The sequence below is a fragment of the Halichoerus grypus genome, chromosome 13, assembly GCF_964656455.1.
Source record: "Halichoerus grypus chromosome 13, mHalGry1.hap1.1, whole genome shotgun sequence".
Taxonomy (NCBI): domain Eukaryota; kingdom Metazoa; phylum Chordata; class Mammalia; order Carnivora; family Phocidae; genus Halichoerus; species Halichoerus grypus.
In genome coordinates this window covers 23,258,948-23,375,434 of record NC_135724.1, presented here as the reverse complement: position 1 = coordinate 23,375,434, position 116,487 = coordinate 23,258,948, and the positions used below count along the sequence as shown (strand labels likewise).

The 116,487-nt window shown below is 38.7% G+C and overlaps 2 protein-coding genes and 1 long non-coding RNA gene across 14 annotated transcripts; 2 read left to right on the top strand and 1 right to left on the bottom strand.

Moving 5' to 3' along the window:
* The first annotated feature begins 10,054 nt into the window (after positions 1–10,054).
* ELAC1 (elaC ribonuclease Z 1) lies at positions 10,055–37,083 on the top strand. Of its 5 annotated transcripts, none has more exons than XM_036064749.2 (5): positions 10,069–10,160; positions 12,375–12,509; positions 13,834–13,998; positions 20,701–21,168; positions 22,641–37,083. In XM_036064749.2, exons 3-5 carry the CDS (start codon positions 13,842–13,844, stop codon positions 23,105–23,107), a joined length of 1,092 nt encoding a protein of 363 aa, XP_035920642.1. In that variant the 5' UTR covers positions 10,069–10,160; positions 12,375–12,509; positions 13,834–13,841; the 3' UTR covers positions 23,108–37,083. The 5 variants fall into 5 exon arrangements, with proteins under 5 accessions (XP_035920639.1, XP_035920642.1, XP_035920640.1 ...); XM_036064747.2 differs by having other exon boundaries at positions 12,375–12,520; XM_036064748.2 differs by lacking the exon at positions 10,069–10,160 and adding an exon at positions 10,182–10,674 and having other exon boundaries at positions 12,375–12,520.
* Positions 37,084–43,495: 6,412 nt separating this feature from the next.
* On the bottom strand, positions 43,496–56,509 carry LOC118518182 (uncharacterized). Of its 5 annotated transcripts, XR_013443305.1 has the most exons (5): positions 56,386–56,450; positions 55,378–55,452; positions 50,371–50,456; positions 45,645–45,814; positions 43,496–44,820 (listed from the first exon to the last, which is right to left on the bottom strand). It is a non-coding gene; the product is annotated as an uncharacterized LOC118518182 (long non-coding RNA). The 5 variants fall into 5 exon arrangements; XR_004908509.2 differs by lacking the exons at positions 50,371–50,456; positions 55,378–55,452 and adding an exon at positions 45,265–45,297 and having other exon boundaries at positions 56,386–56,509; XR_013443306.1 differs by lacking the exon at positions 55,378–55,452 and having other exon boundaries at positions 56,386–56,435.
* Positions 56,510–56,677: 168 nt separating this feature from the next.
* On the top strand, positions 56,678–115,056 carry SMAD4 (SMAD family member 4). 4 transcript variants are annotated; one of them, XR_004908502.2, is made up of 13 exons: positions 56,678–56,815; positions 74,654–75,032; positions 76,069–76,243; positions 76,675–76,704; positions 81,513–81,725; positions 84,982–85,101; positions 85,196–85,312; positions 86,755–86,805; positions 95,248–95,431; positions 96,533–96,701; positions 106,853–106,991; positions 107,519–107,631; positions 108,496–108,634. XR_004908502.2 is itself a non-coding variant. In XM_036064742.2 (12 exons), exons 2-12 carry the CDS (start codon positions 74,784–74,786, stop codon positions 108,705–108,707), a joined length of 1,659 nt encoding a protein of 552 aa, XP_035920635.1. In that variant the 5' UTR covers positions 56,678–56,815; positions 74,654–74,783; the 3' UTR covers positions 108,708–115,056. The 4 variants fall into 4 exon arrangements, 3 of the variants coding, with proteins under 3 accessions (XP_035920635.1, XP_077916420.1, XP_077916421.1); XM_036064742.2 differs by lacking the exon at positions 107,519–107,631 and having other exon boundaries at positions 108,496–115,056; XM_078060294.1 differs by lacking the exon at positions 108,496–108,634 and having other exon boundaries at positions 107,464–107,631.
* The last annotated feature ends 1,431 nt before the right edge of the window (positions 115,057–116,487 follow it).

The window sequence follows — 116,487 nt, the reverse complement described above, 5'->3', positions numbered from 1 at the left end:
CAAACTGTCTTTTGTAAAAAGACAAATGACAAATTTGGAAAATATTTACACCTTACATCACAGTTAAAGAGTTATTATCCCTAATATGTAGAAAACACCTAAGAATTCATAAGAAAGAGACCACTATTACAATAAAAAACTGGGCAAGAGGTATGCACAAAAATTTCACAGAAAAAAAGTCAAATGACCCTTAAACTTATGAACAGATACTCAACATAGTTCACTTATGAAAGATAAATGCAAGTTTAAACTCCACTAAAATGTTAGCTTGGCAAAAATCCCAAAGTTTGACAACATTAATGGTAGTGAGGCTCTGAGGAAAAAGGTCCTCTGGTAAGTTGCTAATGAAAGGCAGAATGAGGGGCACCTGGGTGGCTCAGTCAGTTAAGCATCTGCCTTCGGCTCAGGTCATGATCTCAGGGTCCTGGGATCAAGTCCCACATCGGGCTCCTTGCTCGGCAGGGAGTCTGCTTCTCCCTCTCCCTCTGCCTGCCGCTCCCCCTGCTTGTGCACTCACTCTCTCTCACTCTGTCAAATAAATAAATAAAATCTTAAAAAGAAAAAAAAAGAAAAGAAAGAAAGGCAAAATGGCATAACCCCCAGAGTAGTATTTTTAGCATTCTCTAGCAAAATTATACATATATTTATTGGTTGAGTCATCAATCCCACTTGTAGGAATCTATGCCAAAGATATACTTGCAAAAATAAAAAATAACTTATGCAGGAGGTTATTTGTTACCACATTATTATAGCAAAAGACTGTAAACGACCCAGAGGACTGACTGAATAAACTATGGTATAAATCATTCAGTATCAGATAGCTGTGAAAAGGAAGGAGGAAGAAATTTGTATGCTGATACATGTCATGGTAGCCAAGGAGATGTGCTGCTTGGAACTTCCTCCCAAAAATAACTTGTTGCAAGGAGTGCACCTTTACTGATGCTTTTTGCTTTTTCATGTGTATTTAAATTACCATCTGAGGATCACTTGCTTTCAGCTTGGAGAACTTCCTTTAGTATTTCTTATAAAGCAGGTCTACTAGCAACAGATTCTCTCAGTTTTGCTTATTTGGGGATGTTTTTATTTCACCTTCATTACTGAAAAATAGCTTTGATGGAAATAAGATTCTTGGTTGACAGGTTTTTCCTTTGAGCACTTTAAGTATATTATACCAAAGCCTTCTGGCTTCCATTGTTTCTTTTTTAATCATTTCAGGTTTTTTTTTTTTTTATTATTTTCAGAGATAGAATTTAGTGATTCATCAGTTGCAAATAACACCCATTACAACAAGTGCCCTCCCTAATGCCCATCACCCAATTATCCCTCCCCCCACCACCTCCCCTCCAGCATCCCTCAGTTTGTTTCCTAGAGTTCAGTGTCTCTTATGGTCTGTCTCCCTCTCAATTTCCGTGTTATTTTATTTTTCCTCCCCTTCCTCTATGTTCATCTGTTTTGTTTCTTAAATTCCACATGAGTGAAATCATATGGTATTTGTCTTTCTCTGACTGACTTATTTCGCTTAGCATAATACCCTCTAGTTTCATCCACATCTTTGCAAATGGCAAAATTTCATTCTTTTTGATGGCTGGGTAATATTGCATTCTATATATACACCACCTCTTCTTTATCCATTTGTCTGTTGATGGACATCTGGGCTCTTTCCATAGTTTGGCTATCGTGGACATTGGTGCTATAAACATTGGGGTGCAGGTGCCCCTTTGGATCACTACATTTGTATCTTTGGGGTAAATACCCAGTAGTGCAACTGCTAGGTCATAGGGTAGCTCTATTTTCAACCTTTTGAGGAACCTCCTGTTTTCCAGAGTGGCTGCACCAGCTTGCATTCCCACCAACAGTGTAAGAGGGTTCCCCTTTCTCTGCGTCCTCGCCAACATCTATCATTTCCTGACTTGTTAATTTTAGCTATTCTGACTGGTGTGAGGTGGTATCTCATTTTGGTCTTGATTTGTATTTCCCTTATGGCTAGTGATGTTGAGCATTTTTTCATGTGTCTGTTAGCCATTTGTACGTCTTCTTTGGAGAAGTGTCTGTTCATGTCTTCTAGCCATTTCTTGACTGGATTTTTTGTTTTTTGGGGTGTTGAACTTGATAAGTTCTTTATAGATTTTGGATACTAGCCCATTATCTGATAAGACATTTGCAAATATCTTCTCCAATTCCATAGGTTGCCTTTTGGTTTTGTTGACTGTTTCCTTTGCTGTGCAAAAGCTTTTTATCTTGATGAAGTCCCAATAGTTCATGTTTGCCCTTGCTTCCCTTGCCTTTGGAGACATGTCTAGCAAGAAGTTGCTGTGGCCGAGGTCAAAGAGGTTGCTACCTGTGTTCTCCTCTAGGATTTTGATGAATTCCTCTCATTTAGGTCTTTCATCTATTTTGAGTTTATTTTTGTGTATGGTGTAAGAAAGTGGTCCAGTTTCATTCTTCTGCATGTGGCTGTCCAATTTTCCCAACATAATTTGTTGAAGAGACTGTCTTTTTTCTATTGGCTATTCTTTCCTGCTTTGTCGAAGATTAGTTGACAATAGAATTGAGGGTCCATTTCTGGGTTCTCTATTCTGTTCCATTGATCTATGCGTCTGTTTTTGTGCCAGTACCATACTGTCTTGATGACTACAGCTTTGTAATACAGCTTGAAGTCTGGAATTGTGACGCCTTTAGCTTTGGTTTTCTTTTTCAACATTACTTTGGCTATTTGGGGTCTTTTCTGGTTCCATACAAATTTTAGAATTGTTTGTTCCAGCTCTATGAAAAATGTTGATGGTATTTTGATAGGGATTGCATTGAATGTGTAGATTGCTTTGGGTGGCATAGAAATTTTAACAATATTTATTCTTCCAATCCATGAGCATGGAATGTTTTTCCATTTCTTTGTGTCTTCCTCAATTTCTTTCATGAGTGTTCTATAGTTTTCAGAGTTCAGATCTTTACCTCTTTGGTTAGGTTTATTCCTGGGGATCTTATGGTTTTGGGTGCAATTGTAAATGGGATTGATTCCTTGATTTCTCTTCCTTCTGCCTCATTGTTAGTGTAGAGAAATGCAACTGACTTCTATGCATTGATTTTATATCCTGCAGCCTTGCTGAATTCCCCTATCAGTTCTAGCAATTTTGGGGTGGAGTTTTTTGGGTTTTCTACATAGAGTAGCATGTTGTCTGTGAAGAGTGAAAGTTTGACTTCTTCTTTGCCAATTTGGATGCCTTTTATTTCTTTTTGTTGTCTGATTGCTGAGGCTAGGACTTCCAGTACTATGTTGAACAACAGTGGTGACAGTGGACATCCCTGTTGTGTTCCTGACCTTAGGGGAAAAGCTCTCAGTTTTTTCCCTGTTGAGGATGATGTTCGCTGTGGTTTTTTCATATATGGTTTATTATGATATTGAGGTATGTTCCTTCTATCCCTACAATGTAGAGAGTTTTTATCAAGAAGGGATGCTATCAGTGTGCCTGGGTGGCTCAGTCGGTTAAGCGTCTGCCTTCGGCTCAGGTCATGATCGCAGGGTCCTGCTCAGCAGGAAGTCTTCTTCACCCTCTCCTTCTGCCCTTCCCCCCTGCTTGTGCGCTCTCTCTCTCTCTCAGATAAATTAAATAAATAAATAAATAAATAAATAAATAAATAAATAAAATCTTTTTTTAAAGAAAGGATGCTGTATTTTGTCAAACACCTTTTCTGCCTTGATTGAGAGGATCATATGGTTCTTGTCTTTTCTTTTATTAATGTGGTGTATCACATTGATTGATTTGTAGATGTTAAACCATCCTTGCTGGCTTCCATTGTTTCTGCTGAGAAGTCAGCTGTTAATCTCATTGAGGTTCCCTTATAATTTAGTTATTTTTCTCTTCTGTTCAAGCTTTTCTTCTTGTCTTTGCTTTCAGCACTTTTACTATGATATGTCTTTGGATTTTCTGTGATCATCCTGCTTGGAGTTTGTTGAGCTTTCTGGATGTGAAGATTTATCGCTTTTTCATTAAATTTGGTAAGTTTTTAGCCATTATTTCTTTGAATATTTTTTCTGCTGCTTTTCCCCAGTTCTTCTGGTACTCCTATTATATGCATGTTGGTGTGTTTAATGGTGGCACATATTTCTCTGAGATTCTACTCATTTTTCTTAATTTTTTTGCCTCTGATCTTTGGGTTGCATAATTTTTGTCAATATAGCTTCCAATTTGCTAATTCTTTCTTCTCTGTAAATTCAAATCTACTGTTGAACACCTCTACTGAATTTTTCATTTCAGTTACTGAACTTTCAACTCCAGAATTTCCATTTGGTTCTTTTTTATTATCACTTCTATCTCTTTATTGATATTTTTTATTTAATGTGACATTGTCATCATATCTTCCTTTGCTTCTTTAATCATGATTTCTTTTAGTTCTTCTAACATATGGCTACTTGGAAAGCTTTGTCTAACCAATACATCTTAGTCACTCTCACAGACAGTTTCTGTTGCCCACTTTTTCTCTTTTTAGGGGTCACAGTTTCCTGTTTCTTTATATTTCTTCCTTTTTTTTTTTTGGTTGGAAACTGCACATTTTAGGTAATATATTGTAGTAACTACAAGTACTGCCCACCACCACCTCTGAAACTTGTTATTGTTATTTGCTTTTCCATGTGTTTAGTGATTGCTGGATTATTTTACTGGAGCCTATCCTCCCCACCCCCAACCCCATCTGCCTACAGAGTTAACTCTCTGATATTTCCCCTTATGAGACACAGCCCTGGCAGGGCTCTCATCTCTTTCCCCAACTGTATTGATCTATTAAGTTCCTCTGATGACCAGCTGATTGCTCTATTGTTTTCAACAATGTCCAGGGCATAAATCCCTCCACAGACTAAAGCAATCCAATTTGAATCCCTGTGTAGGGATAGTTTCTCCAGTCATTGTTTGAATTTTTCTCAACCTCAGGTAAGCTCCTTCTATTTGTCTTGTGCCCACCGCCCCTTCTTAGGAAAACTAGCTGCTGACAATTTAGCCTGTATGTCTGATTCTACCAATCTCCCTTTCACTATCATCTCCATTCATTTTAAGAGTGCCCTTAAGCTTGAGGTCTCCACAGTCTATTGCAAGTGAAGCCAACATGTTGGAAGAGATTAAAAGGTACATTTTCAGTCTGCTTCTGCCCCCAGGCAAAATCTCTGAGCCAACGCTGTGGAGCTGGAGACAATAGCAAGCTACTCATTTAGTGACACGACCAATTTAGGAGCTGGGCACTTGACGAGTGGGGCAGAGACCTCAGGTCTTCTTGGCTGGCCTCTCCCTGCATGGAACCACCACTTTAGGAGCCAGGGCAAGGCAATCAGGGCCCTAGTATTCTCGCTAGGCCATGCTTAAACTAAAGCCTCCATCCCACTTCTTAGCAACACTTGTCTGGAATTTAGCCTCACCAGCCAGTAGCTGGGGGCAGCATGAGAAACACTGCTCTGCTAGCCCTTGCTAGAAGATAGCTCTCTGACTGTGAGCTGGGAGGAGAGGGAGACCTGTGTTATTGGTTGCACCAGTCTAGAGTGGAAGTTCGGTCTCACTGATTCGGGAGGGGAAAGGGAGGAAGCAGGTCTCAGTTCAACTACTATTATCTCTCACTGTTCCTACTGAATTTTGGTAGAGTTTATGAAAAAAATGTTTCTTCATTTGTTAAATTTCCTTAGGACCATTTCCAGAGACTTTAAATGATTGTGGGGGGGGGGGTGTTTGTTTTGTTTTGTTATCATTTTAACCAGTTTTTCTAGGGATAGGGCCCATAGAGCACTTCATGCTGTCATAGTCGAAGTTCCTCTAAAACTGATTTTTAATAAAGTGTCACCTATGCAGGGAAGGAAGTAATGCTTTTCTGAATATAATTTTGACTTTGGAACCCATGTAAGTAATTTACATAATTTAAAACAAATTTTAAAAAGAAATACCTAAAAATGGAAAATAAATAAAAGAATCTAACTGTATATCAGGTTGGTGGCATAACAACATGGAAAAAAAAAAATTCTTAAGTAACCTAAACGTAGGGCATCTGGTTCAGTTTAACCAACTGAAGGCGACTGCCTTCAGCTCAGGTCATGATCTTGGGGTCCCAGGATCGAGTCCTGCATCAGGCTCCCTGCTCAGCAGGGAGTCTGATTCTCCCTCTGACCCTCCCCCCCTCATGCTCTCTCTCTCTCTCTCTTTCATTCTCTCTCTCAAATAAATAAATAAAATCTTTAAAAAAAAAAAAAAGTAGGGCGCCTGGGTGGCTCAGTCGGTTAAGTGGCTGCCTTTGGCTCAGGTCATGATCCCAGGGTCCTGGGATCGAGTCCCGCATCAGGCTCCCTGCTCTGCGGGGAGCCTGCTTCTCCCTCTCCCTCTGCCTGCTTCTCTGCCTACTTGTGTTCTCTCTCTATCTCTCTGTCAAATAAATAAATAAAATCTTTAAAAAAAGAAAAAGTAACCTAAAAATAGTTTTTTTACTGTACATACCTAGTGTGATATATCCAGTGGTTTGCTAGAGTTACTTTACTGGAGCTAAATCAAATTATGTTAATGTTACTAGGAACCAAGATTTTTTATATAAGTGACATCAGTATACCATTAAATAAATTAAGTAAAAACTCTATAATCTTACACTTGAGTTGAAAAAAATCAGTATGAATTCATGATTTATTTCACTTTAAAAAATATATATGGGGCGCCTGGGTGGCTCAGTCAGTTAGGTGTCTGCCTTCGGTTCAGGTTATGGTCCCAGGGTCCTGGGATCAAGCCCTGAGTCGGGCTTCCTGCTCTACAGGGGCCTGCTTCTCCGTCTCCCTGCCACTTCCCTGCTTGTACTCTCTCCCTCTGTGGCAAATAAATAAATAAAATCTTAAAAAAAAAAAAAAAAAAAAAAATCTATCTATCTATATATATATATATATATATATATATTAGCTCTGTCTGCTAAAAAGGCTTAGAACAAGCCTCTAGATCTAATTCCCATGTGATAGGAAATGCAAGAGATAGAGAAACATGTTAAATGATACCATGGAGATGCAATCAGCCCAGTCCAGAATTTGGGAAATTCTAGAGGACAAGTGACCCAATTTCTTCCATAAATAAATTACGGAAAAAAGGAGAGGGAAAAGAGACTATTAAAGTTTAAAAGAGGGGAACCTGAGAGGTTCAGTTGGTTAAGCATCTGACTTTTGGTTTCAGCAGGTCATGATCTCAGCGTCGTGAGGTTGAGCTGCATGTTGGGCTCTGCGTTCAGCCCAGTCTGCGTGAGATTCTCTCCCCCACTCTCCTCCCCCTCTGATCCTCCCCCAACTTGTGCTCTCTCTCTCTCTAAAATAAATTAAAAAAAAAAATCTTTTTAAAAAAGTTTAAAAGAAACTTTAGAAACTTATACTAAATGCAGTGTAAACCTTTTTTGAATACTGATTCAAACAAACCACCTATATATGAGACTCTTTGGGAATAATTAGGGAAATTTGAACACTGAACAGTTATTAGATGATATTCATAAGTAATTGGGTGTTTTAACAGATCATCAGGTGAGACAATAACATTGTAGTTAAGTTTTTTAGAAGAGATTTTAATGTTTTTATTGTATATGTTTATTTTCTGACTTGAACAAATGAGGCTCAAAAAGTTATGAGATGATCAGGAAAATTTAAACAATGAATGAATATTTGATGTTAAGGAATTATTGCCTTTTTATGATAATATTATTGTTGTATTTTAAAAAATACTTATATTGGGGCACCTGGGTGGGCTCAGTCAGTTAAGAGTCTAACTTCAGGGGCGCATGGGTGGCTCAGTCGTTAAGCGTCTGCCTTTGGCTCAGGTCATGATCCCAGGGTCCTGGGATCAAGCCCCACATCAGGCTCCCTGCTCCGCAGAAAGCCTGTTCTCCCTCTCCCATTCCCCCTGCTTGTATTCCCTCTCTCGCTGTGTCTCTCTCTGTCAAAAATAAATAAATAAAATCTTAAAAAAAAAAAAAGTCTGACTTCAGCTCAGGTCATGATCTCAGGGTTCTGGGATCCAGCCCCATGTTGGCTCCCCACTCAACAGGGTGTCTTCTTCTCCTGTTCCCTCTCCCTCTGCCCCTTCCCCCACTCATGCTCTCTCTGTCTTTCTCTCAAATAAATAAATAAAATCTTTAAAGCAAAGAACAAACACCAAAAAACTTATCTTGCGGTGCCTGGGTGGCTCAGTAGGTTGGGTGATGACTCTTGATCTCACCTCAGGTCTTGATCTCAGGGCCATGAGTTCAAGCCCCTCCTGGGCTCTACACTGGGGATGGAGCTTACTTAAATAAAAATAAATAAATAAATAAATAATACTCATCTTTTATATTTATATACTAAATTGCCCACCATCATTATATAGTGATGAGACATTACCTGAAAAAGGAGTCTTAAATGCTTATAGAAGTATTTATGGATAAAATTATATTGTGTCTGGAATTTGCCTTAAAATAATCCAGGTTTCTGTTGCCTTTGAAGGGGAAGGATTTGGTTGTAGGCGAAACAAGATGAACCAGATGGTACTAATGAAGGTGAGTGATCATTATACATAAAGGTTCATTAGACATTTTCTCAACTTTCATGTATGTTTAAAATTTCCCATATAATGGAAAGTTTTAAAAATAAAAAGTTCTATCCATGATTCTCTGAAGATATAACAACCCTGAGAAGAGGAGTTGTAGGAAGCCTTGATGGGTAGGCAGGAAGCTCCAGAATGGATGAGTCTGTGGAGAGTACTGCTGTGGGCAACCCCTATCCTAGCTCAGTTGTGACCAAGACCTAGCTGTGGAATGACATATGTCTTCCTGGGCCTTTCTGAGCTAAGCAAGTGTCAGGATAAATAAAGTTCAAGTTCTGGTGTTTAACACTTGACTAAGTCAGACTCCACGTGACCAAATCCAACTTATCATTCCATTTTGGCAACATCAATCCAAGTCTCAACCATCCTACCAGACCCAGACCCAGACCCAGCTCAAGCCCCACTTTTTAACTAACTGCATATCCACTAATCTCCCTTTTTCCATATTTTAATCACTCATTTTGTCTTCTCATTTGTTCCCTCATATTGTTAGTTGGTGGCTTCCCAATACATACTTTTCCAGCCTCAGTGCACGCTTCTAAAACCAGGGGCCGTATCATACTTAAAAAATTCTTTCGGCCTCAAAAATAATACGATCCACAAAGCTAGAGCTCAATTAATACTTGAATTAAGGCTTTGAAGAGGCCCAAAAGTAAAATATATAACGGTCTATTGGGCAAAGCAGATAAGGTGGGGCAAAATGGTTCTTGATCCCTCTCTTCTGGTGGTTTCAAAGGCCCCACAGGCACAGCACCTCTATTCCTGTTACGAAGCTGCTGGATACTTTGACTACCTCAAGTATGTCGAGCAAAAATCAGTGCCATTTGGCACTGCATAGGAGCTTGAAATAGCCCTTTTTTTTTTTTTAAAGTTGGAATTTAATCCGAGTTTTTTGTCTTGGTGGTAGTCACCGCGTGCAGTTTCTGCACAGAGCAGGCCCGGGCTTTTCACTCGTGCGTCCAGCAGGCTATGCTGTGCCCAAAGAGAACAGACCTGCAATGCTTGCGTGAAAGCGGGTATTCCAGCTTATCCCTAAATAAAGTGGAATAGAACGGAGACTCGGGACCTATAGTAATGCTGCTGTGAACTCTGATTCAAAGGCACATCGCTTTTTCTTACAGCATCGCTGACTTAAACGTTTAGATTTAGTGCCTAAGAGACAGAAAGATTCATCCCAGCGAAAGACTAGAAATTACACAAACATATGCAGGAACAAAGTATCGGGGACAACACTCTTCGAGGAGCACGCTGGAAAACATTACACGGAAAACAAAAAGCAGAACAGTAAACGTTTCCCCTTGGGGGGCTCTGGTCCTCACAGGTGACCACTACCACCTCACCCAGAGAATTGTGCGGGCGAGTGAAGGCGGACGGGGAACCAGTGGGACCAAGAGGGCGCCTGCAGTCAGCGCCGAGCCCACCGGGCTGGCCCGGCCGGGCACCACCGAGCGCGGACCTCCGGCGCGTCCTAGAGCGGCCACAGGCGGTCACAGCCCGCGGCGCACTTCCGCCCGCGCCGGCGCCGCCCGGTGGACGGCTGGGCCTTGCCGCGGGCCTGCGCCTCCCTCGGCTCCTGCCGCGGGCCTCGGGGAGTGGGTGAGTGGGACAGGGCGCGCCGGAGAGGGGCGGGCCAGGGTCTGCGCCGCCGCCTGCTCCGCGTCCGCCGTGCGGGCCGAGCCGCGCGGGCGGGCAGGCTTCCTCCGGACTCGCGGGCCGGGCCCGGCTTGGAGGACCCAGGCCCGGGGAGCGCCGGCGAGCGAGGACGCGCCTTGTCTACCCCCGACCCCGAGGCGGGAGCCCCCAGTCGCCCCGCGCCCCTGCCGCCGCCCACCCCTCCTTCGGGAGACAGACATTGACTTGGGGGAGAGCCTGGGCTCGCAGGTGGTCGGAGACCTGGCCTCTGGCCCTGACTCGGCCTTGGCCTCTCCATTTGTCTCTTCCCGGGCCACGGTTCTTTCATCTCTAAAATGGAGGAAGGCAGTATCCGCCCTCCCTGCACCACAGGGTGATTGCAGGGTTGGCGCTGCCTGTATGGAAACTGGTTCTCAACCTGGCCGCCTTTAGAGTCATCTGGGAAGCCTTCCAGATGCTGAGTCCCCCGAGTCCCCAGGTGACTGTGATGAGCAGCCGGGACGAGAACCACTGGCCCGGGGAGCGTCAGGTGACAGTATGTGGTCGTGTGCTGTGCTCTCGACCGGAATGTGCACTTGATCCAGGGTGGATCATAGCCATGAGAAAGCAAGCGGCTGGTTTTATGTTCAAGAATACGGGGACCAAATCTGGTCTGGTTACTTTTAATTCTTGGTGCCTCGAATGGTGCGTGTCACAAAACATGAACCATTGATTAAATACATTAATTTCTGATTCCTTCCCGACCTGGTGGAAGGGTTTTGATTCTTTGGCTCATTTTTAAACTTTTTATTATGGAAACTTTCAAACATAGGAAAATAAGATCAATCTTGTTTCATCTGTTAACCCTCACCTCACTGGATTATTTGAAAGCAAATCCGAATGTACCATTTTATCTGCGAAATACTTGTTTATGTTTATAAAACAGAATAACTCCTTTTTAAAACAAAGCCATTATCAATTTAATAAGCATTTCATGTTATCATCCAGTCAGCGTTTACGTTTCCCCAATTGTCTCTTTTCCTCCCAATTCTCTTTTTCAGTTTGTCCAAATCGAGGTCCAAACAAACTACACATGCCATGTTTGGTTGACGTCTTTTCTACTTCATTTAATCTCCTTATGGCTTCTCTATTTTTTTTTCCCCTTGTATTTTACTTGTTAAAAAAAAAAAAAATGTTCATTTGTTCTGTAAAGTTTCCTACATACCGGATTTTGCTTCTTCCATCCCTGTGGTGTCCTTTATTAAGCTGGTGTTTAGATTACAGTTTTTTTCAGATTCAGGTTCTACTTTTTGGCAAGAAAACCTCATAGGGTTATTGTGTACTTCATACTGCAGCACACCAGGAGTCAGATAAGATCTTGTTTCTCTTTGTGGTGTTAAGATTGGTCAATGGACCTTTTCTGTACGGATTGCACTGCAGGGTAACTAAATAATTGAGGATTTACAGAGGGATGCCAGCTAATGACTTCAGAGGCATGAGAGAATATCACCTTTTGGCAACCTCTAATGAAATAGTGAATCCTGGCAATGAACATTAGTGGCTGTTAACATCAGAAAGAGAGAGACAGCCAGTAGCATGTGCTTCCTGATGGAAGTACCAAATACCACTTAAGTATTCTTGGATGAATACTTACCGAGTATTCTTGGATAATGGGTGGAGGATATAGACCAAACAAGATTGCGCATCAGTTGATAACTGTTGAAGCTCAGTGGTGGTTATATGGTAATGCATTACACTAATCTCTCTACTTTTGTGTTTGAAATTTTTCATAATAAAAATTTTTTTTTAAGACTGACTACTTGACTAGTGAATTCAGGTCAGCCTGATCTATCCTTTGTAGTTCTCCATTAGCCTTTCACCAAGTGATTCTCAAACCTGACTGCACGTTAGAATCACAGGGGAAGAATTTTTTTTTTTAATACTAAAATGCATGTCTTACTTGCAGAATTTCCTTTTTAACTGTTCTGGGATGGAGCCCAATTATTGATATGGTTTAAAAGCTCTCCAGGTGATTCTAATATGCTCCAGGGTTCTGTACCAGTGGCCTAGATCCATTATTTGTTAAGGATTGCAAAGTGATTATATTTTATTATTCCTTCTGCATTTATTAGCTTTTAAAATGTTTAACTTTCTACGTTCTGTTATTCTCACCTCTGTTGCAAACTGCAATCCCAACAGGAAAGCCTCTGCAAATTAAATTACCTAATTATCAGAGGAAGGCTTGATCTTGGAAGTGAAAGTGTGGAGTAACACATGGAAGGGACACTAGCAATTACCTAAAACCTGTGCATGGGTTGGAGCGATGTACCATCTGTGAGTGTGAGGTGTGTGTGGGGTGAGGGGGTGGGAGGGCTGACTGTATCTCCAAATGGTAAGAAAGATTAGGTGATGTGTAGTTAGAAAAGTATGTTCAGCCTTATGACACATTTCTTTTAAATAATATTAAATAAATTAAATATAAAATACATTTAAAATAAAGACATCGGGGCGCCTGGGTGGCTCAGTCGTTAAGCGTCTGCCTTCGGCTCAGGTCACGATCCCAGGGTCCTTGGATTGAGCCCCGCATCAGGCTCTCTGCCCAGCGGAAAGCCTGCTTCTCCCTCTCCCACTCCCCCTGCTTGTGTTCCCTCTCTCGCTGTGTCTCCCTCTGTCAAATAAATAAATAAAATCTTTTAAAAAATAAAGACATCAAATACTGTTCATTGCAACCAAAACCAATCCAGAGATTTAAAAGAAAACTTAACCACTCCCTACCATCACGATTTTAATCACCCCTGCGATAACCAATATTAACAATATGGTATGTATCCTTCCACGCAGACCTTCTCTGTCTTATGTAAATGCAGAGGTTCAGGGCATTGTAAAAATGAGATCATGCCATAGTCATCTATAACTTTTCTCATTGTCATCCCTCCAGGACAACATTTACAGACCTGACTTAACTGCAGAATAAATAGTTCATGGAATGAATGTACAATAAAATATTCAATCATTTCCCAATTGAAATATATTCAGATTGCTTCCAAATTTTAGCCATCTTAAAAGTACCACCAGAAACATCATTGTACATAGGTCCTTTATTTCTGTAGGGTAGAGTCCAAAAAATGTGGTTGCTGGGTTAAAATGTGTTGTTATTAGCAGCATCATTATTATTGGTACTATATGTTGCCAGCTTACTCTCCCAAAACATAAAAGTAATATATACCTCCACCCCTAGTAACTAGTATATCTCCCCTGTGCTCCACCTATTCATCCTTCCCTCCTTCTCCCCAAGCCACTGTCAACCATGGGTACTTTTACCATCTCATAGTTTTACCTTTTCCAGAATATCAGATAGTTGAGATTCAACTATAGTTTTTAGTTGACTGGATTTTGCAGTCTTTTAACTTGTTTGTTTTTGTGTGTGTGAGCAGTCATACAAAGTTTGGTAACTTGTGGTTTTAACTCACTAAGAGTTACTAAAATCTTACTTGGTATTTCTTTGGAAAACTATTAGAGAACAAGAATCCTGTCTTCTGAATATTTTATAAATTAATATTTATAGATAACGTAAATAACAGTAAATCTCACAAGAATGTGTTTTTGGTGATTTTGAGCAGTGATGTGTAATAATCCCTGGATGATCTTTTCATTGCAGGGTGGAAGATGTCTATGGATGTGACATTTCTGGGTACGGGTGCAGCATACCCATCTCCAACTCGGGGTGCCTCTGCTCTGGTCCTTCGGTGTGAGGGCGAGTGCTGGCTCTTTGACTGCGGGGAGGGGACTCAGACACAGCTTATGAAAAGCCAACTTAAAGCAGGTTAGTGTGCATTTGGCTATCTCATTAAGACTATTTCTTAGTCATTGTCTTGGCTCTCCTAGGGCCTTTTGCTCAGAAACAGCCCCGACAGTTGCATCCCACCTCAGCGCTAGAGCCCTGGCAAGATTTGGAAGGCCCTGAGGCATCCGGCCACACCCACTGAATTTTATTTATTTAGTTTTTGTTCTTCCTATAAGGTTGAGAGCAAGGATTTATATAAGCTTGGGGGGTGAAGGATGGAGTGAGATACATGAGGCATATTACATGGATACTCCAGAAGCAAAGGAGCAGTGTACATACTTATTTCCACCAGGAGATAGTTGTAAGTATCACAAGAGGATACAAAGAGCAATAGATGTTCAGGAGAGTGAGATGTTCTTTTTCATTTGGGGTTATCAGGGAGGTATCTCAAAGAAGGTGACCCGTGAGTTGTTGAAGGAGGAGGAGGGATTCGCTGGGCTGGGGAGAAGATAAGCATGCCAGCTAGAGGCGATGGTGTGAGCAAAGGCCCACCAGAGTACTCCACCAGGCCAAGGAGTACAGCGGTGCAAAGCCTTGGCCCAGAGTCAGACCAGCCTGGGTTGCAGTCCCAGCTGTGTCCTGGCTTGTGGCCTTTGCAGATCAACAAACTTAAGCTTTATTTTCCTCATCGTGAAAATGAAGATAAAAGCTCAACCTAGAAGGGATGATATAAGCATTATATATAATAATCCCTTCTCTGTACAGTTGTCTCTCAGTCAGTTAAATCTTAGTTCAAATACCATCTTCTCAGAGGCTTTCTCTGAACCTCTGGGGTTAAGTAATTCCTTGTTCATCCCAGGCATTCTGCTTCTTTGTGCTATTTTTATTGATTTCTTAGCATCAGTATATAAAATTGTTATTTAAATAGTTGTTTCTGTGTTTACTGTGTATTTCCCTGTGTGATAAAGTAAGCTCAAGGATCATATATATACCTAGTAGATGCCTAATAAATATCTCTTCAGTTGATGCATGAATAAGGTGTTCAGCACTTAGTATGTGTTTCTCACTTACTAGGTCTTGATAAATGATAGTTATTGAAATTATTCCTGTGATTCATCACAGTGTGTGGCATTGATGACTAAAATAAAGTTAGTTCTAGCATCAAGGATCTCTTATTCTAGTGGTGGAAACTGATACGTAAACAGACCTAGTGTAATGTGATAAAGAGAACAGTGGAACTGTTTTCTAAATACTCTTGGAGCACAAAGGAGCAGGACATTAACTGTGTGTTCAGAGAAAGCATCCCAGAAATGGTTAACAGTAGAGCTAGGATCTAAGAGATGATTAGAAGTTTCTCCGGGGAGAAAAGTAGGGATGGACATTCAAGGAACAGACAATGAAGTGAGCAAGAAGTAATAGAATTTCCAGAAAACAAGTGACATGTTTAGGGAATATTGAACCATCCAAATCATTGAGTGGTGGGCCAGGATAGATGAGAGAGAAAAATGCTGAAAAAGTGAGGGCAGACTATGAAGTCCTCCATGGTCTACTAAGGTATTTGGACCTTTTTACTCTATTGGCAATAAGGAACCATTAAAAGTTTCTTAGCAGGGGAATGACATGGTCTGATTTGTGTTTTAGGATGGAGTTTTTCTATGGCAAATATACTGGGAGAGACCATTTTTTTGTTTTTTGTTTTCTTGTTGTTTTTTTTTTTTTTAAGATTTATTCATTTTAGAGAGAGAGAGAGAGAGTAAGCAGGGGGCAGGGCAGAGGGAGACCGAGAATCTCAGGCAGACTCCCCACGGAGTGTGGAACCCAACTTGGGGCTTAAGATCATGACCTGAGCCGAAACTTAAGAGTCAGATGTTTAACCAACTGAGTTACCTAGGCGCCCCTGGGAGGGACCAGTTGTTTGTGTGTGTGTGTTTTTAAGATTTTATTTATTTGAGAGAGAGAGAGCGAGAGAGAGAGCACAAGCTTCAGGGAGGAGCAGAGGGAGAGGGAGAAGCAGGCTCCCTGCTGAGTGGGGAGGGATGCAGGGCTTGATCCCAGGACCCTGAGATCAGGACCTGAGCTGAAGGCAGATGCTTAACCGACTGAGCCACCTAGGCACCCTGGGAGAGACCAGTTTTAAGGCAGTTGCATTCATCTGAGAGAAGAGAGGATGAGGCTGTTGAAGTAGGAAGTAGGGATAAGGATGAAGATATGAAGATAAGAGACTCAATTTAAGAAATACTTACACAACTAGCAGTGGGTGGTGACTGATTGAATGTCTAGGATGTGAAGAAGTGAAGGACTGCAAGTTACAGTTATGGTGTCCCAGACCCAAATAGGAAGTCAAGAACAGAGCTGTTGGAGGAAGGAACTAATGCATATCAGTTAGGACTCATGGCCTTGAGGTGTACACAGTTCAACCTAAGACCCTGAGGTGAGGACAGATACTATGCTTTATTTCCCTTGGATCACAGAGGGATTCCTTTCATGAGAACTCTCAGGGACAAACAGGCTAGAGTGGAGGCTGTAATATTTCACATTTTAGACAGTAGGGATTGAGGTGGTGGGATGATTAAAACAGAAACAAGAAACTTAAGTGTGGGTACCAGAGGTTTGGGTGTGGGGATAAGTCTTTACTTGTTATTTAATACCTGTATCGGTTATCAATGCTGCATAACAGATTATAAATTTAGTGTCTTATTTGCATTTATTATCATAGTTTCTGTGGGTCAGGGAGTTTGGGCCTGGGTTGGCTGGGTTCTCTGCTTCAGGGTCTCACTGGGTTGCAATCTGTGTTTGGTGGCCAGGGCTGAGATCTCATCAGAGGCTCAAATGGGAAAGAATCTGCTTCAGAGATCACTCGGGTTGTTGGCAGAATCCTTACAATTGTAGGACCAAGGCTGCCACAGCTCCTAGAGGCCTCCTCTGGTTCCTGATCATGTGGGTTTTTCTTCGTGGTAGCTTGATTCCTTACTGCCAGCCAGGGAGAAAGAAACTCAAGAGCAAGCCTGCTAGCAAGATGGAATCTTATAACATAATGTAATCACACTGTATCCCTGTGCCATATTTGACTGGTTAGAAAAGTCACAGGTCCCACCCACACTGAAGAAGAAGGAATTGTAGAGGGACATGAACATCAAGAGGCAGGGGCTGTGAGTACCACCTCACATCTATTTGCTACAATATTTTTCTCTAATATTTTATAGCTATTTTATATACGTTTTAAGTAAATATTTTGCAAAGCTAAGCCTCACAAAGAATAAATAAAATAAAGCCTAAGGGAACCTTTAGTTTACTAAATTCTTATTGGCTAAGAAAGTTCCTGGCCTCAGAGAGGAGGGTAAGATGGTAATCACAGAACATTATCTATGACTCTGTAGCATTTCAAATGTCCCCAGTCTCAAACTGGAATGGAGTACCCTCAGTTCATCTGGATTATTCTCAACCCAGTATGGACCTATCATTATTTGATTCATTGAAACCCTTTCAGCTTATACTCCTCCTGGGGTAATAATATTTTATGAGTTTCATAAGGAAGTACTTTTTATTTGTCTAAACACACTTCTTTTAAGCTTCCTTGGTCCTAATGTGCAAGCATCTGATTAGCAAATATGGGTTTGTCATGTCTATTTCTTTCATAGTTTTAAAAAGAGTGAGCTTAAGCCTTTTTCTTCCCTTAAAAATTATTATTAAAAGTATTACAAAAGTATAATGCAATGATTATGAAAAGTATACATACAGGGCGCCTGGCTGGCTCACTTGGAGGAACATATAACTCTTGATCTTGGGGTGGTGAGTTTGAGCCCCACATTGGGTATAGAGGTTACTTAAATAAATAAATAAAAACTTAAAAAAAAAAGCATACATGCTCATTGTAAAAATTCAAACAAAGCAGAAACATAAAATAAGAAAAGCCTGATTTCCCCTTATAGGTAAAATTACCTTATAGGTAAATTTTTTTGTAGTTGTAGATATGTTATCAGCACCACGCTCTAACCAACTGAGCTAGCCGGCCAGCTGCTTGTAGTTGTAGATATGTTAATGGTACAGATGTATTTGTGTGTGTGTGTGTGTGTGTGTGTGTGCAATTTGCATAAGTGGTATACTAGGTGTAACCTGTTTTTTTTCCAACTGAACAATTATATTGCATACATTTTCCTACGGCAGTAAATGTAACTGCATTCTCACTTAGGGGATGTTTAGTATTCCACTTCTCTGTGGATGATGTATACCCTGGAAACTTTCTTGTTCCCAAGTGAAAGGGAATTCATGTACTCTGCTTTCTGCATGTGATAGCATCTCCTAACTTTGATCATTATGGTTGCCATTCCTTCTCCCTCCAAAATCAAGTTTCTTGAAAAATGAAATGTTTGTGTTCCCTGAAACTGTGGTAAGTGTGGGAAGCAATTTTTGACTTACTTTATTTGTCTCACTTGCTTTGGGCTTACAGATTGTCTTGGTGTTCAGTATTGGCTTTGCTGTGCACTAGATAGGGAGAGGGCCCAGAACGTCTGACTTGGCCTTTGTAAGGTCAGCGTGAGGTCATGACTCAATAACCATCATAGTTCTTCTGTCTGCAGAGGCCTCAGGTCACACTTATGGGCGCCTCAGCAGCCCGGACAGCAGGAAAGGAGGGAAATGAAAGGGTTCCAAGAAGTCAAAAGACAGTAAAAGCAAGGCCTAAAAAGAGAAAACAAAAGAGCATACTGAGGAAACTTCTAGAGTGCTTCAGGATTCTCCAGATCTCAAATCAGCCTCTGCCCAATCTATGGTTCCCTGCCACCAGGGCCTGAGTTTGGTGTATTAACTCTGGAAGGCTTACTTGGAGAACACTTTTGCCTTGATGTCACTGGACAAATCACTTTACAATAAGCTATTCCTATTCTTTTATGATAATAATAAACTGTTCCTATTCTTTTATGGTATCAAATGTTTGAAATAGGTGGTCTATGAGGCTAGCACCAGAAGCCTCAGTTATACTAAAATTGTGTTAATTGTGATTGTTACTTTTGAAATGCCTTGGTGCATCTCAGAAAAATGCTAATGTGGCATCCTGCCACATACCAACAATAAATTCAGTTTACCAATGGCTAAGTCAAGTCACAACCGAGGCCAATATGCACTGAAAAAGACATTGGGTTAGCTCACACTGAAAGAAGGTATGGGCCCACATACCTTTATATAGCACCATAGGGGATCTGCCCTCTGATCTACATTCTAGCGTCTGTTGCCCACCTCCCCTCTGGATTCTTCACCCCTATCCTCTCCCACCCCCTTCTTTCTCCCTCTTGCCTCATTGTCTTCCTTTTTCTACTCCCTCTTCAAACTCACTCAGACAGGCAGGCTCTTTCTTGCTTAGTTAATCTCTGTCCAGTCTGGAGTCCTTAAATGGCAGTTTGGGGTTCAGGTGTTGGTCAAGTTGGAGCCAGGGGAACATTTGTTTTGCTGGAAGTATATATTCGTTATGCTCAGAGGAAGCATTGTAACTGTCAGATGCTTTTGGCATTTGAGGCCTATCTAGTTTAAGTGAACTATTTTAGTACACTTTCTTATTTTTCCTCTCTTTTTCTTTTCTTTCTTTTTTTCTTTCTTTCTTTCAGCAAGAAGATATGTAGGAAAATACTCTTTTTTAAAATTTTATTTTATTATGTTAATCACCATACATTACATCATTAGTTTTTGATGTAGTGTTCCATGATTCATTGTTTGCGTATAACATCCAGTGCTCCATTCAGTATGTGCCCTCTTCAATACCCATCACCAGGCTAACCCATCCCCCCACCCCCCTCCCCTCTAGAACCCTCAGTTTGTTTCTCAGAGTCCATAGTCTCTCATGGCTCATCTCCCCGTCCGATTTCCCCCCCTTCATTTTTCCCTTCCTACTATCTTCTCTCTCTCTCTCTTTTTTTAAACATAGAATGTATTACTTGTTTCAGAGGTACAGGTCTGTGATTCATCAGTCTTACACAATTCACAGCGCTCACCATAGCACGTACCCTCCCCAATGTCTATCACCCAGCCACCCCATCCCTCCCACCCCCCACCACTCCAGCAACCCTCAGTTTGTTTCCTGAGATTAAGCATTCCTCATATCAGTGAGATCATATGATACATGTCTGTCTCCGGTTGACTTATTTCGCTTAGCATAATACCCTCTAGTTCCATCCACGTTGTTGCAAATGGCAAGATTTCAGGTTTTTTGATGGCTGCATAATATTCCACTGTGTATATATATATATATATATATATATATATATATATATATACACACACCACATCTTCTTTATCCCTTCATCTGTTGATGGACATCTGGGCTCTTTCCATAGCTTGGCTATTGTGGACATTGCTGCTATAAACATTGGGGTGCATGTACCCCTTCGGATCAGTACATTTGTATCTTTGGGGTAAATACCCAGTAGTGCAATTGCTGGGTCGTAGGGTAGCTCTATTTTCAACTTTTTGAGGAACCTCTGTACTGTGGAAAATACTCTTAAAACTGCAATACTATGTAATTTGAAGATCTTTTATGAAAAAAGTTGTATCTTATTAAAACCATAAAGCCTGTCTTTCTTGCTTCTAGAATCATGTAGCAAAATATAAAGAAATAAGTTTATGGTGATAAATAGAACTCTAAATTCATTTTTCTGCTTTCTTTGTAAGTTGTTATACATGTTTTAAGTAGCATTGTATGGGTTTTTACTTCTGGAAAAATTCCCAATTTTATTTCTCTGCCTCAATCAAAAGGGAGAATTACCAAGATCTTCATCACACATCTTCATGGAGACCATTTCTTTGGCCTTCCTGGCCTCCTCTGCACAATCAGCCTGCAGAGTGGCTCTGTGGTTACCAAACAGCCTATTGAAATCTATGGCCCTGCTGGGCTTCGAGACTTTATCTGGAGAACCATGGAACTCTCTCACACAGAGTTGGTCTTCCCCTATGTGGTCCATGAGCTGGTGCCTACAGCAGATCAGTGTCCTACAGAAGAACTAAAAGAATTTATGCACGTGAATAAAACAGACAGCCATCCCAAAGAGGGACAAGGAAGAACTATCCTTTTAGACTCAGAAGAAAACTCATACCTTCTGGTTGATGACGAACAGTTTGTTGTAAAAGCATTTCGCCTCTTTCACCGAATTCCCTCCTTTGGGTTTTCAGTTGTGGAGAAGAAACGCCCAGGTAAACTCAATGCACAGAAACTAAAAGACCTCGGTAAGTGGTGGTTTTTGGTTTTTTTTTTTTTTCCCTCCTCCTCATCAATTAAGCTGTTGTTAGCTGAAGCTGCTAGAAGTGTCATAATAACCTTCCTTTCCTGTGTCCCAGGCCTAAAACTGACATTTTCTCCGCTTATTTCTTTTGCCCAAAGTTTGTTCATTAAGGGACATATGTGGGGCCAAAAGATGCTATTCAGACCAAAACCCAAGTATATATGTGAATCCTTTTCTCTTCAGCTCCCTGGATCCACATTTTTAGTCTGTCTTACCTTCAGCTAGCTATCTTGGTTGGCAGGGTGGTGGTGGTTGTCTTAGGTCTAGGCTTTTATGTTTTCATGTCTTCCTTTTGAAGTATGTTTTCAGTGACCTCTTTGCCCTGAGAATTTTTGTCACAGTTCTTAGCCGTGCAACTGCAACCAGCTACTTTCAGGGTTTTCCTTCTTTATCAACCTTGCCTACTCATTCAACCTTGATTAAGTTAATTTGGTGTTCAGAACACCGCGCCTCAACAGTTTCAAACTCCTCGTAGGCGGGAGCCAGCACACAGAGACAGACTTGGGCCCCCTCGGAGGCTTTGTACCTTCTCCGTGCCAGGCCGTTGTGCATGAGGGGGCCTTCACCTCTCTCGAAGCAACGTCCAGGTCCCTTCTATCCCCAGCATCACCTCCTTCCTTGTCATGGCCACAGCAGAGCCCATAAAAAGCATGATGGTGTCTTTTGTGTATTTGTTTCTTTATGCAATCTCTTCATTCTTCTCCAACTAAAACAAAATACTAAATAATGAAGACAAATGACTTAGGCCAAAGGTATTTTTCTTATCCAAGAACCTGTGGAAATACTATTATATTGGGAAACTTTAAAATGACGCATGCTGGAATTAGTGAACACATTCTGTTTGTTTATAGATGTTGTTCAGAGTGATGGTCACGTGTTGTTCTAGATGAATATAAGATAATTAATAAAAGGTTTACCAAACCTACAAAGACTGATTATGTATGATTGCCAGAAATGCTCCTTGATCTTGTGATCCAGATGATCCTCTCAAACCATTTTTTTTATTAAGTTAGTCTGTAGGTACTTTGTTATTATTTAAATGGACTCATTAAGTTTACTCAAACATGAGCTTATTAAGTAAAGCAGTCTCAAAAACTGTTACTCCATTCACAGCAGAGAATCAAAGCTGGTAGCTTGACTGTAAGAAGGTCTTAGTCTTAGTGGAACTTAAAAGCTTAAAGCTCATCTGACACATGTGCTTGGGAAATGTTTTAAGTAGTAGGGCATCACTAATATCAATAGCCAGCACTGAATTTTTAAAAATGTATAAATATTCCAGCTTTCCACGAGTAGTAAAATATTTATAACAATTATGAAAAGAATTGGATGCCTTTTCCGTTTGCTGTGCTGTTAGACTCTCTTAACAAGTCATAAATTCCAGTCCCATAATGTGATGTTATCTGCCTCCATCATTAGGTGTGCCACCAGGTCCTGCCTATGGCAAGCTGAAAAATGGAATTTCTGTTGTTCTGGAAAATGGAGTTACAATTTCTCCCCAAGATGTCTTAAAAAAGCCTATTGTTGGAAGAAAAATCTGCATTTTGGGTGACTGTTCTGGGGTTGTGGGTGATGGAGGAGTGAAGCTGTGCTTTGAAGCCGACCTGTTGATCCATGAAGCAACCCTAGATGATGGTCAGATGGACAAAGCAAAGGAGCACGGCCACAGCACACCACAGATGGCAGCTGCATTTGCGAAGTTGTGCCAAGCAAAGAGGCTAGTTCTGACTCACTTCAGTCAGAGGTACAAGCCAGTTGCCTTGGCCAGAGAAGGAGAAACAGATGGGATTGTAGAACTAAAAAAGCAAGCTGAATCGGTGTTAGATCTCCAAGAAGTGACTCTAGCAGAAGACTTTATGGTGATTGGCATTCCAATCAAGAAATGAACCCAGTATTCCAGAATGCATCCTGACGTGTCTGTGAATCTGTTCCTGAACCAACAGTCAAGTTGGTTGTGGTGGTGGTGCTGCTGGTGGTTGTGGTGGTGGTTTTGGTCTAAGATTATTTGGGTCCTAATAATCCTCAACAGGATAGAGCTGCATTGCTAGACTGACTCAGCAGTGAGAGGGAGCAAGCTTTTTGATAATAAATCATTTTAAAAAGAAAGAAAAAAACCAGCATCCTTCTTAAAGTCCAAATTTGACAAAACGATAGACTATTCAGGTACACTTTCTGTTTTGCGGCGGCTGCCTCACACTTAAGGCGGCACCCCCACGCAGTGCTGGGCTTGCTTCTGCCCGTTCTTAGTGCTGTTGTTGGCAGGTACGTAGGCTCAGCCCTCTTGGCTAAAAGTGGTGTTTTAGCAGTTTGTTGAATCTGTTCATGTTATTAACAGAATAGAGAAAAATGTAATGAGACATTATACATGCAGGATTGAAGCTAGCATATTAAATCTTGATTTGTTTGCTGGAATACTGAATGCAGGGTCAAGGTAGGTGTTTATCCTTCAATTAATGCTTTTTTGGAACTTTCTGGTTCTAAACCTGTGGGTCTCAACTGGGGGTGATACCATTCCCATAGAAATTATGGGGATGTTTCTTGTCAAAATGACTGGGAGGGGGTGCTGGATAAGAGTACTGTTAGAATTTAGTCAGTAGGGGATGCTAGATCCTACAAAGTTGGGGTCAGTCCTGTACCGTGAAAAATGATCTCACCCCAAAATGCAGATTGTAGGCCTATTGAAATACACAGCAAGTTAAAAATTATACTCCCAATGGGAATATACTTTATCAAAATTAATGACATGAATTGAACTGGTTAAGTCAAATTCTTGAAACAAACATTAGAGAACTAGCTAAGTGAAGATATTGTAATATCATATCAAATATTTGACAGAAATGAGCCATGAACTGTAACTTATGAATCTGGAGGTAAAGAAATGGTATCTATTAAACTGAGGTTTAACCCTATTAATAATTCTTTGAGCACAGTTTTAATAAGCTAGCTTTTCCTTCTGAGCTGCCTGCCACCTCCCTTCTGTCTGCCATGGGATATCTCTGACTCATTTTACCCACAAGTTTTCTCAAAATTGATTACATGGAAAGCTAGTCTCAAGCACAGATTCATTCAAAAGGATTTCCTCATCACAGTTTGGGAAACACTTTATGTTGTGAGTCCCTCTGGAGGTGTTCTAGTGCCCATCGATAGCGAAAAAACAGTACTGCTTGAATGATCACAAACCCGTCTTTGGTGCCAGAAAGACATGATTTCAGAGTCCCATTCTGTGCCTTGTGGTCTGGTGCAGATTACTTACTCTTTGTGAGCTTCAGCTTGCTCATTTCTAAAATGGGAAAAATAATAAGACTGTGTAGGATCGCTGTGAAGATTAAATAAGACAGTGCATAAAAGGAACATAGCACATTGCTTACAGGTGTTGAGAAGTCCTGCAGTAGAGGGGCCTATCAACTGTTTTGAACCCCTTTCTCAGTCCTGTTTCACCACATACTATCTATTAACCTTTCAGGAACCTTGAGAGTTTTATAGTAGACATATTTAGAAATTCTATCATGGTATACTGTTAACTTCTTTTGGGTTCTGGGGCTTCTTTCATAAAAACTTTTGACTCCTGGATGGCTCTAGAGTCCCTAGAGTAGTGATAATGAAGATGGGTCTAGTTTCTCAAGATCTCGGTCATTCTGAAGCAGGTTCCAGAATGGTTTGATTCTACCCTACTCTAGACTCTTGGGCCACAAAGTTTGACCAGCTTAAAGTGTATCTTGGTTTCTGAACTCAATTAAAACAAGCATTTATTAGACGCCTAATGTGCGCCCAAACCTGTACATCCAGGAATGGCTGGTAGTACTACTGTATGGAGCTCTTGAGGGTAAAGACTGTATCTTAGTCGTCTCTGCATTCTTGGAATTATCCATTCATAATAAGCACTCAGAAATGTTTATTGAATGAAATGAGGCCTTGATATCATGACTGCATAAACTTTAGGACCTTAAGTTTAGGACCTGAGCCTAGCCCACTTCATTACTGTATTTGTCCAAAAAATTTTGACTACCTGTTTGGTGGTGCCCCGTTCAACTGAGTACCAGTTAAGTGCCAGTGCCAGGTTTTACTGTGTTGGGACTATGTAAGTGAATATAAGAGAAAATTTCAGGCTCACTGTCTAGGTGGTAGATACTGATAGTGAAAAACAAAAGTAAATATACAGGTCCTTCACACACTCTAGTCTTGTAGCCTGGCACTCTCTCTTGCTGTTCTTGAGCATTATCTGCAGCTGACTTGAGCCGTGCCCTAAAGTCAGGCCTTACCAGTATATGGGCTAAGCCCTCCGAGACCGTGGGAACGTGGGAACAAATTGATACAACGGATGACTCAAGCATAGGGTATTGATCCATGGTGAGAATTGCTTCTTGGGCTCTCTTCTGGCCTAGAATTTTGTTCTTAATGGTAGGACACATTCTAAGAATTTGTGGAGCTAGAATGAAGAATGAAGCTTATATTGGACTTCCCAGAGCCTGTAATCTGCTCATGGTTGTATGACTCTTAAGAGTGGATTAGAAAATGTATTGTGCCCCAAACTTATCACCGAATCCTCTTTTGCCAAGGAATATCCTGGAACACGGAGAAATATTACCTAATACTTCTCAAAATTATTATATTTACATTTTTTACCTGTACAACTTATTGACGTAATCAGTTCCATATCTATGCTTAGTATTTTCCTTATCCAAAACTGGCTTTCCAATTGTCAGGAATCTATAGGTACCTGCTTACTTTAGATTTCCAATTCTCAGAAGGTGTTTAGACTTGCCCAAATAGACCCCGGATCTGCTCTGTTTTTCTAATACTCATGCTTCATTAATATATTTCTAATGAGATTTTATTATAAAAAGCAGCATACACTTGGTAGATAATCTTTTTTAAGGATTCCAGAAAGAAGATGATTACTCATAATTCTACCACCCTGAGAGCAACTACTTCTCGCTCAGTGGTGTTCAGATGAAGGTGTGAGTCAGTATCAGTCAAGGTAGTACGTAGGCGGACAAGGTAGTACGTGGGTGGACAAGGGTGTGTAGGTAGGCAAAAATCCTTGGGCTGTGATTCCAGAGTCTCTAATTCAGTTGGTCAGGGGTGGAACCCAAGGATCTGCATTTTTAGCAAGCCCTCCGTCTGGGTGGTGCTGAGATATATGGGTAGCAAACCACACTGGGAGAAAAAACTGTCTTCTTCTATGCACTGAAAAATAAAAAATTGAGTGTGCATAGATATTTTATATATATTTAAACATACTATGTTTATATATGTGTGTATGTTTTTACATGTAGGGTGACCTCAACTGTTTTTCTCATTTAACATTATGAGCATTTTCCCATGATGTTAACTGTTCTTTGAAAGCATGAATTTAATGATTTTATTGTATTCCGTTCTATAGATGTAACATAATTTTCCTACTTTGGGGGCATTGAGATTGTTTTCCATTATATATATAAATAATACTATCATGAATATTCTTGGGCGTAAATCTTTGTATCTCTGAATATTTCCTTAGCATTGATTTATTGGAAGGTCAAAACATCTGACTTGTTTTAGACTCTGCATGGGAATCACCCACTTGTTTTCTGGCTCACACTCTGCAGCAGCATGAGAGAGGCCTATTTCGCTACTCTATGGGTGGATGATATAGTTCATCAATTAATGACCTTTCGAACACTTCTCTTCTAAAACATTTGTCTTTTAAAGATTATTTTGGCCTCCTAGTGCAAATAGCTTTATTATGTCTTTCAACTAGCACATGTAATTCAACTGTAATTTCCTTGAATATTCTTATGCCAACTTCAAAATTTGAACAGTTTTTACTTAATGGGGTACAAGTCCTATGGCTTCAAGTATGTTTATGACTGATGTACAGGGAAGGTACTTTTCTCCTCACAAAGATATCAATTTATAGTGAAATGTAGTGGTTCTGTCCTTATTGATTGATGGATTTGTCAGGTAATGAATGATTCAGAGTAATTTTTCTTACATGGGAAGAATAAAAAGGAAATGCTAGTAATGCTTTGAATGTTCTCTCTTGGCAGGAGAAGAATAGAGTTTGGACATGGTGGGACATGGGGTAAGATCAAGAAATTCTTTTCTTCCCTAGTAGAAAGTAAACAATGCTTAAAACTAGAAAATAAATAGCACTTTAAGCAAATCATGTTAAAAAGAAAAAAGGGGTGTAGTAAAATACCAGATGAATAGTTAAGAGTGGAGGAAGGGATCCTTAGTGGAAGGTGCAAGGGGTATGAGGAGGGATGGTCGGAGGACTACTGTTTTTTTATAAGCCTAGTAGTACTACTTCTGTTTGCTATTTTGAATGATTTATGTGTGTATATATTCATTTAGTTTAAAAATTATATTAAAACACACATAGATATGATTATTCTGAATAATCATATCAGTTGCTTATGGGTGCTCCAGCTATTTGACAGTTCCTCTCAAGCCTTTTTAATATTCCAATCTGGGGCACCTGGGCGGCTCTGTCTGCTAAGCATCAGACTCTTGATTTCGGCTCAGGTCATGATCTCAGGGTCCTGGGATCGAGCCTTGCGTCATGCTCCCTGCTCAGCGGGGGAGTCTGCTTAAGGATTCTCTCTCCCTCTGCCCCTCCCACTCATGCTCGCTCTCTCTCAAAAAATAAATAAATAAATCTTTAAAAAAAAAAAAAAAAGAACATTCCAATCCTTTCTCCATACTGCAAAGTGATTTTTTTCAAAATGCGAATCTGAGCCTAGCATCTGAGCCTAGCAATCTGAGCCTAGCATCCCCCTACTTGAAACTTGCCTTGCCCACCCTTTCCAACCTAATCTTTCTCCACAGTGCCATTCATTTTTGCAGCTCCAGCCGCATGGCCCTTGTTTTTAGTCCTTTGTCAGAGGTTTCAGTCTTGGGGAACTACTCCCTCTGCTTGGAATGTTCTTTCTCCTTCCCACAAGTTAACCCTTACTGGGCCTTCAGATCACAGCTCTGCAGTCACATCCTCAGAGAGACTTTCCCAGACTTCCCACTAGGTAGCTTATTACTCTAATAGCACCTGCACCCACCTTCCTGGTGTGACACTCATATTTTCGTTTTGTTTGTTTGAGTATTTGATTAATGTTCCTCTTTCCCGCTAGCACTGCAAACTTCCCACGAGCAGAACTGTGTCTGATTTTGTTGCCTTTTGTGCCCTAGCTCCTAGCTCATTGCCTGGAGCATACTAGGGACTCAATAAATAGTAGTGACTGGCTCAATTTTCCTTGCCATCCTGTTCTATTAAGATACAATACCTCATTCTCCTAGAGATTTTTCCTGATCAATATTAAAAACAAAGAAAAATCCTCATCCTTACTCTCTGAACTAAAACTGGAGAGGAAAGGAATGGTTGTCTGTGACCTTAATGAGGCAAATCCTTATAAACAATAATTCTAAAGCTTTAACTTTGTGTCCTATATATGCGGACAGATACCTAGAGTCAGAGAAAGGGCTGGAAAACGTTTCTGTGCCTAAGAAATTGGGATGTTGGGTTTTGCTAGGCATAGAAAGTCAGAATTGGGATGTTGGGTTTTGCTAGGCATAGAAAAGTCAGAATGAGAAGAGAAGGCCAAGCCCCATGCAGGGTAATGAAACTGTGGGAGAACCTTAAAAACACAGATGTCTGACATTCAGTGTGATGGTGGCTGTGTTGCTTGAAGTAAGTCCCTCCAATTCCCCCAAACTGTCTTTGAAGTCTGATAGACACATAGGATTTAGGAAATCTCTCCTCAGCCCTGCACACCAAACGAAAACAAGTTCTGAATTTCCTGACTGGGTTGATCTGGGTGGAAAAGGGACAGCAGAGGGGCATCTGGGTGACTTAGTCCATTAAGCAGCCGACTCTTTGTTTCAGCTCAGGTCACGATCTTGTGGTTGTGGGATCCAGCCCCGAGTCGGACTCCAGGTCGGCTTCAGATTCTCTCTCCCTCTCCTTCCAGCTTGTGCGTGCTGTCTCTTTCTCAAATAAATAAAAGGGACAGCAGAAAGGAGAGAGTGAGACAACCCTAAACTAGTATATACACAGGAGTTGGAGTCAGGTGAACACAGAGCCTACATCTCCCAGGAATTTTCGGAAATTGTAAGGAGGGCATTGACCTTTATGTAATCCATGGAATGGGGAAGCAGGAGAGGTGTTGAGCCAGGTTCATGTGTATCTTAAAGGACAGGGCAACTTTAACAGCTGGATACAGATATTTCTGTGCCCTTGACAGACATACTCTAAGGATTAAAAAGCTGTCATATCCAGGATAATAAGGAAGTTGGGGGGGGGTACCTAAGTTTACCCAAAGTAAAAAATATTTCCACACCTAAATAAAGCTAACTGAGAAACACTGTTGCTCAGATGTCAGCATGCTAATTATACACTCAGCAGACATGGCAGGTACAAAGATTAAATTCGCCCACGAAAAAGTAAAAGGGGAAAGGCAAGGGATCGAGTTTCCTGGCTATATAAATCCCCCTGTAACTGCCAGAAACTGTTTGGGCAACCTCAGGTAGAGCTAAGCAACATTTAGTTCGGTGTCACCAAGTGAAACCAAGGTTATTTTGTCTAGGTCGTTCTCTCCATTGTTGTGGCTTCCAGAGATCATAGGTTTGTCTAAATGAGACCATATCTCCATCAAACATCCTGGACCAAAGCTGACCTTGTAGAAGTACCCATGTCTGGGTCAGCAACCCAAATGCTGTTCCTAATTGGCCAACAAAAGGCCTTGCTGTAGAACGCATCTTCATACAGCTAGTAGATACTGGAACATGATTGATTTTCTCCCACATGCCTCTACTAAGAGGCGGTATAGCCTACTGCAATGGTCTTCAAACTAGGGTATTTGTATCCCTAGGGATATGCAAAGACTTTTCTTTGGCATGCTTCCATGTGAAGTATTTCCTAAAATCAATCTTCATGAGAACTAGTGTAGGCAAAATACCTTTCCGGGTCCATTGCGCCATGCTCCAGGATACCAAAGAAGGGGATAATTGAAATAGTGGCATTGGGGCTAAAACATGAATGATTGGGTATCAGTTCTTTTACAAATTGGGTAAGTAGTTTCCAATCTGTTCTTTGAACAAAATTGAAGGAGGATCTAATCAAGTCTAGATCAAGGAGTATCTAATCTGTCCAATGATAGATTTTTTAAACTGCTTTATTGAGATATAATTCACATACAATGCAATTCAGTGGTTTTTCTTATATTCAGAGAGTTGTGCAAATATTACCACTATCCATTTTAGAACATTTTCATTATCTCGTAAAGAAACTGTACCCTTTGGCATTCACTCACACTTTCCTCCCAAACTTCATAGCCCTAAACTACTTTCTACCACTCATCTACTTTCTAACTACTGATCTGCTTTCTGTCTCTATAGATTTGCCCATTCTGGACATTTCATTCTAAACAAGAAAGAAATATACCTTTCTTCCACAAATACTTCCAAAAAATGGAAAAAGAGGGAATACTTCCTGACGCATTTAATGAGGTCAACATAACCATGATACTAAAACTTAAGGACACTTAAAGAAAGGAAAATTACACGGGGCACCTGGGTGGCTCAGTCAGTTAATCATCTGTCTTTGGCTCAGGTCATGATCCCGGAGTCCCAGGATGGAGCCCCACATTGGGCTCCCTGCTCGGTGGGGGGTCTGCTTCTCCTTCTCCCTCTGTTCCTCCCCCCACTCGTGCTCTCTCTCTTGCTCACTCTCTCTCAAATTAAAAAAAAAAAAAAAGGAAAATTACAGTCTAATTTCTCTCATAAAAACCCTAAAGAAAATAATTAGCTAATTGAATCCAGTAATATGTAAAAAGAATAAGACATCTTGACAAAGGGAGTTTATTAAGGAATGGAAGATTATTTAACATTTTGAAATCAATATTATTCACAACATTAACAAAATAAATGGAGAAAAAGTGGAAAGATGATCTCCATAAATACAAAAATTTTTCTGATAAATTTTTTTAAAAGATTTACTTATTTGAGAGAGAAGGCATGTGAGTGGGGGGAGGGGCAGAGGGAGAGGGTGAGAATCTCAAGCAGACTCCCTGCTGAGCTCAGAGCCCAATGTGGGGCTCCATCTCATGACCCATGAGATCATGACCTGAGCTGAAACCAGGAGTCAGACACTCAACCGACTGAGCCACCCAGGCACTCCTCTGATAAAATTGATAGCCCTATGATAAGAATTCTTAGCATATTAAGAACAGGAAGGAATACCTTTAATCTGATAAATATCTGCAAAATAATAGAGTAAATATTACATACATTTAGTAATAAAATATTGAAAATTCTCCTCCTGGGATGAGAAACAGACAAGGATGCTCATTTAATACCCCTTCTATACAACATTGCTTTGAAGGTCTTAGTCAGTGTAATAAGGCAAGAAAAATGAATTAAAAGTATAAGGATTAGAAAGGAAGAAATAAAACTGTCATTGTTAGATGACATGATAATGTACATAGAAAAATCCAAAAGAATAAGCAGATAACTTGTTAGGATTATAAGTGAACTTAGCAAGATGTCTGATACTCAATCAGTATAGGGAAAATCAATTTTGTTTCTATATTCCAACAATAAACAGATTTAAATTTTTAAAATAAAACCATTTATAGGAGCATCAAAAACATAGAAATAGATCTAATGAAAGATATGCAAAACTTAATTTAAAACTCTAAAACATTATTGAGATATATTAAAGAAGATTCAAATACATGGAACTGTATAACATGTTAATAAATTTGTGATATTCAATATTGGAAAGATGTCATTTATCCCTAAATTTGTCTGTCATTTCTTGGTCTAGTTGAGAGTTACATAGGTACCTTCATGGCGTGAAAATAATCAAACTATTCAGTTGTGATTTGGACATTTTTCTATATGTACATTATACATCAATGAAAATTTAAGAACATTTTTGTGTTGTATGTCAATTATATCTCAAAGCTGAAAAAAAATGGGGGGTAACTTTTTCGAAGAAAAAATTCTAGGCAGAATTCTAGAGATTCTTATTTCCTGGTTATTCAGTCAAGCTAATCTAGGTATTGCTGTGAATTTTGCAAATATGATTGGGCTTGAAGTCCCAAGCCAGTTTACCTTAAGATATGGCAATTATCTGTGTGGATCTGATCTAGTCTGGGGTGCTATTTGAAAGCAGAGAATTTTCTCTGGCTAGTAGCAGAAGGGTAAGTTAGAGAAGTTTTAACCAGGAGAAGGATTTGAGAGTCCATTGCTGGCTTTGAAAATGGAAAGGGCCACATTCAAGGACCGGAGAGTTGTGCCTGGCCAGTAGCCAGCTGGAAAACAGGACTTTGGTCCTACACCTGCAAGGATCTTAATTCTGCCAACAATATGAATGAAGCGTTTTCTTCCCCAGAGGCTCCAGATAAGAATTCAGCCCTACTAATACCTTAATTTTGGACTTGGGAGACCCTAACCAGAAAACTCAGTCAATAGCTCTAACCCTCTCCACCCACCATGGGTTTCTCATCTACAAAATGGTGAGATAATAAATGGGTGTTGTTTTAAGCTGCTAATTTTGTGGTATTTTTGTTATGCAGCAATAGAAAACTAATGCAATCACTATGCAATTTTAAAAATGTTTTTGTTTTATTGAGATATAATTCACATACCACAATTCACTCACTTAAAGTGTACAATTCAATGACTTTCAGTATATTCATAGAGTTCTACAACCATCACCACATTGAATTTTAGAACATTTTCATCACCTCAAAAGAAACTCCTCACTCTTTAGCTATCACCCCCTAGCTTCCCATCCCCCTAGCCCTAGGCAACCACCAATCCACTTTCTGTCTCTATAGATTTGTCTATTCTAGACATTTCATATAAATAGAATCATACAATGTATGATCTTTTGTGTTTGGTTTCTTTCACTTAGCATGTTTCAAGGTTCACACACGTTATATCTGCGTATCAGAACTTCATTTCTTTTTATGACTGAATAGCAAACATTCCATTGTATGGACATACCATATTTTGTTTAGCTATTCTTCAGCTGATGGATCAGGCTTTACTCTTCCTTCCTTCCTACCTTCTACTTTTTCTTTCTTTCTTTCTTCTTTCTTCTTTCTTTCTTTCTTTTTCTTTCTTTCTTTCTCTTTCTTTCTATAACAACAACAAACACATAACATAAATTTGCCCTAGCAATTTTTAAGTGTACATCAGAGTATTGTTAACTATTACTAATAACACATTATTGTACAACAGACCTCTAGAACCTTTTCACTTTCCATGACTGAACCTTCATACTTATTAAAAATCAACTCCTCATTTCCCCTTCCCTCCATCCAGCCCCTGACAACCACTAATCATATAAAATAATTAAAAATATATGGTAAATATTAAATGAGGTTCTAGGACAGTCTATTCCTTCCTATCTGCGTCTTTCTAGAAGAACTGCTTAGCATGGTGGCTAAGAGAGTGATCTTTTAGCCAGTGAACTGTATCACTGTCATACAAAGTCCCTTAATCTCTGATTCATTGTCATCCTCTGTACACTGGGTAATATAATAGTATCTATCTCATAGGGTCATTGGCAGGTTTAAATAAGTGGTTAAGAGTAAAACACTTAGAATAGTGCCCAGGACATAATAAGTCCTCAATAAATGCTAGCAAACAGTATTATGTCTAAATTATATAGATTATAAATGCCTCAAAAGCAGGGCCCTTGCCTTCTTTACAGCTGATATGTAGAGACTGCTCAAGCTTTTTCTACTTGCTTGGCTCAGCAGTATTAATTTATTAGCAGATGCAGGCATTGTCTTGCTTGCTGGTTTCTCCATCTGCTCTAAATTTAGGACTAAATAAAGACAGTTGTGGGGGTGGAGGAAGTTTTAGAGATCTCTGGTCCAAATCCATTGGGTTTTTGTTTTGTTCGAAAGCTGTAATCCAGAGAGAATTTAGAAGCATCTGCTGAAGACCATTTTTAGGCATGTTTTGCAGAAATTTGTAGCATCTATATACATTGTTATGTGCATCCATACTTTGAATCTTCAACGATTTACATATAGTAATATCCTAACTGGTGTTCCAAATTTGATGCTACTCTATATATGGTAATTCCTAACTCATTATAACATATGGATATTAAATAAATTGATTTATGAGAAGCAATTCACTTTTTCAATCTTGGTAATTAGAATAGTCACAATCTTACAATCCCAGATGTCTAAGAATAGGGCATCATAATTAAACTTTACATTTGTATAGTGCATAATAATACCTTAATCTGTATACCTTGTTTAATGCTTACAAGCACTCAGGGAGGCAGGCAGGTAGGGGAATATGATGAATTCCATTTTATAGATGAAGAAATTAGAATTAAGAGGTGTTAAGTGACTTGCCTAAATTTACTAAATGGTAATAAATGGCAGAGCCAAGACTATGCTCAGGTTTCCTAACTGCTAGCCAGTGCCCTTTCCATTCTGCTGGCAGAGGAAAAAGTTAGGAATCCCCACTTTCTTCCATCAGGTTTTACACCCTGATTCTACTAAGGACCAGGCAGTCCTTGCCAGCAGTGGTCTGTGTGTGAGTCTTCAGTAAAGCCCAGGCCTCCTTTGGTCAATCTCATTTTGTAAATGCTATAGCCTCATCCCCCTGGCAATGAGGATTTATACCAGGCAAATGTTGCAGATCACAGTGTTTAATGGCATTGCTAGAACTGAGAAACTTTGGAATTGAAAGATCAAAAACAATCATCGATTAAATAGTTTGAATAATGGGGGAGAATCTTCTAGTCAACAATCTCTTTTCTCCTCACTTCAGGCTAAAGATGCCTATAAAACCCCATGTAATGTGGCTGCAGAAGGTATTTTGTAGACAGAACTTTGAATAAAAGCAATCACAGGAGTTTTGCAGTTTTTCTCTGAAAGAGAGCCACCCTCCCAGAATTGCTTGTCATTGAATAGATAGATGAGAGGGAGCAGGATTAGAAATAGAAAGAGAAGTAGCCTGAACATCTAGTTGATGGGGAGTGCCTCTGTGTGGTTGAGAGAAACTATTTATACTGTAAAGGAGTTAGCTTGAATGGCAGAGACAGAATGACTAAAATCTGTATGCAATTAGCATATAAATTCTTACCCGACAAGTATATGCTGGCATAGACAAGTATGAAGCATTTGATGTTGGGCATAGAAATGGGTGAAGAGAGGGGCGCCTGGGTGGCTCAGTCGTTAGGCGTCTGCCTTCGGCTCAGGTCATGATCCCGGGGTCCTGGGATCGAGTCCCACATCGGGCTCCCTGCTCGGCAGGAAGCCTGCTTCTCCCTCTCCCACTCCCCCTGCTTGTGTTCCTGCTCTCGCTGTCTCTCTCTCTGTCAAATAAATAAATAAAATCTTAAAAAAAAAAAAAAAAAAGAAATGGGTGAAGAGAAAGCCCGTGTAAAGATCCATTTCGCATAACACGCCAGTATAATAGGAGTCTGTATTTCAGAGAACTAAAACCAAATTGAATGAGCCTAAACAATAACAGAATTTACTGATTTCTTATAAGTCAAAAGAACAAGGATGGTACCAACATCAGATGCAACTGGATCCAGAGCTCAAAGGCTATCAGGGTTTTTTCCCTCTCTCCTTCTAACTTTTAACTCTGCTCCCCTCTGTTTATTATCCTCTTTTGCTTATACAGATGGACTTCCTCTATGTAGTCAGAGAACATGGTTGCCAGCAAGGGCAGACTGATGCTCCGTCCTAGCATAGCAATCTCAGCACAAAGAAAGAGCACGGCTGCCATGTATAAATTCCCAGAGAAGGATTGTGATTGGCCAATGTAGGCCACGTGTCTGCCTATGGACCAGTCTAAGACTCAAGGGTAACCAAGTGCTAGAACTGATTAATTCTTGCTCATGTCTCCACATTCAAATCAAAGCAGGTGGAGTCTAATTACCAGAAAATTGGTAGTGAGGAATCTGGCTGGGCTATCACAGTCCATTACATCCATAGTTCCCAAATTTACCTGAGGATAAAAATCACCTTGACCCTTGTTATAAAACAGATTCCTAGACTCCTCACTCAGTCCAATTGGAATCAGAACGTACAGGAGAGAGATGGTACTCCAAGTGTGTTAGTTTCCTATGGCCACTATAACAAATTACCAACATCTTAGTGGCTTAAAACAACATGAAGGTACTGTCCTGTAGTTCTGGAGTCCAGAAGTCCAAAATCAGTGGACTAATGTCAAGGGGTTGATAGAACTGTTTTCTTCTGAGGCTCTGAGAGAAGAATCTGTTTGTCTTTTTCAGCTTCTAGTGGCTTTCTGGTGGTGTTCCAGTGGCCCCTTCCTCCATCCTCATAGTGCAACATTCCAATCTCTCCTTCCATCATGACATCATTTTTTACTCTGACTTATCCTGTGTCCCTTTGATGAGGACCATTGTGATTACCTCACGGCCCCCCAGAATAATCCAGGATTATCTCTCCACCTCAAGATCCTTAACTTAATCACATCCACAAAGTCCCTCTTGCCATATAATATAATATTCATAGGTTCCAGGGATTAGGAACGGACATAGTTGGGCCATTATTCATGCTACCATACCATGTAATTATTATTAGGTAAATTTGAGAAACACCACAAGGAATGGCTAGTTAATATTAGAGCTGCAATGTAAATATTCCAAACCACAAATATACAAGCATAATTAATTATTTAACTGTATATAATATATAGATGCCCAAACTGGGTGGCCCAAACACCACATTTTTGCATGTATCAATAATTCATGCCATTTTATTTTTGTGTAGTAGACCACTGAATGAATTTACCACAATCTGTTTGTATATTCACCCATGGATGGACAGTTGGCTTATTTCCTTTTCTGTTTATTTTGAATAAAGCTACTATGAACATTTGTGCACAAGTCTTTGTGAAGACATTATGTTTTCATGTGGGGGTGGGGTAAATATATACAAGTGGAATTGCTGGGTCATATGATGAATGTATATATCACTTTTTAAGATACTGCCAGACTGTTTCCCAAAGTGACTGTAACCATTTTACTCTCCTCCTAGTATTCCAGGTGCTCCACATCCTTGTCAACACTTGAGATGGCAAATCTTTTTAATTTTAGCTATCCTCGTGGCCATAAAGAGGTATCTCATTGTGGTGTTGTTGGGTTTTTTTAAGTAAGCTCTACACCCATTATGGGGCCTGAACCCATGATCCAGAGGTGGCGAGTCGCAAGCTCCACCAACTGAGCCAGCCAGGAGCCCCTCATTGTGGTTTTAACCTGCATCTCACTGATGACTATTGCAAGTGAGCCTCTTTTCCTGCGCTTTCAGCCATTTGTATATCTTCTCTTGGCATTTTATTGCCATTTTTATTTGTACTATTTCTCCCCATCACCCTTTCCCAATTTTTTTTTGAGATCCTATTAATGCAAATGCCCTTGAGGCAGCAGTGGTACCTCCATAGGAGGTGGTTTCTGCTAAGTGAAGCCTTGGGAGGAAGGGATGATGGTAGATGAGGTTGGGGAGGCTGGAGACGGGGGGATTCATGCTTAGGGCAGAGTGAGGAACAGTGAGGGGTTCTGGATCTGGAAAGTCAAGACTAGAGCTGCTGTTGATTGGGTAGAAATGAAAGGGTACACAGTGTTGTTGCTGCTAGAAGTTTTAACCTGGATGTGACTGACAACAGGGTTTGCTTTGGCGATCACTTGCCTTGTGAAATTGCATGTCTAGATCCCTTTTGCCAACCTCATTACCGCCAGGTGAAAATGTCTGAGAGCCACTTGGAAATAAGAATTTGCCAGAAAGGATGGGACCGAAGAACAAATATTTGACTGATTCCTGAATGGAACTCACTCGATTCTCACAACAGCCTTAAGTTTCTTTTGAGGGTAAAAGCTCAGGAGTGGAACTGCTGGGTTTCAGGGATACCTCATCCTATTTCCGTAATGCCAACTGCTCTCTGAATGACTGCCCAATTTACGCTCCACTCCCACCAAGAGCACCTTAAACGTCCTGTGCCCCACTCACTGCCGGCAGGGAATGATATCTGATTCTCCTTTTTCTTTCTTCCAATCTGAGACATGTAAAATGGTATTTAGCTTTAATTTACATTTCACTGATTACTAATGAGCTTAAACATCTTAGTAGACTTGTTAGTCATTCAGATTTCTCCTGTGAATTGCCTCATCATACCCTATGCTCATTTTGTTTTCTGTTGGATTTCCTGTCTTTTCCTTAAAGCTATCTTGGAATTTTTAAAATATTATAAATCTTTATTTTGTGTTGATTTTGAATATGACAAACAACTTTTCCCATTTGATCACCTATTAATTGTGTTTATGATGGCCTCCATAAGACAGAAATAATTTAATCAAATCTGTGGATTTTTTTTGGTCCCCTTAAAATTTGTACATTTGGCACCTTTTTTTTTTTTTTAAGATTTTATTTATTTATTTGACAGAGAGAGACAGTGAGAGAGGGAACACAAGCAGGGGGAGTGGGAGAGGGAGAAGCAGGCTTCCCACCAAGCAGGGAGCCTGATGCTGGCTCGATCCCAGGACCCTGGGATCATGACCTGAGCCAAAGGCAGATGCTTAATGACTGAGCCACCCAGGTGCCCCACATTTGGCATCTTTTTTAAAGGAAATTTTCCCACCCCTGAAGTCCCAGCAATATTATTCTACATTTCCTTCTCTTGGCTTTATAATTTAGTTTTTCAAATTTAGGACTTTAATCTGCTTCGAGGATTTTTTTTTTTTTTTTTTTTTGCATATGTTGTGAGATTCAACTGAATTTTTCTCCTTAGAGTGAGACAATTTTCCTGTCTATCTACTAAAGAATTCATCTATTTCCCACTGATTAGTGATGTCTTTCTATCCCAAGTTCCCCATACTAATACCTGCTCTATTTGCTCTTCCTGTGCCAGTCAGTACCACACTGCTCTGATTATTCTAGATTTCAAGTATGTCTCATTATTTGGTAGGGTGCATTCCCCTCCCTTTTGCTCTTCTTTGGAGATGTATCTTAACTATTTGTAGATATGTGTTCTTCCATGTATATTTTAGAATCAAATTCTCTTCACCTAGAATTATGATGCAATTTCATTTAATTTATAGGTTAATATTGGGAGAATTGCTATTTTTATAACGTTAAACTCTTCTAGCAATGAACATAACAATATGTTCTTGTTTATTCAGGTTTTCTTTTATGCCTTTTAATTGAGTTTTACATTATTATGTGCGTTATTTGGTAGTTTAGTTTCTATATATTTTATAGTTTTATAACTACTCTAAATGGTATCTTGTTTACTGGGTTTTGAAGGTGTAGAGGAATGCTATTGATCTCTGTATGTTGCCCTGCTATGTGGCAACCTTCCTGAACTTGCGTGAGATCTAATAATTTGTTAATTACCTTGGGTTTTCCATATAATTGACAATAACATGTTTCTCCCTTTCCAATCCTTGAACTCTCTCTTTCTCGCGGCATTACATTGGTCAGTCCTCTATTTTTGTGTCAGAGGGCAGTGGCGGTTAACCGGTCTGTTTTGTTTCTGAATTAAAAGTGATCACGTCTAAGGGTTGACCATCTAGGGTCTTTGATGTCTAGATCCTCTTTTAAAGGGCTACCTGATTAGGTCAGGCTCACCAAGGATAATCTTCTTGATTAATTAATTAATGTATTTTGTAAGATTTTATTTATTTATTTGAGAGAGAGAGAAAGAGCATGAGCGGGGGTGGGAGGGGCAGAGGGAGAGAGAGAAGTAGCGTCCCTGTGAGCAGGGAGTCAATGTGGGGCTCCATCCCAGGACGCTGGGATCACAACCTGAGTGGAAGGCAGATGCGCCACCCAGGCGCCCCTTGATTAATTTAAAGTTTACTGATTTCAGAACTTTAATTATATGTGTAAAATCCCTTCATATCCTTTCTTATCATATCCCTTTGCCATATAATGTGACCTAATCACAGGAGTGATATCTCATCATATTCATAGGTGCTGCCCACTCTCAAGGGGAAGAGATTATTCAAGGGTTTGTCTCTGTTGGGATCATATTAGAATTCTGTCTACCACATACTTCCAATTCAAATTCAGGACTATGTAACCTCATCTACGTAACATCTATATCTCCTTTCTGTCATGTTAAGTCTCAGTTCTCAATAACACCAATATAATTACTCATTTGCTTTATCCTGCAATACACACCACTAACAGTCTCAGAATACTAATGCCAAGACTCTACCATCAATGTGATTGACAAAAATAGTTTTCAAGATTTGTATGTGTAGGGGTACCTGGGTGGCTCAGTCGTTAAGCGTCTGCCTTCGGCTCGGGTCATGATCCCAGAGTCCTGGGATCGAGCCCCGCATCGGGCTCCCTGCTCAGTGGGAAGCCTGCTTCTCCCTCTCCCACTCCCCCTGCTTGTGTTCCCTCTCTTGCTGTGTCTCTCTCTGTCAAATAAATAAATAAAATCTTAAAAAAAAAAAAAAAGATTTGTATGTGTATGTGTATGTTTGTATTGCAGTTCTTTTGTCCTTAGGCTATGTCCCACTAAGAATGTAGAGTCAAGTTCCTTGTTTTAAAGTCACTTCCAATAGCTCCTCCATGTGCCAACAACTTGAAACAGTGAGGTTCATTTGTTTCAATTTGTGTTCACTTCTTGGGGATTGCTTTTTTTTTTTTTTTTAAGATTTTATTTATTTGACGGAGAGAGACACAGTGAGAGAGGGAACACAAGCAGGGGGAGAGGGAGAGGGAGAAGCAGGCTCCCCACTGAGCAGGGAACCCAATGCGGGGCTCGATCCCAGGACCCTGGATCATGACCTGAGCCGAAGGCAGGTCCGACTGAGCCACCCAGGCACCCCTTAGGGATTGCTTTTTAACTTAAATTTAATTTTATTTCATAATTATGTTAAAGATATACATAATTTTACAGTAAAACTCACACAACAAGGTACATTTAGAGCATTCTGGTTTCTTGCTCCTTGTCTCTTTCCTCCTCATAAGTAGTTTAAAAAAAATTTTTTTGACTTAGTTTCCCATTGTTTTTTAATATAGGCAAATATGTATATATGTTTATATCTGATGGGGCAGGGGGATCTCATCACAATTTCAAAATTTTTAATGGTTATTTTTCTATTTAAAGTTTTGTGTTTCTCTTTGGGTCAATAGGTGTTTTCTGTTTTTCCAGCTGTGTATCCCTCTCATTGATGTTTTCGAATTTATTAGTGTGTAGTAGTTCATAATCTTTTTAAAAACACCTATTTTGTCTGTAAATTATTTTTCCCTTTTAATTTTGTGTTTTGTTTACTTGTATATCTTCCTGCTTCTTACTGATCTTATGATGGGATTTTTTTTATTATGTTAATCACCATACATTACATCATTAGTTTTTGATGTAGTGTTCCATGATTCATTGTTTTGACGGGATTTTTTAAAAATCATCTTTTGATTTTGTTATTCATATCTATTGCTTTTGTCCCCGCTCCCCCAGCACCTCACACCATTGATTTTTGCCATATCTTTATTATTTCCTTCCTGCTTATTTCTTTGGGGCTTTGCACTGAACACTTAGCTCATTTGATTTCAATATTTCTTATTTGTTAAATAAATGTATATAACACTACAAATCCCCTTTAACTACTACCTTATGTACACTTTGACACATGGTACTTTCATCATATTTTGTAATTTCCCTTATTATAATCTCTTTATTCTAATATCTAGTAGTATTTTTTACATCTCCAGATTTTTAGGAGTTTGAAACTATTCTTTTATTTATTTTTTATTTCTTTAAAAGATTTTATTTTTGACAGAGAGAGAGAGAACACAAGCAAGGGAAGCAGCAGGTAGAGGGAAAGGGAGAAGCAGGCTCCCCACTCAGCAGGGAGCCTGATGAGGGGCTCCATCCCAGGACCCCGGGACCACGACCTGAGCCGAAAGCAGACGCTTAACGTCTGAGCCACCCAGGTGCCCCGAAACTATTCTTAAAAAAAAAAAAAAATTATTTATTTATTTTAGAGAGAAAGAGGGAGCAAGTGGGGGGAGGAGCAGAGGAAGAAGGAGAAAAGCAGATTCCCAGTGGAGCAGAGCCTGACCACGATGCTGGCCCAATCCCAGGACCCTGAGATCATGACCTGAGCCAAAATCAAGAGAACACGCTTAACCTACTGAGCCACCCAGGGGCCCCTTGAAGCTATTCTTTTGTTAATGATTTCCAAATTTATTGTATTGTGATAGAGAACATGGGCTGTATGATGTTGATTTTTTGAAATTTACTGAGGTGCATGACTAGTAGGTGACTGATCTTTGGAGTCTCCCATATATTCTTGAAAAAGATGTATATTCTTTATTTGTTAAGTACAAAGCTTTTTATTAGATTGAGCTCACTAATTGAGTCATTCATTTGACTTCCACTGCATATAAAGTCTTCTTTGTCCCTTATGATGTTTTCCACCTGGAAGTCTATTTTGGGTGATATTAAAATTGCTACTCTGGAGGTTTTTTGGTTCATATTTACCCTGTATCTCTTTTTCCATCTCTTAATATTCAAAGAATGATTCCCTGGGCACTTTCCTGGGCAGTACTGTACAATAGCACGGCAAGCATCAGGATGCCCTTGAGCTAAGTTCAGCCCCTCAGCTCGAAAGAGGGGAGCCTCAGCTGTCTCTGACCCTGCCCGGCACCCTGCTCATTTTCTTACTTTCCTCTCCCACATCTGTCTTGTTCATTTTCATATTCCTATCTTGTAGCACACTGCCTGACATCTGGTAGGCACACAGTAAATATTTGTTCAGTGAATGGAGCATACAGCCTTGTTAGGAAAATAAGACACCCTGAAGAATAGTTAGAATTTATGGAGCACTGACTACATGCTAAACCTTCTCCTCACATATTACCTCTCTGATCTTAACTCCTACCTTGCTCCTCTCTTGTACCCTACCCTAGCTGCACTGGTGTTACTGTTGTTCCGTGAACACATCGACCCCATTGCTGCTTCAGGATCTTTACACCTGCTCTCCCCAGATGTTTGCACAGCTCACTACTTTGCATCATTCAGATCCCTGCTCAAATGTCACCTCTTCAGACATCCTTCCCGAGTCACCCCATCTAAAATACTACTCCGTACCTCTCCTAATCTAATCACTCTCTATGGTCTTTTCTTAAAATAGCAATTATCACTAAAATGATTTGTTTGGCTACATGTTTACTGTCTGTCACCCACCAGAAGGTAAGTACTTTGAGGACAAGGAGTTTGTCTTGTACACCACCATACCCTCCTCTACAGTAAGTGCCTGGTAAATAGTAGACACCAGTAAATTTTTGTTGGATGAGAAAATTTTCCTTTAATGCTCAGGGAAATAACATTTTCAACAAGTGTGATTATACCTACTTTTATAGAGGAAGTAATTAAAGCCGAGAAAGGTTCAGTAGCTTGCCCAGGGGCACACAGCAATGGAGCCAGGATTTGAACACGAGCTCATTTGACTCCAAAGCCCATCCCTAATCTCTACCTCTGCGCGACTGTCTGCAAATGAAGTAGAATGTAAACACACAGGACACTAGGAAATCAAGGGCCAGAAGGGTGGCTTGTGGCTTTTTGGATGAGATCAGCTGGGCTGGAGTGGTTGGTAGGGGAGAGCTGGGCCTCTGGGTGAGACGTGGAATGGTGGAGGGAGGGAGGGAGGGAAGCAGGGCAGGCAAACCCTGGGCCCCGGGCCTGGGCTTGTCCACGTGGCCTTCTCCCTGGCTGAGGAATCGGTTGGGACTTGCTCCTGGGGGGAGCCGTGAGAATGGAGGGCAGGCTGTAGGGGAGGACGGCACAAGCCTGCATTCCTGGGCCTTTGGGTCAAACCCTCCACAAAGAACCCGTGCCAAGGAGTCAGGCCCGGCATTCTAACTAACCCGCATGGCCTCGGGCAAGTTCAGACCTACTCGCAACGCCCCTGCCAGGCCAGCCATCTGTGAGCTGGGGAGGGCCGGCCGGGCATCCGGGCTGCAGAGGCGCTTCGGAGCCAGGGCCTCTTTCGTAGACCGGATCGGTGGTACTGTTGAACGAACTGGGAGCCGACCCCGGAGCCAGCTTCCCCGAAGAGCGGGCGGGAAGAGAGAGCCACGGCCGCCAGTGGCCTGGGCTGCCTGCGGAGGCTGTGGCGTTCTCACTGCCTTGCGGATGACAGACGCGCGCGCGCGCGGGGGCGCAGGGGGCCCGGCCCGGGAGGAGGCTCCGTGGGCAGCAGCGCTCCCCCCACGGGGGTCACCGTGCGTGGGCGGCAGCGGGCGGAGGGCAGGAAGCGTGGGGACAGTGCAAAGGCAGCAGCTGGGTGCAGCTTGTCGGAAGGGCCCGGGAAGTGAAAGTCCACCAGTCAAGGGAAAGGGGAAGAGAAAACAGCAGAGAGGGGAGTGGCAACAGCCACTGCGGGCAAGGGAAGGCAGGTGTTGTGGGAGCTTCGGCGGGGCACCTTTTCCTGGAGGAGGGGGCGGCAAGGCTGAGTCTTGGAACCAGCGTCGTGCATCCTTCACACAGCGTGTTCCCGAGGAGCAGATGCCGGGGAAGGGCTGTTCAAACGCGCACAGCATCCTTCTTCTCCTTCAAATTCCTCATTTCCACCCCTGAAAAGGTGGCACTTGATTATCCCTGAACGCTTTAAAAGAAATGAGTAACTGCAATTTTCATCCAAGGTAAAGTTAATTACTTTCCTCAAGGCTGTCTTCCAAGAAAAATGCTCTAAAAATAAGAAAAGATTTTGGTGATGTTAGGGTAAGATGTTTTCCCCCTCAGAGTTGAAAGCTCAAACCCTTTGCACAAATATTCATTATCAGATTCTTTTATCACTAAAAGGATGCCAACTCGACCTTTTTAAGAAACGTTTTGTTTTTGCCTTTGATGAAATTGTCATTTCCAGCACGCTCCTCCCTGCAATGTTCCCTCTTGTGCCTGTGACACCGAGTGAGACAGATGCCACATTCACTTGTTTGGACCACAAACTCTGTAGTTTTAAGGCTGATTAGGAGTCTACTAGGGGAACAGAAAGGCTGGATAAATTCTAGGTGGTTCAATTAATGTTCGTCACCATCCAGTTCCTCACCTGAAATAAAGCATGGCACCCAGCAGGCTCACTCTGCATGTTTCCCGAACGAAGGCAGGTTGGAAAAAAGAAAGTGGAGCTTAGCATTGAAAAGCACTGGAAGTAGGTGGCATCGCCAGTGTGGACTGCCTCCTAAATCAGTTAGTGTTCCTTCCCATCCCCCTCCTCAGGAAACTGTGCATTTGAGGCCCTAGAGGTCTGGACTCTTGGGTCCAGGGTCTTGCCTCTAGAACTCTGGTCCAGAGACCAGCTGTATCACCTCCTCTAGGAGCCTGTTAGAGATGTGGACACTCCACTCCTACCTTGGAGTCACTGAATCAGAATCTGCACGATCATGTTAAAGATCATGTTCAAGTGGAAGAAACGCTGTTTGATGGTACCTGGGCCACTTCCTTTCAGAGGCACCTGGTCAGGAGGCCCTTCAGGGTCTTGGCTTCAGCTCTGGGCTGCAGGACAGCTCCACACTGCACTCTGTATGGAGGGCTGGAGGCCGCAGAGGGTTCAGATTCCAGCTCTCCTATTAAAGGAACTTCATTACATGGGCAAGTGACTTAAAAAGTAAAAAAAAAGAAAAAGAAAAAGAAATCAGTCTTACAGAAAACTTATAAGAATAGTACAAAAACTTCTGCATATCCTTTACCCTGATTCACCAATTGTTAACATTTTTCTCTCTCTACTTATGTATTATTTCGGAACTAATGGAGGGCTAGTTCTACACATAGGTCTGCCTGTCCCCTTAATACTTCAGTGTGGACTTACTAAGAATAAGGACATTCTCTTATGTACTGAAACACCAGGGCCAGATTCAGGAGGAGGCAAACAACATCTGATCAGTGGCCCTGAGAGGGCTTCCTAGGAGCCTTGCTCACCACACCCGAATGCTGGCCCTGCACACTATACTTGCCCAAATCAGGAAACCTACATGGATTCAATACTATTATCTAGTCTACTGTCCATATTCCAGTTGTGTCAGTTGTCCCAATAATGTCCCAATTTTTCCATACCCAACTCAAGATCATGCACAGCATTTCATTGTCATGTCTATTGGGTCTCCTTCAGTCTGGAAGAGTTCTTCAGTCTGTTTTCCATGACATTGACATTTTTGAAAACTACAGACCAATTATTTTATAGAATGTTCTTCAATATGGCAACAAGTTATTTTTAATCTCTTGATAGTTCAGTTTTACCACCTATAGATTGAGAATAGTTCCTGCTTCATGTTGAATTGAATAAATTCAGACATCTTATAGACTTGACATATGACAGGTGTACGTGGATTTAAAAAGTTAGCTAATACTGATTAGGTTCTTGTCAGTACCATGTTAAGTGCTTTACAGGCATGATCTCACTGGATCCTCCCTACAGCTCAGTGACACAGGCTCTGTTTTTGTCCCTGTTTCACAGGTGAAGAAACTGAGACTTAGAATGATTTATCCACTGTCTAAAAGCTAGTAAGGAGTGGGGCGCCTGAGTGGCTCAGTCGTTAAGCGTCTGCCTTCGGCTCGGGTCATGATCCCAGCGTCCTGGGATCGAGCCCCATGTCGGGCTCCCTGCTCAGCAGGAAGCCTGCTTCTCCCTCTCCCACTCCCCCTGCTTGTGTTCCCTCTCTCGCTGTGTCTCTCTCTGTCAAATAAATAAATAAAATCTTAAAAAAAAAAAAAAAGCTAGTAAGGAGTGAAATGGGGACCTGAACCAAGTCAGCCTGCCTCCAAGGACTATTTGCTTAGTAACCTTGCTAGTGATGCTTACCTAAAATGTTAAGTTTTGGTTGTTTATTTGTTTTTAAATATTTATTTATTTATTTTAGAGAGAGAGAGAAAACACAAGCAGGGAGGGGCAGAGGGAGAGGGAGAGAATCTCAAGCAGATTCCCCGCTGAATGTGGAGCCTGACTTGGGGGTCGATCTCATCACTCTGAGATCATGACCTGAGCTGAAATCAAGAGTTGGACGTTTAACTGACTGAGCCACCCAGGTGCCCCAAAATGTAAGTTTTTAAGATAAAATTTATATAACATAAAATTTACCATTTTATTAATTTTATTTTCCCCCAACTTTATTGAGATATAATTGACATACATTGTGTAAGTTTAAGGTATACAACGTGATGATTTGGTACAGGTATACATTGTGAAGTGATTACCATTATAAGGTTAGTAACACATCATTCACCTCACATAATGACAATTTTTTTTAGGTGGTGGGAATATTTAAGATCTCTCTTAGCAGCTTTCAAGTATATAATACAGTCTTATTAACTAAAGTCACCATGCTACATGTTAGGTCCCTAGAACTTACTCATCTTATAACTGGATGTTGGTACCCTTGGACCAACATTTCCTCATGTCTCCCCCAGGCCCTGGTAACCACCATTTGACTCTCTGTTTCTATGAATTTTAACCATTTTATTTATTTGTTTGTTTATTTATTTATTTTTATTGAAGTATAGTTGACACACATTACATTAGTTTCAGGTGCACATGTTTTAACTATTTTAAAGTGTACAACTCAGTCTCTTTTAATATATTCCCAGTGTTGTACAACCATCAGCACTAATTCCAGAACATTTCCATTACCTCAAAAAGAAACCCGTGTCTTTCAGTTCCCCTCCTCCCTATCCCCGGACAACCACTAATCTGCTAATCTTCTTTCTGTTTCTATGGATTTGCATATACACACAATGGAATACTACTGAACAATAAAAAGGAGCTAACTACTGATATACACAGGAACATTCTGGATCTCAAAAACATCACGCGGAGTGAAAAAATCCAGATGCAAAAAATTACGTGTTGTAAGATTCCATTTATATGGAATTTTGGAAAAACCAAAACCTTAAAAACAGGAAGCATGGCAGTGGTTGCCTGGGGCCAGGAATATGGGGGTGGGGATTGACTTGACTGCAAAGGGGCAGAAGGCAGTTTTTTGGAGCGAAGGCAGTGTTCTAAACTGGATTGTGTGATGTATACCTTTACCCAAATTCATCCAACTCTCTATTTTAAAAAGTTTATAAATGTAAATTATACCTCAGTAGAACTGTAAAAACCCAAACATATCTGTCCTCCACACTTATCAGCATATCTTCCTTCATAGTCTGGCTCCAGATCTCTTTCCAGCCTCACCTCTCACCTCTTACCTCTCTCTATGCATTCAGTCAACAAACATTCTCTGACACTTGCTGTGTGGAAAGCCCTCAAGAGAACCTCTGTCCTCAGGGAACTCACAGCCTAGTCAGAGCAGGAAGATAGGGCACCCAATCCTGATAAACATCAGGGATCCTAGAGGATCACTGAGTCTTTTTTTTTTTTTTTTTAGCTTATATATATTTTTAAAGTAATCTCTACACCCATCATGGGACTCAAACTCATGACCCCGAGATCAAGAGTCCCACGCTCTTCCGACTGAGCCAGCCAGGTGCCCTTGATTATCGATAGAGTCTTAAAGGAGAGGAATGAGCATATACATTCCAGTCACTTTGAATTTCAAGTTTGAATCAAGTTTCAGTTTAATTTTTTGAAGAGGTAATGCATTTACAGGGTTCAAGAATAAAAGAAATTATACAGTGAAAAATTTCCTCCCATCTAGTTCCCACTCTACCCCATACAACCATTGTTGTTATAAACACATATTATTTTTCCTTCTTTTTAACAGAAAAGATAGCATAATATACACATTGTTTTGGACTTCATATTGTCATTTGGCAGTAAACCTTTGAGATCTTTCCATAAGGGTACAGTGAAAATTACCACTCTAATCATAGCTATATAGTATTTCATTGTATGGATGTGCCATAATTTATTTTATCCAGTCTCCTTGATTAAACATTTGAGTTTTTCCAACAGCCTGTTATGGCAAACAATGTTATAATGTGTACCCTCTTATAAGTGGTATATTGTGTGTTGTTTTGTTTGTATATGGCAAGTATATCCATGGCTATATATTGAATTCTTTTTTCAACCATTCCACAAACACACCAACCACTTTCATATCCGTAGGCTGTTTTCTCTGCCTTGAAAGTCTTCACTCAGTCCTTTTCTACTGGCAAACTCCTACTTTACCTCAAAGTCCAGTTCAAATGTCACTTTCTTGTGAAGGCTTCTGAACTCCCGCAGGCAAGATTAGGTTGCTCCTTCTCTTTTTTTCTCACAGTATTCCACGTCCACATCATCAGAATGATCTATTAACACTTCATTCTTGCCCCACTAGACTGGGAGCTACTCAAGGGCATGGACTACAGTAAATTTATCTCTGAATCCCTTAGTAATTTGTACCTGGTAAGTATTGAATAAAATGCGCATTGCATGAATGGTTAGGGCTGACAGAGGGGTTTGTACTGCTCCTGTCCCTTGCTTTCAGCTGCCTCTTGGTCTCTGTTACTACTTCGAGGACTGTGGCCAGACAAAGGTGGGCTGTGATTTCCCTTCCTCTCCCACCTAATTCCTTCCTTCCTGCCTCCACCCCTTCCCTACCCTTGGGATTCTGTCCACAGCTGCCTTTGTGGCCCTTGCTGGATCTGGCATGGATAGCAGTTATTATAGTTTTCAGTACATTAAAATAAATAAATAAATAAAATGGAGCATTGGCTCTATGCATCTGCTCTTTTCTTCATCAAGTCTTTGGCCTCCTATAAAGCTGAAAGAACACATCACTTGAGAGTCAAATGCACATCAGTCACCCTCAAACCTAATTTCCTGCACTTTAAGTCAAAGGAGATGACAGAGTTTACTATAGTGCTTTAGGAATGTGGGAAATGCTTATAGTGTTTAGGTTAATCAATGTTAAATGATTTTCAAGGGCAACTTAGATTCTTTTTTAAAAACATTGGGTTAACTCTGAAATGTCATGATGCTAACTCATGCCTGGAGCTGTCAATTGCTAGGTCACTTCCGTATTAAAAATTTTTCTATTTCTTCCTTACTGGGCAGGGCTGGAGGTGGGAGCTCTCTGTCCCCACCTCTGGAATGAAAAGGCAAAAGCTCTATATTCTCCTTACCCTGGAGAAGCTCCAAGTCAGGGAGGTGAGCCATCAAAGAAAACAAAAGGGAAAGAAAGCTTTCAAGCCTTTGCCTGCCCAGCTCAGAGATGGATATAGGATTGAGATGTTTCACCTGAAGAAGTCTCAGGAAAGGTGGTAGCTTAGGTCGCTTGGAGTGCTTTGGGACTATGGTCTTCAAAATTTCTTGCTTGCATGTCTCTTAAAAGAAATTTGAGAAACCATGTTTTTTCTTGTACTTTTAAAGGTCATATCTCAAATGTTTCATCTTAAGTTTAAATAATGGCAAAGTTTGTTATTTCTGGCATAATAAGTATTGGCATTTTAAAATAAGATTGTTACATCATTCTGTAAGTGTATCCAAGGGAATCTAAATATCATAATGTACCTATCATCCATTTAAAAAATACATGAACAAGCTTTTCTTAAAAAGAAATTCTACATCACTCTTTTTCTCCTTATCTTGTATTTCCATTCCACTTGCCCCTGAACATTATAATATGAGAGTTTAGGCTGGAAAGTCTTTTATTGATCACCCTATCATATTTCCCTAAAAATTAAAAAAAATCTTTGAGTCACTAAGTTTAAAACATTCATCTTGACTGTATTATTAATATAATTTTGAGGGGCACCTGGGTGGCTCAGTTGGTTAATTGTCTGCCTTTGGTTCAAGTCATGATCTCAGGGTCCTGGGATCGGGCCCTGAGTAGGGCTCCTTGCTCAGGGGGGAGTCTGCTTCTCCCTCTGCCTCTGGTCCCCCATTGTGCTCACTCTTTCTCTGTCTCTCTCTAAAAAATAAAATCTTTAAAAAATGCTATTTTGAATACCTACTTGGTATAAACAACATAAAATATTATAAATTTTGATGAACTATTAAAATTAAAATTTAGAGTATTTTTTGCTGGAATAAAATACAGTTCAGATCAATTCTATCTCTAGTTTTCATTGTTTGTGGATAGAAGCATGAAACACCTTGTTCATTTATTCAACAAATATTTATCAAGCACCTCCTATTTGTCAATAGTAACTCTAGTCACTTGGGATATATTAGTAAACATTATGGGACAAATCCATGCCCTCATGGACCTTACATTCTAGTGGGGGTAATAGATAATAGGCAATAAACATAAATATAAGTAAATAATACAGCATATTAGAAGAGCTATGAGGAAAGATAGAGCAGGGTAAGAGGGATCTGGGGTGTAGCATAGGGTTCAAAATGAGTTGTGATTTTAAAAAGGTTAGGGTCAGCCTCATTGAGAAGATGACATTTGGCTAAAGATGGTTAGGGAGTTAGCACTGCAGATATCTGGGGGAAATATCTGCCAGGCAGACGGAAGAGCCAATGCAAAGGCCCTAACTCAGGAATGTGGCTGGTATTTTCTAGGATCAATAAAGGACGTTAGTAAGGCTGCAGCAGATGCATCCAGGAGAATAACAGGAGATGAGATTAGAAAGGTAATGATGGGGTGGGGTGGTGGTCCAGATCTTATAGAACCCTGTAGACTACTGTAAGGACAAAGACTTTTACTCTGAGTGAAATGAGGAGCCATTGTAGGGATTTAAGCAGAGGAGTGACATGATTTGACTTATGTTTTAGGAGGATCACTCTGGTTATTATGTAGAGAACAGACTCTAAGGGGTAAGACTGAAAGCAGGGAGAGCTTTTAGAAGACTAATCCAAACACGAGATGATGGTGGCTCAGACCAGGAGATAGCAGTGGAGATGGTAAGGGATGCTCTGAATCCGGACTAGACATGAGATATAAAAGAAAGAGGGAGGTCCAGCATGACTCTAGGGTTTTTGATCTGTAAATTTAAGGATGGACTTGTCATCAACTGAGATAGGAAAATTCGTGGGTTGAACAGGTTTGAGGGAGAATATTTTTTTTTCAGTTTGTGGCATAAGTTTGAGATGTATAGTAGACTGCTGGGTATCAGAATCTGGAGTTCAGATGAGATGTCTGGGCTGAATATATAAATTTGGAAATGTCATCATATATGATGATATCATATATCTCTGATGGTACTGAAAGTTAGGAGACTTAATGAGATCACCAATGAAATGAGTATAGATATAAAAGAGAAGAATCCAAGCAATGAGCCCTAGGTCATTGCCATTCCCTAGGTCTGGGAAAAGAGATAGAATCAACAAAGAAGAAATAAGACAGGGAAAGAGGGACCAGTGATGAAGGAGGAAAATTGAGATTATATGGTTTAAAAAAAAAAAAAGGTGAATCAAGTGATTAGCTGTGTTAGCTGTTACAGACAGGTCAATTAAGATGAGAATTGCGAATAGGTCATTGGACTTAGGCAATATGAAGTTCATTGTTGACCTTGAATAGTTTTGATAGAGTGGTAAGGATGGAAAGCATGAATGAAGTTGCTTTAAGAGAGGGTGGGACCTGCTCAGCGGGATACCTAAAATATGCCACATATGTAACCTTGTGTGCATTGTTATGATTCTATTACATATGTATATGGTCCTATCATAGGCATTGTATTTGGCATGTTTTTGAACTTTGTATAAATTGTATCATATGGCATGTATTCTGCTACTGAGGGGGGAGAACTAGAGACAGAAAGTATAGAAAACTCTTTTAGAAGTTTTGTTGGAATTGAAGTAGAGAAATGGGGCAGTAGCTGACAGTGGAAGTGGGTCAAAGAGATTTTGTATGATTGGAGAAATAACAGTTGCTTATAAGCTGAGGGGAATGACCCAGCATAGAGGGAAGCACTGATAAATTAGGCAAGCCAAGATTGGGATTTGTTACCTTAGCAGAGGGACTGACTTTGGCTAGGAGCATGGAAAATTCAACTACATAATGGAGAGTAAGGTGGAGAAGAGGTTATAGATGTTGGCATATGGGTATGGGTAGATGAGATCATGGGATTCTGTGGAGATTTTTATCTCATTGCTTCAGTTTTCTCAATGAAAAAGGAAGCAAGGTTGTTAACTGAGAAATGAGGATGAAAGGGAAGGAGGTGTAGGTTAGAGGACAGAGAGGTATGAAATCCAGAAGAACAGAGGAGGGAAGTGGGATTCTGGAGTAGCACTAATGGCCCATTGGAGGTTAAGAGTGATGAAATTAAAGTGAAACTCACTAGCGTGATTGTGTTTTTCTTTAACCACTTTCAGATGCAGGGGTGCTGGTGTGGAGTAGGTGAGCTGGCTTGATCAGGATTGTGGTTTTGCCGAGCACACACAGCAATGGGGGAAGAAAGTACTGGGGTTGAGGGTGTGTGCAAAGGAGTGATGCAGTGATTGGCCAGGGGATTAAGCTGGGTAAGGATGGGAGAGAGTGGATATGTACTTTGAACAATCGCTGCAACAAAATTTGGAAATATGAGATGGTGTTCAGAGTATAAGATGTTTGAAATCATGATTATGATGAAGTTGCAAAGTTTGATAAGGCTTCCTTCTGTGATTATGCCCATGGGAGTGAGTGGCTGAGTTAGGGTAGGACAAAATCCCTGGAGGAGAAGTCAAAGAACCGAGAGGTCAGGGTATTGGGAAGATCACCCACATGTACATTAAAAGCACCTAGGATTAAGACAGAAGTGGTATTGGAGTGACTGACAGGAGCAAATGGTGAAAATATGAAGAGAAATGGAAGCGACGATGAGGGGTTCTGGATAACAAGATTTAAAGCTGCAGATTAGTAGGGGGAGAAGGGGATGGTCTATTGAGGAGCAAGGAGGACACCTACCCCACTTCCAGGTACAGTCTGAGAGGCTTGTGGTCAAAAACACAGTTGCCACTACTTGGGAGGGGGCAGGGGACGCACTGTTCCAGGGGGAAAGTCAGGTTTCCTTTAAGCAAGAAAGTGAAGACAACCTGAAGAGAAATTCTGAGGAGGTTGGGGTTGCACGGATTATTATTTGCATAAATAAATAGATGGTGTAGTGGACTCTGATGTGGCCCCACATGATCCCTGCCTCCTGGCATTCGTGCCCTTGTGTGGTCTCCTTCCTTTGAGTGAGGGTGGGACTTGTGATTTGCTTCTGGCCAATTGAGTATGGCAAAGGTGACAGGATGTATGTGATTATGCATACATGATTGTGTTACATAAGGCTGTTACCAGTGTCTTACACGGAGACTCTCCCCCTTGCTGGCTTTGAAGAAGCAAGCTGCCATATTGTAAGTAAGCTTCCACTCCCTATGGAGAGGGCCACATGACAAAGAACTGAAGGGACCTCCAGCTGACAGTGAGCAAGGAACTAAGGCCTTCAGTTCTGCAGCCAGCAGGTAACTGAATGCCGCCAAGAACAGTTTGGAAGTGCATCCTTTCCCAGGCAAACTTCATTCTGTGATCTTGCAGAGGACCCAACTAAATTTGTGGTTAAATTATTATACAGTAATAAATAACTAACACAGATGGCGATGGAAGAGGGTTAGTTACAGCGATGTTACTGTTGGCTCCACACACACCCAATGTGGAGCCCAAAGTGGGGCTTCAACTCATGATTCTGAGATCAAGAGTTGGATGCTCAACCAACTGAGCCACCCAGGTGTCCCTATAGCAATGTTACTTTTAACTCCTTTTGAGGTATACTGCCTAGAAACCACATGTTGATCTATTACCAAATCACCTAGTTAGACCTTCCTTCAATTTTGTTGACGGGAAAGAACTGGAAACCACCTGACTTGCAAAAGAATTTATAACCCATTCATTCAGGTCATTCACTTTCTCATCACAGACACCAATTTCTGAATTGTCCTTTTGAATTTCCCTGGAGGTTTTTACATTTTGGGTTGGGGTGCCTGGGTGACTCAGTCAGTTGAGTGTTGGACTCTTGATTTCAGCTCAGGTCATGATCTCAGGGTTGTGGGTTCGAGCCCCGCATTGGACTCCACTCTCAGCACGGAGTCCGCTTGGGGTTCTCTTGCCCTCTCCCTCTGCTCCTCCCCGCCCTCATTCTCTCTCTCTCTCTCAAAAAAAAAAAAAAAAAAAATACATCTTGAGTTGATGCACCTTAAGTAATGGGTGAGAGTTTTACTTTGTTCTGTCAGGTGGGAGGACAGTTTTGAAAGAGGATGCTCTGTCCTCAGGTGATTTCTCAAGCTGAACAATTTTATTAAATAGTACACATAGCAATGGAAGTTCTGTAAATGAATTACCTTAAAACTAGTCTTGGAAAGTCTTCCTGAACCCCAGGAGTAATTACCAGTGAAGATGACACTTGTGGAGGCTTTCTAGTAGAAGAGGTAAGAGCACAGGATGTGATGGTGGGGAAGACAGCATGGGAGTAGGGGGTAGGACACTGTGTGTGAAAGGTAGGAGGGTGACCAGACTTAAGAAATGATTTTAGAACTTCCCAGTAATTAGTTTTCATGCGATCCCCCCAATGGAAGTATTTTCTAGGTGGTAGCAAAAAATAAAATAAAAATTTAAAAATATATAATTAGTATGTGTTTTCTGAAACTTTTTAAATATTAAAGAAATGCATGCATCTTGGAAAACTTTCAAATAAAGTATTAATTCAAAAGCAGTTTACCAACCTAGTTAACAGGTGTGTTGTAGGTCCTTGAAGGTCCCTTCCAACTGAGGTTCCACCTAAATCTCTTCCACTCACTTTTCGTAACACCTGACCAGACTCTTAAATGTGTGATTCCTTGACTCTCCTGTGCATCTCTTAAGCCCAAAAGGGATTTGGCAAGTTTAAACACCTTTGGATCTACTGATCCAGGGCGGGTGGAAAGGGAAGGTGCGGCCATTGCCAGTTTCTTCCCAAAGTAAACCGCTACAACCACCGTCACCCCGGAGCTGGCTGTCCAAGCCTAATTTTTGTGCCCGCAGGTCCTCAAAACACAAGGGCCGGCTGATCGCTATTTATAAACACTTACTGGACGCCCACTCTACTACGAGCTCTCCCGCGCTGCTTGAATACTTTACTGCAAAGGGATGCCAATTTTTCTGATGAACTCCCTCCAAGCAGCTTTTGTGGGGCAGCGCCCTCAGCCAGTGCCGGAGCCCAGAACCGGACTCTGGGCAGCCAGCCGACTCGCGCTGCCTCACGGGCGCAGGCGCAGAGCGATCCTCCCGTCACTCCGGGCGGGAGGCGGGGGCAGCCGGGAGAAAGGAAAGCTGCGGGGCGGGGGGGGGAAAGGGCCAAACCCTGAAATTACCCGGATGTGGTCTCCGTTCGCGCATGCTCAGTGTCCTTTCGACAAGTTGGCAGCAACAACACGGCCCTGGTCGTCGTCGCCGCTGCGGTAACGGAGCGGCTCGGGTGGCGGAGCCCGCGTTCGCGCCCGCCCGCTCTCCTCGGGAGGCCCTTCCCGCCCTCCCCTTAACTCCACGGCCGCCCAGGGCGGCGGGAGCGGGTGAGGGGAGCCGGGCGCCCAGCGAGAGAGGCACCCCGCCGCGGGGCGGCCCGGGAGCTCGAGGCGGCCCGCGCGGGCAGTGGCGCGGCGCCGAGGAGGGGCGGCCTGGCCCGGACACGGCGGGGCGGGGACCGAGGAGCGCTTCGGGCCGCCGGGGGAGCGACGGGCCCGGCGCCCCCGCGGACGATACGCGGCGGGAGAGCGGACACTCCTCGCCATCGCCCGAACCCAGGTAACGCGCCATGTCCCCTCCCCTTCCCCCGGCCGGGCCCGCGCACCCCGCCCGCGGCTTCCCCGCCCCGGGGCGGGCTCCCGGCGGCGGCGGCGGCAGGGAGCGAGCGGGAGGCCGGCGGGTGCGCCGGGAGAGCGAGCGCGGCTCCCTGACGGGCTCGGCCGGCGGCCCCAACGCAGGGCCGGCGGGGCCGCGGGGCCTCGCGTCCCTCGGGCTCCGGGCCCGGTCCTCCGGCCCCGAACTCCCCTTGCGTTGTGTGGCCGAATCAAGTTAAACTCGGACCCGTACTCCTGCTGCGGCCGCCGCTTCTCTTTGTTGTTCTTGAGTAGTTTCACTGTCCGCCCCAGCCGAGCGCGCTGGGTAGGCTGGAGTGTGTCGCTTTAGGTGTAAATGAAAGTTGTAAATGGCCTGCCTTAATTTCTTTTCTCAAGGAAATTTTTGTTTTCTCTTTGTCCTTTACTTTCCCTTCCTGGTTGTGTCATTCCAGTTTTTGTTTCTGGCTTTGATTTGTTTACTCACTTTTTTGAGTATTGTAGGTGATGGCGGTATGCGGGAAGCATTCTCAGCACCTGACTGACCGCCACCCCCAACCCCACCCACTCCTAATAAAAAATAAAAGACATAGTTTATTGCTAGGACTGCAAGTACTGAGAGTGAAATTGGTGTAGGATGTAGGGCGGTGGCTCCATCACATGCCCCAAACTGGGGTTATAATTTCTCAGGCAAGATTTTCAAAGAAATGGGTGTGTTTGGTTAACTTGAAAGATTTCTTTCTGGGTATGGGGAGGTTTTTAAAAACTCTGTTGATGATTGATAGCTATTTTCCCCCCTGAAAACCCTAGCAAAAATTTTTTTAATGAACATATTTATTTCTGATTATTTTCAATTTAGTTTCTTAATGCCTTTAATTTTTGCACCATAGTTTAAGGTGAAACTGCGGGTTATTCCGGAATTATAAATACAAGATAATGTGGAATCATTTTAATTAGTCTGAATTAATTTTCTAAAGGCATGTAATCTTGGCTAATTTGTTAACAACCTTTGACTTTTGCCAGAATTAGCATCTTTTTAGTCTCGATAGCAGTTCGATTATGTGGGTTTTAAAAAATAGGTTCAGTATTTTTGTTGGAAGAGACCATGTAGCCTTAAGAGAAAATAAAGAAATGCATACTTTCAAAAACTAATCAGATTTAGAACATTGCATAGGAATAAATTTTATTGTGGATTTCATAAATTGCCTTTGCCTTGTTGTACCGAGACTAAATGTATTTCAGTTGAAATACAGCGTAGGAAGTTCTAATGTGTAACTTTTCTTTTTCTGCTAAGGACTTCTTATTTTGTCTTTTGAAAAGTTCTGATATGCTTAATATATGACATTTCAAGTTGTAAATGATATAATTAATATTTTAAAATATATTCTGTTAATGTTTCATAAGTTACGATTTTGTTTTCTTAAAAGGGCTTGTTACAGAACAGAGTAATACAGGCAGGCTGAGCATTTATGATTTGCAGTATTTTTAGGTCTAAAGGTGGTAATGAATTATGTAGGTTTAAGTCGTTGGAATTAAAACTAAAAGCCTTTCTAGAGAAAATTGATATAACATTTTGTGAGTCTGTTAATAGAAGTGGCTTTTTCTTTGCTTTCCAGGTTTTTGGGTGAGGTTGCTTTAAAGAGGTATTACATCTTAATTTTTTTATTTTTGAGGTGGGAGTGCCTAAGTAGAAGCTTCTCTGTTTAGCTAAGTGCCATCATTGTAAATCTTGAGCTTAGAAAAGAACTGCAAATCAGTTGCAGATTTAATGAAAAAAATATTTTTAAGATTTTATTTATTTATTTTATTTATTTGAGAGAGAGAGAGAGAGAGAACACAGGCAGGGAGAGTGGCAGGCAGAGGGAGAAGCGAGCAGGGACTCGATCCCTGGACCCTGGGATCATGACCTGAGCCTAAGGCAGACGCTTAACTGACTGAGCCACCCAGGCGCCCAGATTTAATGAAAATTTGGGATGAGAAAGTGAATTTGAAATTTTTAGAATACATTTTATATGGATCATTGGCCTTTCTGATGGCTTTGCTACTTGAAGCAATTCTGCTTATACTATGAAGCAGCAAATCATTTCTAAAAATCTGTGTATGCTTCACTTTCCTTAAGCTTAAGCTGTTTCTTTGTGTGTGAATTATTTTTTCTGCATTCCCCTTTAGGTCCTCTTCCCCCCCCCCCCCAATTAAAGAGCAAGTATTAAACTAATTTATGCTGCCCAGTCACACTCCAGCTCTCTGGCTTGGAAGCTGTTTTTTTTCTGATTGAGCTGGTGTTATAGTAACATCATTAGACGCTATTCTAATTGAGCTGTGAATTGCTGAGGCCTCTACTAGAGCAGTTAGCACAGGATCTGCCTTGTTCATTATATTTAAAATGCATAGTTTGTCTCATCTAAAATTTTGCCTATTTTGGTGAGTACATTATTTTTCTTACATTTAAACTTATTTCAGTTCTACATTGTCCATCTCTAACTCATGCCTAACTTTTTTTCATTTTTCATTCAGTGATTTTTAGAGTGAATGGGTCTTTAAAATTTTATGTTGGCCATTTCAATGCTCATTGTACATGTTTTGATTTCCTTTTTTTCTAGAAGACTGTGTATTTAGGCAGAAATTTTTGTTTTGCTTAAGTGATTAAAGGTTGACTCTGAAATGATGCTTAATCATGTGTAAAAAGCTAACATGACTAAAACAGTTTCATTGATTTCATTCTTTTCTGCACTAAATGAAAGTTGAAGGACTTGGATCACCATAACACAGGATATATTATAATTTTGTTAAATTATCAAATTTTGGGATTTTTACTCAACAGCTGATGAAGATTTGATTGTTTTAAAAAGACAGTTAACAAATATGTGTAGATATTCATTTGAGCAATTTTCAGTATGATGCCGTTTGCATCATAATATGACAAAACATATGCTTGGGAATGAGTCAGATTTAGAATTTTTGGATTTTTTTCTCATTTTAAAATGTGTAATTTTGGTGATGGGAAATGTGGCTGAATTCCAGTTTCTCAGGAACAAGGTATTTTAGGTTGTGTCACCTTGACATTATTTTGTGGTGTGATTGGCATCCAGGAAAATTTGTTTTAACCATGAGCGTGGATAGAAACTAGGGTAGTGCTTACTTATGTAAAACTAAGATGATGATAGGTGGTCAGAATCTTATAATTTAAGTCTTGGTTATTTGCTACTGCAAATTATATCATAGGTCAGATAGATAGATACCAGAGACTGTGAAGATTGTTATAACATCTTAATTTAAAGTTCGTGATAATTGTAAATACATTTAAGCTTGAAGACTATATTATTTACATTTTAAATGAAAATTGTTTGCACTTTGGAGACTTGTAACTGTGTGGGGTTCATCTTTTTATTGCTTTTTTATTGCCAAGGTTTAGGATAGTGGTTCTCAACCTTGGCTGCATTTTGAAATCTTCTGGGGAGCTTTGAAATATACTGGATCCCACCTCCAGAAATTGTGATTCAGTTGGCCTGGGGTGCAGCAAGATTAGAGTTTGAGGTGGCTTAGCTATTAGGGTCCTCTAACTTTGTATTTTGAACTGTTTCACTTCCATCCTTTAATACAGTGACGTACGTATGTACTGTGTAAATCATCTCACATCTAACGTAATGGGTCTTTTGAAGGTATTGCCACATTTGTTTTGCTTCAGTGTTTGTCCCTTCATTTGTTCCTCTCTCCTCTCTTTTTCATTTTCTCACTTCATTTGAAATGTCTGGTAGCAAGTTTTAGGGACTTGTATATCCCGTGATAAGAAGTTGGTATAGCATTACTATTCTAAATAGGAAGTTGATCTTTTTCTTAAAGTACTCTAAAATGCTTATTTGGGCTCCTTTTAGAGACTTAGAGGACTTTGTTTAGGTGCCAAAATTAGCATCTAAACTCCCAGTGGAATTTGGTCTTCAAGGGGGGTTAATCTGCTTGGAAACCATAAATTTTCTAGGCACCAGTTAACTGGTTGTTTCACTGGTTCCTGAGAGGCAAGTTTGCATTTAGCTTTTGCTGTCGGGAGTTAAGTTATATGCTGTGAGACAGTTGCTCAGCAAGCCCAACTAGTTAGCATTTCTTTTTTTTTTTTTTTTTTTTAAAGATTTTATTTATTTGACAGAGAGAGACACAGCGAGAGAGGGAACACAAGCAGGGGGACTGGGAGAGGGAGAAGCAGGCTTCCCGCCGAGCAGGGAGCCCGATATGGGGCTCGATCCCAGGACCCTGGGATCTCGACCTGAGCCGAAGGCAGACGCTTAACGACTGAGCCACCCAGGCGACCCCCAACTAGTTAGCATTTCTTTAGAAATCATCTAAGGAGGGCATATTCAGTTCTCCATTTACATCACCTGCAGTAGTTCCTAAGTGCTGGTTGAAGAGTAGATGCATCTTCATCTCTGGAAGAGCTTTTTTTTTTTTTTTTTTAAATTATTTTTCTCTTCCCACGCTCCATTCCAGCACACACAGATTCAGAATGGGAATTGAGTGGAGGAGGCATGGGAATCTATGATTAAAAAAAAAAAAAAAGTACTTCTTGATTTTAAAGGCTTTGGATATTTTATCCTTATTGCTTTGCTTTAATATGTGACAGGCTTTATTTTGCAATCATTGATGCACTGGAGTAATTTACTTAAAATCCATCAAACCCCAATTTGCATGTTTAGAATGCATATCATTTGTTTTTTTTGTTTTTTTAAGGACTGCTACTGAATATTGTCTTTTGTAGTAAGGTATGATTTCTTTATTTTAATGTGGATGAACTCAGATCTTTTTCAAGTCAAAATGTATTTCTAAATGTAAAACTTAAGGATATTTATCAGTAGTATTTGCTAGTGAATGGTAGCTAATCATTGTAATAATTCAATCATCTGATGAAAGGATGACCGAAAGTAGTACTTAATGGAGTAAGATAAACCAGGTATCATTGTACATAAACACACTAGGTACCTCTGTGTCATAGATATGCCTCACTAAAATTAAAGGAAGAATTTTATGTGTATAGATGTTGAAATTAGGCAGCTAGTTAAAAGTAAAGAAAAATGACATGACTTCTGTGCAATTAGTTTTTTAATCAGTCGCATATATTCATATTGTAATTTGTTTCACTATCATTTTGGTAATTTGTAAAGTGAAATGTGTAGGTTAGTATAGACTAGATCAGTGCTTTGTAAAACTGACAGCACCTCAAACTCTTAGAGTGCTTTTTAGGTGGGGCCCCACTCTTGATATATAGTTAGTAGTGCTGGACTAACCTGCAGGGATTCTGAAACACCCCTTTTGAAAGAATAAGCTAGATGAATTGATAGTTTTCTTCGTTTCAGAGGTTTTATGACATGTATTTTTTAGTTATCAGTTATTAAAATTCATCTTAATTTTCAGTCTTTTAAAATAGTGTTTCCCAAAGTGGAGTCCACAGACTCCTGGGGTCCCCATGACCCTGTTCTTTTAGGAGGTTCATGAAGTCAAAATTGTTTTCTTTTTCTTTTTTTTTTTTTTTTAAGATTTTATTTATTTGACAGAGAGAGAGACAGCGAGAGAGGGAACAAAAGCAGGGGGAGTGGGAGAGGGAGAAGCAGGCTTCCCGCTGAGCAGGGAGCCCGATGTGGGGCTTGATCCCAGGGCCCCGGGATCATGACCTGAGCCGAAGACAGACGCTTAACGACTGAGCCACCCAGGCGCCCCTAAAATTGTTTTCATGATAAAACATGTTACTTGCTGTTTTTCTGTGTTGACATTTGCACTGATGGTGAAGAAGCAGTGGTGGGTGGTAAACCACTGGCACCTTAGCATGAATCAAGGCAGTGGCATCAAACTGTGAATCTTTACTGTGTTCTTCACAGCCAAACACACGTTAAGCATTTGAAAACATGTTGTTTCACTTAAAAGTATCTTTGGTGAAGCAGTAAAAAGTTTTATTTTTAGAATCTCTACCCTGGAGTGCCTATCTTTTTAATATTCAGTGTGATTAAATGGAAGTGTGAATAAAGTTCTTCTTGTGCACATCCAAGTACAAGGTTCATCTCTAGGAATGGTACTTGTGTGGTTGAACTGCAAGGTAAATTAGCTGGTTTTTTTAGTGGAATACCTCTCTTATTTTTACTTAAAAGAACGACTAATAGAGGAACCATAGTTAGTCAGACTTGGATATTTGTCAGGGATTTCCTTGAAAATTAGTGAAGTGGGCCTGACACTCAAGAATAACTAGTTGTTGCCAAAGATAAAATATGATCTTTCAAGTGAAAATTTTAGATTTGAAAATTTGTGTCTGCCACATGGGCTTGCCAGCTGCGTAATACTTAAAGACTTTTCTGATGAGGTTGGTGGTGATATTAACGAATGTGATTTTTAAAAAATAAATATTGTGTAAGAAAATGTGTCAGCATTTGGAAGATCTGTATAATTCATTGAACCAGTATTTTTCAGTGACCAATGCATGATGTTACAAGACCATGCATGGGTAGGAGATCCATCAAAGTACAATATACACCAATGGATCTTTATATAACAGAGCCCAGAGGTTCATTGATAACAGTTTCAGATTCTACATTGCAGCTAACCTTTAAGGATTGCCATTTGTTGCATTTTTGTGTTGAATAAAAGATGAATAGGGCACCTGGGTGGCTCAGTCATTAAGCATCTGCCTTCGGCTCAGGTCATGATCCCAGGGTGCTGGGATCGAGCCCCACATCGGGCTCCCTGCTCTGCGGGAAGCCTGCTTCTCCCTCTCCCACTCCCCATGCTTATGTTCCTGCTCTCTCTGTGTTTCTCTCTGTCAAATAAATAAATAAAATCTTAAAAAAAAATAAAAGTAAGAATAAAAGATGAATAACCATTATTATCTAAAAAGGCCATTAAAGTACTTTTCTCTTTTCCAAGTATGTATGTATGTGAGGCACATTTTCTTCATGTACTTCAACCGAAACAACATATCAGAACAGATTGAATGCAGAAACAAATATGAGAATCCAGCTGTCTTCTTTTAAGTTAGACATTAAAGAAATTAGCAAAAATGGAAAACAGTGTCACTCTGAATACTGATATTTTTGTCTGCTTTGGAAAATAGTTATTTTTTCATAAAACATTAATTATATTAACACATACTGGACTTCTTATTATTTAAAATACATATTTAAACACCTTTAAGTTTTAGAACATAAAAGCTATTTGGAATCTCAATAATTAAGAATGTAAATAAGGGGACCTGAGACCAGAGAGTTTGACAACTGCTATTTTAAAGTAACTAATTATCTGTATTATTGACTAGATTACAGAATGGTTCCAATTTTTATGTGGTTTGTATTATATCACTGTTAATTCTATATCACTGTTAATTCTGAGAATGTTAATTTAATTTCTGTTCAGTAATTATGTACCAGGAAACATGGAGCAGTCAAACTTTGTCAAAAGAGGAATTCATTGGCTTGGTCTGAAAATAGAGCTGGCCTCAGTGCTGGATCCTAGGTCACAACCAGCCAGTATCATCAGGACTCTTTGTCTTGGCTTTGCCTTTTTTTTTTTTTTTTTAAGATTTTATTTATCTGTTTGACAGAGAGAGAGAGGGCTCACGCACAAGCAGGGGAGCTGCAGGCAGAGGGAGAGGGAGAAGCAGACTCCCTGCTGAGCAGGGAGCCCCATGTGCGGACTTGATGCCAGGCCCCTGGGATCATGACCTGAGGCAAAGGCAGATGCTTAACGACTTAGCCACCCAGGCGCCCTTGGCTTTGCTTTCCTTTCTGTTTAAGTCTCAGGTCATCTCCAGGCTACTCCTAGTGTCAAGTCCAGCAGAGAGATTTTTATTCCCTCTGTAGTTCCAGCAGAAGTCCTGGAGCTGTGTCATCGGTCTGACTTGGGTCCTTTTCCATCTTTGAAACAACTAATGTGGCTAGGAGGTGACCCTGGTTAGTGAGGCTGGGGATGATCCCACCTGCCCAGATGGGGAGATTTTCCTTGGAAAATCAATTACAGAATTTTTGGCTGACAAAAAACAGGTGTCACCTAGAGGACTTTGTTGATTCTTTTTTTAACAACCTCTAATTTATGAATCTAGAAAAATGTTGTGTTTTTAAATTTTGTTTTGTTTTTTGCTTATCAACAGAAGTTTATTTTCTCACAGTTCTGGAGGCTGGAAGACCAAGATCAAAGTGTCAGCAAGGGTTGGTTTCTTCTGAGGTTTATTTCCTTGGCTTGTAGATGGCTCTGTCTTCTACCCTGTCTCTTCACATGGTCTTCTCTCTGTACATGTCTGTGTCCTAATCTCTTCTGATAAGGACACAAATCACATTAGATCAGGACCCACCCTAATGACCTCATTTAACCTTAATTAACCTCTTTAAAGCTCTGTCTTCAAATATAGTCACATTCTGAGGGGTTAGATTAGAGCTTCAACATACAAATTTGGCGGGCGGGGCGGGGGGTACATTTCAGCCTGTAACACCCTATCAATAACAGTATGAAACTCTGATATGAAATACTCAGAAGAGGCACATCTTATGCTAAGATTCTTTTGATGCCATCACCTCCCAGATCTTTAGCAGCTTGTTCTGTTCCAGCTGCTGCTCTCGTCTTCCTCTTCTGTTTGTGACTACATGGCTTTACCACCTGGAGGTGACCAGTCATTGGGCCTGCTGCACAGTCAGACTGACCAGTCACCACCTTGAGTTTCTGGCCTCTCCCCCTCCTCTGGGACCTGGATGAGATGCTGTGTGGTAGGGCATGGGATCTCGTTTCTGGTGCAGCAACCAAAGGGGCCAGATGATGCAACTCAGAAATGCAGAGGGGTTAAGTCCCCATTGAAGCAAACTTTTTTTTTTAAGACTTTATTTATTTGTGAGAGAGCACAAACAGGGGGAGCAGCATAGGGAGTGGGAGAAGTGGACTCCCCGCTGAGCAAGGAGCCCTATGAAGGGCTTGATACCAGGACCCTGGGATAATGACCTTAGTGGAAAGCAGATGCTTGACCAACTGAACCACCCAGGCGCCCCAGCAAACTTTTTTTTTTGAGGTATAACTGACATACAATATCCTGTTAGTTTCAGGTGTACATCATGGTGATTTGATATTTTTATACATTACAGAATTATCCCCAGAGAAAGTCTAGTTACAAAGTTAATTTTTAAATAAGATTTTTTAAGGTGGAGCCTGGTACACCAATATGGCACTTACCCAAGACCTGTAGGTGAACAAGAAGTTTATCTCTAAATTTGTCCCTTGTAGTTCATCTTAAAAGTTATAACAGACATTCATTTTGTTTGATTGTATCATTCGCATCTCAGATTTTATAATCATTAATACCTGTGCACATAATCCTTTGTGCTCTTGGGTGTGCTCCTCCAGTTACCCTCAGTTTAAGGAACCCCAATTTTCAGACCTTCCTCTGTTTAGAATCTAGGCTGTAACTTCTGCTATAGGCAGTTGAACTAAGCCTGCACACCTTTTTGTTTTCTGCTTGTAAGCCTATACTTAGAATTTCTTTCTAATGATATTTCACCAAGCCAGGTTTTTTTTTTCCCTTGTTAAACGTAAGTACTTATGTCATATTCCCATATTAAGTAGTCTATTGATCATTGATCAAAATACCTATAATTTCTAGAAAATATACTTACATATTTTGTTTTGCATTTTTTAATACTGCCGATAATTCAAAAGTAAACAGACATCTGAGAAATAAAAAAAGTCAACATTTTTTAAAGTTTATGAATTCTCATGAGAACCTCTCAGACCAGCGCTCAACTTTTTTTTATTTTAGAGAGTTTATTTATGAGAGAGAGCACACACGCACACACATGTGCATACAGGGGGGAGGAGCAGAGGGAGAGGGAGAGTCCCAAGCAGACTCCTTGCTGAGTGCAGAGCCCTAGGTGGGGCTTGATCTCAGTCCTGAGATTGCAACCAGAACCGAAACCAAGAGTTGGACGTGTAACCGACTGTGCCACCCAGGCACCCCCACTTTTAGAGAGTATCTTAATTAGCCTGGTTATCTGGCTTTGTAGTCCATGGAATTCCTATTAGACCTGTGGTCCGTAATAGGTGATAGCTTATGATTAATAGCAAGGCTAGAGACAAAACACACAATAGGTAGACAGATGTAAGTATGAACCTCTGTCCCTTTTGCTGACTTTTTACCTCCCATTACCCCTGTCACCATAGGATGGTTTGTTCTATTATAGAGACTTTAATATCTGTATTTTAGAGACTTTTGAATAGGCTTAACTTTTCTACTGAGCTCTTCAAACTCAGTGTATTTAAAACTGAATATGTTACTTACCTTTTTAAATCTTGTATTCTTATCATTCAGTTAACTATGAAATAGGTCCTCTTTTGACTGTCCCTTCTTTTAAAACACCCCTTAAAAAATCTAGTCTGTTCTACTTAGAAATATTGATTCCCCCTTTGTTTCCATTGCCCATGCCTCTAATCTAGAGCCTGTCGCTTTTCTGATCACTGTCTCCTAACTAGTTTTGTTTCCCTTTCCAAAGTTATTCTCCGTGCTTTCATTATAGTTTCCTTTCTAATGCAAATCTAATGCCATTATTCCTTCCTTTTTCCTGTGATGAACCTACTCTAGAAAAACATCTGCACTCTTATCCCTCTGCTTTTCCTGATTTTCCTTCAGCCTGGCAAATTCTTATTCACATGTGGTAGTTATTAGTATTATTCCACCAGTATTCTGATGGCTCTCTGCACTTCTCTGTCTCCCTTCCCCACATTGAAATTAAGCGTGGCTCAGGATATCTCAGTTTCAGCACTATTGACATTTTGGGCTGGCTAAATTTTTGTCATGAGGTGCAGTCCTGTGCGTTGCAGGATGTTTAGCAACAGCTCTGGCCTTTACTACTTGATACCAGTAGTTCTCTGCTTCCCACCTTCCCATTCCAGTTGTGACAATCAAAAATGTCTTTAGATATTGCCAAGTCCCCTGAGGGACAGAGTTTTCCTGGTTGAGAACCACTGGCATGGCCATATGACGTTGGCCAATCTAATGTGAGCAGAAGTGATAGACTTTTAAAAGACAGTGCATGAGTTATCCTGTCTTTTCCCCTGCCATTTGAGGACATATGTAGTGATGGAGCCTTTGTTAGCCTAATTCCTGAAAAATGATAGTGAGTAGTGATCTGTTTATCTGAGACAGACATATAGTTTAGCTTATGCAGGAAATCTTTGTTTTAAGCTACTGATATTTTTGGGTTTGCTTGTTGCTGCCATGTAGCATAGCCTAGCCTTATTGCTAAACCATGGTAAGACTTCTTACCTCTGGACTTCCCGTGCTTTCTCATTTATAGTCCCAAATCAGTTTAATAGCTGTCTCTATTCTCATCTCTTACTTAGTGTAGTAATGGGATTGGATCTTCTAGATTAGTGGTTCTCAGTGGAATAAGTACTGTACTTTAAGGGATGTTGTGGAAATTAGAGGAGCACTGGTAGATGGGGGCAAAGGATGCCATCCTATAATGTGAGGGACTGTGAAGAATTATCATGCATCCCATAACACTTTCACATGACCCAGAAATTCATGTAGGAGGTAAACCTATAATTAATTATCTAACTCCATCTTTTTTTTTTTTGCTAAGATTTTATACATTTATTTGACAGAGAAAGAAAAAGTACAAGCAGGGGGAAGGGCAGAGGGAGAGGGAAAAGCAGACTCCCCGCTGAGCAGGGAGCCTGATGTGGGGCTCGATCTCAAGACCCTAGGATCATGATCTGAGCTGAAGGCAAACGCCCAACTGACTGAGCCACGCAGGTGCCCCTAACTCTTAATATATATTCATTTTTTCAGGAATTAAGTTTCTCTTAATTCTTTTTCTTAAATTGAAGTTGTTTTGTTTGGAATTTTATAAAGAATTTACTGTTCGGGGAAATCCATGTCACCATCTGTAGTGCCATTGTGCTATTTGAGTTGCCAAAACAACACACCTGTCTTGGAAGGTCTGAATTTGTCATAATTATGCTGTCATAATTATGATGATTCTACATGTAAGTGCAAGTATCATGCCTGAGCAATTTTTTTTTTTTTTTAAGTAGGCTCCAATGCAGGGCTTGAATTCATGACCCTGAGATCAAGACCTGAGCTGAGATCAAGATTCGGACACTTAACTGACTGAGCCACCCAGGTGCCCCATGCCTGAGCATTTTTATTGAAATGCACACTTTATTATATATTAATCTTTTTCTCCTTTATGTTACAATTAAGGCATTGTTAAATTAAAAAAAATATGTGTAAGGATGTTAGAACTTTGTTTCAGGATGGCTAAGAGGAGGTGATATAAGTTATTTGTTACAAAAATGGGATGTTTGTCTGATAGAGTTGAGAACCACTTTCTGATTATGTGCTACTTGTTTTTTGTATCTGGAGTGCTTTGCACATACTAGTAGATACAGTATTTGTTGGTCAGTTTATGGTTCCCAGATTGCTCTTATGTACAGTGTTGCATTTGATTACCATAGAGAATCTGTAAAGTTGGCAAGGAGAGCTTGTTCCCATTTTAGAGAGAACGGAAAGACATATTAACTTGCCCTATCATACTGCTAGAGTTTTAATCAGAACTTACAAATTTATTTATACCATTCTAGTACTTTTGTGTATCATTGCATACCACTCTTTTTTTTTTTTTTTTAAAGATTTTATTTGAGAGAGAGAGCACAAACGGGGAGTGGGAAGGGCAGAAGGAGAGGGAGAAGCAGACTCGCCACTGAGTGGGGAGCCTGATTCTGAGCTGGATCCCAGGACCCCAAGATCATGACCTGAGCCGAAGTCAGATGCTTGACCTACTGAGCCACCCAGGCCCCCCTGTCATTGCATACCACTCTTAAAATATTATTATTTAGAGCTATTTAATGAAGGAAAACATCTATATACCCCCATTGGTAATATTTTTTTTATGCAGGGAACTTTACATTATGTTTTAGGCACTTGTAGTTATAGGAGTAAAACAGGCATAAAATCAAGAACGTGGTGTTTGAGAAAGTGAGGACTTTTTTTTTTTTTTAAGATTTTATTTATTTGACACAGAGCACAAGCAGAGGGAGTGGCAGACAGAGGGAGAGGGAGAAGCAGGCTCCCCACAGAGCAGGGGGAGCCTGATGTGGGACCCAGGACCCCGGGATAATGACCTGAGCCGTAGGCAGTTGCTCAACCAACTGAGCCACCCAGGTACCCAGTGAAGACATTTTTATCAGTTTTCAAAGAAATGTGCAATTAAAACATTAGGCCCCCAAATAGCTTGAGTTTTAGGGATGGTAACATCTGAGTGTCGTGAAATAGTTACATTCAAACACTGTAATTACTTTTTAAATTAGCATAAATCTTTTGGAAAGTAGTATCAGAAATGAATTCAACAACAAAAGTATTTATATTCTTTAAAATTTGTTGCAAACGGGGCACCTGGGTGGCTCAGTCGTTCGTTAAGTGTCTGCCTTCGGCTCAGGTCATGATCCCAGGGTCCTGGGATTGAGCCCCGCATTGGGCTCCCTGCTCCGCGGGAAGCCTGCTTCTCCCTCTCCCACTCCCCCTGCTTGTGTTCCCTCTCTCGCTGTGTCTCTCTCTGTCAAATAAATAAATAAAATCTTTAAAAAAAAATTTTGTTGCAAGGAAATGCTACAATAAAAAGCTAGTCAATCTGTGTTTGCCTCATATATGTCAGGAACTGTGCATGGTGCTGGAAATTTCTAAGGTGAGAAAGTTTTGCTGTTTTCTTGAACTTCTAGATTTGTGGCAACAGAGTGTGAGACAAATACATAATCAAATAACTATAACGTGTTGAGTTGTAATTGGGGTGTGTTTTAAATTTGAGGGAGGGGATAATTAACATACTAGGGAATATATAGTAAACATACCAGGAAAGTCATTCTCCAGGATTGGGGGTGAGGAGAGACAATTAAACTGCATTTTGAAGGGTAACTAGGACTTAACCAGGTGGATAAAATGAGACTGGATGTTTTAGGCAAAAGGAATAGCATGAACATGAATCTGAAAGCACATACAGAAAGGTATTTGTTTGACAATAAAGAGCACTTACATGTCCTAGGAGTTGGGCATATATGATGAATAAGGTAAGTACAATTCCTGTACCATAGATCTTTCAGTCTAGATATTAAAATTGTTATGAGGTTGGCATTCAGAGATTTCAAACTGGTGGTTCTCTTGGGCCAGATGTGAGTTGAAGGTGTGTTTTGTTTGGCACACACAGTGGTTTTTCTCTCCCTTTTCCTTCCTCCCCTTTCTCCACAAATAAGTTGGTGATACTTAAAAATGAGATTTCAGGGTGCCTGGGTGGCTCAGTTGGTTAAGCAACTGCCTTCAGCTCAGGTCATGATCCTGGAGTCCCAGGATCGAGTCCTGCATCAGGCTCCCTGCTCAGCAGGGAGTCTGCTTCTCCCTCTGACCCTCCCCACTCTCATGTGCTCTCTCTCTCTCTCATTCTCTCTCTCAAATAAATAAAATCTTTAAAAAAAATGAGATTTCATACACAAATGAGCATTGAAGATCTGGCAGCAGTGGGCTAGCATTTTTATGTGCCGTTTCCACTGGAATTAAATAGTGGCTACCTACTTTAGAAGCGTTTGCACTTGTGCTCCTCAGTACTTTTTTTAAACCTGCCACATTTTATTCATTTATATAATTTGCCAGGCTCCTATATGCTTTGAGTTGTGAGCCTTGGGTGAGTGGTTTACTTCTGTCCTTGCCCTTCTAAATTCTTTGACATATTTTAATAGGAGAAAAATAGAAAAATGCATGTTGTGTTTTAGGAAAATAACTGTTCAACTGAAAGAGGAATCAACTTAAAGAATACGGAATTCAAGTATCAGTCAACAAATTTAAACTCTATTTTTTATCTTAATTCCTGTTTCCTTAATCATATACTTTGAATTTGGTAATAATACATGTGATAGTACACTAAGAAAACAAACATCTGGGCTTTCAGAGTGCCTTGTTTTATCTTTGAGAACCATATAGAAGAATCTGGAATAAGCACTGAAAGAGTGTGTAAAAAATAAATCTCCTTTTAAAGTAATCATTTTAGTATTCAGACTATGAACATTTTAGTACTCAGTTTATAGCTTCCTTTTTATTTTTTAAAGTAGGCTTCATGCCCAACGTGGGGCTTGAACTCATAACCCTGAGATCAAGAGTTGCGTGCTCTATCAGCTGAGCCAGCCAGGTGCCCCTGTAGTTGCTTTTTACTGAACATTATGGGCTAGGCCCTTCATGTAGATGTTCTCCTTTGAGCTCAGTGTGCACCTTTTAATCCAGGTTCAGAGAGTTTAACTTAATTTGTCCAACTACTTAGTGTGAGAGCTGGGATTCTAATGCAGATTTCTGACTCCCAACTCCCCCTACCACCCCAGGCAGGTAATCTTGGGTTATTCAGAAAGTGTATCTTCAACATGTATTTCACATGTATTTACTGAATGTGGGCAAATGCTTACTATTCAAAGGTATAAGAAAACTGCTTCTCTGCATTGGACTTATAATTAGTTGAAAAGGCAGGCATTTATGTAAAATAGATAACAGTAGAGGGGAGCATGAGTTAAATACCAAGTGATTGATAGAAATGCCAGGGAGGCCCAAAACTACAACAGTATCAGGGAGAATAGAAAGGAGGAGACTGCTAGAAATGACTGAGGTAGAGAATCATGTAACTTTGTGAGAGAATGTGAGGGTAGTGAATGAGAGAGTAGGTCAAAGATGATTTACCAAGCTTTCCAGTGCTGGGTAATTGAGTGGAATTAATGCTTCACAAATAAAGGTTATCAGAAGAGGAACAGGCTTTGGTAGAGACTGCTGAGTTAGTTGTTGTTTATTTTGTTTTGTTTTTGTAAGCTCTGTGCCCAGTGTGGGGCTTGAACTTACGACCCTGAGATCAAGAGTGGCTTGCTCTATCAACTGAGCCAGCCAGGCACCCTGGTGGGGGATAGATTTTTAATGATTCAGGTAAATAACAAAAGAAAATAAAAGAATAAGCATGGAATATAATATCATCAACAAACAAATAAAAAATCAGCATAAGGTATAGTCTCCATTTCCGCTTTATCTCATTTATTCTTAGTCTGATGGCCTTTTCTTATTCCATGTGAGATCTTAAGGTTAGATAAGTTACTTTAGTTTTGTACATATTGAATAGATTCTTCATTAATATTCATTTTCTATATTTTGATTTCTTTTGAAAATAATTTACCTTACTGCTTTTACAGGTAAAATCTTTTGAGGAATTCAGTGGTCTATTATTTTAATAATAACTTTATTAAGATATAATTCACATACTCTAAAATTCACTCAGTGGTTTTCAGTATAGTGGCAGAGTTGTGCAACCATCACCACTATCAATTTTAGAACATTTCATTACCCCCAAAAGAAACTCCATACCCATTAGCAGTCACTTCTTGTTTCCGTTCCTCCTAGCCTCTGGCAACCAGTGATCTACTTTTTCTTTGTATGCATTTGCCTATACTGATATTTCATATAAATGGGATTATACAACATGTGGCCTTTTATGACTGGCTTTTTTTTTTTTTAAGATTTTTATTTATTTGAGAGAGAAGAGAGAGAGACAAAGATGGAGCATGGTCATGGGGGAGGAGGCAGGGGGAGGAGGCGGAGGGAGAAGCAGACTCCTGAGCAGGGAGTCCGATGCTGGGCTTGATCCCAGGACCCTGAGATCATGACCTGAGCCAAAGGCAGATGCTTAACCGACTGAGCCACCCAGGTACCCCATTGTGACTGGCTTTTTTCACTTAGCATGTTTTCCAGGTCCATTCATGTTATAGCATGTATCAGTACTTCATTTTTTTTTAATGACTGAATAATATTACATTGGATATACTCATTTATATAGTCATCAGTACATGGACATTTGTACTGTACTTGTGGGCTCTTATGAATGCTACTGCCATGAACATTTATGTATACTGTTTTTTGTGGACATAAGTTTTCAGTAATCTTGGGTGGAATTGCTAAGAGTGGAATTCCTGGGTCGTATAGTAACTCTGTGTTTAACATTTTGAGGAATTTTCAGACTACTTTTCAGAGTGGCTATACCATTTTGCAGTCCTACCAGCAATGAATGAGGGTTCCATTTCTCTACTTCCTCACCAGTGCTTATTATTGTCTACCCTTTTATTTATGTGATATATATATATATATAATATTTATATATATATATAAGTATATATATATATAAATATTTATTTATATTTATTTATATGAATGTGAAGTGGTACCTCCTTGTGGTATTGATTTCCCTAATGACTGATGATGTTTGAGCATCTTTCATATGCTTATTGGCCATTCTTTGGAGAAATGGGTATTAAATCCTTTGCCCATTTAAAAATTTGTATTCATCTTTTCATTGTTGTCAGTGGTCTTTTTAAAAAGATGGGTGTTTTTTTAACTTATAAATGGCATTCTGTAACAGGTGATGGTAAATTTTTCATGTATATTAGTGGTGGACTTTTAGGTTTAAATAGTTGTTGATCTAGCATATTTTGAAGCGCTGGTCTTCATTAGCAATCATTTTAAAAAGTCTTGTTAAGATTTAACTTTAGGGTGATTAGTTCTGTCCACAAGACTTGATTGAGCATGCCCCTATAATAACAAGAAAACCTAACTTTAATATTCTTTGGAAGGTCAAAAACAGCAACATTTTAATTTATTTAAAACTCTAAGCACCAAATTTAAATTATGTGCATTGAGTCTTTGACTTAACTGGAGCAATTCTATCTTTTCCCAAGTAACTGAATCTACTTTGTGAAATGTGTTTTAATGTCTATGTCTCATTTTTTTTTTTAGGTTATCCTGAATACCACATGCCTAATACTTTTCCTTGCAACGTTAGCCATTGTTTTTCACTGCCTCCAAAAGATCAGAATTTCTCCGGAAATTGGAGACATATTTGATTTAAAAGAAATAACTGTAACAAATGGACAATATGTCTATTACAAATACACCAACAAGTAATGATGCCTGTCTGAGCATTGTACATAGTTTGATGTGCCATAGACAAGGTGGAGAGAGTGAAACATTTGCAAAAAGAGCAATTGAAAGTTTGGTAAAGAAGCTGAAGGAGAAAAAAGATGAATTGGATTCTTTAATAACAGCTATAACTACAAATGGAGCTCATCCTAGCAAATGTGTTACCATACAGAGAACATTGGATGGGAGGCTTCAGGTTAGTCTTGTTTGAGAGTTTTTCTATGTCTTTTGTAGTGGCAGATTAAAAAATTCTTGCTTCCTCTTAAGTTACTATTAGATAATTTAATGTTTGTTCCATCTCTTCAGATACTATACATCCTATACCAATATGCATTATGGGAATCTATGGAAGAATATATTCTTCCATATAATAAAGATATATCTTAAAAGTTTTTTAATGTTCTAAGAAAAAAATTCAATTTGGAAAAATTTGTAAAATAAAAAGCAGAAGAAACCTCATACCTTTAGCACTTTGGTATTCATCTTTGTAGCTTTTTCCCTCTTTTTTGGGTATTTTATGTACATTTTAAAAACTGAGTTATACTTGGTCCTTTTATAACTTAGAAATCTGATACTGTATGTTTGGTATTCGCATATGAAAAAGACTCTAAAAGAGTTCAGGTATATCTTTAAAACTCAAGGAGTTAAAAGCTTATATTTTATAAAATTTTTTAATCTTTCATTTTCACTGATTACATTTTTTATATAGAAGTACATCATGTATCTCCTGTGCTGAATATATATATTTTTAAAGATTTTATTTATTTATTTGACAGAGACATAGAGAGGGGACACAAGCAGGGGGAGTGGGAGAGGGAGAAGCAGGCTTCCCGCGGAGCAAGGAGCCCAATGCGGGGCTCGATCCCAGGACCCTGGGATCATGACCTGAGCCGAAGGCAGACGCTTAATGACTGAGCCACCCAGGTGCCCCATCTGTGCTGAATATTTTTAAAGAAACATACAGAAATATTATGTCATTTAGATTTAAAAATTTTATTTCTAGATTTTAGGAATGGTTACTTCAACAAACTCATACTTTTTTTGCATTTTAAAAACCTGAGCACAGGTCTTGAAAAAATACCTTAGTTCATAAATGTTTCTCATTTATGAAATGGGGATTATAATACTGACGTTGTAGGATTGTATGAATTAAATGAGAACATATATAAAGTGCCTTGTTTAATGTGTAATGCATAACTGATGATCAGTAAATGGTCGTTTATATTTCCTAGGTGGCCGGTCGGAAAGGATTTCCTCATGTGATCTATGCCCGTCTCTGGAGGTGGCCTGATCTTCACAAAAATGAACTCAAACATGTTAAATATTGTCAGTATGCGTTTGACTTAAAATGTGATAGTGTCTGTGTGAATCCATATCACTATGAACGAGTTGTATCACCTGGAATTGGTAAGTAGACTTTGCTTTTATCCTCAGATGCACAAAGGGAAAAAATCTCAGTAGTGTTTTAATTTTTCTACGTTAAATTATAAATTTGGATATGGCCCAGGACTTCAAAGGATCAGATATTTTTAATGAAATATGAATATTTAAATTTGAACTTTAGAATAGATTTGTATTTTGATTGCTAAAACTATGTGTACACTATAGTTCATGTTCTGCCCATTTAGAATGTTGTTTTTGAAAAATAAGATGGAAGGCATTATTGAATTGTTTATATATTGGCAGATAGCATTTATACTACTCTTCTTGAATTGAAATGGTTCACGAAGTTTTGAATCTCTGGGTTAAATTTACATTTTGTAATTTTAAATACAATGGAAAATATTTTCATGGTAATGATTAATGTTTCATTTTCTTTTCCCCTTTAAAAAATTAAGATCTCTCAGGATTAACACTGCAGAGTAATGGTAGGTAATCTGTTTCTTGTAACTTTCTCTGTTTTCTTTTATTCTGTCCCCTCTATTTTTTATTGACCTAAAATTAGTTTGTGTGGGTGCTGGTAACATTTGCAAGAAAAATACTCATTGCTTTGGAAGTGTACATTTTTGGGGAGCATGCATCAGTACTTAAAACTGGATTTAAATAGGCTGGTGGTACTTTGGATTTGAACTACCATTTATACACTCAAGTGGTCTAAAAAATATGATAGGGGAATATAAAACATATAAAGGAAGAGTTTTTTTTGAATTGGTAAAAACCGGCTATTTTGGAAGAAAATCTCAGAGAGCCAGTTTAAATGGGTATAAATACCTGTAATGTTTGGTAATTTGGAGTCATGTATAGCATGTCCTTTAGAAATACCAATATTCTAATTTTTCTTTGTTTCTCCCTAATTTATTTTTAGAAATGATAATTTTAAGTATGATTTAAAACTACATATATTAACATTTTTTTTGGTCTTGTTACATTTTGAGTAAATAAAACAAGTCTACTCTCACTTTCATAGATGATCTGATTCTATTTTAAAAAGGAGTGTGTTTTGAGTTAGGGAAATGAAATCATTGGGGGGGGGATGTTGTTTTTTAGTGTAATATTTGAGAACAGATATCTGTTAAAACTTAGTTTTGTTACTCAGAACATGTTAATGAACTACAATTTTTATAAGAAGTAATTAATTTGCAGAGCAACTCTGATAAAGAACCACCATTATCTTAGATAGGTATGCAGTTGTTCTGGAGGGAAATTAGTGGGTTGGCACTTCATGTTGCAGAATCTTAGAGGTGAGTCAGAAATACCATCTGACCTTAAACAAAATTTAGGAAGAGCATGAAAGTCTACTTGTTTTTATTGTCCACCTTCCTTCCATGTCACTATAATAGAGGAAGACTAGTGCCTTTTGGTACTTGCTAATGGTTAGTGGGTTTCTGAGAATAGTGGGTTGGTAATATGGTAGTGGTCTGGGAAGGGTAGCTCTAAGATTGGTTAAATTCCTGCCTCTTTGCTACACAGATACTGATATTATGTTATTTATTTTCTTTGAAAGTAAATACCCTTCAGATCTTCACCATTCTCCATTCCTGATTTTAGAGAATTAAAGTATTCAGCTCAGTAGGGATTAAGGATTGGGGGCCTATAGTGATACTTATACCAGAATCTTCTTAGTGGGAGTGATTGTGAGGAGATCCAGTTTTGAAGACTCATTACACTCCTCCCTTATCCTAACATGCTGCTGCTGTTATGAGTAGCTGTCTTTGGTCGGATTGTGTGGATGATAGGCTCTTTTTAGTGGTTCTGAGGTTGTTTTAGCCATGCAGATCCCCCTAGTGGTGGTTTGTAAAGGCCAGCTTCAGTGGCTTATTCCCTCAGAAAACAACAGGTGTTTTTCACAGCCCCTTCTGGATTTGGACAAAGAAATAATACAAAGCCAGGCAAAGAAAACATTAAGAAAATGGGATAATTCCTTCGCTTTTGAGTTGGAATCTTAGGGTAATCATTTCCAGCCTATCTCATATCTTCTATGAAACGTTCCATGACCACATCAGTCGGCATATTCATTTTAAGAAATATTTAATAAGCATGTATTGCTTGGTACTGTGTTAGGATCTAGGGACGATAGTATAAGTAAGGTGTGTTTTCTCCACTCTAGGTAGCTCAGAGTTTAGTGGAGGAAAGACAAGGTAAATAAGACAGCAACAGTAGCATCAGACAAGTGCTGTGCTCTGCCTGTGGGTAGTGATGAAGAGCACTGACTTAGGGTGAGTCCAGTGGCTTCAGCTTAGTGATGAATGGTGGGGTCCAATTTTCTTAACTGATACATAGTGATGAATGTCCCTTATACATTCCTTTACTCCTCGTAGAACATTTTACAATTACATGTATGATTGCTCTAACAGTACGGTTAAGGCATAACAGCTAACACTTGCCAAGTACACACTTTGTGTCCAATACTGAGCTATATGAGTTACAAGTATTGTTTCATCATTCTCATTATACCCCCACATGGAAGGTCGCATTTTCCACACTTGATTAAATGAAGATCGAGATAGACAGCTAGGAGGAGCTGGAGTAATGTGTGCTCAATATTAGATATTTAAACAATAGAAAAATAGAAGAGTGTAAGTTCCATGAGGGCTGAGATTTTTCTTCTGTTTATGAATGTATTCTGGGTGCTAGAACAGTACCTGGAACATAGGTGCTCAATAAATATTTATTCAGTGAATGAATTTGTTGAATGCTAGTCCATGAAGAGAAATACTTAATAGTTTGGTGTCTGTTATTCTGGACTTAAAAAATATATACTATATGTTTTTTAATTTTATTTTTTTGAATAGGCAATACATGGTCCATAAATCAAAATACTATAAAAAGGTATACAGTGAAAAGAAGTGCTCCCACCCCTGCCCCCATTCCCCCCTACCTCAGGTAATCAATTTTATTAGTTTCTGGTGTTTCCTTCCAGGGTTTCTTTATGCAAAAATACATGTGTTATTTCCCTCCTTTCTTACATAAAAAGCATATTGTGCACTTGTTCTGGACCTTTTTAAATTACGGTTTGTGATTTTTTAAAACATGCATGTGATCGTAGCGTACAATAGTGTTTTGTAACCTACTTTTTTTCTCTTGGCAAAAATATACTGCAGACATCTATCCTTGATTCCTACAGTTTTACCTAAGGGACATGTTTTCAGTTATTTGATTGAAGAGACTTGTAGTAAGGTAGAAGTCTCAAACTTATCTTTGGGGAAGATTTAGTCAATGTATTAGGCAAGAAAATATTATGAGGCATAGCTCTTTAAAAGTAGAGTTTAGTTGTTATGATTGCACATTAAGCTGAGAAGAGTCAACTGAAAAGCAAAAATGATGAGTATCAAGTTGACTGACCATTTTCTCAAATCAATAGCTTTCTCCTTATGTACTAGCAATACCAATATCTTGGTAAAAAGATCCTTGTCACGATAATAACAAAAAACCCTAAAATATCCAGGAATTACATAGAGATGTCAGAATCTATATGAAGAAAATTATAGAACTTTGTTGAAGAGTATAATTTTTTTTTTTTGAAGAGTATAATTTTTTTTAAAAAAAGATTGGGTAAATACGTAATATCCACTTTGTCCCAAATGATTTTTTCTTTTATTTTTATAATTTGGCTAACATTAGTGATGAATGGTTGGGTCCAGTTTCTTACTGATATATAGTGATATGTTAAGCATCCTTTTGGTTATCTTTTTGTTTCCCTAGAATTTTTTGAAGAAGAACTTTTTGCAAAATGTTCATGACTTTTTTTTTTAAAGATTTATTTATTTGAGAGAGAGCGCATGTGCATGCGTGCATGGGTGGGGGAGGGGCAGGGGGAGAGAGAGTCTTAAGCAACCTTGGTGCTGAGTGTGGAGCTGGACATAGGACTCGATCTCACTAGCCCAAGATCACAACCTGAGCTGAAACCAAGAGTCGACACTCAGCCGAATGCACCATCCAGGTGCCCCTTCATGACTTTTGATGCATGAAAAAGCCGTTTAAGAGACTGTACATAGAAATTTGAATAATGGATTATTCTTACTGCTTTGAAATAGTCTCCATTAAAAAAAAAAAAGGCCATGTTGGGGCACCTGGTTGGCTTCGTCGGTAGATCATGCGACTCTTAATCTCAGGGTTTGCTAGTTCAAGCCCAACTTTGGGCATGGAGCATACTTAAAAAAAAGGGCCATGTAACGAATTGGTATTTATGTGTAATCAGTTTTTTCAAAAATTGACATAGGGAAAGATAAAGGGCGCTATATGTTGATTCTTAATGGAAAAGAGAATGTCTTCTTGTGGACTGTTTATTGACTGTTCTAAGAGGAGAACGTAGTATTGGAATTCAATGGATTGTAAAATTCTGGGTTAATGTTAGTTTAGAAGCAGTAAAGAGTTGTTTGCTAAATATAAAAAGCACACCCCAAAGCAATAGCCTAAAAAAAATGGGGAGGTTCTGGGCAGAGAATAGTTGCTACCAATGCAGTTTAAGTTTTCTTTTTTTCCTTAAAACAAAGGCAACCATTCCCTAGTTTGTTAAAGGAGAAGTGTTATGTTGTATCAGCTAGAGTTTAGGTTTGCTTATTAAGGTGTAACCACATAGGTGAAAGATGTTGATTGAATTTTTTCACAACATATATTTATCAAACATCATTATTTGATTTGGGTTTTCAGAAGGAAATTTCAGTTTGACTTACCATTTAGAATTTTTCTTTCTGGTTCTAACCCTGTAGGGGACATTCAGTACCTTTCACTTTCAAAGTATGTCACTTAACAGTAAGTCTAAATCCTGGAACTGATAGCTATCAGATCCCATTCATATTTCTACACTGTGAAATTAGCAAAAAGATACATAGCCAAGCCCTTGATCTCAGTTTGGTCTTCTCATGGATAAACATTTTTCCCCAGCCATTTAGTTTTTATCTAACTCATGTATTTAAGATGGTTATTACTTCTAGGTTAATCCAGAAACTAAGGAATACCTCTTGAGGACCACTTCCGGAAGTTGTTGAAATGTAGTCCAGCTTCAAATTTCAGGGGGTCAGTCAGGTTGACTGATAATATATCTGAGATCCCTACTTCTAAATAAATAGTTTTTGTGGATAAAGTAGTATTCTTTTCAAATATGAAAAAATTCTGAGTTAGAGTTATTTACACTATAGTTGATTTTAGGTGTTGTCACATTACTTACAAGATTTTTTTTTTTTTTCTGGTAACCGAATCTTACAAGATTTTAAAATGGGTTTAATTTTTTATATAGCTCCACCAAGTATGTTGGTGAAGGATGAGTATGTTCATGACTTTGAGGGACAGCCATCATTATCCACTGAAGGACATTCAATTCAAACCATCCAGCATCCACCAAGTAATCGTGCCTCAACGGAGACCTACAGCACCCCAGCTCTGTTAGCTCCATCTGAGTCTAATGCTACCAGCACCACCAACTTTCCCAACATTCCTGTGGCTTCCACAAGTGAGTAGTAGAATCAAATGTAGTCAGCAAGTTGATCTTACCCTATTCAATATTTATATGTAATAATTATATCTACTTGGAGGAAAACTCCAAGTAAGTAAAAATCAAAAGTACTGTGGTATCTTTTATAGGATAAAAGTATTAAGTAGGCTTTTTAGTTGGTCCTGGAAAAAATAGTGTTTGTAATCTACTTGAATGTTTTTATGTTGATGTACAGTCACTGGAATTTAAGTAATGACTTTGATTAAATTAGTGGTCTAATTTAAATTAGTGGTCTACTTTGTACTTTCTCTACTATTACATGCAGAAGTAAGAATCATCTTGCACTTTCAGATGTGTTTTAGAGAAGTGTTTAAGTAGTTAACAAGTAGTTTTGGACCAAGATGTTTATAAAAATCTCTGTCAATCAAATTGTATGCTTTTCCTTAATTAGGGTTTCTATTGTGCTTTATCTGGCAGAATATTACTTTATAATAGTCATTTCAGTCTCCCATTGTACAAACTTAGAAAAAGGGATCTTGACAAAGTTGTTTATAACATACATCCCTCAAGATAGACATTAAGTATTTTAGTCAATTTTGAAATAAAGCTAAATTCTAGGTATCTATTATTATTATTATTTTTAACCAAGAAGTCTTTTCAAAAAGATTCTTCCCATGATAGAGATGCCATTTTCTTTGCCACATTATAGAGGCAGAGGGCTATTAGGTTTATCTTTTCTTGGGGCCTGATCAAGGCAATAATGACTCTGTTCTGTTAATACTGCTGTTTATTTTCACAGTTACCAAAGGTTGCACAGTTTGCTGTTTGGCAAGTGGAGTTGCCTTTTTTTTTTTTTTTTTTAACTAATTACAGAGCAGGGTCTTGGCATGTGTATGGTGTTATTTGTACCTGGTTGCTAAGGAGATTGTACCTAAGCCACATCAGCAGTAGATTGTTGATAGATCTGGACTAATACTTTATTAGCAGCTACTAAAGGGAGCATTATTCTATTTACTTTAATATCAGATCAGATTCAAAATGGAAATTTGATCTTTGGAATAAATAGGGGACTGATTTCTCTAATTGAGTTTATAAGTATGGTATACCAAATATCCCCCCCTTTAATTCATCTCACCTCTTTAAAGCAGTATATTTTGGATTTGCTGCATGAGATGACAGTCTCACCATAGACAACATATTCTAAGTGGAGCTTATAGGTTAAGCACATACTTTAGAACCTGGACCCTCTTAATCACTTAGTGCTTCTGTTATCTGTCTACTCTTTATTAACCAATTTGGGAATATAGTTGACAGAGTGGTCAGTGATGGAGAATAAAAGAAAGCACTTTCCCCTTACCACTTACCCAAGCATAGATTAGTGAGAGCGCAGCCACTTACTTACTTACTTCTATTGATATTATCTGGAGATTGAATTTGCATGCCTTTGTTGATGCTTGCTAAAGTGGCTTTGTTTTAAGTGTTCTATCCTCTGGATTCAAGTCCTATTGAAAACCGGAAAAAGTGGTATTAGTGAAATTCCGATAATTTTTCTTGGTAGTTTTTGGATGTATTTTTCTAATTGAATAGATGGTTATTTTTAGAATTTGTCACAAAATGTTCTTGTAGATCTCAAAATGTGTATTGATAGAATTAAAAGAAAGAAAAAAATTGGACTAAAACAGGAGTTGGAAGACTCTTTTGAAGGAGCTGGTATAGTTGTATTATTTAATTTCTTATATACTTGGAATTGTGTAATGGAAATATTCAGTACAGATAACCACAGTGGGCTACTTTATAGTCTGTGTTCATTTTGCACTTGAATATCTTCAGGTTTTCTTTCTAAATATCTGTAATTAAAATAATCTCATTTTGCTTGTATAGTGACACTTTTTATAAGCTAGCTAAGAGTCTGTGGCATGCATAGTTGTTAAAGGCAAGAGTAAAAGTATAATTGACATTTAAAGATAACTTGGAAAAAATTTGGGGGATGAGTAGGGAGGGAGGTTGCTAAAAACATCTTTAAAAGTAAATAATTTGGAGATTATTGCAACAATCTCTTTAACTTTTAATTTTATAATCCTCACCTTAAGGAAATGTGATTTGCAGAGAGGAGAAAAGTGTTCCTTTTCCTTGATACTTTGAGCAATGGTGTCATTTCCTTTTTTCTATCTATACTCCCATTTAGATGAGAAAAGATTGAAGTGATGCCAGTTATAGATAACCATTCCGAAATTTCAGTGCTTCCCAAATGTGATAAACAATTGACTTAATGCTTGCTTGAAGAAATCAAGCTTTTTCCACTTAAAAAAAAAAAAAAAAGCCTTAAAAATATAGGTTGTTGGGGCACCTGGCTGGCTTGGTCGGTGGAGCATGTGACTCTTGATCTCAGGGTCGTGGGTTTGAGCCCCACTTTGGGGGCAGAAATTACTTAAAAAAATAAAAAATAAAATAAAATCTTTTAAAAAAATGTAGGTCAGTAAGCAATATCATTGAATGGTTTTGAGTAGAATAGAAATCAGACAAATCTTACTCCTCCTGGTATATTACATATAGAAAGGGTAACTAATTTCCTCTCAGTCCAGGAAGATGGTAGTGTTCTTGGAAGGAAGTGATTTTTGGTTTTTAAAAGTACATGAAAAAATTTCAAAGTAGACTTATATTTTGTTGTTGTGGTTTTTGTTTATTGTTTTTGTTTTTGTTTTTTTTTTTTTTACTAGCAATGCTCTATTGATTGAATAGTGGAGCTTGACCTTTTCTAAACTTCACCTTACCCATCACATTCCATTTAAAATATTTGCCTGCTCTGCTTTTCTTTTATCAAACTGTAGCATTTTGCCATTACCAGTACCAGTGCTAATAATAATGAATTTCCAGTTTTCAACATTTCCTTGAGTCTGGGCTTCTGGAGTCCTAATCAGAAAGGTCCAGAGCTACATGGCATGGCCAGGGATGAGCTGATGTACTTCTGAAGTTATTATGATAAGCTAGACATATAGTGGCATTTTGCTGGCATTTGAAGAATATTTATGAAGGAAAAATCCTCTAAAATTAGCTAGACATTACTTAAGGTAGAACAGTTTTGGACATTTTCAAGTTAAGGTTTGCCTTTATAGATGACTTTAGGGTTTATTACTTGATAGACCACAGATGAGTTCCATTTTTTGCCCATCTTTATAGTTGTGATTATCAGATATAATTGGTCCTTCATTTACTGTATGAAAACATAGGATTGCATCGATCAATGTACCGTATTAATGTCTTCTTGTTCCTCTAGGTCAGCCTGCCAGTATACTGGCGGGCAGCCATAGTGAAGGATTGTTGCAGATAGCTTCAGGGCCTCAGCCAGGACAGCAGCAGAATGGATTTACTGGTCAGCCAGCTACTTACCATCATAGTATGTACATGCTTTTTAAAATCTTTTAAGTAGTTGAGAAAAAATAGGCAGGCTTTCTAAAAGCAAATTAATCCATGTGGGCCTTAATTTTTAGACAGCACTACCACCTGGACTGGAAGTAGGAGCGCACCATACACACCTAATTTGCCTCACCACCAAAACGGCCATCTTCAGCACCACCCGCCTATGCCGCCCCATCCCGGACATTACTGTAAGCTCTCGTTTTTGTTGTAAGGGCCTTTTCTTTTTGAGAACTGGTTTTCTTTCTATTTTTTTTTTTTTGAATGTTTTTACATCTTTTATTCATCTTACAGTTTAGTTTCATTAAATGATTACTGCTTTTCAGCATTTTTGGTAAACAGTATTACTTACTTTTTACAGTTTTGTTATCATACCTTTGTTTTAGAGGAGTGATGTTTACTAAGTACATTTATTTCTCTGTTGCTAATGTTTCATTAACACCACATTGATTTCCATTCATTTGTTTGCTTTGTATATGTTCCCAGATCTCATGTATATCTGTATATCCACCCTAAGTGGGTTGAAACCCCTTGAGTGTCAAGATCTCAAGGTTTCCTCATCATACTATTCAGCATACTGTAGACACTTAGATGTTGAATCTATCATTACTCTGTGCAGGCTTGATTGGGAGGGAGACTCTACTAATAATCATAGCTTGTAGTTTCAGGCAGAAGAGGAACATTGTTCATCTGGCTTAGTGAAGTCAAGAGCATAAATTTTTCTTATGTATTAAATTCCTTTTCCTCCATTATAAATTAATAGTACCAAAGAAAACTTGGAAGATACAGAGAAGTGTAAATAAGAAAATAAAAATTACCCACAGTCCTCCTACCTAGAGATATCTACTTCTAATATTTTGTCTTATTTTTTCTTCCAGTCATATAAATGGGTGTCTGTACACTTGGGAGGGAAAGGATCATACTGTGTATATATTGTTATATCCTTCTTATTTTCAGTTATGTTACTATTTTTCCATGTTTTAGAGAATATAATTTTTTATGGCTGCCTGGCCCAGCATAGTGGTTAAGGTGCTGAGTTTGGACCCTTAATTGGCTGTGTGACCATTGGCAAGTTACATAACCCCCACTAACTAAGCCTTAAGGGTAACAGTAGTATCCATCTCAAGGAATGTTGTAAGAAGTAAATGTAATAATTCTTGTGAAGTGGTTAGCACAATGTTTTAACACTTAATAATCTCTCAATTATCTTAGCTACTGTTCCATTATGTAAATATCCTTAATTTAATAAACCCTAAACACTTGTTTTGAGAATGGACCTAACAGTTTGAATTATTACCATATATTGCGTTGTAAATTATACTCTATCATGTTACATGAATAATTCATTTATAATTTACATTAAATTTTCCATGTACAATTATTGTAAATTGCTAATAGCACTTGGCACATAGCATTAAAATGTTAGCTCTTAAATACCCACAAAAGTAACTCAAGAGTATTTGCTTATTATAAAGTAATCTAAACAAAGCTTTTACATTTTTAGACATTGCATAAGCTTGATCTAAACAACTCCTAAGGTACGGTAGTTATATTTAAGTAAGGTTTATTAAAAGTTTTAGCATTGGAAAACTTTTAATAAATAAAAATGGGATTTTTATTGTCTTTTCTTTAGGGCCAGTTCACAATGAGCTTGCATTCCAGCCTCCCATTTCCAATCATCCTGGTAAGTGTATTTCAACATTGATTCCCTATATTTAGATTTTCTTTATAGTAATTAAAACATACACACACACACACACAAACACACGTTTTAGTATAATTACAGAGTAACCTAACTTTTTACTGCTTATCGCATTAGCTAATCAACAGTTTACGAGTAGCTGATATAGTCACACATAGGGTGTCCATATTTGATTCTTTTTAACTGTGTGAAAGAAAAGACAAGAACTGTTTCTTTCAGCTAAAATATGAAGTAACAAAATGCTGGTTTTAGCACTGAATACATAAATATGTAGCAGAAGAAAACTAGGTTTCAAAATAGAACAGCTGTAAAACTGTAGCTTAAAAAGCCAGGGAAGAATCTGAAGTAGATGCTGAAAATAAAAATAATTCACTGTGTCTGTTTTAGAAGATAAATTCAGGAATTTCTGGTTAATTGGAATTTTTAGAAACTTTTTGATTAATCTTCAAAGCAGTAAATAACTAAATAGATTTCCTCAGTTCAGAGTTTGAATATATCTTTTTAAACTATAGAAGTAATAAAACAGAAAATTTCAATAAAATAAAATACTGAGGGCTTCTTAGCATTAACATAAGATTTTGATTTGTTTTCCTCTATCCCTTCGTATCTATTTTTCTTAGCTTAAAAAGTTGCAAATATTTAATTTCCACTCATCACTTAATTTTTCCCCTAATTAAAAATAATTTGTTTTATTATGAAGAATTTCAAACATATACCAAATATCAGACACCCCCCCTGCCCCAATATACTCATCCCTCAGTTTCAGCTATTAACAGCTCTGGGCCAGTCTTGTCTCATTCATACCCTCACTTACTATTTTGAAGGAAATCATATAAAATTGTTTTGTATATAAATATATGAGCATATATTTCCAATAAAATTTTTTTTTAAAACATAACTACAATAAGCATAATGATCAATTTAAAGGATAACTTACAGTTCTTCAAATAGATCTACATAATTTTCTTCAACAGTGTTCTGTTTGTTATTTTTTATTTTCTAATTTTTCTTTCGGGTGTTAAAAAAACCCAAAACCATTGAGGGTAAGATTTTCAAGCTTGTAACTCTTCTCATATTTCAGTTTAAGAGATTTAAAGAGCTTCTGAATCAAAAAGCCGAATTGCTTTACAGTGATCGCATCAGAGTATGAGAGTTTTACCATGCTTACCAGATTAGGTGGATAGTTTGATAGACTTTTTGTTGATTTAGGAGGCAAATAATATTTGTTTTGATTAGAAGAAAAATGCTATGGGTGGGGCAGAAGTACTTTTTAACCGTACATAATTACTAGTTAAGTAATCCTCTTTAGTAGATTTTTCTATATGTTATTTGCGTATTTATTGTGGCTTTAAACATTTTTTGGGGTTAAGGAGCCTTGCCTTTTTATAAACATTTTTATTGAGAAATATATGGAAAAGTATGTAAAACAACTATACGTACAGTCTCATGAATAACATTGAAGCCAACACCTAGGTAACCACCCTTCAGATTGATAACTAAAATTTGCCACACCCCTAGAAAACTTCCTATCCTGTGCATTTTGTTTCAGTCAAAAACTTTTCTCCTCCCTACCAGAGAGCACTGTTCTTTTTTTTTTTTTTTAAAGGTTTTATTTATTTATTTGACAGAGACACAGTGAGAGAAGGAACACAAGCAGGGGGAGTGGGAGAGGGAGAAGCAGGGAGCCTGATGGGGGGCTTGATCCCAGGACCCTGGGACCGTGACCTGAGCCGAAGGCAGACGCTTAACGACTGAGCCACCCAGGTGCCCCTGTTCTGCTTTGTGTGGATACTATTTTTTTTGCTCTTTGAAAGTGATGAATGCATCACGAGACAGTCTAGTTTAGTAGATTGGTTTTACTTGTTTTTGAAATCATATAAATAAAATCATTGTATCCAAATCTTAATTTGTTGTGAATAAACATACTGTGATAAGAGGGGAAAATCTAGAGTCTTAAGAATGAGAATTTTTTCTGGCTTCAAGGCAGCATCATTGAGAGTCAGTAGTGGTTCTTGGCACTTTGGGGGGCCTCAGTGTCCATATGGCTTAGTGGAAGGTGGTCTGCGGGAGGGAGAATAACCAGAGCTCAGAAGAAAGATGTACCCTGAATGAGATGGTGAGGTGAAGTTGGAAATGGTTATTTGGACTCAATTTGGATTCAGCAATTGCTTTTGGCTTCTTGATAGATTATTCATTCTTCTCGTGGTAGAACTGATGTTGAGGTCTAACAGCTCCTGGTGGTTAGGGAATAGCATTAACTAGTTATGAGGATACACATCTGGAACACCGCATATTGGCATTAAAGCTTTTGTCTATGAGTAGAATAGAAAGTGACTTAATGGTGAGAATGATCCTGAAAGGTCTCTATCTGAGTGGTTGTGAGAAGGAATTAGCTCTATGCATACACAGATGTTAGTGTGGAATCAGCTGGTTGGAACCCAGTTGGCTGTGAACTCTTTGGCTATGAATACTTACAGGCCCCAGAGGAGTTTTACCTCACAACTGTTTTCTTCATTTCTTCTCTTGTACTGTTAAGAGAATATTTTAACTGGTCTCCCTATTGGGAGAGCTTGTAGGCATAGTTAAATCTCTGTTATTAGTATTTCTTTTCAAATTTGAATCTAGTTATTTCTCTGCTAAAGAACTTGCATCGTTTTCCCTACTTATTGCTTGGCCAAAAGGTCTAAATTCCTTAGCTGGGCAGAATATAGTGTCTGATCCTGGTCCCTGCGTACTTTCCTAGCCTTGTCTCTTTATGCTTTAACCATCCTGAACCACGTACTCAAGCTTGCTCAGCTATATCATTCCTCTATGCTTTTTTAACACATGCAGAAAAATCTCTGTGTGATAGGTCTTGTACTCTATATTAGTTACTTGTTGTTCTGTAATAGAGTATTTCCCAAACTTAGCTGATTAAACCAGTAATAACAATTCTTTATCTTACTTAGTTTCTGTAGGTCAGGGATCTGGGAATGGCTTGGTTGGTTTGCTCTGGATTTAGAGTCGCATGAGGTTGCAGTCAAGATGTTGGTTTGGGCTGCTATCATCTGATGGATTTTCTGGGGTGGGAGGATTCACTTTCGGGGTGGTTTACCCACATAGCTGGTAAATTGTTATTGTCGGCAGGAAGGTCAGTTTCTCTCTGTGTGGACCTCTCTGTAGAGCTTCTTGAGTGTCTTCACATGATAGCTAACTTCCCCCAGAGTAAGTGATCAAGAGAAGGCAGGACAGAGCCTTGGGATCTTTTAAGACTTAGCCTCAAAAGTCACATCATAATTTCTGTAAGATATTATTTTGTGGGGAGGGGACGACACAAGGATGTGAATATCAGAAGGTGAGAATCATTAGGGGCCATCTTGGTGCCCACCCATGTACTCCTAAGGTCCTAAATGTGGCAAACTCTGTTTAACATCCACCTGGAGTATACCACTGTTGGGAAACCTTTCCTAATCCCTGCGTCCCTTGCTGTCTAGTACTTTTAATTCTTTTTTTTTTTTTTTTTAAGATTTTATATATTTATTTGACAGAGAAAGTGAGAGAACCCAAGCAAGGGGAGCAGCAGAAGAGGGAGAGGGAGAAGCACGCTCCTCGCTGAGCAGGGAGCCAGATGTGGGGCTCTATCCCAGGACCCTGGGATCATGACCTGAGCCGAACCAACTGAGCCACCCAGTCACCCCTCTAGTACTTTTAATTCTATTTAAATTACAGTTGTTAGTTTACAACTCTGCAATCCTGTTTCATAAATGAATAGAAAACAAAGTTAATATTTGTTTTAGGTGTCTGGTTAATGCAGCTCCTTAAGGTCCAATTAAGAAATGCTAAAATATTCTACCACAGACTTAGGGCCATTTAGATAGGAAATAAGCCTATACCTCTGAATATGTAAAATATTTGAAATAATGAAATATCATCAATATATAGTGAACCTATTTTGAGAAATGATTTTTGAAGACAGTTACATAGATGTTTTCAGAAATAGAGGTAATATAAATTGTAGAAAATGAAAATAATTATTATTGGTCATTACCTTGGTGTTAAGGATTTCAGATAGGCCTTATACTTGGTGATTTTTATGCTTTGATTTTGATAAGTTGAAAAAAGTTTTTGGAAAAGGTTAGTCATTTTATTTCCTTTTTATGGACTCTGTTTTTGCTTTTTCTTAAAGTGAGATATATTCATTGAATTAAATATTGATTACAAATTAAAGTGAAGAGTTTCCTCGGTGTCTTTGAGGTTGTTTTGGTAATTCACAAATGGGTTCAAAATCCACAGATTCTAAATTCAGGTTATATTCTAGTACTTAGGAACTATCTACCATTCAAGAGAGTGCCTTTATGTGTTGATAAAAGATTCTCATAGGTCATCTTATTCAGATCTAAATAATAAAAGAAATAATTCATAATGAGTCTCTTGGGCATTTTAACGAAGTTTTTAACTTTTTGAATGACTATTTCAGAAATTGAAGAGAATGCCTTGGAGACTATATTTTTCAGTGTAATTGTGCTTTATAATACATTTCCCCATTATAAAGAAGTATTTAGCTAAGTTCTTAAATTGTAAAAAAAAAAAAATCATGTTGTTAACTCAGCCTTTTAAAAACCTTTTCTCTGGCCAGTGATGAGCAGTCCATAGGCTTCATGAGATCAGCTCAACTTCACTAATTCAGCAACAAGAAGCTAAAAATACCAACATCAGCAAGCACATAACAGTCCCACTCCCTTTCATATGAATTAGGACATTAAGAAAGCTCTCTCCTGAACTGAGTAATTTCATCCTCCTGTTAATACTGGTTTTGAGAAGCTGCAGGCTAGTTGCTTAATATGGCATTTGGTCCTTGGAGCAAAAGAGCAAAGAGATCTAGAAAATCTTAATGAGTGTTTCCTATTAACCTTCTCCTGTTTAAAAAAAAAAAAAAAAGGTTCTTCCAGGCTGTTTAGCGAATTGAGAGTGGAGTAGAGGTTTTTCACATGGTATATTGTATCCCTGGACTGCCAAGTTTTCTGGAACCCACTTAGATTACTTCTAGTTCTCTGTCTTCACAGATAGTAACCCCCTTCCTCTTGCTTTCTTAGGCCTTAACAATCTCTTAACAGGTGGTTGTTTTTTCATCCCTGGTCTATGGTGCAATTCTGATGCCAATTTCTGTTAACTTCAAGTTTCTTAAAACTCTTCTTCCCAGTACTAGCAGGTCAACTCATTCAGAGATGCAGCTTTATGTAACCATCATTGTTGTATTGTGTCTGAGATATTAGGCAAACACACAAAAACCCCTTTGGTGACTGGAAAATAATAAAATAAGGTTTAAGTGCAGTTGCAGATGTTATAATTCATGATGATTAGAAGTATATTTTTTCTTATTTAAATGTAGAGGTTATACAACTCTCTTTTTCACTCCTGAATTGACTCTCATGGAAAGAGGTTGCTCACCATGGCACTTTACTGCTGGATAATGTTACTCAGTATGAACTAGGAAATGCATGTACTTGGACCTTATTTTTTACTCAGCATTATAAACATTCATGACTTCAGGGCATTGTTTGTTAACAGAATTTACTGTTTGGATTGTTTAAAGACCCTTTTAAATGCTATTACTGTTTTTTGCTTCTAGAACATTGGGTAATTGTTATCTTGTCTTAGACAACCCCTTTTTTTTTAATATTTTATTTATTTATTTGATAGAGACACAGTGAGAGAGGGAACACAAGCAGGGGGAGTGGGAGAGGGAGAAGCAGGCTTCTAGCGGAGCAGGGAGCCCGATGCAGGGCTCGATCCCAGGACCCTGGGATCATGACCTGAGCCGAAGGCAGATGCTTAACAACAGCCACCCAGGTGCCCCCTTAGACAAGCTCTTTAGTTTTAGCTTTAACTAATATAAATATATCTGCCAGTTTGCTGAAGCTTTTTGTTCATAGCATGATGTGCTGTCTTTAATATAGAATAACTTCATAAATATTTCAAAACTTTTTTTAAGAAGGGACTTCAATATATCACTACTTTTTCATGTTTTAATGATAACCAAAAATATTTAAAGAAATGTTAAGTATTTGTGATTAGTTGATTTGATCTGTGTGGCAAAACATTTGAATTGCTAAGTTTTTGAATCACCATCTTCATGTGGTCTGTTTTATTCTTCATTGAAAAATACTTTCTTACTTGACAACGTTTTGAAAAGCAATTAAATACATAGATTTTACAAGATTTTTTAAAAAGATTTTATTTATTTATTTGAGAGAGAGAGAGAGAAACACAAGCGGGAGGAGGGGCAGAAGGAGAGGGACAGCAGACTCCCTCCTGAGCAGGGAGCCAGAAAGCAGGGCTTCATCCCAGGACCCTAAGATCATGACCGAGAGTCAGACACTTAACTGACTGAACCACCCAGGCGCCCCAGATTTTACAAGACTTTTTTTTTTTTTTTTTAAGATTTTATTTATTTATTTGTCAGAGAGAGAGAGCACAAGCAGGGAGAGAGTGGTAGGCAGAGGGAGAAGCAGGCTCCCTGCTGAGCAAGGAGCCTGAAGTGGGACTTGATTCCAGGACCCTGGGATCATGACCTAGCCGAAGGCAGAGCTTAATTGACGGAGCCACCCAGGCATCCCTACAAGATTTTTAAAATATATTTTATCTAAGATTTTATTTATTTACCTGAGAGAGAGAATGGGAGACAGAGAGCATGAGAGGGGGAGGATCAGAGGGAGAAGCAGACTCCCTGCTGAGCAGGGAGCCCGATGTGGGACTCGATCCAGGGACTCCAGGATCATGACCTGAGCCGAAGGCAGTTGCTCAACCAACTGAGCCACCCAGGCGCCCTAAAATATATTTTAAGTATCAGTCATACTTCATTTTAAGATATTTTGGGAGTTTGAAAAGATCTATTTTTTTGTCATCCTAACTATCTACAGATTGTTGAAAGTTTTATTGCTGCAAATTCTAGTTTAGTCAAAGTTCATAAAGGGCACATTGAGAAGCAGATAAGTAATTGATTTATCAGCAGAAAACTTTTTTTTTTAAAGATTTTATTTATTTATTTGACAGAGAGAGACACAGCGAGAGAGGGAACACAAGCAGGGAGAGTGGGAGAGGGAGAAGCAGGCTTCCCGCGGAGCAGGGAGCCCGATGCGGGGCTCGATCCCAGGACCCTGGGATCATGACCTGAGCCGAAGGCAGATGCTTAATGACTGAGCCACCCAGGCGCCCCATCAGCAGAAAACTTTATTCTCTAATAAGTGGCACTGGCCTTTCCCCCCCTTAAATATGTCAAATCCATTTTTACTTGGCCTTTGCATTTACTTTCTTCTTGAAATGTTCTTTTCACAGTCTTTACATAAATACATGGTCTTTCAAATTTCACCTTTTCAGATAGGATGTACCCCTGCCATCTAGTATGAAGGATTCTTTCCAGTCATTTTCTATCCCACACCCCATTTTATTTTCTTCACAGTGTTTATCATTACTGGAGTCATCTTATTCATTTATTTCCTTATTTGTCTGCCTCTGCATCTCCATGAGAATAGGGACAATAGCTATCTTATTTACTGCTGTGTATGCTGTGCCTAGAATAATTCCTAGATACTCTCTATATATCTGTTAAATTAGTTAAAAAAGGAAAATCAAATAATTTCCATGTATGTTATCTCTGTGTAATAATAGTTTTATTCAAACAAAAATTAGAAATATTTGATCAAGTATATTTGCAGACCACACCAAATAGTGCCTTTTTTTCCCCCAATCATTTAAGGTTATTTTAAGTCATTTGTTGTTGTTCAAATGAATACACTAAATACATTTGCAAAGTTAAAATTGTAGTAGTTAACATGAATTGACTTCACTAAAAATACAGATGGGACAGATGACCTTTCACCCAAGAGACAGTTGAGAATTCCTGCTCACAGCCACTGTATAATGGAGTGTAATTAACCTTGACTCTAGTCTGTGATGGCTGACTTGCTTATGCCCTTTCTCTCAATTAGGGATCTATAAAAGTATGTCATAAATTGATGTTACTCAAGGACACTTCCCTGGAATATGTCTTAGAGTCAGTGTGTTTTAAAAAAAAATAAAAGTTCAGACTATATAGAAACTATGTACAGTCAAATGAAACATTGTGATAAATTATTTTAGAATCTGATTACTTCTCTTCTTTAAATTCCTAGTTGGATGAGTCCTTTGAGGTAAGAACCAATTTTGAGATTTTAAAAATGACTAGAGTTCAAGAATGCTTAGGTACTGAGCTGAAACATGGAAGACATAGAAGTGCCTACTTTTTAATGCATTGTCATTTTAATCAGATTCTTTTGGGTGCTTTTCAGATGCTTCTCCCCTTCCTTCACCCTTTCTTTTAGGAAAAGCTTTGTCTTATGGAATGAACGTGAGTGCTGTATCTCTTTCTTACATGGGTAGATGTTCTCTCCTGTCTACCTCCTGTAGCTCCTGAGTATTGGTGTTCCATCGCTTACTTTGAAATGGATGTTCAAGTAGGAGAGACATTTAAGGTTCCCTCAAGCTGCCCCATTGTTACTGTGGATGGATATGTGGACCCTTCTGGAGGAGATCGCTTTTGCTTGGGTCAACTCTCCAATGTTCACAGGACAGAAGCCATTGAGAGAGCAAGGTATTGTTGATTGTATAGTTAGTTATTTTAAAACTTGAACATAGTACATTGTCATTTATTTGAAGTTACATTTTTCAATGTAGATTTATAAGGTTTTGAATATAAAGGTCATCTTGAAAATTCAGAATTTATAAACATTGCATTGTAATTATAGATGTTTGTTATTTAAAATATGATAAAAATGGTCTTTTGTTTAAGTTAGTGATGTTTCTGTGTTTTGAATAGTAAACTAGACCTTTTGGTATCCAGTTTGAAACAAATTTGTATTTTCTCTTATTGTATATTATTTCTACAAATCTATTGAGAGGAAATAATATAAAATGAGGACATGTTTCTGCAAGTATTATTTATAATATTGGAAAAATGATAATAAAAGGGAAATGGTTAAGTAAATTTTGATGAACTTTCATTTTTTATGTATTAAAATGTTAATTAAAATTTTGTATAGCAAATGTAAATGCTTAAGATGAAATATTACAAGAAAATATTCATAGTTTTAGGTACCATATGATCTCAGATCTTCAAGGAAGTGTGTGTGCTTATAGCTCTATCACTAGCTATGTGACTTTGGCAAATTCCTTACTCTCTAAGCCAGTGCTGTCTGATAGAGTTTTCTGTGATAAAGGAAATAGTTTATATCTGTGCTGTTCACTGCAATAGCCACTACCTTCATTAAAGTATGGCTGTTGAGCACTTAAAATACAACTCATGTGATTAACTGAATTTTGAATTTAAATGGGCACATGTACCTAGTAGCTGTTGATTTGGACAGTGTAGCTATAAGCTTTTATATGCCTTAGTTTCATTTATAAAATGGGAATAATCATATTTACCTTACTGAATTGTGAAGGTTAAGTGAGAATTTATATTAAATATTTGGCACATAGTAAGTATTATATATATGCTCATAATTATATATGAATGAGATATTAAAAAAGGAAATATACAAAAATGTTAACAGTGGGTATCTTTCAGTAATGGTGTTATATAACATCTTTTATTTTTTTAAAATTTTAGTATTTGGTATGCTGTATAATCTGAACTAAAATTTATCTTTAAATACTTATCAAAATAAAATGTAATTCCCTTTTTCTTCCTAAGGTTGCACATAGGCAAAGGTGTGCAGTTGGAATGTAAAGGTGAAGGTGATGTTTGGGTCAGGTGCCTTAGTGACCATGCAGTCTTTGTGCAGAGTTACTACTTAGACAGAGAAGCTGGGCGTGCACCTGGAGATGCTGTTCATAAGATCTACCCAAGTGCATACATAAAGGTTAGTTGCACTTTTACTCAAACATTTTAGACTTAGAAAGCTCTGTTTGTTTAAAGAATTGAGATGGAGGTGGGAGGAGAAGAAAAATGTCTTTTTTATGTGTTAAATAATCAGAAATTATGTTTGTGTATAAAACACATTTCCTGGGGCATTTATTGACATGATTGGCTATATCTAGTTTTATGGTTGCATTCATGCCCTATTGTTTTATTAATAAATTTGTTAAATGTTTTAGAGTAATACACAGACTCTTAAAAATATTGAGTGAAATCTCGAAATTTGTATTCCTTGGTAAAAATCAGACTCTAGAAATTTATCTTAGCCAGTCTTCAGGATTGTATGGAGGGGAATTCTAAAATTAATAGCTTTTCAAATTAAGAACCTGAGAAATGAAAAATCCTTCAATACCAGGTTTTTAAAAGTTATTTTGTACATTAAATGAGTTTTATTTATTATCATTTTGCATATTAAGCCTGAGGTGTTTATCATTTATTCAACCCATATCAATTTTAGTTTATAACATACACTGCTTTTGAAAGAAAGATAGTTGGAATTAGAAAGCCTAAATATATTTTTAATTTCAGGTTTTTTACAGTCATCCTAAGCATCTTCATTGTTGGCAATTGTAAGTTAGTGGAATTAACTGTAACTCATCACTTATTCCCAGGAAACTGCTTAGCGTACAGATAATACAGTCAAATAGCATATACAGAAATGGAATTGCTTGATGGCCTCACAACAACAAACTTAGTATCTCATTTTCAGTTACTCCAGTTCAGTTAAAGGATATAGGGATCTTATTTTAATACGAAACTTTCAAATTTTTCAAGTATAGAGAAAATAACAAATCCTCATGTACTCACCATCCAGCTTTAACATTCATCAGCATTTTATCAATCTTTATTGTGTTTATCACTGTACTTTTTTCTCCAGTAATTTAAAGCCAACTCCAAATATTATATTAGTTCATTCATAAAATACTCTAATGTGAATCGCTAATTGGTGAATATTTCTAAAAGACATAATCACAATGCTATTTATTACACCTAACAAAATTAACAGTAATTCCCTGTTGAAAGTCTTGACAATAGAGAATCTTTATAGTGTTGATGTGTTAGAACAGTGGAATAGAATAGAACAATAAAATATTAAAATACGTTTATTGATAGGATATTTATGATGTGGAAATGTTGATTATTAAACAGTATGTAGAATGCGATCTTATTTTTATAAAAGAAATAATATCAAGGATATTTGTATTCATTTTTTATATACACCTACAAGTCTAGAATTCTGTACACAGTGTCTTACCAGGAATTGTCTCTGGGAGGTGGAATTTTCTTCATTTGCGTTTTCCAGTTTTTCCACAAGAAATTTTAGTTATTTGTGCTTTATTGTTATTTTTAAGTGGTGTTAGATTTCCTTATATGCTTTACAATCTATTTTATGTTGGTTGGCAAATTTGTCTTGGGAGAATTAATTCATTTTGTTTTTTATTTTCTTCCTCCCTGTTATTGCTTCTCCCTATAGGGCAGTTTTGCCTTAGTCTGGCACCCTGGGATCCACATCTCAGAACCAATTCTTATATTTAGGAGGTAGAGGAATTTTGTCCCATGAGGAAATTGAGTTCCAATCCCCAGGTATGCTCAGGGCCTAATTCCTATTAATAGGTTTCTGATGCTTATCTCTGCCATGGGCAAGAAAGAATTTTATTCCTAGGTGCATTTCCAAATTAGCTGTTAAAGTATTTTACCAGCACTTAATTCATGGGCAGGTACCCAGTTGTAGCCCTCAGAGAGCCTGGCTATTGTCTCTTTCCATATTGCAATAAGTAGTCGAATTACTAACCTCTACACCTTTTTTTTGGTCTTGGTACCCCAAGTACCTCCTGTCTTTAGTTCCTGCTCTCCACTATAGATTTTGTTTATCCATCATCAGTAGATGGACACATGGATTATTTCTACTTTTTGGCTCTTATGAATAATGCTGCTCTGAACATTCATGTACAGGATTTTAGGTAGATGTTTTCCTTTTCTTGGATATATACGTAGGAGTGGATTTGCTGGATCGTAAGGTTGATTCTGTGTTGAACATTTTGGTGGACTGCCAAGACTGTTTTCCCAAGTGGCTATATGCCATCTTACATTTCCACCAGCAATGTATATATGAGAGTTTCAGTTTCTCTGTACTCTCATCAACACTTGTTGTTATCTTTTTTATTTTAGCCATCTTAGTGGATGTGAAGCGGCATCTCATTGTGGTTTTAATTTGCCCTAATGGCTAATAATACTGAACATCTTTTCATGTGTTTATTGGCCATTTGTATATCTTTTCTGGAGAAATATCTATTCAGATCTTTTGCCCATTTTTAAATTGGGTTCTTTGTCATTTTATTATTGAGTTGTAAGAGTTCTTTATATATTTTGGGTATCAGTCCCTTATCAGATACATGATTTGTGCATATTTTCTTCCATTCTTTGGCTTGTCCTTCATTTCACTTTCTTGATGATACGATTTGCACAAAAATTTTTAATTTTGATGTAGTCCAACTTATCTATTCTTTGGTTGCTTTTGCTTTTGGTGTCTTATCTAAGAAACCATTGCCTAATCCAAGGTCATGAAGATTTACTCAGATGTTTTCTTTTAAGCATTTTATAGTTTTAGTTCTTTAATTTAGGTCTGTGCTCCATTTTGAGTTAATTTGTGTGTATGGTATAAGGAAGGGATCCAGCTTTGTTCTTTTGAATGAGAATATCCAGTTGTCCTGGCAACCATTTGTTGAAAACTGTTCTTTCCCTTATGAATTATCTTGACACCTTTGTTGAAATTCAGTTGACCTTGAATGTAAACGTTACTTTTACTTCTGTGCTATCAATTCTGTTTCATTGATCTGAATGACTCCTTATGACAGTACTACTCTGACTAGGTTACTAAAGCTTTGTGGTAAGGTTTGAAATTGGTAAGTGTGAGTTTTCCAACTTGGTCCTTCCTCAGCATTGTTTTGGCTATTGACTGTTCTTTGTATTTCCATGTGAATTTTATTTACTGTTGGCTTCAAGGATATATACTTGTAATAGTTCTTCTATCCTTTGTGCTCATAGCAGAGAGAGAAGCTGTTCATATATACCTACTCATCCATCTTGACTTGGAAATCTCTGGATTACTTGTGTAATTTGCAGTGAATGGATAAAGAATTACAGTGTTGATTATATATACTATGTGTCAGATGGGAGTTATGAATTTATTCAATGTAGGGTCATATTTAAAACGTTTGAGCTTAAAAAATGTGGAATCTTGGGGCGCCTGGGTGGCTCAGTCATTAAGTGTCTGCCTTCGGCTCAGGTCATGATCCCAGGGTCCTGGGATCGAGCCCCACATTGAGCTCCCTGCTCAGCAGGAAGCCTGCTTCTCCCTCTCCCTCTCCCCCTGCTTGTGTTCCCTCTCTCGCTGTGTCTCTCTCTGTCGAATAAATAAATAAAATCTTTAAAAAAAAATGTGGAATCTTGTATAATTAAAGTAATTTTTAGGATTTTCAAATAAATGTAACATCTCTATTTTGGTACTAATGGCTATTAAGAAGCCCCTGAGGTATGAGACATATCATCACTTGATAAAACACTGTCATGGATAGATTTTTATGGTAATCTCAGGCTTTAGCCATGAACAATAATTACCTTTTGGGACATTTTTTTTAATTTTTATTTTTTTTACACTTTTTTTTTTAAAAGATTTTATTTATTTATTCATAAGAGACAGAGAGAGAGAGAGGCAGAGGGAGAAGCGGGCTCCCTGCTCAGCGGGGAGCCCGATGTGGGACTCGATCCCAGGACCCTGGGATCATGACCTGAGCCGAAGGCAGATGCTTAACCATCTGAGCCACCCGGGCGCATAGCCCTATCTTTTGGGACATTTTAGTGGAGTAAAAAACAACACCCCATTTTTGTCATAATAACTGTTTAAGGTTTAAAAAGAATTACTTCTGTTTACCAAGCATATTATTGTTGTTCAGAAGAATCTTACTAGCCAGAAAAAAAGAGATGCAAGTATACGCTAAGTCTTAACCATTGGCATTTTCTTCATTTGTGAATTTTTTAGGCAGTAGTAACTAAAGGATTTGTATAGTGCTGTTTAAATTGTCATATTCCCACCAGAGATAATATTACTGGGGTGAATTATATTTAGATAACACGAACCTCTGAAAGGAGTGCCCACACATTGGGAATACACCTCCCCCTAGCCCCCTAATAAACATGCACACACAAGCACATTTTTCTCCTTTTAATTAAAAAGAAAACCAAGGTTTGGAGACACATTCTTTTATTTTATAAACCAAGAAGCTAGAACTAAATTGTGGGGGGTTTTTTCTTCTAAGATGTTGATTTTTTTCCCTTCATCTTTCATGACATCGTAGTCCTCTGACATTCATGAAAATCTGATGTAATGAAATGGCATTTTACAAGCTTTACATGAAGCAAATGTTTGAATTCTAAATGGCCTTACTGTTTTGCTTTCAAAAGTAAGATCTGTTTTGTTTTGTGGTGCTTACTACTGGGCAGTCAGGGTTTTAACAGCTTCATTGAGACAGAGATATAATTCATATACCACGTAATTCACCCATTTAAACTGTATAATTCAGTGATTTTTAAAAATATATTCACAGTTATGCAACCATCATCATGATCAGTTTTCAAGCATTTTATCACTCTAGAAAGGAACCGTGTACACTTTAGCTGTCATTCCTCAACCCCCCCCCCCATTTCCCTCAGCACTAGACGACCACTCATCTACTTTTTCTCTCTACAGATTTGCCTATGCAGATTTTGTATAAATGAATTCATATAGTGTGGTCTTATGTGACTTCTTTCACTAGGCATAATGTTTTCAAGCTTCATCCACATAGCGTATATCTGTACTTCATTCTTTTTTATGGCTGAATAATATTCCATATACCACATCTTGTTTGTTATCCATTCATCAGTTGATAGATAAGAGTTTCCCCTTTTTGGCTATCCTATGAATAATACTACTGTGAACATTAGTGTGTACAAGTTTTATGTGAATATATGTCTTCATTTCTCTTGGATATACCTAGGAGTGGAATTGCTAGATTATAAGGTAACTCTGTAGCATTTTGAGGGACTGCCAAACTTTTCCAAAGTGGCTTAACCATTTTACATTCTGATCAGCAGTGTGGGAAGGTTTTAGTTTCTCTACAGTCTCATCAACACTTGTTATTTATCTGTCTTTTTGATGTTAGCCATCCTAGTGGGTGTGAGGTGTTACCTCATTGTGCTGGTTTTTACACTTGATCTTAGCCAAAAGGCCGAGAAGCGATCATTGTGCTGGTTTTTGATTTGCATATCTCTGATGCTGTTGAGTCAGGTTTGTTTTTGAACACATATGTTAGGGGATGCTTCTAAACTACAGGTAGGCCAGGTTGAAGGTTATTATAATCCCAGCTTAAATTGATTCTCAATTACCATATATTGTGATTGTGATTCTTATCTCCAGGTCCAGTAACTTAGCAAATTCTTAATGCAGTCTTATGTTCAGATGCCCAATATACCAACACAGTTATCTGTTTCTCTTTCTGGGTTACTAGTTCTTGGTGTTGATTTAAACTGAGAGTATTGTAATTAAGCCTTATATATGAAAAATGCCAAAATTTTGACTCCTGGTTGAAAGACAGTATCCTGAAGATGTTCACATTGAGCTTTATAAGACTCACCTGTGTTAAGTAATAGGTTTGTAATAAACTTATATGAGAGTAACCATAGGAAACATGCTTAAGCAAAGTGATTGATTAAGTCAAGAGTGGTGATCAGAAATACCTTTGGGAAGTGCCTGGGTGGCTTAGTCAGTTAAGTGTCTGCCTTTGGCTCAGGTCATGATCCCAGAGTCCTGGGATCGAGCCCCACGTTGGGCTTTGTGCTCAGTACAGAATCCACTTGTCCCTCTCCTTCGGCCCCCCCCCCAGATAAATAAATAAAATCTTTAACAATCAGTCAATCAATCAGTAAATATTAACTTTTTGATCTGAGCCCAAAAGGACATTTAAACCTTTGGTTCCTTTGTCTTTACTAACAACTCAGTCAGATTCTGAAAGGAAGATGATTGCATTTCAATGATAGCCTTCATTTTGCCATCCAGTATAACAGATAAAATCTATTATGGTTTAATGGATCAGATATAGTATAGAGTAGAGAGACGACCCAGGTTTTACTTAGCAGTATAGCCAGTAATTATAAATTTTCTGGTTTGAGTGCTTTAATTACATAAATAATCCACTGTGGAAGGATTTGCTGAGGTGCTTAATGAATCATTTCTACGTCTGCAGATAAAAGTCATAATATTTTAAAATTTCATTTTTGTGGCTACCTGTAATAATGTGTGGCTGGCATTAGCCTAGATTTAGGCTAGGACATTCATAATTGTGATTGTTTACAACATATTGTAAGGAATCTATGTGTGAAGATCTATTGGTTATTTTTAATGATTCATGGTGGGGAGTGGGAATATGTTGAGAACATATTTGAAACCTTGGAGTTTATAAGTAAGTTATATTCCCTGTTTCCAGGTAGTAAGATTATATAGGTACCATAGTTGGTTAGTGATGCTTAAAACAATTTTTTTTAAGTGGTTGTAAAGACTTAAATGTAAAACACAAAACTACAAAACTCCTAGAAGAGAACATTGGAGAAAACCTAGACGACCTTGGGTGGGGCAGTGACTTTAGGTATGATACCAAGGGTACAATCCATGAGAAACAGTTGATAGGCTGCACTTCATTAAAATTAAAAACTGTGAGAGGCTGTCAAGAAAACAACGTAAGTCACAGACTGGGAGAAAATATTTGCAAAAGACATATCTGATAAAGGATTCTTGTCTAAAATATAGGAAACTTTTAAAATTCAGCAATAAGAGGACAGTCTGATTTAAAAAATGCAAAAGACCTGAAGAGATACCTCACTGAAGAAGATAATACAGATAGCATGTAAGCATATGAAAAGATGTTGGACATCATATGTTGTTAGAGAATTGCAAATTAAAACAATGACATACCATTATATACCAAGTAGAATGGCCAATCTAACACTGACAGCCCAAATGCTGGCAAGGTGTGGAGCAACAGGAAGTTGCATTTATTGTTGGTGGGAATGCATAATGGTACAGCCACTTTGGAAGACAGTTGGTAGTTCTCACATAGTTAAACATACTCTTACCATATCATCCAACAATCACACTCCTTGGTATTTACCCAAATAAATTGAAAAACTTACGTCCACACAGAAACCTGCACAGGGATGTTTATAGCAGCTTTAATCGCCAATAATTACCAAAACTTGTAAACAACCAGGATGTTCTTCGGTAGGTGAATGGGTAAATAAACTATGGGACATCCACATGATGGAATATTGTTCAGCACCAAGAAGATGAGCTACCAAACCATGAAAAGACATACAAGACACTTATATGCATATCACTAAGTGAAAGAAGCCAATCTGGAAAGACTACATACTGTATGATTTCAACTACATGACATTCTGGGAAAGGCAAAACTATGAAGACAATAATATCAGTGGTTTCCAGGGATAAGCAAGGAGGGAAGGATAAATAAGCAGAGCACAGAGGATTTTTAGGGCATTGACACTACTCTTTATGGTACTACAGTGTTGGATATATATATAAAATCAAGAGTAAAACCTAATGTGAACTATGACCTTGGGTGATGATACATCTGTGTGGGTTCATCGATTAGAACAAATGTATCACTGTGCCAGGGGATGTTGTTCTTGAGTGGGGACAGAGAACTCTCTTTACTTTCTGCTCAGTTTTAGCATGAACCTAAAACTGCTCTAAAATAGAAAGTTTATTAATTCCTTCTTCTAAAAAAAAGTGGTTGTAGAACTGTTTGGCTTTTCAAATATTTGAGTTCCTGCTTTGTGCTATGCTGGGTAATGCCTTCTGAAAGGTCATAGCCCAGCGGAAAAGTTCAGAATCTAATAGACTCCTGGGAAATCTTGAAAAAATAGTGGTTCCTGTGCTGGGCGTTGTGAGATTTCTGATTTTCAGACCTGACTCTCATGCTTTCTATCCTGCAGTCTTTTAGAACTATAATTTGGCTGGGTAATACCTATATTTTTGACAAATTCATTCCTCTTCAGAGAATGAAATAGTCTAAGTTTTGTCCTTCATTGATGCTAGAAGATCAGCGTTGAATAGAGAAATAAGTAAATAGGAATATAATTTGCAACTTAGGATAGTTCTGTGTTCTTACTTCTTAATACCAAATATCATGATTAAAGACAATCAATTTCTTTTTTAAGGCATCTGAAAATTAGTGGTTTGGGTTCCAAATCTTGTTTATCTGATAAAGTATGTTATGCATTCTTTGATTTTTTTTTTTCTTTTTTTTTTTTTTGGTCAAGGATAATTACGCTTGCTCATACTGGGTTTTGTGCATACTAAGAGGATTTTTAAAAATTTAATGTACTCTCTGAATAAGGAATATAGTCACATGGTTCAGAAGTTAATATAAGAAGTTTATATTGAGTAGCCTGTTTCTACTCTGACCTTGTTTCCTTTCCTACGGCTTCTGTAGATGACCACTCTGCTTGTTAGTCTTTCAAAGTGCTTTTTAAAAAATATTTATTTATTTATTTATTTATTTATTTATTTGAGACACAGAGAGAGAGAGAGCATGAGTGTGAGAGGCAGAGGGAGAGAGAATTTCAAGCAGACTCCCCAGTGAGCGCGGAGCCTGACACGGGGCTCCATCTCACGACCCCAAGATCACAACCTAAGCCGAAAGCAAGAGTTAGACACTTAACTGACTATGCCACCCAGAAACCCCTTTCAGTGCTATTTAAAAAAGCAAATATAAGCAAATACATTATTTTAGGAAGTTGTTTTTTTCCTAGAAAAAAGATATGATTTATCATTCATAACTTGTTGCTTACTTAAAGAGCATGTCAGTACTTTCATGAGGATAAGGATAAAAGTTGCAATCCCTTCCTCAGTATACCAGCCCTTGGTGTGGCTGGTAAACAACCCTGAAATTACTTACAAACTGTCTTAACTTGTCCTGAAAGGTAAATGGTTCAGGGGAGGCCAAAACCAAAATATTAGGTTAACATTTATTGACAGCTTACTGTATATTATGCTAAGTTTGCCACAACTCTGTGAAAAAGCATGTATGCTTAGCATTCCCATTTTATAGATAAGAAAATTGAGGCTCCAGAGAGGTTAAGAAACTTAGCCCATGTAATTAGTAGATATTAGTGATATGATCCAAAGCTAAACTTTGTTAAATTATGAGCATTTTTCAACATACAGAAAAGTAGAGAAACTAGTTTAATGAAATCCTGTACACCCATCACTGAGATTCAATGGTTGTTAAGATTTTATATTTGTTTGATCTGTCCTTTTTTCTTTATTTCTTAAGTATTTAAAAAAATTTTTTTTTACTTATTTATGAGAGAGATTGGAGAGAGAGCCAGGGTGTGGGTCTGGGGAGGAGCAGAGGGAGAGGGACAGGCAGACTCCACGCTGAGCACAGAGCCCAACGCAGGGCTTGATCTCAGGACCCTGAGATCATGACCTGAGCAGAAACCAAGAGTTGGACATTTAACCGACTGAGCCACCCAGGCGCTCCTATTTAAGTATTTTAAAACAAGTCCTAGATAATCATGTTATTTTGCTCCTATGTACTAAAGTATACATCTCTAAAAAATATAGATGCTTTCTTAAATAGTGACAGTGCCATTTATTACAGTCCTCCAAATAGCTAGAATGATAAAGAAGTTGGCATGTGACCAAGACCATCAATTCAGCCTAAAGAGCACTCTCAGCAATTCGGTTATGAAAGGGTGGGGGTTTTTCACGGGGACAATGACCACACTGAACTAGATAAAGGCAGTAGAGGCGTGTGGCACCCAGAACTCTCCTGATAGTGAAATGTGCCTCCTGCTGAGCTCCAGTCCCCTTCTCTAAACACTAGTTAGAATCTACATAAAAACTTAGATTTTTAAATTAATAATTTTCGTAGAGCTGCATGGAGCTATGAGTTTTAAATGTGCATTGGTTTTTGATGTGTGGGGGCATCGTTTCTGATGGACTCCTAGCCTTGAACTTCCACTGTTTGTTTCAAGGTCTTTGACTTGCGTCAGTGTCACCGTCAGATGCAGCAGCAGGCGGCCACGGCGCAGGCTGCCGCCGCCGCTCAGGCAGCGGCCGTGGCTGGAAACATCCCCGGCCCCGGATCAGTAGGTGGAATAGCTCCAGCTATCAGTAAGTATGCTTTTGGCTTTTTGTTGTAAAGTGTAATAGTTGGCATTTTATCTTGATTCACTCAGTTGATTAGTTACTTTAAGCAATAATAGAGAACTAAACTTTTTTTTTTTTACTGGGCTAATAACATTTTTGAACTTTAAAAAACTGTTCTGTAATAGTTGCCCTTTGTCTAGGACCCTGTTTTCATTCTTTTTGTATCAAAAAGGGAATATGGGATAAAGGAGAAAGGGGGTTATTGTTAGATTATATTGATCAATCTCCTGTTTTTTTTGTTGATGCTTTTAATTCTTGCCTCACCAGCAAGGGTGGGTTGTAATCACTGACGTGCTTGGCTTTATTCTAGAAGGAAAGCATATTTCAATTTCAGAATTAGGTACCTCTCCAAGTTTTTCTTAAGTATGCTAAGCATGGAGAGAAAACTAAGTGAGGGTGGTATTTTGATAACTTGTAGACTTTTTTTTAATTTTAGGGTAAAATTGAACTGTGTGCCAGGTTTCACACTGATGGGGAATTTTTTACTGCAGAGTTAAACTCCTGACTATAGACTTTTATGATGGAAACACGTGGCACCCATCTTCCACGTCTGAAGGCATAACTAGTGATTCATTCAACCCCTGTTCTTAACCTCTTCAGTGTGGTAAGCAAATCACACTGGCTAAGAAAACTGCAGTGGCCCTGCAGGTTTCTCTACAGCACATGCAGACTCCTCCCACTAGATTCACTGTGATATTGATGAGTGGAGATTGACTAGATGACTGTATGTTCTGACTGGAAAATTAGCTGCAGAATCTCCTTTGTGACTTATGTTCAGGAGTTTACAGTGTAGAGGTAGATAAGACGTATTCATCTAGAGAATTTGACTTTTTAATTTAGAGAATTTGACTTTTTAAAAAAATTTGAGCATCTAAACCATTAATTCGCTAGTTTTGATGTTATAAACATGTTTTTACTAAAGAATCCAGAACTGTTATTAAATTTCTCATTCTTAACTACTGCCCCCATTGAGTAATTGCACGGTGTCTCTGTGACATTGTGAAATTGAGAGACAGACATCCTTTGGGTCATCCAAGAATTCTTAGTGGAACCAGGACTATGAACTGTCTCACTGTTAGTCAGGTCTCACTTTGAACGAGGCTGTTCAGACAGACAGTAAGGTTCTTAGAACCGACCTGTGGACATGTGCTACCTCTTAAAAACAAGTTGTTTTTTTTTACCCTTCACCTCTCCTTCTAAAGAGAAACATAGGTGGGGTGTTGATGGATTGTGGTAACTTACTTTATAATTGCTGATAGCTAGAAGACTCATGTGGAATGTGAATTGTCTTAACCAAAAGTTTTCGGTCCGAAAGTGTAGATCTACACGTACTTCTTGGCACTTTGACAGAGAAGTTATATGCTGGGGAGCATGAAGTAAATACAGCTGGTCACTTTGTTAATAAGGTGTAGGGAGGTTGGAAGATACCAGCCTGTCCCTCTGACGTCTTCCAAATCCTCTCTGTTAGGTTTGTCAGCGGCTGCCGGCATTGGCGTTGATGACCTCCGTCGCTTGTGCATACTCAGGATGAGTTTCGTGAAAGGCTGGGGACCGGATTACCCGAGACAGAGCATCAAAGAAACGCCTTGCTGGATCGAGATTCACTTACACCGGGCCCTCCAGCTCTTAGATGAAGTGCTTCACACCATGCCTATTGCTGACCCACAGCCTTTAGACTGAGGTCTTTCACTGTCGGGGCCCTTAACATTGTCAGGATGGTGGACTATGAAATACAATCCTGTTTATAATCTGAAGATATATTTCACTTTTGTTCTGCTTTATCTTTTCATAAAGGGTTGAAAAGTGTGTTTGCTGCCTTGCTCCTAGCAGACAGAAACTGGATTAAAACAATTTTTTTTTTCCTACTTAGAACTTTTCAGGCATGGCTCAGAGCTTGAAGATCAGGAAAAACACATTCTTATTAAATCCTCACCAGTTATGTATGAAGGAATCATTCCAGTGCTGGAAAATTTAGCCCTTTAAAATGTCTTAGAGACTTTTATATGCAGAACATTGATACATGTGTTATTCTACAGAATAAATTCAATATTGCTGATTTTAAAGGAGAGAAGTTCTCAAAGTTAATTCACCTATGTTATTTTGTGTGCGAGTTGTTATTGTTGAACATACTTTACTCCAAATATTGTGCCATGTGGGTGAGTTAATTTTACCAAGAGCAACTTCACTCTGTGTTTAAAAAATAAGATAGTTAATGTATTATAACCTTTTATCCAAAATATTTTTTTGCAAGTTAAACTAGTGAAGATGATTTCAATTCAGATGGTCTTGCAACTTCAATTTTATTTTTGCCAAGGCAAAACACTAATCTGTGTGTATATTGAGAATTCCTTACAATTACCCCACAAAGAAATACCATTTAAAATTACATTTGTTATCCCTGTTGGATAACTATCAAGAAATATTCTTTTGCCCTGTTATACAGTAGATGTATTCTATATTTCTAGGCACAAGGTTGGTCACCAAGAAGCCTAGAAGAGGAATTTCTTTCCTTCATGAATTCATAAGGAAAGGTTTTGTATTTTTAAAAACACTAAAAGCAGTGTCACTCCACTTAGTATCTCACTGTTCTACAAAGGTGGCAATGCTTAAACTAAGTGAGTATTTTGGAAACTGCTAAATTCTATGTTAAATACTGTGCAGAATAATGGAAACATTACAGTTCATAATAGGTAGTTTGGGTATTTTTGTACTTGATTTGATGTGTGACTTTTTTTTCGTATACTGTTTAAATCATGTATGTTATGACATTGTTTAAAATTCAGTTTTTGTATCTTGGGGCAAGACTGCAAACTTTTTTATACCTTTTGGTTATTCTAAGCCCTTTGCCATCAATGATCATATCAGTTGGCAGTGACTTTGTATAGAGAATTTACGTAGAAAAGTTGCAAATGTATTGACTGTACCACAGACACAATATGTATGCTTTTTACTTAGCTAGTAGCATAAATAAAACCGAATCTCAACATACAAAGTTGAATTCTAGGTTTGATTTTTAAAAAAGTTTTGTTTTCTTTTGCACTTTTGAGTTCAACCTCAGAAGCAAGACACCTTCTAAATGACAGGCAGCAGCCCGTACTATCCGGCAGCTTTGGTTTCCCTCACACTCTGCCAGGACTTCCCCGTGGACATTATGTATCCAGTGTAGAGTTGATTTTTGTTATTGTTGTTATTGTTTTTTGCTTTTTTTTCAGCTTTTATTTTACTGTAGCAGAATAGGCCTGATTGTCTACAAGATAAATAGGTTGCCTACAGGATAAATAGTGTGAAATAAAACCAAGGGTTATCTTTCAGATCCTTTTACTTTTTGCTTGGAGGGCCTTCGTAAGTGTAATAAGATTCTTTAAGGTGTGTTACAAGTTTGAGATTTGAGAAACACTATAATAGTCATCCTTCTATTGACTTAAATGGGTAAGTCGTCTTTGTCCTTGCTCAGAACGTCTTCTTCGTAAGACCATTCTGGAAACCACTGAGTTTGCTTATTGCTGTGATGTAAACATAGATCTTGATCTGAGCTACATGTCTTTTGTTTTAAAATAATTTCTCTACTGGCTCATTTGAACTCTTGAGTACTTACAGATACTTTTGTTAAAGACCTAATTTTAATCTATAAATGTTTGGTGATTTAAGTTTTATTGGCAGATTTTTTAAAAAAAAATCTTCATTCTCTAGAAATTGCTGACTTTAGATCTATTTTACTGCGAATGAAGAATAGGAGTGAAGGGAGAGATTTAAAAAATTCAGATTATTTGATTAGGATCATTAGCATGCTATGATATCATCCATTGCTTCCTTTTCTCCTTTAAGGAAGGTTTTCATGTTTAATCATCTGGGGAAAGTATGTGGAAAATATTTGCTGAGAAGTCTATCTTTGAAGCCAAGCCACCTGTCTTGGTTTCTTTCTGCTAAGAGCCATAACGTTACTACCAGTACGTAGGAGTACTTCTAGTTATTAATTACTTTATATTTGTACCTAGATTCAGTCACATGCTTTTGAGAACACACCTAGTATGTTAATGTCAGTTATTTCTGAGGAGCTTAGTTGTTAAACAGTATTTCCATTTCTTAGAGGTAGTCATCTTTGATGAGTAAGACTCAAGAATCACTAGGTTTAAAATTTTATGGCTACTTTAGGGTAGGATAGTTTCCGCAGTTCTCAGAATCTGATTATTATGAGGATATGGTTTTGGGTAGATTTTCTCTAGCTATTTCATATCTCAAAACGTTGAATTTCATTGAAAGCTGAGTGAGAGTTGAACCAAGTACCTTTATAATCCAGTATGAGGCCATTCCACTTTGGTCCAGTGCCTTTCAGTGCGTTATCAAAGGGAATCCTTAATGGTGTTGCCTTTATTTTCCAGGGAGTAGGTTGTTTTATGGGATATAGCCTATCTCATTTTTTATAATATGCTACCCCTGGTATACAAAGATAATGATAATAAATCACTGCCATATAACCTTGTTTTTCTAGAAGCACGGCTCATTTGTATGAACCTACCCACTAAATAGGTCTCCTATCCCATTCCTCCTGTAATCATTGTAGGTTTACAGGCTGGGTGGTTAGCTTAAGGGTTATCATACTCAAATTATCCAAGTAAACTGAAGACATATTAGCTGTATTGTATTTCAAAGTTAAAAATTCATTTTTGTGGGAAAGGGTGTGGTGTAAAGGGGGATATTTGTAATAGAAATTTTGAGGGCAAAATAAAATGCTCTGTCTTCCAGATGGTAGACATCTTACTTTAAAAGTTTATTGCAGTTATCTTTTTGACTATGCCCATCTGGAGAAGGGAAATTTTACATTTTCCCGTGGTGCTCCTTACGCATCTATGGAGGTGAAATATTTCTATTCCTGGTTTGGTGGTAACTGGTCAATAGTTACTAGCTATTATGCAAAATTAGATTAGTTCAGATCTTTTTTAGAGCCTTTTGGAAGAAGCAGTTTATTCTGAGTAGGGCAGAATCCTTTTTGTTGATAGTTTTCTATAGTTTGCTCCCTTCATCATTAAGTTGTTTTACTGGCATTTTATTTAATGATAGCAGATTGGGAAGATGATGAATTTTAGGTTACTGAGGTAAATGAGTATATGAAAGCAATTACCTGTAAAATCACCTAACAACTTTTAGTAGATGGGGCTGAGCTAAGACTAGCAGACAACAGTAACATGAAGAAATGCTTTCTTTCTTTTCAGTTTTCAAAGCTCTTTATTACACTGTTTCACTTGATCTTTACAGTAACTCTGTGAGAAGGGGTTAGAAGGAAATGCTTTTTTTTTTTTCTTTCTAAAGGCAGACCTCATCTTGTTGCAGATAGCTATCTGTAAATAGTTGCCTAAATTCTTTGCAAAGATTATAGAAGATAGGCTATGAGAATCTTTTGTGCAAGCCTTTCCTTTTTTTTTTTTTTTTTTTTTCCGACAACTAGGTAATTTCTCCTAAGGTACATCAGGAAGGATGTATAAGGTTAGTGGTCGCATTCATAGAAGCATCCTCGGCTCGGTCTTGTCCCTAGTACCTGTCCCAGTGCTGCTAGGCTGTTTCTCTTGTTTACCTGCTGTCACTGTGGAATGGAATTTTCTGCATTATCCTTATTTAAGCAGTAAACCTTTTTTATTTTAGCCATTTTTTTTTGATGGAGTTATTTAATATGTATATCCAAGAACATACTAGGCATATTTCTTTTGTCCCTAGCTGTCTTTGTAGATGTCCGGGGCTGCTAAGGTTTTGCCTTGATAAACTAAATGGTCATAGACTCATATGGTTTTGAATGTTTACTTTTTTTTACACACATACCCTCCAGTATTCTCCCCTTCTGACCACTTCATGTGTACCTCCCCTTAGGAGTTTCTTCTTTCCTTTCTGATTCATTTTTCCAACTGCTTGGGCAATAAAGCCAGGTAACTAGACTTATTAGAACTACCTTTAAAACACAAGGAGAAACTGGGACAAGTCCCGGGAAACTTTCCTGTAAAGTATTGAAAAGGCCTTCAGTGCTGTGGTGTCTGATATCAGTTTGCTTAGAATGTTTCCTGATTCTTTGCTGAGTTCCAGGTAATTGAGGTTGGGAGAAGTGGGTCATATTCACATTTTCCCCCTTTCAAAGATTTTGAGAAGTTTTGTTGCTTCCACCTCCATGCTGCTCATACAAAAACTGGGGTCACAAGACTCACTAAATTAGCATCATTAGTCAGAGCAGTACCGTTGCCTAGAGGATACCAGCAAAAAAACTGAACAACAACAAAAAATAAACTTGGGAAGGTTATTTTTGTTGGTTTGGGTATCCCCATTTAAGCCCTATCTTCTGGCTTTCCTCCTCTACAGATATTTTTGACCTATAGGTGCCTTTATGAGAATTGAGGGTCTGATATCCTGCCCCAAGGAATAGCTAAAGTAATTGCTCATGTTTTCAGGGATTTTAACATCAGACTTGAATGAATGAATGAACCGCAATCCATCCTTCCTTCCTTCCTTCCTTCCTTCCTCTCTCCTTCCTCTCTCTCTCTCTCATAGGAAGGACCGAGGTGAAGACAATCATTTCTCTCTGTTGATGTGGATAGTTTTCTCAATAGCTCTCAGAGCCCGTGTTCTTGTTCAACCTGAAACTAGTGGCTCTGGTCTGGCACCAGGTATGCTCTGGCTTGCACTCTGCCACTAATCTGATGTGTGACCTTGGGCAGGTAATTTACCTTCTCTGGGCCTCAGTTGCCTCATCTGTAAAATGAGGGAGTTGGATTAGATGTGTTCTTCCAGCTCTGAAATTTAAGTGACCTTGCCTACCTTGCAGCAGGTTTTGATTTCTTCCTTACTTTTGCTGTGCTGTTTGAGGGGGCTTTTTACTTATTTCCACGTTATTCAAATGAGATTAGGCTTGATATTTTATTACTATTCTCCTATGGACAAGAAGTTACATAATACGTCCTTGAGACTTAAATTTAACCAAAGGCCGAGCACCACCTTGGGGGCTGCAATAAATACTTAAAAAAAAAACAAAAAAAAACCTGAGAGGAGGGGAAAAACCTTCATTTTATTTTCCCATCATCTCTATTAAAGGTTTCTTAAGGCTTTTTTTGAGTCATGGCATTCCATCTTTTGGGTTGGTATGTGTTTGACACCATCCTCTTAAGTGCTGTGTGCTGGTAATATTTTTTCTCGACTAAAATGAAAACTTACTGTAAATGCCTAATGATATTAGAGGTCATTACTTCTGGTCTTTGGTTTCTTAACTCTTTTATGTTCAAAACAGGGAAATTCCTCTGAATCACATCAGTTAAAATGGTTCATACGATAGAAGAAAACAATACCAGTGGATGATCATTCCCTTTATTCTTGGCTCTTTTTAGGTCCATTTTGATTAGAAGACTTTTGGGTGGCGTATTCTTTCAGAGTACTTTTCCAGCCTATTCTTGGATAAGTATAATTAATGAACGTGGTTTTTTCAAGGACCTTGAGAGCCTTCCTTGGGAGTGGGTCAAGGGTGGGGTGGTTGGGGAGTCCTGGTAGAGGCCAGCTCTGTGCTAGCTGGGGAGGAAGCAATGAAACCAACTGCTGTTGCCGTGGCTGCTTGTCATTGATAGAAGGACTCATGGGCTTGGATTGGTTAAAAGGCTATAAACAGGGAGTCGAGAAACTTCCTTCAAGTATGGGGTTCTGGCCAATGCCTTGGACATGTGACTTAAGGGAACAGCATGAATGCTTGTAGATGATGCAAACCTGGTGGGCTGCAGAACCGTCTGGAGGAAGTGACTGGGGGTTGGGGACCGATTTGGTGGTGGTATTTCCCAACTCTGTCTCCTCCCCTGAAATCAGAGTAATGTAGCTATGCCAAAACCCAGAGAAGAGCCACACTTAGCTTCTGCTTTTGGGAAAACTGGTCAGCTAAAGCTCCGGTAGTTCCTTTGTGGCTTTCTGTATACTTTTGCCTGGTTGAAGTCTGTGGCTAAAAAATAGTTGAACCTTTCCTGAGAACTCTGTAACAAAGTATGTTTTTGATTAAAAGAGAAAGCCAATTAAATCATTATGTGCTCATTCTTTTTCTTAAGCTTGTGGATGTCTTGAATCTGGAAAGAGTTCCTAATCACTTAGAGAATTCTCAAACTTGAGGACAACAGTTTCCTTCACAGCGTTGTGACCACTGAAATGGAACATACAACATTTCAGATATGACCATGAAAGAACAGTCCCCTTTCTTTTCTCATTTCTAAAAGGAGACAGGGTGGAGAGATGGTGGATGGAGAAGAGGTGGATGCTAAGGGATTATGAGAACCAAGATGCTTAAGGAGAGACAGACATTGAAAATTGGAGACCCTGCCATTGCCCATCTAAGAATTAAGGAAAGCTATTAGCTTTCTAGCTCCCTCTTCTCTGAATTGGGATTCAAGGTAGGGGGGATGAGACACCGTAAGGTGACTCTATGGCAATGGCTTATAAGTTGCATGACCAAATCAGTATTTCTGATCTTGCTGACATGAGTTCCAGAGATGTTTATTAGGCTGAGAGACTTGTTCTCACCTGACCTAAAGTTTACAGTATTTTATTTTAGGCTAGAACTTGAAAGGGGTAGCCCCTTGGCATTCTTTGGGGAAATAACATTTCTTTATGAAGCACTTAAGGATAAAGGGTAGTTGTATGTATTCATCTCTGCCCTTTGCTCTTGACCCCTAATTCTTTATGCTTTATTCCATGTCCTGCCTCATCAAAACTCCCACAAATGGTAACCTCAAAACTCCAAATCCCCTTCAAACCCTTCCTACCCCCATCATCTCACTGTGATAAATTGCAGTACCCTTTCCCCTCAACCCTTTCTATTCTAAGAGTAATTATTTTTGGTTCTGGCCATACTTTGGGGATGGCACCCACTTCTATATTTTGATGTAGTTCTGTTGAGTCACCACTTGGCCTCAGACAGATGGACAGAATGGGTTCGGAAGACCAGAGAATTTTCTCCAGCAGATGTACCCTAAAAGAATGGCTAAAGGAAGTTCTCTAAACAGAAAGGAAATAAAAGGAGAGAAAATGGGAAAAAGAAAAAATATGGTAAGCATAAATACAAATATAGTAGGCTTTCCTTTTCATCGTGAGTTTTCTAAATTTATGTTTGATTGTTGAAGCAAACATTATAACACTGCCTAAGGTAATTCTAAATGTATATAGAGGGAATATTTGAAACTACTGAAAAAGCTGTGTAGAGACAATCAGAAATACTATAGATAAATAAAAATGGAATTATTTTAAAAAGGCTCAGGTAACTTACAATGAGGCAGGAAAGAAAACAAGCAGAAAATAAAACGGCAGACTTAAGCTTTAACATATCAATTATTACATTAAATGTAAATGGTCTAAATATACCAATTAAAAGACAGTTATTGGCAAGTTGGATTAAGAAACATGATCTAACTGTAACTGTCCACAGGGAACACACCTCAATAATATAGTAATATAGGCA

Coding starts and splice junctions, on each gene's coding strand:
- ELAC1 (XM_036064746.2), top strand. CDS start 13,842: ATGTCTATGGATGTGACATTTCTGGGTACGGGTGCAGCATACCCATCT. Junction 13,999..20,700: donor GAAAAGCCAACTTAAAGCAG/GTTAGTGTGCAT, acceptor CTCAATCAAAAG/GGAGAATTACCAAGATCTTC. Junction 21,169..22,640: donor ACAGAAACTAAAAGACCTCG/GTAAGTGGTGGT, acceptor CTCCATCATTAG/GTGTGCCACCAGGTCCTGCC.
- SMAD4 (XM_036064742.2), top strand. CDS start 74,784: ATGGACAATATGTCTATTACAAATACACCAACAAGTAATGATGCCTGT. Junction 76,244..76,674: donor AGTTGTATCACCTGGAATTG/GTAAGTAGACTT, acceptor TAAAAAATTAAG/ATCTCTCAGGATTAACACTG. Junction 96,702..106,852: donor ACCCAAGTGCATACATAAAG/GTTAGTTGCACT, acceptor GTTTGTTTCAAG/GTCTTTGACTTGCGTCAGTG.